At 37.2% G+C, this 143,536-nt stretch overlaps 14 protein-coding genes across 25 annotated transcripts; 6 read left to right on the forward strand and 8 right to left on the reverse strand.

Moving 5' to 3' along the window:
* Positions 1-5,076: 5,076 nt before the first annotated feature.
* LOC126762735 (pupal cuticle protein Edg-78E-like) lies at positions 5,077-5,568 on the forward strand (the record flags this gene model as incomplete). Its single annotated transcript, XM_050479703.1, has 1 exon — positions 5,077-5,568. A coding segment is annotated over one exon (477 nt), but the record flags the coding sequence as incomplete, so codon positions are not given.
* Positions 5,569-8,189: 2,621 nt separating this feature from the next.
* On the reverse strand, positions 8,190-9,997 carry LOC126762734 (uncharacterized). The gene is made up of 2 exons (XM_050479702.1): positions 8,353-9,997; positions 8,190-8,286 (listed from the first exon to the last, which is right to left on the reverse strand). Exon 1 carries the CDS (start codon positions 9,696-9,698, stop codon positions 8,373-8,375), a length of 1,326 nt encoding a protein of 441 aa, XP_050335659.1. The 5' UTR covers positions 9,699-9,997; the 3' UTR covers positions 8,190-8,286; positions 8,353-8,372.
* A 275-nt stretch (positions 9,998-10,272) lies between these two features.
* On the reverse strand, positions 10,273-17,196 carry LOC126762733 (uncharacterized transmembrane protein DDB_G0289901-like). The gene is made up of 3 exons (XM_050479700.1): positions 14,913-17,196; positions 14,742-14,841; positions 10,273-10,649 (listed from the first exon to the last, which is right to left on the reverse strand). The coding sequence occupies exon 1, from the start codon at positions 16,899-16,901 to the stop codon at positions 14,922-14,924; it is 1,980 nt and encodes a 659-aa protein (XP_050335657.1). The 5' UTR covers positions 16,902-17,196; the 3' UTR covers positions 10,273-10,649; positions 14,742-14,841; positions 14,913-14,921.
* A 1,107-nt stretch (positions 17,197-18,303) lies between these two features.
* Positions 18,304-26,405, reverse strand: LOC126762737 (uncharacterized). Of its 7 annotated transcripts, none has more exons than XM_050479711.1 (5): positions 26,387-26,405; positions 21,807-22,519; positions 20,197-21,605; positions 18,799-20,098; positions 18,304-18,560 (listed from the first exon to the last, which is right to left on the reverse strand). In XM_050479711.1, the coding sequence occupies exons 2-4, from the start codon at positions 22,408-22,410 to the stop codon at positions 18,857-18,859; spliced, it is 3,255 nt and encodes a 1,084-aa protein (XP_050335668.1). In that variant the 5' UTR covers positions 22,411-22,519; positions 26,387-26,405; the 3' UTR covers positions 18,304-18,560; positions 18,799-18,856. The 7 variants fall into 7 exon arrangements, with proteins under 7 accessions (XP_050335668.1, XP_050335669.1, XP_050335662.1 ...); XM_050479712.1 differs by lacking the exon at positions 26,387-26,405 and adding an exon at positions 24,139-24,268 and having other exon boundaries at positions 20,206-21,605; XM_050479705.1 differs by lacking the exon at positions 26,387-26,405 and adding an exon at positions 24,139-24,268.
* On the forward strand, positions 25,049-30,271 carry LOC126762736 (intraflagellar transport protein 122 homolog). Its single transcript, XM_050479704.1, has 16 exons — positions 25,049-25,733; positions 25,827-26,054; positions 26,132-26,342; positions 26,425-27,192; positions 27,252-27,308; positions 27,365-27,529; positions 27,587-27,831; positions 27,890-28,372; positions 28,428-28,702; positions 28,771-28,918; positions 28,982-29,182; positions 29,305-29,425; positions 29,495-29,651; positions 29,714-29,826; positions 29,892-30,056; positions 30,119-30,271. The coding sequence occupies exons 1-16, from the start codon at positions 25,669-25,671 to the stop codon at positions 30,215-30,217; spliced, it is 3,501 nt and encodes a 1,166-aa protein (XP_050335661.1). The 5' UTR covers positions 25,049-25,668; the 3' UTR covers positions 30,218-30,271.
* LOC126762738 (NADPH-dependent diflavin oxidoreductase 1) lies at positions 27,086-32,274 on the reverse strand. Of its 3 annotated transcripts, none has more exons than XM_050479715.1 (2): positions 30,403-32,274; positions 27,086-27,147 (listed from the first exon to the last, which is right to left on the reverse strand). In XM_050479715.1, exon 1 carries the CDS (start codon positions 32,165-32,167, stop codon positions 30,422-30,424), a length of 1,746 nt encoding a protein of 581 aa, XP_050335672.1. In that variant the 5' UTR covers positions 32,168-32,274; the 3' UTR covers positions 27,086-27,147; positions 30,403-30,421. The 3 variants fall into 3 exon arrangements, with proteins under 3 accessions (XP_050335672.1, XP_050335671.1, XP_050335670.1); XM_050479714.1 differs by lacking the exon at positions 27,086-27,147 and adding an exon at positions 29,591-29,797; XM_050479713.1 differs by lacking the exon at positions 27,086-27,147 and adding an exon at positions 29,591-29,800.
* Positions 32,275-32,726: 452 nt separating this feature from the next.
* Positions 32,727-34,442, forward strand: LOC126761512 (SURF1-like protein). Its single transcript, XM_050477801.1, has 5 exons — positions 32,727-32,992; positions 33,049-33,170; positions 33,247-33,441; positions 33,501-33,668; positions 33,728-34,442. The coding sequence occupies exons 1-5, from the start codon at positions 32,795-32,797 to the stop codon at positions 33,936-33,938; spliced, it is 894 nt and encodes a 297-aa protein (XP_050333758.1). The 5' UTR covers positions 32,727-32,794; the 3' UTR covers positions 33,939-34,442.
* LOC126761511 (UDP-glucose 6-dehydrogenase) lies at positions 33,954-43,017 on the reverse strand. The gene is made up of 5 exons (XM_050477800.1): positions 42,531-43,017; positions 35,921-36,059; positions 35,172-35,821; positions 34,789-35,103; positions 33,954-34,713 (listed from the first exon to the last, which is right to left on the reverse strand). The coding sequence occupies exons 1-5, from the start codon at positions 42,696-42,698 to the stop codon at positions 34,537-34,539; spliced, it is 1,449 nt and encodes a 482-aa protein (XP_050333757.1). The 5' UTR covers positions 42,699-43,017; the 3' UTR covers positions 33,954-34,536.
* Positions 43,018-44,541: 1,524 nt separating this feature from the next.
* LOC126762627 (cilia- and flagella-associated protein 52) lies at positions 44,542-49,652 on the forward strand. The gene is made up of 10 exons (XM_050479500.1): positions 44,542-45,214; positions 45,290-45,499; positions 46,476-46,579; positions 46,650-47,077; positions 47,137-47,315; positions 47,440-47,669; positions 48,568-48,784; positions 48,839-49,076; positions 49,141-49,284; positions 49,358-49,652. Exons 1-10 carry the CDS (start codon positions 45,000-45,002, stop codon positions 49,586-49,588), a joined length of 2,196 nt encoding a protein of 731 aa, XP_050335457.1. The 5' UTR covers positions 44,542-44,999; the 3' UTR covers positions 49,589-49,652.
* On the reverse strand, positions 49,574-51,092 carry LOC126762628 (uncharacterized). 3 transcript variants are annotated; one of them, XM_050479503.1, is made up of 3 exons: positions 50,737-51,092; positions 50,551-50,679; positions 49,574-49,898 (listed from the first exon to the last, which is right to left on the reverse strand). In XM_050479503.1, exons 1-3 carry the CDS (start codon positions 51,011-51,013, stop codon positions 49,663-49,665), a joined length of 642 nt encoding a protein of 213 aa, XP_050335460.1. In that variant the 5' UTR covers positions 51,014-51,092; the 3' UTR covers positions 49,574-49,662. The 3 variants fall into 3 exon arrangements, with proteins under 3 accessions (XP_050335460.1, XP_050335459.1, XP_050335458.1); XM_050479502.1 differs by having other exon boundaries at positions 50,551-50,682; XM_050479501.1 differs by having other exon boundaries at positions 50,551-51,092.
* Positions 51,093-55,635: 4,543 nt separating this feature from the next.
* Positions 55,636-58,742, forward strand: LOC126761740 (putative serine protease K12H4.7). 2 transcript variants are annotated; one of them, XM_050478115.1, is made up of 9 exons: positions 55,636-55,751; positions 56,100-56,456; positions 56,562-56,749; positions 56,818-57,053; positions 57,464-57,599; positions 57,661-57,799; positions 57,869-58,170; positions 58,235-58,404; positions 58,468-58,742. In XM_050478115.1, the coding sequence occupies exons 2-9, from the start codon at positions 56,196-56,198 to the stop codon at positions 58,587-58,589; spliced, it is 1,554 nt and encodes a 517-aa protein (XP_050334072.1). In that variant the 5' UTR covers positions 55,636-55,751; positions 56,100-56,195; the 3' UTR covers positions 58,590-58,742. The 2 variants fall into 2 exon arrangements, with proteins under 2 accessions (XP_050334072.1, XP_050334073.1); XM_050478116.1 differs by lacking the exon at positions 55,636-55,751 and adding an exon at positions 55,933-56,024.
* Positions 58,743-61,944: 3,202 nt separating this feature from the next.
* Positions 61,945-67,423, forward strand: LOC126762137 (putative serine protease F56F10.1). Its single transcript, XM_050478669.1, has 8 exons — positions 61,945-62,641; positions 65,122-65,309; positions 65,648-65,883; positions 65,942-66,077; positions 66,136-66,274; positions 66,332-66,633; positions 66,708-66,877; positions 66,941-67,423. The coding sequence occupies exons 1-8, from the start codon at positions 62,396-62,398 to the stop codon at positions 67,057-67,059; spliced, it is 1,536 nt and encodes a 511-aa protein (XP_050334626.1). The 5' UTR covers positions 61,945-62,395; the 3' UTR covers positions 67,060-67,423.
* A 3,009-nt stretch (positions 67,424-70,432) lies between these two features.
* Positions 70,433-71,464, reverse strand: LOC126762402 (uncharacterized). The gene is made up of 2 exons (XM_050479116.1): positions 71,110-71,464; positions 70,433-70,995 (listed from the first exon to the last, which is right to left on the reverse strand). Exons 1-2 carry the CDS (start codon positions 71,252-71,254, stop codon positions 70,670-70,672), a joined length of 471 nt encoding a protein of 156 aa, XP_050335073.1. The 5' UTR covers positions 71,255-71,464; the 3' UTR covers positions 70,433-70,669.
* Positions 71,465-75,698: 4,234 nt separating this feature from the next.
* LOC126762080 (G protein alpha i subunit) lies at positions 75,699-109,205 on the reverse strand. The gene is made up of 5 exons (XM_050478574.1): positions 108,502-109,205; positions 78,631-79,102; positions 78,478-78,572; positions 76,982-77,170; positions 75,699-76,912 (listed from the first exon to the last, which is right to left on the reverse strand). Exons 1-5 carry the CDS (start codon positions 108,620-108,622, stop codon positions 76,722-76,724), a joined length of 1,068 nt encoding a protein of 355 aa, XP_050334531.1. The 5' UTR covers positions 108,623-109,205; the 3' UTR covers positions 75,699-76,721.
* Positions 109,206-143,536: the final 34,331 nt, after the last annotated feature.

Raw genomic sequence — 143,536 nt, forward strand, 5'->3', positions numbered from 1 at the left:
CAATAGCACATATCAGTATATTTGAATTTATCAATACCTTTATGCTGGGACTAAGTGAGGCGTTTTGATATAGAACCATAGGTCACGATGCAATCCTCATTTATTTATCGAATCTAACCTAATCTAATGAAAATAAATAAAATAATATGATCAATGAACATGTCTCATAATCTAAACCAAATTATATTTATTGAAACACGTATGGTACCATTAAAGCAATAAATAACTACTCTTTTTCCAAAAGTGGCGGAAATCATATACATACATGTAATACAGTGAAATTTCTCGTAACCGGACACTCACAGTCGCAGGGTTTTTGCCCGACTTAGGGAGCAGTCCACGTATGGTGGCGTGCAAACACGTGTGGTTATTATATGTAGTATATTCTTACAGTCAGATGCTGCAATTCAAAAATATATTCCTACTGAAGAAATATATGGAAGCCAATGTCAGCCAGGAGCGAATGAATGACAATTATCCCATTAGTTTACGTTGAGCCAACGCGAACATTTTCCGTATTGTTCTTTAATATAGAAAAACTTTCTAAAAACAACAGAAATTAATAAGAATTTTAGAAGTCGGGAACTGTAAATTATATAAAATTTCTTTGACACGTGTTTTGAAATCTTGTCGGTTTTTTAGAGATAATTTGAACGAAATATTACCAAAATAGAGTCCGTGTTCGGTCATTGGAACTTACTGGGCTTGAAAGCAAATGTATGAAAATAGTAATGAAAACGTTGTGTTGACTAAATTTGTCCAGTTATGGGAGCTTTCCGGTTATGAAGAGTGTCCGTATTGTACTTATTTCCAAAGCCTCTTATATACCGAAAAAAATCGGTAAAATTTTAATCTAACATACAAGTAGGTATATACTGATAGTGAATATATTAGATGGTAAGAAAGATCACTTAACGAAATCGAGTGTATATGCTTCCCTTTTTATACCCTGAACAGGGTATATTAAGTTTGTCACGATGTTTGTAACACCCAGAAAGAAGCGTCGGAGACCCTATAAAGTATATATATAAATGATCAGTATGTTGAGCTGAGTCGATTTAACCATGTCCGTCTGTCTGTCTGTCTGTCCGTCCGTCCGTCCGTCCGTCTGTATATATACGAACTAGTCCCTCAGTTTTTAAGACGTCATTTTCTCTTCAAGAAGCTGCTCATTTGTCGGAACGGCCGATATCGGACCACTATAACATATAGCTGCCATATAAACTGAACAATCGGAATCAAGTTCTTGTATGGAAAACTTTCACATTTGACAATGTAATCTCCGAAAAATTGTTCAGATCAGATTACTGTAGCATATATGTAGCTTCCATACAAACTGAACACATAGTTACTAAAAGTAATTCACCTGGAAGGGTATATTAGCTTCGGTGCAGCCGAAGTTAACGTTTTTTCTTGCTATAAGATGGACTAGTATAAAATATAGATCCACAATCTCCAACTTGAGAACTTTAAACGTAACACCTAGACTCTGAAAAAGTTGTTGTTATTTGAAAACAAGAAAAAAAAGAAATGTTATCTTCGTTTGCACCGAAGCTATAATACATTTCACAAACAGAAAAGTTTCACACAAGAACGTGAATCTGACCGTTCGATTAGGATGACAGCTATTTGCTACAGTGGTCCGATATCGGCCATTCCGATAAACGGGCAACTTCTTGGGGAGAGAAGGGCGTGTGAAGTTTCAGATCTATATCTCTAAAACTAGAGGATTAGCTCGCCGACGGACTGACAGACGGACGGATGGACGGACATGGCGAAATCTATTCAGCTCCTCAAGCTGATCATATATACGAGGTTTATATAAAAAGTATCGCTACGTGTATTCGATTTTGGATTGTTTTGTTGCATTATCTTGGTATTCATATCCGATATTTATGCTGATAGGGTCGACCATTTTGAGTGTTTAGTAAAATTTTGACATCTGTTTTGCTTGGTCACGCTTTGGTTCGTAATCGAGTTTTGCTTATTTCAAAAAATGGATCAAAGAATCTGTATACATTTTGTGTGAAAAACAAAATTATGTAAGTTGAATGTGGCATATGGTGAAGCTATCTTTGACAAAAGCAACTTTTATCGATAGCACAAAATGTTCTCAAAGAAATGAAGAAGAGCGCCCGAATACAAAAAAACGACAAAATTAATGAAGTGAAGAAAACAGTATTAGCCAATCGTCGTACAATCGTAGCAAATGATCGTACGAATAAAGAATATTACCTGAAAGTTATGCGCAAATTTTCGCGAAGAAACGCCCGGATTTGTTAAAAAGAAACCCCAATTGGCACCATGATAATGCCCCTGTTCACGCTCTCTAGCCCTGGCCCCTGTGATTTTTTTTTTCTCGAAACATAAGAGACACATGAAAGGATGACGCTACGTTACAATTGGATATAAAAACTGCAAGGAAGGAGAAACTAAATAAGAACTATAAAAATTACTTTTTAAGTGCTTTGAGGATTGGAAAAAACGCTGGCAGAAGTGCAATATATCTTGAAAATAAATCTTTGAATGGGACAAAATGGATATACATACATGAATAAATAAGTATTTTCATAAGAAATAAAAAATCATGATATTTTTTGAACAAACCTCGTATATACAGTACACTTATTTATATATTTGTATGTATGTATATACTCAGCTCAAAGTTGGAAATAATTTCTTCAAATGTATCTATGCTTTAGGTAATTTTTTTAATATTAAACTACATACTCACTACAGAGCAAAATGAAGTAAAATGCTGTTTGCTCTTTTCTTTTTATTTTAAAATTAAAAAAAAAAAAACGATTATACTCTGTTGCATTATGTTGCGAGAGTATAATAAATTCCACTTCCAATTAAGTTGATTGTTTTGATATTTGAAGACCGGTTTTCAATATCTATAAAATCTTAGGAAAAAAATTCAATTTCGTCATTTTTTAGTGGCGACTTTTTACTATCTTTGTCAAAAGACAGTAGAACTTAGTTGGTCTCATATTTTAGCCTACAAAAATGGAAACATTAAGTATATTGTGTATGTATGGCTATGTGCGCACTTATTGCATCTTTCACGTATGTATAATTCGGCACAATTTCTTTCTTATAGCTGAGCAGAGCAAATTAGAGTTCAGTGTTAAAACTTAAAGTGAAAGATGTTTAACGAACTTTAAACTAAAGTTCTAATCAAGTAAATAGAGTAAGAACTTCATAATATCATTCCCTAATTCAGTAAATGAGAAATCGGTTAATTTTCACATCTCAGAAACTTGTTGAGTAATTTCGACTAAAAATTATTAAATTGCATTCTCATGCTAACCTCCTCCTAGTAATACTTTAGAAGCAAGACGCATACTAGACATTTGATATATGAATTTGTACCTCCTCCTTCTAGTGGAAATAAATTGATGATTGAATCCCTCTTCCTCGATTCTTTTCTGCAAGGAACCTACCACTCTGCCCCACTAAATCCACACCGACCATATTCACTAACTGGTCGAAGGAATATAGGCATTTTAACATTGCAGTCGATGACGTTAAAATTCCGACTGTTAAAAATCCTAAGATTTTATGTGTAATATTAGATAGCCTGCGTTCCTTCACTCCTCATACGACCGCGATAACTGCCAAAGTACAGGACGGCAACAAATGGGATGCAGAACATGGGTCCGGCCGGTCCTTAACTACGCCCCACCAATATGGTCGCCTGAATGCAGTGAAACGCAGACGAAAAACTTCAGACATGGCAGAACACTGAAATCCGGACTATAACGGACTCCGGACTATGACATCAAGAGATCTTTTTCCTTAACTACGTCGACGACATCGGACAGTACACCAACCAGACTTCAGACGCAGATCATTTTAGTCACGCATTCACGCACTCCTTCAACGACCTCCTTTTCAGTGAATGCCGGAATTGGAGTCAAACCAACACCCATTGCAGATGACGAGCTCGAGTTGCCCTAGAATCTTCATTCTGAATACTGGCGCAGATAAAACTGCTACTTATCCAGAATCTACCCCAACGTCCTGCTTTCCACGAGTCCCCGCATGACTCGAGACACCTATGTGCATGGTCCGACCCAGTCGAAACAGCGCGTATCCGAGGCCCACACCCAAGCGGGAATTAGAAAACCATTACAACTACTACTATAAAACTACCATTTCATCAGTCTACCAGCAAATTACAACACTTAGGACTTTAGTTAGTGGCTACCATATCGGCGCACCAATGAAGATTTTATTTATTTGATACTGATATAAATATTCTCGCTCCATAGGGCTCCTTCTATAGCATCACGTGCTTTCGAATGCACAGTATGTAGAAATTGGTGAATTAAGTATATTTTCTGATGATGTTTATGATTTATACAGCGATCAGTTGACAACTCCGTCGTTCAGTTCAATTAATATGGTTGAAATTAAGCATTACATAATATTTATTTAATTCCGCAAAAGACACACATTCAACAAACGTGCCAAACAAGATTCCTAACGATCAAAGCGCACTCCACATAGCGGTTGTTGCATGCATTACTATTGCTCGGTGCTTGATGTGTGAAATACGCACGCGTCACGTCGCATCAAACACTCGAGTTGACATAAACAACTTGCAGAGGGATGGACATGTCGTTTTTGTGACACTAAACTAATTAACGACGACAATTTTTCTCTTCTTTTAAGAATTGTTTGCCGAATTAATTTGCATATCAGCGACGCATCTATAAAAGCTTCCATCGCACCAGAAACCCGCTTCATTTCGTTACGAATCCGCCAGCGGCAGATTCATTGTGTTGTTCTAAACATTCGGCGTGTACGCATATACACACATATGTGTGTGGAAAAACAAATAAACGTGCTGCTAACTGAACTTCCAGACGGTGCTTCCAGAATTTATTCATTCCCCGTCAGCTGTGTCATTGGACGCTATTACGAATCAAATAATGGGAATGTTGTTTAAAATACGGGTGACACGTAAAATTCGATACAGCATAGTTGGACTACAATTCCAAACAACGGTTTGTTCTTAATGCACCGCTTAATTTAACTGGCTTAAGTATAGTTCTTTATGGATAATAAATAGTTGCTCTTTTCTCTTCTCTCTTTCATCTGCAGTTTAAACGTCTCCTCTTGTGTGTAGTCTTCTGTGATATCTTTGCACAACACTTGCAACCTGTGCATGCGGCCGTAAAACCACTTGATCGTGATGCACACACCATTTACTACAAAAACCAGGCGCCCAATGAAAGCGGTGATTTTCATTACGAATTCCAAACATCCAACGGCATCACAACAAAAGCAGCGGGAAATGAGTTCGGCCATAGTGGTGTGGTGCAGTACATTTCGGCAGAAGGCATACCCATCACGATGACATATGTAGCCGATGCCGATGGTTATCATCCGACAGGCGAACACATACCAAAGTTACCGGAACAAGTTTGGGCGACACAGATGCGCAGTAAACGCCAACAACGAACTGTAGACGAGAAGACATATGCAAAAACTACTGTTAGAAAAATACAAACAACAAGTAAAAAAATAAGTGTGGTTAAATAATGATGTGCAAAATATGGTTTCTCAAAAATTATTTCAAATTTAAATCTTAGAACGGGGACTCAATCTGCAAATTGAAAACAAAAAAAAAGTATTTCAGTTCGCTAAAAATTGTGTTATGTTAGTTATATAACTTGTACCGCCGTAAATGTAATCGTTTACATATAGTGCCCAATCTAACCTAAAAATTTCCAAATGTGGGGAATGACCAAAATATAATAAATTGTGTTCAATACTTGTCAATAAGCTTTAGAAATAACATTTAAATAATTAAAGAAACATAATATATTGAAATTGTTTTCATAAAGTTCAAATCGTTATATAAAAACGCAAAAGACTCGACTTATACTAACAATAGAAGCATACCATACTTAAGATTTAATACTAATTTGTATAAGAGAAACTAAAATGTATTTCATACATAAGCGAAGTATGTATGTATTTGTATAAGTAAATTTTCAGATATTGTGAATAGTCTATGATATTGAGTTTTATTCTCATAATTTTCCTTTTCTTGTAGGTTTCATCATCATTTTCGGTTCAAAAGGGTTCCAATGCACTCCGCAGCCCATATTTTAAATTTCTTCTCATCAAGTTCAAGTTACAAAACCAAGATTATTATTTATGAATTCATTCATTCATGAATGTATATATTAAAAAAACTAAATTTTTTTGACATGTCTTGATTCAAAATTTTACTTTTAAACAAATTTACAGTGGGTGTGCCTATTATTTCCGCCACCTCAAAACACGACAAACAATTACCACCGAAGGCTTCTTCCAACATTCTGAACGTTTCGGCAACAGAAATTTGATTCGGCACAAAAAATTTTAATTAAAAAGTCATACTATTTTTTGCCCACAGTAGTATATAGAATGCACATATAAAGTATTTGAAAATGTTTTCCGAAAATTTGAGGTTGATCCGGCAAATAGTTACAGAGCTAAGAGCGAATTTGTACAAACTTTTTAACTAAGTGGAATCGGCTCGGTGAGAAAAATTTTTCCGATTAGAACTTCGAATTTTAGTCATTTTGAAACGGTTGTTTTGGAAAGCCACCATTTTGTCAAAAAGCAAAACTATGACTGGACCTTAGGTGAATAATTCAGTTTTTTGTTTTTGGATTTGAAATATATTTTTAAGCACAAAAATGCAAAAGGTTTAAAAATGAATCGACGATTTTTGAAGTACATTTAATTCTGGAAATGTACCTTATTTTGATTTATTTATTAAATAAAATACCTTTTCAAAAAAAAACACACTTTTACTAACTTGCAAATGAACAAAATCCCTAATAAAACAGCCGCTCTTGAACTAGCCTCATTATGCCTTTTTTTTCCTTATGGAATGATGAAATTTTTGAAAAGTTATAAAAAGTCTTCCAGATTAAATATTTGAAAGTATTGACACACATATATTTGCATCCATATTTCTTTGATAAATTAGCATAGATGATAAAAGCACGAAAAATTGCAATAAAGCACATATCTACAATCATATACAAACATACCATATTCAGATGTGGATATATAGTATGCGGCAAGTCAAAGTAAGATATATTACCAATTAGCAGTCAAATTAGCATATAAGAACAAATGAAAACTTGTATGTAGCATTTAGATCTGCATTCATACGTACATATGTATGTACATAGGAATACAAATGTACATTTGTACAAATTTTATATGCAAAGGGGACATCCAATTTTATACAGGTCTGTAGTAGTCTAAAGATTTCCTTAAAAAGTATAATTTTGTGGTCAATAGCTGGACCTTATTAATTTATGTAGATATATGTATGTATGTATGTACATATATATGCCAGTTTATAAATTTATGAGCATTCTTACTTAGTGAATATTTAGTGGTTATCTTAAAGTTTATAGCAACAAAATGATTTTTAATTTTTTCTCCGCTTTTAATTGAATCTGTCCAGCTGGAAGTTTAACCAGAATTAAGAGCTGGTAGGGCAAGTTATGTCCGTTAGCGTAATTAAAAGCAAGCCAAAACACATCCGAATGATTTATATTATTTTAACTTATAGGTTATTTGGTACAACCGTGACATAAACAGATATCTAAAAAAAAATTTATACAATATTTTTACAAAAAAAGTGATCACAAAAAAACAATTTTGAACAATATCTTGTTCACGTTACGCTCAAACACCCGATACATAATTTAAAAACTGAAATTATTTGGTAAGCTGTGATAACTCGGGAATTTTGTTTTTGTTGTTGGGTTAATAATCAGTGTATTTTGGGTTTTCCAAAAAGTAATAGGATCAAGGTAAAAACTATATGGTTTGCAAAAAAATGGAACAAAGTTTGACAGAAATCAGAAAAAACGTTAACTGTGGAGAAGTTAAGATTTTGATTAACCAGTTTGTATGATAACTATATGCTATAGTGGTTCGATCTGAATCATTTCTTTGGAGATTATATTGCTGCTTTGGAAAATAATCCAAATAGCTGCCATCCAAACAAAAAATAAAAATAAAAGTAAATTAAAACCAAAAAGAACACTTTTAAAGATCTGGTTAAATTCACTAAAAGCTATTAAGCAGAGAAACTAACAGCTTAGATGTCTATAAAGAGCAGGTCTGCCATTTTTAATGCTCACCTCATTTCTTGGTTATACTTTCACTCCGCTGAAGCTTCTATTCACTTAGGATTTTGGGGTTGTTGCAAGTGGAAAGACAAAGAAATCACTTCATTCAAGGAGGAAGATTTTTGAACTGAAAAGGTACAAGAGATCTTTAGCATCACATTTGTAACAATTTGCAATGGTGTGCTCCACTTACCGTTTTTTTTTTATTTTATTTTATACTGCATTTGATGGACCAGGTGGTTTCACCTGATTTTGTTTGTGGCAACTGGGGTTCGTTATCCATAAAGTAGGTTTTTTGCTATATCTTAAGTAGCGATGGAAATGCACGTTGACTTTTTCAAATCGATAATAAAGTTTCCATTCATGTCGCTTCATTGTATTGAAGGAATCCTTATCTACACGTATCGTCACCACATTCTTTCCATCCTCTGAACGTTCATTCACTAATTTCCACACTTCGGTATTTAAATCTTCATTTTGCGCAGCAATCAAGGCCAATGTGCGTTGGAAATCTTGCTCAATGCTCTTCGATAAAGCCGCTGTCATCACATAAGCGTCTGGAATAACACGTTCTTGGCTTGTCGTCAGCTCGGGACCCTCCCATTCAGATAGCTTGGTGACGATATCTTTTAGCCAATTAACGGTTTCCTCATTTACGCAATCACAGAGTAATGCACCTGGTCGCATATGGGCATTGGAGAATTGCAGTTTTCCATTGGCTCCTTTAGCTATTTCCGCAGCAATGGCCTCTTCCAGTGCTATTACCGAATCCAAGTCCAGCATTTGATCCGGGAAATCTTTGGGATGTACCGCAATACGGTAGTCCTCGTTGATCTCAACACTTTTCGCTACCCTTCTTCGTATACGCTGTCGGTATCTTGGCTCGTCTTCGACTTCTCTCGCTTGGAATTCTTTTCCCCATTGAGGTTCATATTCCACCGGTTCTGTACGGTGTTCCCAAGCTTTTTTGCATGCCACTTTCGGTTCTAATCCTTCCTTTATATATCGCATATACCATCGCACACCCGATTCGCACAACCCCTTCAAAAGAGGATCGTTTGCTTTTGCTTTGCTTTCCTTAGTGTCACCACTTTTTGTTTTGTCATCCGAAGTGGTTTTTTTCTTGTCAGGTTCAGCTTTACTTTCTGTGGCACTTCGCTTTTGTGTTGCACTTGTTGACGAAGGTTTCTTCGTACTCGTACCGCTACTTGATGGTTTAGTAGACAGTGGTCTTCGCGTCGATGCACTGGCATGCGTTCTAATTCCTGGTCGACGCCTTATTCTTGTGGCTGTTCGTCTGACGCTGCCTCTTTGTCTGGACCCACCACCTCCACTTCTTGATCTATAGCCATTTGATGAGTTGCCACCTCTCATCAATTGACCTATTAACTGAGTTAATACTTGTTGATTTGGATTGTAATTTGTATAATTGTTAGTTGACTTCATCTTGTTCGTACGACCACCTGCTCGACGAGGCGAGCTCAGTAGTCTAAGTAATATAGTGGGGAATTCAAACGGTACACCACGACAGCGCCCCATGCCGCGGTAAGGCCACAGTTACTCCCTGAGGCGGCCCGGTGTCAGGAAGGCGCCGTTCAAATACAGCCGGTCTGTTAAACCCCCTGGCTGCAAACCATCCAATGGGCACGGTGTCGCTTTACACCCTGGATTAGGGGGTATTGGCAGAACTTGGTCATCGTTCAAAAAGCAGCCCGAATCAGAGGAATGGAGTGCACACACAGCAAGTACTGGTACTCAAATGTGTACACTGCCATCCGCTAATAAGGTCTGATTTATGATTCGACTAAGCCCCCGCACCACGACAAGGTGCCTGCCATCGCGGGGGAAAACTCCTACGCTACTACATACTAATAACAAATGTTAACGCTCACTTCAATCCTAATGCTGATATGATATTTTAATACACTCTCAAACAATATCAAAATGCTTAAAGTTATAAATAATTATTAATTTTATAACTCAGCTAACAACAACACTATTCTAATCAATGCAAGTTTAGCTTTAGATTTTTTTACTGCTAGCAATGTTTCCCTGATATCTTTTTGATGTACAACAGATTTGTTTAGTTTATATCTGAAAATAACAAAGACTATTTTAAGAGGGGCTTCATTCAAATCGCCATCTAGTAGAATTTTATTGATGCTGACGGTAATACAACTTTTCATAATGTATCAAGGGCTGACCAAGCAGCTTTACATAAATAAATCTTACAATTTTATATGTACTTGAGGATTGAAATAAATTAGAAAATATTTACTTGATATATCATTTCCAAAACAATTGACGTTACACACGGACAACAGGACTCAGTCATCGCCGTATGTTATTCTTTTAATGTACAGCACGATTTTCCTGTATGAGTTCCGTTATGAATTCGATTGATAAAGGAAGTTTCTTACTATTATTTGTTGAAGAAGTTAGCTTATAGTATTCTTTGTATATCGCCAACGGCCACTTTCAGGCATCCAACTGAAAAATGTATAATAAAAAATAAAATAAATCGAGTTAAATTTCGATAATATAAGAATTACGAACTTTATATTGCAATATAATAAGAAATAAAAAAATAATTATTATGTACGAAAGAAAAAGTGCTACAGAAGTTAAGAATAATATTTTTTCAATATGTGATAATCCACGATAATTGTTCTTTCCAAGAATTTATAGATTATGTGCACAAAATGGAAATATTATGAAAATATATTTCGCTAGGAATCGTAGTAATTGATATATTGGAGTTTAGGGATTTGTTTACTGTCAAATGTTGTTGTTGTAGGGACAAAAAATTGTCCACAAATTCAAAAGATTACATTCAACCATTTGATTCTAATCGACCAGTTTGTAAGGCAGCCATATACTATATAATAGTTTGTCAAAAAAGTCTTGCGGTATTTTCGCTAGTTGGCGCTGAAAGCGCGTAGTTCTAGTTTTATTCGACGCATCGGGTCATGCTATACCTTTTTCGAAAGCTCATTTCACGCGCTAACACGTGTTTGATCGTCGTTTCTTTTAAGTCGTTCGTGAGTTATAGCGTCGCAAACATGGAACAAAATAAAGAGAAAATACGGCATATTTTACAGTACTACTACGATAAAGGCAAAAAGGCATCTCAAGCCGCCAATAAAATTTGAGCAGTATATGGACCCGAGAGGATGGGGTCATGTGTAGAAGTTCACGCAAGTGAGGAAAGTTTTCTGATCGCCATTCGCTTGGGAGTGGCCAGAAACGATTCTTTTACATATGGCTCAAGCAGCTCACGACTTCCGGTCTTTGACCAAGTATCCTCTGGGTAGCCTAAGAACATCCGTTTGAAGGCGAGCTAAAGCGAGAAGGCGAAACATTCTCTGCATAGGGTTGTGCGCTGGGTTTGGGACCCGCCACGTAAAAAACACCCCCAGTGAAAAGAAGCAACAAGCCTCGGAGGAGTGACCCCCCTTTTGATGACGACAATGGGAAACCAAATAAGGACTACGAATTGAGGGCATGCACCTGGAATGTCCGGTCTCTTAATTGGGAAGGTGCCGCTGCCCAGCTGGTTGATAACCTCGTTAGAGTGAAGCCTGACATCACCGGCGTCCAAGAAATGCGATGGACGGGACAATGACTGAGACGAGTAGGTCCTTGTGGTGTTTACTACAGTGGCCGTATAAAGGAGCGCAAGTTTGGTGTGGGATTCGTGGTGGGAGAGAGACTCCGTCGCCGAGTATGAACGTCTAGCCACAATCCGCATCAAAGCGAGGTTTTTCAACATATCTCTGATTTGCGCCCACGCCCCGACGGAAGAGAAGGACGATGTGATTAAAGATGCCTCTATGAGCACTTGGAGCACACTTGGAGCACACTTAAGAGCGCTGCCCCCACCACGATGTCAAAATCGTGCTTTTGGCGACTTTGACGCCAGGGTGGGCAAAGAAAGTATCTTTGGCAAGACGGTCGGTAAATTCAGCCTCCACGAGAAAACATCCCCAAATGGGTTGAGGCTGATCGACTTCGCTGAGCCCGAAAAATGGTTACCTGTAAAACTAGCTTCCAGCATAAGAAGATTCATGAAGCCACCTGGCTGTGCCCGGATCGAAAAACCAGATCGATCATGTTGTGATAGACGGAAGACACGTCTCCAGTGTTCGAGGTTCTAACACGTACTCGAACCACTATCTTGTTGCAGCCAAGATTCGCACCCGCCTCTGTGCAGCAAAAAACGCAAGTCAACAAACACAAGAAAGGTTCGACGCCGAGAAGCTGCAATCACAACAGATAACCGAACGATTTTCTAATCGAATTGCACTCCTGCTCTCTGAGAGCACTCGTCAGCAACTCGGTATAAGGGAACTGTGGGACGGCATTTCAAGCTCCTTACGTACAGCTGCAATCGAAACCATTGGTTTTCGGAAAATGCAAAAGAAAGCTGGTACGACGAGGAGTGCTGTGTTGCAGCGGAGAGAAAAATATTGATATCATCGGCCTCAACACCCGCGCCGTTAGTTCTGCTCTCTCCAGACTGGACAAGGAGGCAAAGCAAATGGGTCTGGCAGTGAACGAGGGCAAGACGAAATATCTCCTGCCATCAAACAAACAGTCGTCGCACTCGCGACTTGGCACTCACGTCACTGTTGACAACATCCGGTGTGTTTTACGTGGGTATCTGCTGATGACAGCCTTACTCCACGGCGCTCAAAAGCACAACAGATCAAAACAATGCGTTGATCAGCGCCCTGAGAATGCTAAGCATTTTCAGTACCAATTGGCAGTGTGGCATGTACACACTAACCACCTTGGTAGTGTTCAAGGCCCATCTTTAAACCTCTGCCGTACTTTGGGTCCGGCACCCGGTTGCAATGCAACTCCACATTCAACTGACAAGGTCAGTTCTTCCCGCGATTTGGGTTAAAACCACAACCACCACGAATCTCCACAAAGGGCCAAACCCAATGAGCAGATTGGAGTTACCTGAATGGGCTAGGGAACTGGTAGCCAGGATATTAGTCGCCTCTTACGACAGGCATGCCTTACCACGGGTATAATCTGTTTCCCCCCCGAACCCAATGGGGTCCCCCCTACCCGCAGGGGGAGTCACTGTTGACAGTCATAACTTTGAAGTTTTAGATAATTTCGTATATTTGGGAACCAGTGTAAACACCTCCAACAATGTCAACCTGGAAATCCAACGTAGGATAACTCTTGCCAACAGGTGCTACTTCGGACTGAGTAGACAATTGAGAAGTAAAGTCCCCTCTCGACGAACAAAAACCAAACTCTATAAGTCACTCATAATTCCCGTCCTGCTATATGGTGCAGAGGTTTGGAAGATGACAACAACTGATGAATTGACTTTTCGAGTTTTCGAGAAAAAAGTTCTGCGGAAGATTTACGGTCCTTTGCGCATTGGGCACGGCGAATATCGCATTCGATGGAACGATGAGCTGTATGAGATATATGACGACATTGACATAGCTCAGCGAATCAAAAGACAGCGGCTACGCTGGCTAGGTCATGTCGTCCGAATGGACGAAAACACTCCAGCTCTGAAAGTATTCGACGCTGTACCCGCCGGGGGAAGCAGAGGAAGAGGAAGACCTCCACTCCGTTGGAAGGACCAAGTGGAGAAGGACCTGGCTACGCTTGGAATATCCAAATGGCGCCACGTAGCGAAAAGGAGAAACGACTGGCGCGCTGTTGTTAACTCGGCTATAATCGCGTAAGCGGTGTCTACGCCAATTAAGAAGAAGAAGATATGGACCCGATACAGTTTCCATTTCCACCGCACAACGATGGTTTCAACGTTTTCGTTCTGGTGTAGAGGTGGTCGAAGATGCGCCACGCTCCGGAAGGCCTGTCGTCGAAAATTGCGATAAAATCGCTGAATTGGTCGAAAGAGACCGTCATAGTAGCAGCCGTAGCATTGGTCAAGTGCTGGGCATGAGTCATCAAAAATTCATTTCTATTTCAATACAAAAAAAAATCAAAACAAAATACCGCAAGACTTTTTTGACAACCCATTATAAACAAATGAAAAATTTCTGCAGAGATTATAGAGTTGCCTTGGACAATATGAAATACCTCTTCAAATGAAAAAGTTTTCCATACACAAACTTGGTTCTGGTCGATCGCTTTCGGGAACTGAGTAGCTTTATAAGAAGAAAGAACGTGAGCAAAATCTCAGATCGATATCTCAAAAACTAAGTGCGCGTATATAGAGAGATTGGCATGGCTAAATCTATTCAGCTCGTCATGCTGATAATTTTTGTATGTTTTTTAAATTCTCCGACGTTTCCTTCTGGGATTTATAACCTTCGTGATAAACTTAATATATCCTGTTCATGGTACAACTAACGTAAAGTACGCTGAGGGTTCTAAACATGTTATTCAGTTCGAATAATAATCCTTTGGCTACCTTTTTATTTTATTTTAGTTAACATATAACTGATTCTAAAAATACGCCTAACTCGCCTAAATGATTTGTCAAATTAATCGCCTTTTATAACCTAACACCATTTTTTACTTAAGACGCACATTTTAACTTTCTAAATGGTTATTATTATACTCAAAAAAATTAAAACTTACCCATTAATCAAATCTGTCGAACATGGTCAATTGTTTCGAAAAGATGTTATGTCTTGAACTGAGAAGAGTGTGTTATATATTAGATGCAGATACCGCATACCTAAAAAATTAACAAAATAAATACAGTTTTAGCTAAAATTAGAACAATAATGTAATTTTAAAATTCCTTACATTTTAAATTCATTTGCTGATTATTGGAGCGGGTGGCGGAGAAGGTTGGATTTCGTTAGTCGCTTCCGCTGTTGTTTCTTTATCGCCTCCACCAACTGACTTTTCTTCTTTAACCTTAGCTTTCTCGGCACCCCCTACTTCATTCGAGCGTATACTTATAGCAAAACGTATATAGCGGGCAAAATTTACTTCTACTAAACCGAATTTGTAAAATATTTTCCACTTCTTTTCTTTAATTGCAGCGTGTGATTCCTTATCAACACGGATGGTAAGAATTGATCTATCACCATCTTCACGCTCCTGTACCCATTCCCATGAATCGGTGGTCAAATCGGTATTTTGTGACTGAATTAAAGACAACGTCTGATCATAATCTTGGCCAGCACTTCTTGGCAACGAGAGGGTCATTATGTACGCGTCTGGAATGTCTGCTTCATAACAAATTGCCAATTCAGTACTCTCCCAATTCAATTTGGGAATAGTGTCTATCAGCCAATCTGCGGTTTTCTGATTTGCGCAATCAACAACCATCACGCCCGGTTTCCGAAGTAACCTTTCAAATTGCAATTTTGATTCGGTGCTACTATTGGCAACCTCATCGACGATCCGTTCTTCGAGGGCTGATAGATCATCGGTTTCCAATATAACTTCGGGAAAACCCTTTGCGAAAATCGCAAGTCGTATATACGTATCCAGGGGTGGGGGGAATGGTCTTCTGACCCTTCTTGCCGCTGCCGCCCCTTCAGCTCCTGCCGTAAATGGCTTATTGTTATTTTCAAAAGCCTTCTTTTTGGCATCGTTTGGTTTCATGCCTTTTGATAAGAAATGTTGGTACCAACGACCACCAGTTGATGTCAGCACCCGTCTAGGACTAACAGCGGATGTTTTATTTGCTTCAGCGGATGGTTTTTTTGGTTGAGCGGTTGTTTGATTTGCTTGAGCGGATTTTCGTTTATCATTATTTGCATTGGTACTTATTTTTGCAGGCGGAGCGGAATTTGGTGGCGCTTTACGTTTCAGTGCCTGTACAGGTTTTGAAGCATTACCTGAAGATGAGGCACCTCCGCTGCGACTACCTTTCGATGAAAGTGACGTTTTCGAACCACCTAAGTTTCGTCTGTCGTGCGTTGAACTCGATGAGCGGCTTGAATTGCGCACTGATTGCGACGTCACATTGCGGTTACTACGATTAGTAGCTCCACTAACCCACGTGCCACGTGAGCGACCAGATGGAGGTGGTGGACAATTATCAAACCCATCCCCATCAAAATTATTTTGTGGAAATCGACTACCTCCACCACCGCCGCCGCCAAAACCACCATCGTTCATTCCCCTATTTGATGGCATCCCACCGAAACCACCTTGATTACCTCCTGACATACCCATATAATTGTTGCCCTGTTGCATGCCACCAAAGTTGTTATTCATACCACCGCCTTGTGGCATGCCACCGTAGCCATCGTTCATGCCACCTCCTTGTGGCATACCACCAAAGCCACCACCATCACCACCACCATTACTCATGTTCATACCCCCACCACGTTGCATTAATGACATCATATTGCCACTACCACCACCTCCACTCCCACTATTTCCGTAGCCACCGCCACCACCTCCACGTCCACTATTTCCGTAACTACCACTACTTCCACCTTGATTCCAATCATTCGGTGCATTTACGCCCCAAGAGCCTAAACCCCCACCACCTCCACTTCCACCACCATTCGGTCCTCCATAATTATTTATGGGTCCGCCACCGCCGCTACTACCTCCTAGTCTCCCTCTACTGTAGCCAGGTGGTGAGTTGTTTCTACCCCTCACCAACTGACCCAATAGATCGGCCAAAGCCCTTTCGTTTGATTTATAATTGTTATTTGAGTAAGTATTTGAATTCATCTTGTTCGTACGACCACCTGCTCGACGAGGCGAGCTCAGCAGTCTAAGTAATATAGTGGGGAATTCAAACGGTACACCACGACAGCGCCCCATGCCGCGGTAAGGCCACAGTTACTCCCTGAGGCGGCCCGGTGTCAGGAAGGCGCCGTTCAAATACAGCCGGTCTGTTAAACCCCCTGGCTGCAAACCATCCAATGGGCACGGTGTCGCTTTACACCCTGGATTAGGGGGTATTGGCAGAACTTGGTCATCGTTCAAAAAGCAGCCCGAGTCAGAGGAATGGAGTGCACACACCAAGTACTGGTACTCAAATGTGTACACTGCCATCCGCTAATAAGGGCTGATTAATGATTCGACTAAGCCCCCGCACCACGACAAGGTGCCTGCCTTCGCGGGGGAAAATTTTTTATCTTCAAGGATGCCAACTTACAAGCAAAAATATACATTCCAGCAAAAACAAAAAACAGATATTTGTTTGGATTGTTTGGAACGTCAAAGCTTGTACAAAATATTCCAAACCGGGACCTTATACAAAATTTCCCAAAAACAGATCAAATAAATATGCGTCGGAATACGAAATCTATTACAAATATGTACATATGTATTTGACTTTGAACGAATATAATAAATCCGTACGCAGAGGAACGAAGTGACCCGTTTTATTGTCGAATGCTTACTTAATAAATGCTGTTTTATGAATTATTTAAACTTTATTGATATTTGGTCATTATTATCAGTAGAAGAATTCAAAACTTTTAAATACTTGGTTGCTTGTTTTTTCTAATTCAAAAGTTCTATGTGATGTGTTGGCATCCGCGGTTCAATCTCTTGGGATAGGAAGTAAAAACCAGCAAATCATATTACACTTTTTAACAATTAAGTTTATTTAATTCTCAAGAATTTTATATGCAATTTTAATTAATTTTACTTTTTAATCCTTACATTGTCTTAACTTAATAATTTATAATAATTTTTTTAATTTTCAATTTATTTCTACTATTTATAACGTTTTCATATTAATTATTTTTATGTTTTACGTAAAACCTTATAAACGAATTAAATGTGATTCATATTTATCTCTACTTCGCGGCTGGATTTTTATGCTTTATTTGCCATCAAATAATCGGCGAACTTTTATGAAAAAGTAAAATTTTAACCAGACTCAATTTAGTAAAGTTTAGAACGTGGTAAAATTAAGCGTAAGGGGGGTGCGTGGATATAAACTAAAAAATTACCTAATATGTCTGTCAACAGCAGACTGTGCTACTCGCGATGAGACCCAAAGACAAAATTTTCCTCTATTATTATGAATTATGGTAATACATTATGCGTTCCAGTTAATTCATACTTATTTATATTATTCTGAGTTTAATTGGATGTCATTTTCAAAATGAGTACACATTCCTCCCCAAAATATTTGATTTAATTTTTATATATTTGTCGATACTCATCCCGTAATTACCTTATAAGAATCAAGATTTAAAATTTCTATGTGTCTGTTTTAATATTATTTTATGTTATTTTCACATTATTTTACAACTTAATCATAACTACAGTTAATTAATAGTTATCTATGTGCTAACTTCAAAACTGTTTTCTTTTAAAATATAAAAATCTATTTATTTTCAGTTTTTAACTTGCCATATTCGCCAAATTCCATCTGTTGAGTTATTCACCAGCTCTTGAAATGCGGCACTTTTAGTTCCGACAAACTCACCATAGCATGCAGGTGTGTGTTGTTTGGGTTAAAATCTGCAAATCAATATCGGGCTTTCAACTTGCATTCTTGATATTGCTTATTATATATGCAAATATTTTTTAGTGATTAGGCTAGCGCACTTTTATATGAACACAAGATTACATATAGAAAATATCTACTCATCGTGACAAAAACACAACACTTAAACACAAAAAGTGTAAATTCATTGCACTCATACACACATACACTCCATTAAAAGATTAGATTTTTTTATAGCGAATATTTACTCACCCTAGAAATTCCAATCGTCTGCAATAATTGTACAATTAATGCTTCCCTAAAGCCATTCCTATTCCGCGGGTTTACTCTCCGCCGACTGCTGCATCAGATCCTCTAAGGGGAAAAATTCGCCGCCCCCACTACCACTGGCTCCTGTACCGCTGCCACCGGCTGCCTCTACATTATCCTCACTATCAGCTGTATTGCCACTACCTGACGCATCAACGCCACTTGACGTTGCAGATGTTCCAGATATTGCTGCCGCTGTGTTATCAGCCGCCACCTGTGGCGTTCCCTCCTGTTGAGTTGCGGCCATCGCCGCATCTTTTTCCAGCACAACATGCTGTTGATCCTCCTCACCGCCACCAGTCTCCAACATTTGCTGTTGCACTCTCACAATTGGTTGACCATCGGCAGTGTATGATACTGATACAGGTATGCGGGTGCCATCTTCACCAATTACATGCGCACCTTCACCCAATTCACCGTCATGACCTTGCTGTATTACCAATTGACCATCGGCATTTAATAGTGAGGCATCAATCAATTGTGTTTCATTGTTTTCACCCTGCACCAAAACCATTTGACCATTACCATCGGTCATCATTTGTAATGTTTCACCATCGATACCATCGCCGGATTGCAAGAGGCCGGCACTTTGTAGAAGTTGTTGTATTTGTTCGGGATCCTGTACTAATATTTGATTACCATCAGCATCGGTTATGATGTGATTATCCAATTGCAGCAGCTGTCCATTTTCATTAAGTATGAATTTTATTTGCCCGCCTTCTACTTGTGCTTGCATTGACTCATCTAATTCCATTGCAACTTGTTGCTGATTATGATCTGCTTCTCCATCTCCAGCCGCAGTGCCATGTTCGGAGTGGACCTCTCCGTTAGCATCTGCAGTCCCCACAGCGCTTACGTTTGCCTCCTCAGAGGCAGATGTGCCTGTCTCGCCATCTTTAGCTGTTTGTTCAGTTTCTTTCGGTTTTTCTAGATCAGCTCGAGCACTTTCATCTGCTGTTTCAACACCTTTCTTTGTCACCAATGCGGGCATGTCATCCTGCGTCACTTGGGGTTGTACATGCTCTTGCGTATCATTATCATCATCTAAACTTGGCATACTAACAGGACCAGAAATCTTTCGTTCCACCCCAAGACTACCACCACTCTCCTGTTCTTCTTTGTTTCCACTTCCTTCTGCTTTGTCAGCATTCGTGGAAGTCATACCATCGTCAGGTTGATCTAAAACGGGCATATCTATGCTAACTGAAACTGGCGCACTGCTTGTGGGTATAGATTTAGTACTCTAGAAGACGGAAATTTAGTATTGTATGTGAGTGCGACTTATAGCATAAGATTTCAGTAAATATTTATATATTTTACAAAGTGTTTAAGAATAATTACCTCACTTGCCTCTTGTGCAGCTCCACTATCTGGCTGAGGAATAGTAATATTAAATGTGATACCACCAGAGCCTTGCTGTGATGTAATAACCAAATTGTCATTACTGTTTTGTCCACCCGTAGACGCAGTATTTGTTCCAGCCACAGTATTGCCCGTTGTAACCGATACCGAATCGCCACCGTTATCATTTTTTTCGGAATGCATTTTTTCAAAAATGCTCTCAATGTCAGCTTCTACACCGCTCCCAACACCTTGATGAGACGACATATCACCACCCTCACCATTGTCACCTTTGTTGTCGTCATTTAACAATGCAGCAGCACTCGGGTGGAGCATATTATTACCACTCGAGGTAGCTGATGCAGACGTAGTAATAGTGGTACCACTCGTGCTACCACTACTAATACCTTCCTTGTCTTGACTATGCGCCTCCATGTGTTGATTATAATAGTTTTCTTGTATGAATGTCAGTGAACAGATGTGACAGGAGAAGAAGCGTATGTTGTTGGCTGCTGATACATCGGTATTGCCACTACTTACAACAGTGTTTACTGTATTGTCACTTAATGCCTCGTCGATAGTTTCTTGCAACAATTTTTGTGTTGTTAACAGATTTTGAGTCGTGGGTTGTTGTTGTTTAGTTGTTGTTATCTGTTTCACTACGGGCGCCGACTGTGTAACTATTTGTTGATGTTGCACCACTGCTGTATTAGTAGTCTGCTGTTGCTGGGGCTGCTGATGTACCTCGAAATGTTTAACCAGCAATTCACGTTTGGGGAAGGACATTGCGCAGGTGCCACATTTGAAGTAATTCGGCTGATGTTGTCGAGCATGTTGAGTGGCCGCATCTCGTGTCTCAAAGCGTTGAGCGCATAACCGACATTTGAATGGTTTTGGTTTTGCACCAGACAGATGCTTTCTAAAATGTTCATCAAAGAGCGCCTTATCTGTGGACTTAAATTGACAATGATTACATGTGTATAATGGCGTTGTAGCGCCAGCGTTTTCCCCTGACGCCAGTTGTGTTGCAGGAATTGTCGTAGTACTTGTTACTACTACATTTGTGCTGTGATTTGCTTCCATGTGTTTTCGCAAGGCCGGCTCATTTACAAAGTTTATATGACATACAGCGCACGTATTATCCATAGTGGTATTGTGTTCCCTCACCATGTGCTGTTTCATAGTACCAAAGTTCGGGAAAATTTTCTTACAATTTTTACACTGGAAATTTTGCGATTTGCATGTCTCATAATGGGTATTAAAAAGCCGCATGTCAGATGTCTTATAATCGCATGAAAGACACTTATAAATTCTAGTTGTCTTGCGTTGAAATGTTTGCGTGCCTCCAACTGAAGTGTTTTGAGCTGAACCTTGCGTTGATATTTTCATTTGCTGAACTGCGCTAACCACTATTAATAAATTTCGAAAAATAGAGTAAGAAATAATGGTTTAGTATTATTCGGAATAAACTTATGCTATAACAATGTTTTCGATGAAGTAGATTCTTTCTTAAATTTATATATACAAATATTATATGTGAGAAATTTTATAGTAGATCATACATATGCAATATGGTTTCAACTGAGTATACTAAATAAAAATATGATTACCTGGTGGCGACTGTTTTCCCACATTTGAATCTCCTGTAGCTGTATGCAATACTTTACGTACACGTCCCAAATCATTGCTGGTATCTTCGACTGTACGTGTAACTCCACCACTATTTAATTTTTGCATTTTAATTGGTGGTGATGTTCCACCCCCACCACTGTCATCATTCAACCCATACTTCTTATGAAGTAGATTCATTAAGTTGGTTCGAACACGCTCCACATCATTCTCCAACCTATCCAAATAATTAAGCAGGTTCGTACAACGCGCGCAAACCACATCATCTACGCTTACTATGACCATAAAAGCATCACCCACAAGTTGCCCAATTTTATTTGGAAATTTGGTCGCTGTATGTGATGTCTGCGTTTCAGTGAGCAAATTCTGTTGTTGACTGGCACTAAGTGCATCATCGCAGACGTAGCAACGGTTTGTGCTATTTACATGGCTCTGTTGCAGATTATGTGTATTACTGGACGTCACAATACCAGAACCTACTTTTTGTTTTAATATGCGAGGCTGGTTGAGGCCGGTAACTGTCACCGCACCGCTTGAATGCAAATTATGAATTTTGCGAACCGCGTTATTCATCTGATTATTCATTTTTTGATGAAGGACACAAAAAATAATAGCTACCGCGACGCGTTAAAACGACGCCAAAGCAGGATTTCACAATTTATACAAAATGATGGTTTCACTGTCACCGAATTGCCTAAAAACAAAATTAATATCACCCAAATTGTAATTACATTGTTTATAATATTTCAATAAAAATATAGTGCCATTTCAAGGAAACTATTTCTAGCGAAAAAAAACCAAATATTTTTTCTTAAGCATTACCCATTCACTAGGCGACTTTCGTTGGATTACCCCTAAATTAATTTCAGTGTTTTCTTCGTTAAAATTTAACGAACAAGTGACACATGCTTTGAGATAAAACCCGAATTGTGCTTCAGGCCATCATATAATTTAAAGAGTGAGATAAATATATTGTTAATTGAGAAAGAAATGTATCATGGTTAGGCATCCGGCGGCTATTTTTTTTATCAATTATTTTATCAACTGCATATATGTATACTTTAAAAATCCCTAAATGCGATCTCTTTTCAATAGGAAGTATAATTAAGCCACGATTTTATTGTACCAAACCAAACTTAAAAATTGTTCGTTAATTACAACTTAGAACATACAAAGTCTACAAGTCTACTTTAATTTCAATGTTTCTTTAAATTAATAACCGAAGTCTACATCTAAGATCGCACTGTTATGACATTCTTTGAAAGTGGATTAAAGTCCCGGGCATAGTTGACTTTCTATATATTGAAAATTTTTGGACAAACTTCAAACCGCGCCACACCACAAAACAAATACAATTACTAGACACTAGCGAAGATAATAAAATCATTTTTTAAGATCTGCTCCTACATCCAGACTCCCTTAACTTAATCTGGAGGGAGAGCTTATTTAAAATTTCAATAGTACCCAAATTTGTATGCGTATAAACTCATTTATAACATAAATTCCAAGTTTTACATTTTATTGCTGGTGAAAATTACGTTTCACAACTAGTATCTTACACAAACTATTTCTTGTCACAATGACACTGCCGCAAACGCAATCAATTTCACACTGTCCACTACTGTACGACATTTCAGCAAGCCACAAAATGAAAATCAACTTAACGAACGACAAATCGAAGCACGAGTAGATGTAACTAAATTTGCCGCCTCTGTCTATTCACTTTAAGCCCTCAAAATTTCTTTTCTATTTAAAACCTCCATTCCCAATTAACTTTAAATACAATATAATATCAATTACCTATGAATACAACTTTATGATTTTAATATTTAACTGCTACTGCTTCATGAACACACCACTGGAGCCACAAAAAAGCAACACTGTACAAAAATTGCCGTTGCAAACAGAAAAATATTCCAAACGCCTAGAAGTTCCGTACGACAATGTTCAATTTAACGAATGGTCTTCGCGTTCGTTCGATTTTCTTACACCACTGAATCGAATGTTTCCCCAGTAAATACATGTGCACGAAAGAAACAAATATACAATCCACAAATAACTCAACGAAAATTAAAAATTCGTCAAGCATAAAACTAAAATGGCCGACTTCTGTTTTCGTTAAATTTATTGTAAAATGCCAAGCGTGATTTCAGGCATTATTTATGCCGCCTATTACGTTCCCTATATTCTCCTTAGTATATAAACCCATTAGCTAAATCCGACTTTTTCAACTAAATTTGATTTTATTTTCAAGAAATATTCCATTTTATATGTTAATGTATGCACTCAGTAATTTAAAACTAGGATAGTCACCCTCGAGAACTCAAACGAAGCAACGCGGCGTTGCGCTGCAACAGAATAAAAGCGACGCAAAAATAAACGTATCGTATGCCTTGTCCCACGCACAGAACACGTTCTTCGCTGTACCGCTGCTTTCTCAATACTAAACGGCAGAGCCGCGAAATCGTAGTAGCAGAGTACTGACATTGACGTTGGCAGAACATCGAGGGATGCCAAGAAAACTCAAACTTCTGTTCACGTTTCCAAACATATATGCATGTGTTTACATATGTATGGATGAAAGTACACGCATGCTGTACTTTTTTAGAGGGAAAAAAGGCGGGTAGCAGCGCATTTACTTTTTGAAACGACTGACATACAAAGAGACATAAATTGAGATTTCCATTTAATAATGTGTTAGGCTTATGGAAAAGTGAAAAACTGTTTTATAAACGAAAATATACATATGTATATGTATTATGCAATTAAAATCGCTTAATATACTGGCATTGAAAGCCGTTTTGGTTCAAGCGGCATAGTATATGTAAATACACATACACATGTATATATGTACACGTATAGTTAATAAAATTTGCCGGCTGGGAGCTTCTTTCCGCCAATTTCTTTTTACAACCATACACATCATACATACTACCTACATACATATGGCTATTATTTCCACGTATGTGTAACTCAAATATCCATACATAAGTATATACAAATCTATACCAAGATCTGCGTTTATTATTTAGTGATGTCAATTTTAGTCAACGGGTATTCGGTTCCCTTCAGTTACGTGTGGGTTATGAATACTTCTTCGCAGCTATGTAAAGATTTCCATATAATTACATCTGTATACATTTATCGTATTATACTTTACATAGAATCGAAAGATTTTGTGTTCAGTGCACTAGGAAAAGAAAATCCATGAAAGGTCGGAGAAGCACAGTGGCTGCACCCATTTTTATACCCTGAATAATTTCACGAAATTTGGCATGTAATATTTTCCCGAGCAACAGTGCAATGTCTGAATAAATTGATACATATCAGACTCTTATAGTACATAGCTGGCGTACCAACTGACCGCATCAAAGTCAAGTTATTGTATGGAACCTTTTTTAATTGTGAAAGGTATTAAAGCTTTGGTTGCACCTAACGATTTTTCGTGTTTGGATATTTTGTGTGCATTTTATGCTTATAGGCATTAGAGAAGGAATTGCCGTTATACCTATCGTGTTGTGCCGACGTTATCAACTTGTAGGAATTCCTTTTGAGTTCTTCACAAAATCATTTTCAACAAACTAACGAATAACCATATATGTATCTATGTACGTACAACTCGCAACACTAAGTTAATCATCTGTATATATTTACGAAATGAAATACATATATACTTATGTATATAAACCAGCACCTTGGTTGCTAAGCAACTTTCTTAACTAAATTTTGTAAACAAAAATAAAATTCTCTCCTAACTGGGAAAATCATAAAATCGTTCTTAATACAAAAAGAAACTTGTTTGAAGTCACTCCCCGTGTAAAGAAGTTGGAAAAAGCTAAAATAATGCGTGGTGTGCTGAAATGGGTGCAGAAGATTGAATTTCCACACATAAAAGATGACCAAGTCAGGTTAGTAGAGGACTACTAACATTTAACATAAACAACTGTTAGCAAAATTAACAAATAATTAAATAATTTCTTCGATCGCCACTTTTTAAATAGTGTACACTCTCTCTGTTATCATCCGGAAGGCAAGCAACTAGTGGTTGCAGCCGGTGAACGTGTGCTTATTTATGACCCCGATGGAACCTTATTGAATACGCTTAAAGCACACAAAGACGTGGTTAATTGTGTTGCTTACGCTCGCGATGGTAAAAAGTTTGCTAGTGGTGCTGTAGACAAAACAGTAATTGTGTGGACACCGCAACTGGAGGGCTTGCTAAAATATTCGTAAGCTCTTATACATATGTTCTGGCCAGAGCCACCACTGCATTTAGCTAATGTAAATAATGCTATTTATTTTATAGGCATAATGATTCAGTACAATGCATGGCTTTTAATCCGGTCTCACACCAATTGGCGTCTTGCTCTCACAGTGACTTCGCTTTTTGGTCTGCGGATCAGAAAGCGGTTCAAAAGTATAAGATCTCAACACGAGTCAATTCCTGTTCGTGGACCAATGATGGACAATATTTGATACTTGGATTAGCTAACGGCAGTATTTCCATACGAAGCAAAGTATAGACATAATTTATTAATATCATATAAGTATCTGTACTTACCATTTATGTACATATAAATATTTCTTATTCATGTTCAGCTTGGCGAGGAAAAAGGCCGCTTTGATCGTCCAGGTGGTTCTAGTAGCAATGTCTTCAGTTTACAATGTTGTCCTATGACCAGTACTGATGTCATTGGTGTGGCTGATTGGGGTCAAACACTGTCGTTTCATACACTCAGCGGTCAAATGATTGGAAAGGAACGTGCGCTTGGTTTCGACCCGCTTTGCTTAACATATTTTCCTAATGGAGAATATTGTATAGTGAGTGGCTGTTCGGACTCACTGCATTTATTTACTAAGGAAGGTGTACGGTTGGGCATACTCGGCGAAGGCTTTAAGTCGTGGATTTGGTCTGTTGCTATACACCCGAATGGACAGTCCTACACAATTGGATGTCAAAATGGCACAGTCGCATGCTTCAACATCGTTTCCAGCACAGTACACGCTTTATACCGCGAGCGTTATGCATTTCGTGAAAACATGTGTGATGTTATTATACAGCATCTGATATCAGGACAAAAAGTGCGCATTAAGTGCCGTGATTTAGTGCAAAAAATAGCTATCTACAGGAATCGCTTAGCGGTGCAATTGCCCGAGCGGGTAGTCTTATACGAATTGAGCTCCGGTGAGGAACAACCGATGCATTACAAAGTCAAGGAAAAAATACAGAAGAAATTCGATTGTAGTCTATTAGTGGTGTGTGCACGTCACATAGTCCTATGTCAAGAAAAGCGTCTCCAATGCTTAGACTTCAACGGCATACTGCAACGGGATTGGATAATGGATTCTTTCATTCGCTATATAAAGGTGCTAGATTTTTTAAATTATTTTCTTAAAAATACATATTTATGAATATATTTGTAAAGGTGTCTGGCGGACCAGCAGGTCGAGAAGGACTACTTGTCGGTCTAAAGAGTGGGCAGGTTAGTTTCATTATACGTATTACGAATAAACCAAACACTACACCCAAAATTCGTAGGTATTTCGTATATTCTTGGACAACTCGCTGCCACTTATGATCACAAGCGTTGTGTCAGCCGTGCGTTGTTTAGATATAAATGCGAATCGGACTAAAATTGCTGTTGTGGATGACACTGGACGTTTAGTCGTTCGGGATATCGTGAGCGATACTCTACTCTACCAGGTTTCTACAAGTTTTAATCATAATAATGTACATGGATAATTTGGAATTAATTTTAAGGACACTGGTGTGAACTCAGTAACTTGGAATACACACCTAGATTCAATGCTTTGCTACACGCACACTATTGGTGGCCTGAGCATTCGAGTTGGCAGCCTACCACCACGAGGACCACAGAATATGTTAGGTGTAGTTGTGGGTCTTTGTGGCGCTACAGCTTTCTGTTTACGTGGCAACGTTATGCATAACATACCACTAGCTCTGGGTGCAACAATGTGGCAATTCGTGGAAGCGGGTCTTTTTGAGTAATTTCAATTATTGGCTAACTTAAATGTGTCTTTTTAATTAAAAATGTTTTTTCAGTGAGGCCTATCAGGTTGCCTGTCTAGGTGTGACCACAGCCGATTGGGAGGGTCTTGCGCAATCAGCATTAGAAGCGTTGCATCTGAATATAGCGCGCGACGCATATGTAAAAGTGCGTAATCTTCCTTGGTTACAGTTTATTGATCAGTTATGCGAAAAGCAGAAACGCGGCGAAGTACCAAAAGAGGTGCTGCAGGGTGAAAGCAGTGCATATGCAGGAAAATATAAGGAAGCTGCACGTCTTTTTCAAAAGTGTAATCAGCCTATGCGTGCCCTAGAAATGTATACAGATTTGCGTATGTTCGATTTAGCCCAAGAATTTATTAAGGACGGCTCCGATGAAGCCAAACGTGAGTTGGTGAAAAAACGTGCCGAGTGGGCGTACTCCGTGAAGGAACCACGCGCTGCTGCCGAACTATTATTATCAGCTGGAGAACATCAAAGAGCTATTGATATTGTTGCAGAGCAGGGTTGGGCAGATATGTGGGTAGGCTCATTGAGAACGAATTGACATTGCTGATTTCAATTGTATTTACAGTTTATACGATATCGGTCGCCGTCTAAGTTTGAGCGAGAGAACTCCTTTGGAGTCGGTTGCATTCAATTTAAAGCAGTTAAAAGCATTACCGTTGGCTGCCGAAATTTTTAAGAAGTTGGGCGATGAGGCACAAGTAATACAATTGCATGTTGAAGCACGCGATTGGACTGAGGCTTTCAGGCTGGCTGAAAATATACCTGAAATGTTGCCAACTGTGAACTATCAACATGCTCAATGGCTTGCGGAATCAGATAAATTTATTGAAGCTCATGAAGGTTAACATTATACTTTTTTATTAACTATTTAGTAGTTTTCAAAATAATTTTTGCACAACATCACGTAGCTTACTTGAAGGCGGGTCGTTTGAAGGATGCTAATCGTTTGCTAAAGCAGCTAAGCACATCGGCTATCGAAGAGGAACGTTTTCTAGATGCCAGCTACTTTTATTGGTTGTTATCCAAACAATATCTGGACATCTATTATAAGAAGGAGTAAATATGAGAGCTTTTCGAACAAGATATTTTGTTAATGAAATATTATATTGTTTTTATCAGCGAACAAACGCCTACCGACCACCACTTTAAGGAGTATCAAAGTCATTTGCGCATTGCTAAAGTTTACTATGCATACAGCATAATATTTAATTACATGAAGGAGCCGTTTACAACATATTCGCCAGTTAGTTTATTCAACGTGAGTCGTTTTATATTGAACGAGTTGGAGTACAAAGGCACACCGAAGGGAGTTAGCTTATTGTAAGTCATATTATTTTCTCTCAAAATTATCAGATTTGTTATTTATAATACAATTAGTATATGAACTTACATATAATCTTGGTTATTCATGTTGCTATTCTTCAAACATTATCTTCCACCAGCGCTGTACTATTTACGTTGGCAAAACAGGCCAAATTACTGCAGGCTAACAAATTGTGCTTAGTTGTAAACAAGCGTTTGCAATCGCTTAAACCACCGGCCGGCGTACAAGAGCAAATCGATGTATGTTTTATTTATTTAGCGCAATTTTACCGTAAATAATCAATTTGTCTTCAAATACTTTACTTGCAGATAAACTATCTGAATAGTAAGGCCTGCAAAAGCGGTTTCAATGATCCGGAGGAACTGTTGCCACTCTGTTATAAATGCTCAAATTACAGTCAACACTTAAACGGCAATAACTGTCCGACCTGCAAGCAGGATTACATTTTTTCTTTTATTTCTTTTGGTATTTCCATATTGTATTTAACACAATCCACTACAAATGTCAACGATTCATTTTTGTTTTAGAAATTTTACCATTAGTGCAATTTCATCCAGAGGTTGATATAACTGATGCCGAGGCTGAACGACTGCTACTTGCTCCACCAAAACCTGCTGAGGAAGGTGATCCTTTTAGCGAAGTAAGAACGTGTATATTTATGGTATTTTTAAATGTACTACAACTCATAAAAATTTTATAAAAAAGGATGTTGCTAGCGCTTTACCATTAAGTCTGGATCGCAATGCATTGCGCGGGATCGACCCAAGTCACATTTTAATAGTTAAACGTCGTGAAAAAAATCTGAAAAATATATACTATCGTAATATATTACCAGACCTACAAGTTACATTTTGTCCGGAATGTTTATTGGTTAGTAGCACAAGCTCTATCGAAACTTTACTCTTTGTTTGTAATGTATTATTTCTTTTCAGGTATTTTATTCGGAGGACTTTGAGTTACAAGTATTACAGAAAGGTTATTGTCCTTTCTGTCGTACAACATCAGAAAAATTATTTGATGAATATTTGTAAAGTGCCTTCAGAAACAAATCTTTAATAAATATAAATAATTTCTAAAGATAATAATTATGTGTGATTTTTTTCAGAATTTATTACTAATATAAAATATTATGCTATAAATGCTGGTATAGTATTTACAGATACACACTTGTCCATACTTTATATACTTTTTTTTATGAATATTAAATTTTACTAACCATTTTTTATTGCGTTATTTTACGACCATGTATCCTCTTGATATCTCTGACATTTAATCATCTGATTCAAATATTCCTCATCTCCATTCAACACTTCAATAAACGCCTCGCGAACCGCTTTGGGCATACTATTCGAAGAACCAGCAACTAATATCACAGCCATTCTCTTCAAAATTAATTCACTAATTCGTGCCTTTTCTTTTGTTATCAAATGTTGAACGTACACTTTGTGTTCTTGATCACGTGAAAATGCTACAAACACTTCACAGCATTTCTCTTTTTGCCATTTGGTAAAATCATCAACAAAGTGAAAGTCCTTCGTTTTATTTCGGCAACCGAAGAAAACAATCAAATCGCCGATTTTGGCGCCACTTTTTTGTTGCTCGTTTCTATATTGTATCACACTCCGAAAAGGTGCAATTCCTGTACCTGGGCCTACCATAATGATTGGTGTTGCCAGGTCGGTAGGCAATGTCATTGTACCGTTTTTTACCATACCAAATACACTACATCCAATTGGTAATGATTTTAACCAATTTGAACAAAGTCCAAGTCGTGGAGTTGACATTTTGGTTTTATACTCAACCACTGCTACGAGGAGATCAAGTGAATGTGTGGACGGCATAGAAGCAATTGAAAAACTTCGTGGTTGTATGACAGTGAACATTTCAAACAAAATTGATAGTTTCAATTTTGAAGTACTGTGCCTAAAGTCTTGTAAAACTTCTAGGATTGTACGTTTTGGGCGGTTCACGTAATTTATAAGATCATCCAAACCTTCAATTGTGGCGAATTCTTCTAATTTTTCCTTCTCCAATTCATCCTCACAATTCAAAGACAACAGTTCAAAAGCGCGTTGATTGGGGCGAGCACTCAAATCCCAAATATACTTTGCTAACATACCCACATTCACTGGATTCACGTAAGCCAATGGCACTGGCATATCATCATACACAGTTTCCAGTTTTACTACCGTTTTTTCGTTAAAGTCCAAATTATGTTCTTTGACTAATTCGAAAAACTTTTGAACTTGCTCATCGGAATTAGTAGGTCGTAAGTCTAAAACATCACCGGCATTCCATTTAACATCAGAAGGAAATTCAAAACTAAGAAATCGTACATCTTGAAAATGACTTGCGTCAGTGGTTCGCTGATTATGACTTAATTTTAAACTTATAGCTTCAGTGTTTAGTGGCCATTTCAGCTTATCCTCCGCTATCAATGGCGTTTCTCGGGCAAGGCAAATCAAGTGCCACTTAAAAATGTTTTTTGAATCACCATTTTTCTTCAAAGCATTAAACGGTAGCGTCATTTTCAAGTTTTTCCACAGCTCTGCAATCCATGGTAAAGCTGTCGCACCAAGTCCATGATCATGTTGATCATCACATAGACCTAAAGGTTGGATCATTTTGCCACCTAGCTGCATTAAACGTTTGTTTAATTTTTTAGCTGCAAAATTAAATTTAGCATAACTAGAATCGCCTAGTCCTAAACAAGCGAATTGTAAGTTTTGTAGTGAATCTCCCGGTAAGCTTCGTCGTAATAAAAATTTCCACGTTTTTCGCATATTATCTGGTTCATCGCCATTGCCTGTGGTGGCTACGACAAAAATTGCTAATTTTTCCTCAATCATTTGTTCTACTGGATACTCATCCATTGGTAGTACTGGGCCACTAAATCCCCACGTTTTTGATTCGCGCCAAATTTGCTCTGCCACATTTTGGGCTGTGCCCGTTTGACTACCATAGAGAATAACCAAACGCATTTTCACACTTTAGTATAAATTTTCTGTTGTTTTAATGTATATAAAATTGTTTAGAACGAGCGCATTTACACGCGCTCGATCTTGTAAATTTTTAAGTGAAATTTGGATTATGAATGAAACAGCTGTGCACGAAGTACTACTGGTGGGAACAGAATAAAACTTAACATAGCGCCCATACTTTCCCAACGAAATTATGCGACTATATCTCTTCCCATTTTTATACAAAACTTAGTAGTACTGTAAACATTTTATATTGCATATGTTTGGCATACAATTATCAATAAAAATAACAATATTAATTTTTTTTTTAGGAAAATGCGTATTAATATAAAGATAACCATAACTTCATAAAAAATAGTGCAGGCGATTTTTCTATATGAATCTGTATGATTTAAAGTTTTATAGTATTTTCTAAAAAAGCAAATCTATATTCAAAAATTATTAAATAATACATAACTGTTGTTATTGCAATTTATTGATAGACATTTTATAATTTGTATTTACAATTTGTTTATTTTAAATCAGTTGGTAACTGCAAAATTATAATCAGCTGATTGTGTTACCGGCGAATGCAACTACAATAAAAAAATATTATTTACTGTATGTTGTGCAACGAAAATAATAAAAATGTTAAGAGTAGTTAAAACTACAATTAATTGGGGATCTACTCCAATTAAATTAGTAGCAAAAATTGGAGAGAAACCTCCTACATTAAGATTGTTTTCAACAGGACACCAAAGATGGCAATATTCTCGGGGAAACGGATCCACTACTGTGCGCTATGAGAGTAACAAAAAAATAACGCCTCTTGGCTGGTTTCTGTTAGTAAGTTATTCCTTCTCAAAATTATTTGAAAATCTCTAAATATTTCATATAATCAGCTCGCGCCTGTGTCCACATTTGGTCTAGGTTGTTGGCAGGTGAAACGTAAAGCTTGGAAAGAGCAACTAATAAAAGACTTAGAGCTGCAAACGCAAATGCCGCCAGTACCTCTACCGGATAAGTAATATTTAACTACATCCACATTATAAAAAAAAAAAACAAAGTATTTAGATTTTTAACACATATATGTTTCTCAGCTTTTCTGAATTGTCCGCCATGGAATATCGCTTGGTTTCGGTACGCGGGAAATTTATTCACGACAAGGAAATGCTTATGGGCCCTCGTTCATTTATACGTCCCGATGGCGGAGAAACGGCTGGAGGTTTATTCTCCCAACGTGATACGGGTAATGGCTACCTTGTAATAACACCCTTTAAATTAGCTGACCGAGAGTAAGAAACCTAAAATTTTTATATTATGTGTTATATTTCTTGACCGTTCGTGTTTATAGTGAAATAATTTTGATCAATCGGGGCTGGGTGTCGAGAAAACACGTCAAACCGGAAACGCGTATTTCGGGTCAAATAGACACTGAGGTGGAGTTAACTGGTGTGGTACGCATGGGCGAAAGTCGCCCACAATTCTCTCCAGATCATAAAGGCGGCATTTTTCTCTACAGGTGAGCATTGCATTCCTCAAAAATAGTGAGCATTATATACATATATATTTTTGTTTCAGGGATTTGCCAAAAATGTGCGCATTAACTGGCGCATCTCCGATTATGTTAGATGCCACCTATGAGTCATCTATACCCAACGGTCCCATAGGTGGACAAACACGTGTCACCTTACGTAACGAGCATTTGTCGTACTTACTAACGTGGTTCAGCTTATCAGCAATTACTTCCTATCTGTGGTACCGTCAAATAGTTAAGAGGATACCATTTTAAAAGTCGCTTACAAAATACAGTTTCAAAAGTAATATAATTTATTGTTTATACTTTTATTATATTCGTAAAATGTACTTAGTTACTGCACACATACATAATTGGAATTTCACGCATATTTCAATGTTTTTTTTTATTGCAAAATGAATTAGAACGAGCAAAAATGCAAGCTCAGTGCATGATTTTATGTATTCAGAAATACCTTTATGTAAATTGAACACAATACAAAATTGCATTCACTTATGTAAGTACCGTTGGCAGGAAATGATATAACTAATTTCGCCACGCATGGTGGTATGAATAGAATGGTTGTAGTATGCATGGCGGTTTTTAACGGCGACGCATTTAAACTTTAAATATGCTTAATACAACGTGTTGTTTGTGTTATTATATAAAATACATTTTTAGACGTATACATGTACACACATATTTAGTAAATATTTACAATGATAAATGTTACAGCAAAATAAATACTGTATATAGGCTACACTTTAAAGTGTTCGGAAACATTTTTTCGTTTTGTTTTTCAGCAACTTGGCGTTTCATTATCAACTTATTTGTCACTTCACTTGTGAAGACTTTGCAAACATTTGGCTTAATTCTACAATTGTGGCACAGTGCCCCAGGAGGGCATTAAACCGTTTCGTTGATAGCGTTTGCCAATTGTTTGCACGTGGAAACCGATCTGTTGCAAGTTCTCATGATCTAGAATTTTACGTCCATCAAATATATAAGCTGGCTTCATCATTGACTGGTAAATTCGTTTATAGTCTAATGTCTGTGAGTGGTAGAAAAAAACCGTTAATTCACCACGATATTTCAAATACTCAAATTGTACTGATTAAGAGCTTACCACAAATTCATCCCACTCGGTGCAAAGCACAATCGCATGTGTGCCACGCACCGCGCTATAGGGATCGCTATGTATTTGCACGGCTTTTTTGACATTTTCCGGCGATTCCGTTACACACGGATGTGTTAGATCGTCGATTATTTGCTCGGGTTCCACCTTTGGATCGTAAATGTCCAGCTTGGCGCCCTCCTCCAGCAGTGTTTTGCACACCGTTATGGCTGGCGTTTCACGTGTGTCACCAGTGTTTTTCTTGAAAGCGAAACCGAAGATAGAAATGCGTTTATCAGAGACCGTATTGAAGAGACTCTCAATGATCTGTATGCAAATTAAAAGAATATATGTAAAATGTCATTTGCAAGAACCATCTAGCTATTGAATATTACCTTTTGCGAAAACCGCGACTTCTGATACTCATTCATGTCAATCACTTGTTGCCAATACGCCGCCACTTCCGGCAAATTGAGACCCTCGCATATGTATACCAAATTCAAAATATCCTTCTGGAAGCAACTACCACCAAAACCCACCGACGCTTGCAAGAACTTCGCGCCAATGCGTGAATCCAACCCCACTGCACGCGCCACTTCAGAAACATCCGCGCCCGTAGCCTCGCATACAGCCGACAATGAGTTAATGCTCGATATGCGTTGCGCTAGGAATGCATTTGCCGCTAATTTCGATAATTCTGAGCTCCAAGTGTTCGTTGTGAGTATATTCTTTTTCGGTATCCAGTGTTCATAAATCCAGGATAACTTTTCAACCGCTTTGTGTCCCTCGGGCGTTTCCTCACCGCCAATTAGCACACGATCGGCATGCACCAGATCTTCAATGGCTGTGCCTTCGGCAAGAAATTCAGGATTCGAGAGTATATCATAACGAATGCCAGGCCTTTGATTGGCATGCAGTATATGCATTATACTCTCGGCAGCGCGCACTGGTACCGTACTCTTCTCCACCACTATCTTATTCGATTGTGCGATTTCAGCGATCATGCGCGCCGCACTCTCAACATACTTCAAATCGGCAGCACGACCTTCGAATTTTAATAAGTTTGATTATTGGTAATGTTTTAGAACTATAAACAAACATATATGCTTGTACTTCTTAGTATTAGCCAGACATGTATACATACCCTTGCCGTTGCCGAAGTTTTTTGTTGGCGTATTTACCGATATGAATATCAGATCGGCTTCTTTGATGGCAGTTTCGATATCAGTGGAGAAGAACAGATTGATATTGCGGCATTTTTTGACGACATCATCTAAGCCAGGCTAAAAATTAGAAAAAAATGCAATTTAATAATTAATGATTTTTTTTGCTAAAAAGAAAAGCAAAAAGTTGTTATCAAAAATAGTTTAATTGGCTATTAATATTACATTAAAAGGTAATAAAATTGATATTTATTACATGAAATATAAATTTATTAATATATGTATATACATACATATATATGTACATATGCAAATACAATATATTGTACTATGTATGAAGACAAAACTATTACAAACCGCAATTAAACGCTTTTTGGGACAAATAGTTCAACACGATTTTAGTACTACATATGTACATATATACATATGTATGTATGTATGGACATGAGCACCTTTCTATAAGCACAAAAAATTCAAAAGTCAAGGGTCTACGCGTTTAAATTATTAATAAATGGCCAACAAATCTGAATTGGCGAGCACACAGCCAAACAAACCAATGAGGTTCAATTAACAATAACGGAAACGTGTACGAAATATAAATGAATTGTTGCGTGAAAAAATCAAACAAATTCTTAAGTGGGAATAACGCCACACGTCTCTTCCCATGACTTTGCGCACATACAGGGTGTTAGGCAGCAACGGCGCCGAGTGGCGGTTTTTCGCTGCTCATTTAGAATATTGTCTGTACAAAAATTTGTATTATTGACTTTGCGTAAGAAATTGTATATGGCTATATACAGTTATATAAATATGTATGGTATGTACATATGTATGTATGTATGTATGCATATTCTTTGTGCAAAATAAAATTGCATATTTAGTTGTAGCTGCAATTATGAATGCGAATACCCGCACGAAGTCGTTACTAAATAATATTCTGCATACATCCATATGTCTTTGTAGGCAATATAACTACTTTGTAAGCTTTTACGTCTAACTTTTTCAAGTACATACATATTTACATATAGTACATACATATGTATGTGTTTGCAGTAAACAATTCCAGCTGAAGATAAAATACTTCATGAAAGCTACATTTTCGGTTCGTGCTGACTAAGAACGCTTAAATGTTCACATGCAAGTACCGGAGCGTGTTTGTATGTATGAAAGTGTGTTTCGAGATACGTTTAGGAAGTGACCATGTGAAATTATTTCAAGTGAAACGCTTCGTAAAAGATTTAACTGAGTACTTTTTCCTGCAAAAGCAAAAGCGCTTAAGTAAACAGAGTACTTGTATAGAAATCTATGTATGTATGTATAAAGTCAAAATAATGGCCAGATAAAGCAATGGAACTGGTTGATAATAAAAGTTTGTGTTAGCTAGAATATGCATAGAAAAGCGTGTGTGTTCGTGTGTGTTGGCAAAAGATACAATGCAGACCAAAGCGGAAATGTGTGCGTAATTAGAGAAACTGCTCTGCGATAAGGCATCCATACGCAACACTGCTGGAAATTTAGTTAAATTTGATATGGCACTCATTTTGAAGCTATTCTAATAATTCCATGAAATTTATTTATACTTATGTATATAGGTATATGTATGCGGGATAACAGTTTAGCGAGATTATATAAAACGTAAAAATAGCAAATTCGTTTCTTGAATATTTTAAAATCATAATCGATTTTGAATGGAGTGATAGGAAATGAATCATGATTGTTTTGGTTACATATGTACATTTGACCCGAACTGGTCCATTTAAACTGCGAAACCGCAAATCCAATCGATAAAAAATGCAGATGTAAAATTATTTTGGTAAACCCTTTTCTTGTTAGTGTGAAGTTTGGTCTCTATATGTCAATTAGCGTTTGTTTAAAAGCTATTTGTTTACGACTCAAAAGTTTGTGTTTGCGAGTTTCCGAGAAATTTTGTGTGTTCCAATAGAATGACGGGTACGGAATCGTTGAAAATGTTGCAGACGTACCAAACGACATGAATCTTTTGCAAAAACGGCGTCGAGTAGAGGTTGTGATCTGATGCTTGACAACGTAACTGAGGACAGTAAGGTCAAACTGTTGAAAAATCTAGCGAATGGAGCTCCAAAAATGAGCCGGAACCGAAAAAACTCAAAATTCGCTGAATGCATTGAAGGTCATCCCAGCCGGGGATCATAAGAAGTGGAAGGAAACTTGGATTAAGCGTGGGCACGATTACCTGGGTTTTACGGCTTCAAAGCTGTTTTAAGTGTTTTAAAATAAAAATATAGAAAGAGAATTTTAAAGATCTTAATATTTGTATGTTCTTATGGAAGTATCTAATTCTTTAACATTCTCGTATATATGTAGTTGTTTAAATATATATGTATATGTACTTATATTGAACGGGCTATTCATGACATACGACTTGATTTAGTGCAAAAAGTACTCGAAAATGGGGTTCATCGAATTCGTTCATGCAAAAGAAGTCGTGGAGGCCACTTGAATAATGTTATATTCAGAACTCAATTGTACTTCAGTTTAAACAAAAAACTTCGGAATTTCCTTAACAACTACTACTACTATACGTACATTGGATAATTATGTTGGTATACTTTATCAACCATATAATTTTCTTGGGTAAATTAAATTCTACCTAAAAATAATTTACTACAGTCTAATAGATTATACGGCGGTATCAATTATATAAGCCGTGTATGTGTGCACGTATATATTTTATTATCAACATTTCTAGTATATAAGAGCCAAATTATTAACAATGATAGATAACAACAAAACATTTATACATTAATACTATAATATTTATACTATAATACCGTGAACTATAAGCGATTGCATTAAATTTATGTCGAATTAGGCTAAGCGGAATAGAAATTTCGGTTATTGAACTTGTAGAAAGATCGCTAAAATGTATACGCCATAAAAATAATTCATTAACGATTGACAATAAACAATTGATAGATAATAATAAAAGTGGCAACGCTCTAAAGCTAACCATGACCTACGTAAATACAAGTCTCGACTAAATACCAGTGTAAAAGTAACCTCCAAACTCTTAATGGCCTGGATTTATACACGGCGAAGGACTGTAACCTTAAAGCATTTTCAAGAACTAATTATTAAAAGAATTACTGTTACTCTTATTCTTCTTGTGATTAATTTCAGTATGTTTTATTTATTTATTTAGACTTGGTGCTTCCGATGCATCCGCTGCTCGATTGCAGCACATACATACATGTGTATGTGCATTTATGTAGTTTTTAATTGCTGTTATGTTGGTCATTATCAATTGCCGTAAAGCAAAAAATAAACCAATTAATAAAGAGTTAAGTTGTAAACGGAACCAAACTTTATATAAAAATATGTAGCGCATCGCAGTTTCATCGTTAGACCAGATTGTGATTGAATTATAATAATAATTAGTGATTTATGTTATTAGTCATAGACTTAATTAGTTTTATAAGTATAGTTTGATTTGTGTCCGTGATATTTACTATATGTCAACCCGCTGAACTCAAATGAGCTCACAAGAAAGTTATAATAAATAAAAAAAAACTGCAGAATTGGGGACTTAACAAAACTGCTGTGTCAATAAAAATGAAATTTAGCAATAAAAGTACACGCAAGAATTTATAAAAAAATATGTTCTAGCCATATACGTCAGTACTAATATAATATTATTGTCTTTACATATTATTATTTTATTGTTTATCTTTATCAAGCTAATATAAACTAATATTTGTTATGTGGGGAAACACAGTTCTGTATTACGTACTTACATACATATATGTATTTTATTATAAAATATTAAAAATATTTGAATAAGCAAAATACACTAATGAAATACATACGTATGCAAATATTTTTATAATGAAAACAAAAAATATACAACTTTTATAGTTGATTTTTGACGTATTAAAAACGTCATTCTATAAATAGTTTTTTTTTTTTTTAATTTGAAATAACATTATATTTTGTCTGTGTTGCATAAGCAGCTTTATCTTAAAAAAAATATTTATGCTGTGAAGGCATTGCAGCTCTCGAGTCAATTAAAGTAACGTGGAAAACGTTTGGCACACAATTACACTCTTCAATACATATACACTTCTTTGTTTAAAAAAATTTATAAACAAGAAGTTTAAAAATTAATATACGTATGTATGTATGTATGTACGAGTATACCTGACATTGATGACTTCAATGAAATATTGATGATCAACTATTAAGTATGACGTGTATCAAGGCCGTACTTGGTTATGCTTGGGTTTTAATTATAAATATAAATTTGTATTTTACGGCACTTAACTTTATTTGATTTATAGTATATGTATGAAAAATTACATAATCAATTTTTTTTGCCATTTCTTATTAGCCTTAGAACTTTTTTTTGCTGACTCTATTGGGATAATAAGAGTAAATATATGTATGTATGTACTACTATGCGTATGTATTTTTTACAAACTACTACTAACTATAAAATGTTAAAATTTGTACTTAAAATTATTATATAAATAAATGACAGTGAGAGTTGCGCATATATTTTATAATACTATTATAAATGTGTACTCTTAAATAAAATTATTCGTGTTCTGTTATCTTCTAATGTGTTAATCACTAGACATCTCACAATTACTTACATATGTAGATATATCTTTATAATTTTTTGTATTGTACAGAGGAGGAGAATGAACATTAAAGTATACATCATACTTCAAAGGCCCTGACCTGTAATGCTTTTAGCTATGCATACATATGTATGAATGTATAAATTTGTTGTAAATTAAATATTGGAAAAAACTTTAATTCCGGCTAGGTGATTTCTAGTTATTAAAAGACGACACATTCTCATAGTACCCAAAACCTTACATTTTTGTTGAAATTACATGTGTATGTATATTTGAAAGTGTGTACAATGTACAAAACAATGCACTTTTTTTAGTTCATTGACTCAGTGCTCACATGTGCTTGAAGAACTTGAATTGTTTATACATTTGTATATATACTTACATACATGCCTCCATAATAACATATTTTGTTTGCTTTCTGTACCTCATTCTCGCATAACTCTCTATTGATCACAATAAATTTCACAGATTTATCCAATTTTTGCAAACTTATTTATTTCATTTCGCTTCCTCTTTCTGTAAAATTTTTTGCCGGTGCTCTACTATGTGTACAGGTTTTAGTACCCCCATGTTTTATATTTTTTATACTCTTGCAACATGTTGCTACAAGGTATAATAGTTTTGTTTACTTAACGGTTGTTTGCATTACTTAAATACAATATGTATGTATAAATGATGAGGATGACGCGACGAGTTGTACTCATTAGACATTAGTGAAAATTAATATATTTCAATGAAGCTTGTTGAACATGTTCCTTGGCAAAAAAGTAAGGACAAGATCGTAGATGGGTGTAAACGGACCACTCCCACGTCCACAAAACGTCATTAATCGAAATAGATACAAATCGATTGAGAATGATTTAGTATAATTATCGCTTTGATAGCAATCTATTCAGGATTTCGTCAAACAATGAAGTGGAACCTTTTCGCTACATTTTCCAATATTGCCAACACCTGAAGATATACATATAGCCGGCAGGTATCCTTGAAAGATGCAAAAGTATAAAATGTTCGGTTACATCCGAACTTAGCCCTTCCATACTTGTTTTCTTTGTTATGAAATCAAAGCACGTTTTATACAGTTAACATGCAAATTACAAGAAAAAAGAATTTGAAGACTTAAAAGTTAACTAGGTGAGAGCATTAGAAGTGGATGGACAAAAGAAAAACCTATTAAATACTTGGGAACAAAAACACCTGAACGTGAAATATCTGTTAATATTTTAGTTACCTGCATACATATTAAAAAAATAAAATACATATATGTATATGTATATATGTACCTTTACGTGTATCCTTATCAGAACAGAAAACTCAATTTACTAATATTTATTATTAGTTTAAGACTAATTACATATTTTACTGTAATTATACTACACGCGTTAAGAACACATTTGTAATACGCTGAATTGAAAAAAGATAACAGCTAAGTGCTGTAAATAAACAATTTTATTTTAACAAAAAACATTAAAAAAAATATATGTATCTTAATAGTTAATTTTACACAAACGCAATTTTGTTGTTAAGAAAGCAGAAAAGCAAAGATTGCATTGAGATTATTATGTGTCATTATTATTATATAAGCAGGATAGTTAAATTAAATCAGTTTAAATTTTGGAGTAAATGAATTTCTCGTTAATCAATTTTACATAGTTCATAGCATATACATATGTATGTACGTATATACATATGTATATGTAAGTATCTTAATTAAAAGAAGCAAAACACATGTTCCCGTGACATTGACCTTACTGTAAATAAGCGCTAACCACGTCAAACAGCCAGAAATCAAAGAAATGCTGACTGTGGTACTTAGTCAGCTTTGAATCACGCACAACAGGTTTTTAATCTTTTTAAACATATTTACAAAATTATGTTCTCTTTTTGAATACAGTATAGTTGGCAAATCAATTCAGTGTTTGTTTACTAAACTGTTAAAAGGTGTTTTGTGATTTGATATAAAAAGACTTACCTCATAAATAGGCAATTTTTCAGAATTCCATTGCGCTATTCTTTCGGAACTTCTATCCACTACCGTGACCTGTATATCGGGACACTTAAGCGCCATAACCGCACAAGTCGGGCCACCAACGTATCCAGCACCGATACAACACACTTTCATCACGGTTAATGTATCCATTTTAGTTGTATATTAAGTTAATTATGCACTTTATTTTATACACTTTAAATTTGCAAAAATTGCACGTTTTTTAATTGATAAATGCAAACGAAGTTTTCTTATATGCAACTGTGGAACTTTTTTGGCTTTAGTTTTTTTTCAGGAACGCTCAATTCATTTGTGCACAATTATTACGCGCTCTGGCGGTTAAACAAATGTTCACACCTTGTTGCTCGTCACAGAATAAAAGAATTAAGCACGAGCATTTTTATTTATTAATTTTTCCAAATGCTTTTGTGCAGGCGTTTCGTAGTTCTTATCTTAATTTTTTTCTTGTTGAAAATGACAGCTGCCGGGTCTCTCCAGAGAACGTATAATATTATACGTTGTAAAGAAATGTAGTGATTTTTCTCTCATCAACTAAACAGGGTTGCTAATGCAGTTCTTTAAAATGTAATAGATTGGTTATACACCGAAAGAATGAACTAAAAATTTATAAATGCTTTAATTGACTTAACATATTAAAGTTTTCTGTATGCTAACTCTTTACTGCCGTCCCTATATTAACGCGGCATCGGCAAATTGCTGTCAAAAACTCATCATACCCATAGATTTTGTATGACGCAAACCTAAATAAATGCAGCAACAAAGCTGAGGTTTGAAAAATTCGATTTGGACAGCAAGTTAAGAAGTTATTATTGCATTTTTTTTTGTAATTGAATTCGATGTTTAATGCTTGCACAAATGTATGAAAGTATTATTAATAAATTTATTCGTTTTGCATTGTATTTCTTTTGTACTAATTGTATAATTTAAGTCAGAATTTCAAGAAAAGTTTCCGCTTTATTTACGGAAACCGCTTTGGCGTCAATTCGCCGCTCAACGCTTCTATTTAGGGATGCCAGTTATATGTTTAGGTTGTTGTTGTCATCTAACGGAAGGCCAAAAAAAAACTTGCTCTTTCGACGGAGTCGGACCATAGGGAGAGGGTTGTCAGATGTGTAAGGTTAGTTCGGCATGCAAAGAGGTGGTTAGAGTCATGCGGGGACTTTTTGCATGCTGGACATATGTTTGGTATGTCGCGGTCGATTCTGGAAAAGAAGGAGTTTAACCTGCTACAGTATAAAGAATGAAGCTGGGCAAGGGTCACTCTCGATTTTCGCCGCAACTCGAGCTCATCGTCTGCAATGCTGGTGGTTTGACTCCAAGTACGCTATTCTTTGAAAGGGAGTTGGTGAAGGTGTTTATGGCGATCAGCGGATGTCTTAATTTTGTTGCGTCCGAAGTCTGTTCGACGTCGGGTACTTAAGGAAAGACCTCTTGATGTTCCTAGGATCCAGTTCCGCTTCAAGCAGGCGACTGCAGGAATGGTTTGTATGGTTCCTACGAAAAAACCCCAGCAGAAACTGCTTCGAGTGGAGTTCATTTTGCTCCTTTACTGGAAGCATACGAGTCTCACTGTGTAAGTGTTCGATATATGTACATATATTGTTGGAGGTCGTCAAAGTATTGTAGGAATGTTCTCTTGGTGTTCCTAGGAGGAGGTTCCACTTCACCCTCCAGATGACTGCAGTTATGATTTCTAAGCAAACTTCTGCTCTTTACAAGAGATTGTACTCTCAATTACAATTGTATACAAAACAAAGGTTAGTTCCGAGCGGCATTGATACCTCTTGACCAAGAAATAGGACACCGATGTTGACGGTCATATTATTTATGTATATTCACACTTAAGAACTGCCCTCTGGAAGAACTGAGCTGCAGCCACACTCTCAACTGAATCATTCAAGCAAGCAGTGCACCCTTAGGCTGTTTACAATTGCTTTTCGTTGTACATAATGGTTAAAGGGGTGCGAGTATTCAATGGTCTTACATTTCCGTTATTCATAACGGCTACTGCAATTACAATTCGGTGGGATTTCAGTATTTGTGTATTGTTTAGACAACCAAACAACTTCACGAGGTAACCATGTCAGACCTTCTATTCCGGCTATACCAGGTCATGTTTCAATATCAATTTGAACTTTTATTGCACAGTAATTATACACCTTGGACAGTAAAAAAAAAAAACAAAATAAAGACAATTTCAAAACATTATGTTGAATTTAAATTGAAAAGCATTCTGACAACTTGGAAAACTTTTCACATTTATACAATTTTCTAACATATCCTACAATTGTAGAAAATATATACATATTTCTGTGTAAATACATTTATTTTGCTAAAATACATATATCTTTCCGCTCACTGATTTGGACGGTGTTCAATATTTTAAAAATTAATATAAAACACTAAAGAAAACATTTAAATAAAACACACGAAATGTCTGATCTGTTGGTTGAAGTGAAAAAATTGGAGCCGCGCGCTATTTTCGGTGCTAACGGTAAGGTCGAAAATGGAGTCCAGTTGCATCCCGACAAGGTGAGCATGATATACTCGCTTGGCAACAAAATCGGTATCGCGAATACGCTGAATAATAAGCAAGAGTTCTTAAGTGGACACACACACGCCGTCTCCTGCCTGACCATCAGTAAAAGGTATGGAAGAATAAGAGAAACCTTTATATTTAAATAATATTGTGATTTGCAATATTTCATAATTGTGCGCGGCAGTGGACAATATTTAGCTTCTGGACAGCGGAATCACATGGGCTTTCCGGCTTACGTGATTATGTGGGATTTCGCCACACGCAAGCAATTGGCTCGTCATGATCTCCACAAGGTTTTGGTACAATCAATATCCTTTACGGCAGATGAAAAGTGTCTGGTGTCTGTTGGTGGAAAAGATGATGGCACCGTAATTGTGTTGGACACTGAAGCGCGGTGAGTTGTTCGATTAAAGTCATGCTTAATTAGAAGAAAATGTTTGCAAACATATGACAAAAAAAGAAACTATTTAAGCAACAATTTAGTCGAAAGAAATTCGTAGTACTCTTCTTGGAGTCCAGAATTAAACACGTTAGAGGTTTACAGGAAGAGGTTGGCTTTGACTACATGATACGAGATGTATTCAATGAGTACTTATGTATAAGTCTACAAAAGTAAGAGGCAAATTTTAGAAAAATGGAAGTTGGGATTTATTATTAAATTTTAAAAGTATTGAAAACTCCGCTTTCTGCGGGTCTGTAGGTGTCCGTGGTCATAACTTGCTCTTTCGATTAAAATTTCTGCCTGATTTTTCAAAAAATAAGTCGCAGCGAACACAGTAGATGGAGTATACTCAGCAGTTTGTAGCATAATTCGACCAAAAGGGTTGAGGGACAGCGGAAGTGTGAATCAGTGCATTGTCAAGGTGAAATACCACATTTCTCTTCTTCAGTAATTTAGTATAGTGGAGCTTTCTAACCTCGCACTTATGAATCGCAAAAATAGATGGTCATCATGTTTATTGGATGTAGTATTTCAAACAGGATATGACCCTGGTGATCTTTTGAGATGTATACAGCCTCAGCTAGTTTACGAACCTTCAATATAAAAAATAATGGCGGACCCTAACCAATATATGTATTTTTGTCATGTTTTTCCGTGGTACGACTTTCGGGACCGTAGCTCAAAATGCACCGACCTGCGAGGAGAAAAGTCAGCGTATACTCTCTTTAATTTCCCTCTGCGACCTTTCAGCAAGAATTGAACCCTCTACGCGCGATAATGGCGCTATCCCGTGGTGAGCCTAAGTGCTTCCTGGATACATACATATACACATACTCCCGACCCTCTTTTCGAGAACTCACACTGATTTTCAAACTATTTCATAAATTTATTTTTTATATAATTATTTTATAATTTTGTTCCGCCTTAGTACACCAATATGTCAGACACCGGCCGCTCGTTCAATATCCGGTAACGCACTCACCGTTTGCTCTCTACATAACAGTCCGTCTCATTTTATTGTCGCTGGTGATCGTAAGTGTCCATAGCTCGATGAATTTACTTTTAAGAATTATGTATATGATTGATGGTACCCTCTATGTAGGACATCTGCGCATGTGGAGCATTCAGCGCGAACAGAAGAAACTTCATGTTCATGATATGCATGTGGGCAAGCTTCAACGCATCTATACAGGCATGCAAGTGGATGAGAAGGATGAATACCTTTACTTGGGCACAATGACGGGTGATATCGTCAAGGTCGCACTCAAGTGCTGCGATCCGGTAAATGTTACGCAGATCGGTATGACCGCGTCGATGTTGGGCGCTTTTGGAAAGCATAATCCGCGTAAGCCGTACGGCAAGGATTGTGAACGTTATGTCAATGGCGTGCGTCACTTGTGCATTGTGAAGAAGGGACTGATATTGGTTGGCGCCGGAGATGGCACCTTGGAGTTGGTGGAAGAACGGAAGGATGTTACGCTGGAAATGATGAAGAATTATCCTTCTCCAACTTGGCCAATATTTCGAACGGTATAACATAAAATACTTGTCATTACATTGCATGTAAGACTTCCTTATTTCATCTCCAGCTCAAGCGCGCCAATGTATATGCTGCGGTGACATCTTTGGTCAGAACCAAAACAACAACCGATGAGTTCATAGTGTCTACCGATCAAAATGAAATATGGTTTCTGAATATTGTCAAATTCTCGTGTAAATTGTTGCGAACATGCCATCGTAAACCAGTTAATCAAATTGTGTTTCCCAAGTAAGATATCTGTACACCTTAATCAATATTGTTAATTACGTCACAGTTGGTTTGACAGATGTCACACTAACGAATACCATTTGACAGTTATACGTTGCTTTTAAACTACATTTTTTCTTCATAGAAATTTATCGACAGTTTTTGCCTCTGCTGGCTATCAGAGCATAAGAATTTGGTCGATCGGACGTTTACAGGAGATATTACGTATTATGGTCTATAACTTCAAGTGTGTTTCCTTGCAATTCGCCAACGATGGCAGCAGCATTGTATCGGCTTGGAATGATGGTGTTATTCGTGCATTTACGCCCATAACGGGACGCTTGATATATGCCATACCGAATGCGCATAATAAAGGTGAGCCTTATGCCGTAGTTTTAAGTAGAGACACTGAAATGTGTTATCAGAACCCAGTCGAAGGGTGGTCTTTCATCGCGTATCACTCAATTGCTCCATTGCTATTTTCCAAAATTGTATAATGAATTATCTTATCTACTCCTTAAATCCCTATTTTAATGTTTTTCGTACCGCTTTATTTGGGAGACCCTATTATCAGATTCCCAACCAAACTAGACATGATATATATGTAGTAGATATTTTGTTATGCAAATAAGACAGAAAGACACTGTTCGGACATATCGGTTCGAAACGAAGTATTGGTTCGAGAGTATTTCTTTTGTCGAAGCTATATTAACCGCGGGGCACATACATATGGTATCAAGAATGATAAATATCATACTATATTATATATGCGATCGGTCAAGTTTATTTTGAAGTAAAGTTTTCTCAACTCATTTCTTGAATGACGTCACTAACTAATGTAGTTTTAGGGCAAAAGGTCTCTACAATAAGTAACAGATCCAAAATGTCATGCTCACTTTATGTAACATTCTTGTATTTGGCGTCATTAAAGAAATGGAAAGAGAAGTCTTTTAAATCGTAAAGGGAATGATTTTAAACTTCCTTCATACCCCGATTAGAAAGTCCCCAAAATTGGTTCGGAAACTGAGCTTATTTAAGGATCAAATTTGAAGATTAACATCACTGAGCTAAGTAGTGACATAATTAGGGTATGCATAGCTCCCTCATCTGACATATTCAGAAGATTTAAAAAGTAATATAAGGAAAATGTCTCAAAGCTCCTACAAAGTTTAGCGTTTAGAGCTTTTAAAGTCAGGAAAGTATTTTCCTGTATGTAGATAGATCGTATGAATACAGTAAAGGTATCCCTTAACACAGAATATACAATTTATAGGGTGCAGCGCTTTGCGGGTCTCATCGACTGGCCGCTTACTTGTCACCGGTGGTGTTGAGGGGCAAGTGCGTGTATGGAAAATTGAACCATACAGACAGAGCTTAATTGGCGTTTTAAAGGATCATTCTGGACCGATATCGTCACTAGACTTCAATCATTTGGATACTGAAATTATATCCGCTTGTGTGGATGGCTCTTGCGTTATTTGGGATGTAAAGTATGTGAAGTGCCTTAACAACCAACAACAACTAATTATGTTTATTTTCTCCAGTCGCATGACCCGTAAATTCGTCGTCACCTCTAATACACAGTTTATGTGTGCTCGCTACTTTCCGACCGGTGTTCAATTGCTCGCCTGTGGTTCCGATGGACGCATTAGCTATTGGATGGTTTACAATGGCAGTCTTATACGTGAACTTCACGGCACGAAGAAGAACTCGATCAACTTTTTGGACATCAATGCGACAGGTGATTACTTTCTAACGGTATCAAGTGATCAAACTGTTAAGGTTGGTGGTGTTTTGAAGATTGCCTTTAATTTTATGTGGGAATGTGTGTGTAATGTTTTCGCAGATGTGGGACTATAATCGTGGCATAACGGTTTGTGCCGGCTACGAACACTCATCGCCCGTACTCAGCTGTGCTTTTAGTCCGAACGGTCGATTATTTGTTACCGGCAGTGTGGATGGTGCTATTATCATATGGGATGTGCCGCAGGTGAGTTCAAAAAATATATTTTGGAAAATTAAGTTTCAGATTACTATTGAAAACTAAACCTTCTTCCTCATAGGAGTTCTGGGGTAAGCCCAATCCTCCCCCACAAACAACGGTGCCGGAAACTGTAAGCAAAGCCGAAGCAACCGCTCAAACTGCTCCGAGAACCTCAAAGGCTGAAAATATCGACAATCTCTTGAAAAGCTCGGCCAAGGACAATGTTTGTTGCATTGAATGCCCACCTATTAATATGAAACAACAACCGGATATCAATTGCGATTATATACCGGATATAAAAAAATGTTAATTTATTTTGTACATTTACTTGACATTTTGATGAAATATATTGTACATATTCGAAAAATAAAGACACACTCGCTCTTACTCGTCTTCATAGCCGCTATCAGGCAACGCATTGGTATGTGGATTGTGAAAGAACGATTTGATTCCATCACCCCAGGGGAAGGGTTTGTCACGCTTATATAGATGTGGCCACTTTTTGAATTCTGGACGTTCCGGATGGGTTCTCGTTGTGAGTATCAACATATTCAGCAATACGACAGCCGGTAAAACGGCGAATAAACAAATTTTTCGGAATGTTCCCGCCGTGCTGGTGCCTTGAATGATAAGTAATGGGTATATGTACATACCATATATAATATATAATTGTCAGAATTTTGGTTACTAAGTTGCGTTAAGGTGAAATACTTATTATTAAAGTATAGAAACAAGTTTTTACTATAAGAAAAAACAGTCGGTGAGGCAAATATCAGAGTACATTTCTAACCTCAAAAATCCTTTCATAGAACCATTCAGATGCACGGTAGTCAACAAAAGTTATAGAAACCCTCATTTTACACACCTCAAATAAGAGAAAAACAGACGTATAGTGCTATATATCGGGGATCCATTTGATCAATGCTTTACTTCGTTATTGACCACGTAACTATAAAGAACTTGGTACTCTTCACCTCGATAAAATCTTGCTCTTTCGAGCTGTCAAACTTGTATAGTATTTGTAAACAAAACTTTTTCCTCTTTTGATCTTGAATGCACGAAGCAATATATTCATCGGTCAAAATATTTAGAGGGATGAAAACTCTATTCCTACCATTCTTTATAACAGCGATCCCTGCTTTATAATAAGAGAAGAAGTTTCGGATTCCTCCTCTGACGCATTTGATAATTTAATATATTTAGTTTTTACCACCACTGACCGCAACCTACACAATTACAAATATGAACATAAGTAGAGAGCTTTGAACATACCTTTTGTTGGCGGCTTTTTCTTTGGCTTGCAACTGGATTCTCTTACAGCGCCACCCAAAATTTCGGGTTTCTTGTCAGTTGTTGGTACACCGCCACATCGACTTGCTTTTGCATCTTTTCCTCCTTTTTCTCCTTTTTTAGATTCACATAGATCTAATTTTTCTATAGGTGCACATTTTGACTCACCTTTTCCATCTTTAGCGGAAGCGGAGGCTGAGGCCGCAACTTTGCTAGGCGGCGCACACTTTGACCCACTCTTCCCAGCGGGGGATCCGCCTTTGATAACGGGCGAACTCTTTGAATCACCTTTTCCATCTTTGGAGGGGCCGGAAGATTCACCTTTACTAGACGGCGCACACTTTGAATCACCTTTTCCATCTTTAGAGGATCCACCTTTGCTGGCAGAATGACGTATTGTTTGAGTAAAAGCACGTAAAACGGATAATTTTGATATTTGATACATTTTGTTCAAATTGATATTATTGCTCCGAAAGTTATTTATACACAAGATGTATTGAGTAAAGAAAAAAATTGAATAAAGAAAAAATTGAAGTAAAGCTCCATGTCCACCAAAATGTTCGGTAATAATCATTAACCGCTTGAGAGCCACACTACTGTGTTATGATTGAATGGAGACTGAACTATTGGTAGCGCTTTCGTTCCATCGGTAATTGGAGTAGAGGTTTTACTATAAATTTATATATGTATTTAATGGAACTTAGAAGGATACAGATGCAATTTTTTTATTCTAACCATTCTTTAACTAAATTTGAAGGAAAAGTTGGTAATTCCCTCGACAGCGGGTTCTGTCCGAAATGGAGAAAAAAAAATATTAAAGATTGTTGTTTTTGCGATCTAATGTTGTTTGGTAAGTTGTAACATTTTTGACACAAACAATTTTTGGAGCCGGTTCTTATCCATAACGTGTGTCGTATGAGTACTTAAATTTCTGAGAAATTTAGTGATTTTATTCTACTAACTGAGGACTTATGTTTTCGAATGGATATTGGATTTCTATGGGGAGTTTTTAGGAGAATTCAAATTTTTATATAAAACAGGTGATCCAAGTAGAGGTACTTTTTTCAATAGTCTTATTTTGACAGATCACGTGTGAGTCGTGTTCAGCTGTCATGTCATTTTTGTTCAGTACTGCTTGGTATTTCATCATGGAAAAACTTACGCCTAAAGAACGTTACAAATTGTTCAACTTTAATACGAAAATTCAAGTTCTGTAAAAAATGTGGTTCGCGCCTTTCGCTCAACTTATGGTCGGCATAATCGGCCTACTGAGCGTACTATTCTCAACACCAATCAACCATCTTGAGACCTAGCATTCATTATTGGATAATAATCGACCGAATAAACCAGGTCTAGCACGCAGTAAAGAAAATATAGCAGCCGTAGCTGAGAGTGTACACGGACTGACGTATGGAACGACTTGGCGCATTTTATGTCAAGATCTTAAATTGAAAGCGTACAAAATACAGCTTGTGCAAGAACTGAAGCCTCTGGGCTCTTAAAAAGTTCCAAGAAGATCCGACATTTTCGAGCCAATTCTTCAACACATCTTATTAATCAATGGATTTATTGAGAGAACACTTCGGTGAGCAGATTGACCACCAAGATCAGGTGCTATTACACCGTTTGACTTTTTCCTGTAGGGATTTGTAAAGTCTAAAGTAAATGCGAACAATCACGCTTCGATTCATTAAAACATCACGCGTAAAGTTACCAATCGAAATGCTCGAACGGGTCATAAAAAATTGGACTGAACGGGTGGACCTTCTGAGACGTAGCCGCGGTCAACATTTGAAAGAGATAATCTGCAAATAATAAATGCCACATAAAGTTTTTAGAAGGGGGACCAGATCGACTTTCAAAGATGAAATTGAACTTGAAGAAATTTCGTTTTCATATCTGGAAAAGCTGAAGTCAAAAAGAGGATCGTTTGTTCTTATGTATGCTAATTTTCCCTGAATAATAAGCTTATAGACCATAGAGATCTGCTTTGACCATAGGCCCAAAAGCTTTATTTAAGTAAGATTCCATATAATAACACTTTGGGATGATTTTTGCTTATGTAGGTGTACCCTCATTAACAATATTTAAAAATTTTGTTTCAATCACGTCTAGTTTTTTTTCTGACAGCTCCATACTACCAGTATAGAAAAAAATACTTCGACGAATAGGTTTTCATGCTAATAAAGTCTTACTCTTTTTGACCACAGTAGTATTAATTTCTGACCTCATATACGTGCCTTTTTTTAAATAATTTTTTATACAAATGTATTACTATTGCATTCGACTAACTTATATCATATAGTACATGCGTTTGTCACAACGTAAACATGCCACGAAAGTGTTCTTACCACTCCGACAGTTTCTGTTATGTGCGTGGAGAATTATAGTAAGTTTTGAACATCAGCGTCGTAATTTCCCGTCATTAATTGAACAGTGCTATTTATGGTATACTATTTCGGATTTCCTGTTAGGAATCACGTTGTGTAACGTGTCTGAGACTGCTAGTAGGTTGGGCCTAAACAAAATCCCGGACATAAGTCATTTGCTAAACCAATGGTTTGGACCGAATTAAAGGTTTATGTAATTGATTGCTATTTTATTTTGACTCAAACAAAAGATCCAATCCCAAACACACTACCCACTGGCCAAACTTGTCTTCGGCTAACAGACCCTACATAGTGCCGAGCTGCTAGTGCCAAAGCCTACAAATCGAATTGTAACTGGTGATCCAAGTGGAGGAACTCTTTTCAATACATTTTTTTGACAGATCACGCGCGAGTCAGGTTATAGCAACGTTTACAAATCGTTCAATTTTCGTAATAAAATTCACGTTCTGTAAAGAATGTGCTTCGCGCCCTTCGCTTCGGCCTACTGAACGTACTATTCACACTCATCTTGAGACCCAACATTCATTATTGGATGATATTCGACAGAATGGATCATGTCCAGCACGCAAGAACTCAAGCTGCTTGATCTTCCCAAGCGACATCGCAAGTTCCAAGAAGATCGTTTTTGAGCCAAATTTTGTTCACCGATGAGGCCCATTTTTGGCTCAATGGGTACATAAACAAGCGAAGTTGCCGTATTTGGGGAAAAAGAGAAACCTGAAGAGATTCAAGGGCTGCTATTTCATCCAGAAACAACGGTTTGGTGTGGTTTGTAGGCCGGTGGAATCGTCGGTCCATATTTCTTCAAAAATGATGTCGGTGAGAACGTAACCGTCAATGGCGACCGTTACCATGATAACCGACTATTTTATGCCTAAATAGCCTATAAGCTCGCGATCCCGGTGACATTTGGTTATAACAATACACACATCGCATAAATCAATGGATTTATTAAGAGAACCCTTAGGTGAGTAGATAATTTGACGTTTTTAGCCGGTTGATTGGCCACCCAGATCGTGTGATATCACGCCGCTAGAATTTTTTTTATGGGGATATGTAAAGTCTAAAGTCTATGCGGAAAATACCGCCTCAGGTCTTGGAGCAAAACACCACGCGTGCTCGCACAGTCATAAAAAATTGGACTCAACGGGTAGACCTTCTGAGACGTAGCCGCGGCCAACATTTGAAAGAGATAATCTTCAAAAAATAATTGCCAAAGAATGTTCTTTCGTAAGTAGGAAACCTCAAAATGGATCACATCTGAAACATAAGCTACCCAAACTCAGCGATGCAAAAATTAAAGAGGGAATATTTGTAGGTCCAGAAATACGGCAACAGATAAAGAACAAGAGCTTTGAAGAAAAACTGAATGATCAGGAAACACTCACGTGGAAATGTTTTGTGAACGTGGAAAATTTTTCAGAAAATCATAAATATTTGATTCCAATTCGAGATACCAAGTGCAACCTGATCCTTCTCCACCTAAACTCTCCAACGGAGTGCTTCCATCGGCAGCTACTGAGCCGAAAACCTTCAAAGCTGGAGTGTTCTCTTCCATCCGGATAATAGGACCGAACCAGAGCAGCCGCTGTCTCTTGATTCGCTGAACTATATCAATGTCGCCGTATATCTTGTGCAGCTCTTCGTTCCATTGACTGCGGAAAGGACCATACACCTTCCGCAGAACCTTTCTCTCGAACATTCCTAAGGCCGACTCAGATGATGTCATTGTCCCTGCCTCTGCACCAAATAGCAGGACGGCAATGATGATGGACTTGTAGAGTTTGGTCTTTGTTCGTCAAGTGAGGACTATACTTTTCAATTGTCTACTCAGTTCGAAGTTGGCCCTGTCGGCAAGAGTTATTCTGCATTGGATTTCGAGGCTGACGTTGTTGTTGGTGTTAATGCTGGTTCCAAGATAGACGAAATTATCTACGACTTCAATTCGAATCGACTATTTGTTTGATGACGGGAGATATTTCGTCATGCACTTTAGTGACTAGTACTCATACATACAAAAAAAGTTAAAAATTTGGTGAGTAGTATTATTAAACCTTTGCCGGCCACCCCTAGACAACTTTATTTATCGATAAAGATTGGAGGCAACAAAAATATAAAGACAGACTTTTTAGACAAACTCGAGATGGGAGTACTCGATCAGTCAATGTATTCGTCTGAATTGAAACTGAAAAATCCGACCCATGAGTTCATTGAACCCATTAAAAGCCTTTTGCTAAAAACACCAAGCGTCAGACATCCATGTTTTGACTCAAAAGGAGAATATTTTGAAGCCGATCATTAAGATTTGTATTCAAGTACGTGAAAATGTGGTTTTGGTCAAGGTTACGCATATTTCCTTTTAAAATAAATTAGCTGATCGGGGGCGATGTAGAATTCGTGGAATAGAAGAAGAAAGCTCTCTCAAGCTTCTAGCAGAGATCCAAGAGATATTGTATTTAATGTAAATATTGGATTTTTTTAAATTTTAAATACATTATACAATATATGTAATAGTATATCACTTCAAACATTTTAAGAGCGTCAAACAGAGAACACCGTACGATTTAATGGATTTGTCTCTGTGCACTAGAATGTCGTGGAACCACCTCTCCGTCATCATAACGACACATGTGCGCATATATAGTTACTTTGATACATACTTTTATATTCAAGAGCAACTGTTTCACGGAGAATAGCTGGAAGTGCCAAGAAAACCGCTCAGCTCATCATTCGTTTCGTAGACATCGCGTTAAGCGGACGTGCTTATTCGTAATTTCTATCGGATTTTGACAGGTAATAAGTAGTTCAACACAATTTTCTTTTTCCTTAGCAAATTATATTATCAAATAAAATCTGCGCATTTAAAATGAAAAGGAAAATCAATATTGCCTTGTAAGAGGACAAATTGTTGGTGCAAGCTTTGTGTTATTAGCGGTGTTTTGCTTTTAGCTGTGCGACTGCCATTTGTGCATAGTAATCACTATGTAGCGATAACCTCACTTAGTTCGTTACAAACAAGTGTATATAAATTTACTTTCTATAAACAACGCCACTGTGTGCTTGCGAGTAATTTGAACACTTTAGTTTATTGACACTAAAAATTTTAAAAAACTTTGATTTACCTTTTTTGCTCTTTTACAGCATAAATTTACAACAAACAACTTCAATAAAATATATAACAACAACAACGATTGTCATATTTACAAAGACATTATTGTAGAACGAGTCAGAGGCAAGATGGGCACCGCAAATGGAGCCATTCCTAGGCACACGGCTTATCTATTGCGTTTGAGTTTGGTTTTGTTGTTGTTTATTTTCGCAAGTATTGATAAGACCAGTGCATTGGGTCGATTTCGTAATGGGCGTTACGATGATGGCTTTCTAGGCGAGCCAAGCAAATTCGAGTCACTGCGACGCAAGCCAGAACCGGAAGACAAATGGTTTGAGCAGAAGCTGGATCATTTTGGTCAAAAGAACAAGGAACTCACTTGGAAACAGGTATGTATGATTGCGAATATGCTTATATACATGATTATCAGATATGAGGTACATAAATATATAGTACTACATACTACACATAACTTTTTTATATTGTTTCCTCAGCGTTATTTTGTGAATGATGAGTTCTATCGCAATGACAGCACAGCACCAGTTTTTCTGATGATCGGCGGCGAGGGAGAGGCATCGAAACGTTGGATGTCTGAAGGCGCTTGGATTAAATATGCGGAACATTTCGGTGCGCTTTGTTTCCAATTGGAGCATCGCTTTTATGGTAAAAGTCATCCCACAAGGTGAGAGTGCTTAGTAAAAAGCTTTCCGGCAATGAAGTTTATATAATTTTGTTTATGCTCTTTTGTAGTGATCTCTCCACAAAGAATCTGGTATATCTGACTTCAGAACAAGCGCTTTCGGATTTGGCTAACTTTATACGCAGCATGAAGAAACAATACAACATGAATGATAATCAAAAATGGATAGTTTTCGGTGGTTCTTACCCGGGTTCACTGGCAGCTTGGGCACGTGAAAAGTTCCCTGATCTAATACACGGTGCTATAAGTTCAAGTGGGCCGTTACTGGCTAAAGTCGATTTTAAAGGTAAGATTAATATTTTTTAAAAGAGTATTGTAGAGCTTACAAGAGTTTAAACTGTTGATGGATTTCGAAGTGTCGATTTCATATTAGAAATATCTATGGATTGAAAGTTCGACTAATTTCAATGATGCTTTTCTTTTATCGCTCAGGTTTTCATTTATGATTGCAATACAAGATTTTATAATATTTTAAAATCAAAGTACTCACTTCGATACATAAAAGATCTATAAATAAACTTTTAAAAATTGGAAGACCGCATACTTCCTTGAAAATTAACCAAAAATCTAAGAGAGTATTAGAATAATAACATTTACAATTCGTATAAAAATATATTTTTTTTTTGTTTTTGTGTTGGACTTTAGTATTTTATTTACATATGTACACCACTAAACCCCCTCTAAATGTCTTTACAGAGTACTTTGAGGTGGTGAAAGCTTCCTTGGCCACATACTCTACTGATTGTTTGGAAGCTGTGGGTCGTGCTTTTGCACAAGTCGAAATTTTAACACGTCACATGATCGGACAACGTAATTTGGATGAAAAATTCAAGTATTTAGCATGCCAAAGGCTCAAACTTTCACATTTTCTACACTCATTTATTTTCTTTCAGAACCTGCACACCTATCAAAGACTCCATAAATAATCCATTGGACATGTCCAACTTCTTCGAATCTTTGGCTGGCAACTTTGCTGGTGTTGTACAATATAACAAGGACAACAGACCTAGCGCCAAATATACAATCGATGATGTAGGTTTTTGAAATTGAAAATGATATATTTTTGCAATTACAACATAACTGTTTAATAATCTTCAACAGCTGTGCAACGTTATGGTCAATACTACCATTGGTCCACCGGTTGCACGTCTCGGTGTGGTTAATGATATGCTTTTGACGGAGTCAAAGGAGAAATGTTTGGACTATAAGTATGATACAATGATTGCTGAGCTAAAAGAAACTTCTTGGGACGCTAAAGCCTGTAATGGCAGTCGGCAGTGGACCTATCAGACTTGCAATGAATTTGGTTTCTATCAAACTTCGAATAATAAGACTGACACGTTCGGTGATCGCTTTGCAGTTGACTTTTTCATTAAGCAGTGCATGGATGTTTACTCAGAGAGGTACCAACCCCGTTAACTACACACTATTTTCAAATTAAGTCTTTCCTTTAACTATCTCATATAGTATGGACTCGAAATACTTGGAACAAGTTGTCTCCCAGACAAATAAAAATTATGGCGCACTGAAACCCAACACTACAAATGTGCTCTACGTACACGGCTCCATTGATCCATGGCATGCACTCGGCTTGACTAAATCGAAGAATCCAAAATTGCCCACAATTTATATCGAAGGTGTGTTAGCACCTATTACAGATGTATAACAATATCTTTTAATGCTTTCTTATTCGATTTTAGGTACTGCTCACTGCGCCAATATGTACGAACCTGCTAAATCCGATCCACCACAACTTGTAGAGGCACGTAATAAAATTATAAAATATCTTGCCCAGTTGCTGGAGAACTTCAAGTTGGAGTGAGCCTAAATACACAGTAGAAAATAAGGTTTATTGCGAAGAATTATACGTTTTTATTTTACGCTGATACCAAATGAAATTCGAATGTAATTGAACAAACTCTATCGAATATATACCTTACTTGTAAATACATATATTTTTATATAAATATAAAAAGTTATTTTTTTGAGTTAACTAAAATATTACCTTAAGTAATGGAAGTGGTAATTTCTCAGCACAGTAACAGTTTTTCGAAGGATCGCTACGAATATGGAATCAATAGAGAGTCGAAAAAAAAACATAAAGGCTTTCGTTGAATGGCGTTTTGTAGGCGTGGCAATAGTCCGACTCTGCCCAATTGCAATCCGTAGCCCTCGTGGATGCCAAGAAACACAAAGTTTAAAATATCTCAATTATTACTCAAGTTTTTAGAGACATACGGACGGGGAGACAGTCACTCGTATTTCAACTCGTCTTATTATCCTGATAATTTATATACTTAAAAAAAAGATAAGTGTAGATCTTGATTTTAGGTGAACAAAACTATTATACTTTGGAGCAACATGTTGCGAGGGTATAAAAATTATCTTTAGGATTTATTGATAAAACTTGGTAAAAATATACCCTGACACTCTGATGAGGTATAACACCCATTTCCAATGTTCTCTTCTTCTTCTTTACTAGCGTAGAAACTGCTTACGCGGTTATAACCGAGTTAACAACAGCGCGACAGTCGTTTCTTCTTTTCGCAATGTGGCGCCAATTGGAAATTCCCAGCGAAGCCATGTCTTCCTCTATCTGGTCTTTCCAACGGAATGGAGATCTTGCTCTTCCTCTGCTTACCCCAGTAGGCATTGCGTCGAATACTTTCAGAGAGGGAGTGTTTTCGTCCAAACGTACGACATGACCTAGCCAGCGCAGCCATTGTATCTTAATTCGCTGAACTATGTCACGAATTATTCTGCGTTGGATTTCGAGGCTGACATTGTTGCTGTTGTTAATGCTGGTTCCAAGATAGACGAAATTATCTACAACTTCGAAGTTATGACTTTCAACAGTAATGTGGGAGCTTAGTCGCGAATGCGACGACTGTTTGTTTGATGACAGGAGATAATTCGTCTTGCCCGTGTACCCAGCCAGACCCATTTGTTTTACTTCCTTATCCAGTCTGGAGAAAGCAGAACTAACAACGCGTGTGTTGAGGCCGATGATATCAATATCATCGGCGTACTCCAACTGTACGCTCTTATAAAAGATTGTGCTTTCTCGATTCAGAGCTGCAGTTCGAATTATTTTCTCTAGCAGCAGATTGATGAAGTCGCACGATAAGGAGTCGTCTTGTCTGAATACTCGTTTGGTATCGAACGGCTCGGAGAGGTCCTTTTCGATCCTGACGGAGCTTTTGGTATTGCTCAACGTCAATTTACAGAGTCGTATTAGTTTTGCGGGGATACCAAATTTAGACATCGCGGCATAAAGGCAGCTTCTTTTCGTGCTGTGAAAAGCAGCTTTGAAATCGACGAAGAGATGGTGTGTGTCGAATCTATTTTTACGGGTCCTTTCCAAGATTTGGCATATGGTGAATGTCTGGTCGGTTGTTGATTTTCCAGGTCTAAAGCCACACTGGGCTTTAATCTTTCACACAATACGCTCGATAGAACCTTATATGCGATATTGAGGAGACTTATCCCACGATAGTTGGCGCATATTTTGGGGTCTCCCTTTTTGGGCAGGGGACAATTAAATTCCAATCGTTTGGCATGCTACCGTCAGACCATATTTTACAAAGAAGCTGATGCATGCTCCTTGTCAGTTCTTCGCCGCCGTATTTGAATGGCTCGGCCGCCACCCCAACGGCACACGCCGTTTTGTCTGGATGAACCTCTGCTCCATCGTCATCGATTGGGGAATCGGGTTCGCCTTCTCCTGGTGTTATATTCTCACAGCCATGCAGCAGGTTGGAGAAGTGTTCCCTCCATAATTTTAGTATGGTCTGGGCATCAGTCACTAGATCACCTTTGGAGGTTCTACAAGAGTATGCTCCGGTAGAAATCTACTGTTAGTCGCGCATGTTTGCGTAGAATTTTCGAGCATTACTCCTGTCGGCCTCTCTTTTTTTCTGTCTGCAAATGCGTTTCGCTTCCCTCTTCACTCTCGGTATCTATCCCATCCCGCACGTGTACTATAGATTACCCGACGAAGTCAATATGCCTCAACCCATTTAAGGATGTTTCCTTGTGGATGCTGAATTTACCGACTGTTGTGCCAAAGATACCTTCCTTGCCCACCCAAGCACGATTTTGACATCGTTGGGGGAGCAGCACTCCAAGCGCTCATAGAAGGTATCTTTGGTTACATCGTCCTTCTCTTCCGTAGGGGCGTGGGCACAAATCAGCGATATGTTGAAGAACTTCGCTTTGATGCGGATTGTGGCAAGACGTTCATTCACCCGGCTGAATGACAGTACTCGGCGACGGATTCTCTTTCCCACCACGATTCCCACACCGAATTTGCGCTCCTTTATATGGTCACAGTAGAAAATTATCCTTGTAATATTTCGCTTTAGTCCTGGTCCTGTCCAGCTATATGTTACCAAAAATGAAAAGTAAACAAACAATGAGCTGAGATGCAACACCACTGATGCCAAAGCTTCTTCCAATCGTCGAAAGAGTTCTCAAACTCGATTTTTATTATAGCCTTGAACTATTTCAGCGATGCGCTTCTAATACCGGCTATGCTTGTAAAACGACAGTCATTTAAGGTTATTTTTATGTTTGAAAATAGGAAAGAGTCATAGGGGGTCATGTTTGGCGAATATGAAGGCTGCGGTATCGTTACAGTATTGCTTTGGCCAAGAATTCACGAACAAATTCTTGGATCCATTTCTTTCAACAAACAAAAATCGTCAAGCTTATAAAGACACGTCTAACCATAGCGGCTGATACAGACAAACTAAGCAATGGATACAGCTGATAATTCTATCGTACTTCAATGTCAATTGTACTCTTCAAACCCGCGAAATTTAATTTTTTGAACCCACCTCCATAATAGAAATTCAATATTTTAAAAAATTTTAAGTTTTCAGCGAAAAAATGTTAAAATAATTATTATTGTAAATATTATTTAAATCTAAGATACTGATTACAATTGTTTAGAATTTCATGTAGATCAAAATATATATGTACATATACAGTAAGTATTTATTTTCAAGGGTGATGGGGACAAGTATGCGACGGGCAAAGTTATAAATGAAACGCGACCTGTAAAGCTTCCTTAGCAATTGTAAACAAAGCCAGTGTCTCTTTCGCTTTTGTATTTTTCTGTGGACGAAATGGTCCTTATCTTTATTTTTTGCTTATTTGATTTCTACAACTTAAGTACAGGTCCAGTCTAAGAGAAAACTCTTAACATAAGAGAGCATGCTTTGAAAGTCTAATTATAGTACTAATAGCGGCATACGAAGAACTGTTTTGTTCTGGTTTTTGTATTGAACCAAATAAACCTTATAAAACCAGTGTCATATCTCTAAAGAATCAATTACAAGTTTGACACCGCGCAAGCCACATACACTTATGTATTTACAGTTTTGATCGGAGTATATTGTCCGGCTTATGAAACACAAAATTGATTAAAGTGGGCTACAAATAAAATACAAAAAAAAAATATGTGTGTGTGATTACATTGATTTTAATTAAAGAGGAAAACAAATATATTCAAACTAATTAAAAACAAACATAATCAAAGAAATATTTAACAAAGTCAATAAACAGTTGTAAACAGTAAACAATCTTCATTTATCTAGAATAGCGTAATCGACGTTTGGACTAAGAATGTCCGAGAGTTTATCGATCCTTATCATTGGTCACCTGCAATTGACGACAATTTGCTTGTTGATATTTACTTTTAATAATATTGATAGTGCAAATGCATTCGGACCACGTCGCAGTGCTTTTTACACTATTGATGAACCGAGCAAGCAGCTAACACCTGACGACACACCAGAGCCGCCTGAGAACTGGTTCGAACAAAAACTCGATCACTTCGATGACATACAGCAGAATACGACATGGAAGCAAGTAAGAAAGAAAGTGACAATGTCTTTGAACTATTATGTAAATATATAACCTAAGTATGTACATCTTAAAATATGCGATGACCAGAGTTTCTAGTAGTCCATTTGGATGTTGTACTGCAATTGCTACATTAAACAACAAAATATGTTATAATAATTGCATAAACAAAGTAAAAAGTTAAATGATACGCAATTCAAAATTGTTCTATGGTTTCGTCAACTCCAAACGCAAGATTTCTAATTTTTCGTCCGCGATGAAATACATATACAGGGTTTGTCCGGAAAGTAATAGGACTGATTTTCTTTCGCCGTGATTGTACTTCAGAGCCTGGCATTTTCAGGGCGCTGATCAACGCTTTGATTTGATTCGTTGTACTTTTGAGTATCGTGGAGTAAGGCTCTCGTCAGCAGGTGCCCACGTTAAACATTCCGGTTGGTTATACTTCAGAGCGTGCGCCCACCGACTGGATTTGGTCGAGGGCGTTCCTAGCAAACGAACGAGCGGCTGGTCAGTTAGTACAAACATTTTCGCGCCGGGAAGAGGTCCAAAATGAAAACGATGCTCATTGTCTTTTTTTACATCAAAGGCATCGTACACCATGAATTTGTTCCTCTTGGACAAACTGTCCAAGTTTTACGTGAAAGTCCTCAAGAGACTCAAACGAGGGATCAATCGGGATCGACTAGACATCGCAGCCGATTGGAAGTTCACACCGCCACTCTTGTGAATAGCTACCTAACCAAGGCCGGCATCACAACGCTTCCGCAGCCGCCCTACAGCCCAGTTGTGGCCCTCGGACTTTTTTGTTTCCTTGCCTAAAAAGGCCGACGAAAGGCAAGCATTTTGAAACCACAGAGGGGATCCAAGCAGCATGCACCTCGGCTCTCAAGGCTATTCCGGAGAATGCCTTCCGTGACGCCTTCAATGCTTAAAATCGCTCTAGCAGCGCTGCACCGACGCAGAAGGAGCCAATTTTGAAGATTTAAATCGACACAGTCCTATTACTTTCCGGACAAACCCTGTAAGACTACAATATCCAGTGACATTCAATTAGTCTTCAAATTCTCCTAAAAATGTTCTGTATCAGCATAAGCTACGTCCGATTTCTCGAATTGATGCGCCTACCATTTCCCAAATAGACATCTTATATCAGTTAAATATTTTAAAATAATCATTTAATTATGGCCCAAATATGATTTCCTCATGTTTTCTAAAAAAATGTGTAAAATATATGTATTGGGTTGTCGAAAAAGTCTTTTCGTATTTCTAATCAAACTTCAACTTATTTGTTTTTATATTTATAATAAGAAATAAATAAACAAATATGTACCATTTTGGTCGAAAGTTTTATTATATGCTGACGATGTAAAACTTTTTAAATCATATACATTAAATAGTGAAAGATTTCAGTTGCAAACAGACTTAAATAATTTAATTTTTGGTGTGTTAGAAAAGATATGCCATTGAACCTTAAAACGATACGTAATACTTACTTAGTACTTTAGTTTGGAGCAAGTATGCAGTTTTGTTGATCTGGGAGTAATTATAGACCTCAATTCATGCATCTCTCATGGTTTTTAAAGCAAAAGGCGCTCTTAGTTTCGTTAAACGTTGGTCTAAAGAATTTACAGATCCGCTTATTTCGAAAATTCTTTTTACATCTTTGGTATGGCTTATATTGTAGTATGCTTCTGAGATATGAAGCCCTAGTTATCAAGTTCAACCGGAGAAGTTGGAGTCCGTTCAAAACCTGGTTTTACTTTTTGTCTTAAAGCACTTACTTTGGGATTTCAGGTTAAATCTTCCCCCATATACCAATCGTTTAAAACGTACAAATCTACCTACGCTCGCTAGTCGTAGGGAAATGATTGGTATAATATTTCTTGTAAAACTTAAGAATCGGTCAGTCTGTAGTCCATCTCTGTTTTCGGATATTAATTTTCGTTCGCTCAACCAGGCAGTTTAGACCTTTACTTTTAAAATTTTCTAGAACAAATTTTAAGTTAAACAAACCATTCCGCCGTATATGTCACGATCTAAATTTCTTCTTAAAAATAATTAACTTACTTTAACATAATTATGAATTTATTTAACTTTATGTTTCCATAGCTAAAACTCTCTTACCTTTTAGGAGCTTCGCTCGTTTGCGGATTTCGCCTATCGCGTGGATTGGGCGGGAGTGGGTTAATCGTTGGGTATTATTATTATTATAAGGGAATATCGATAAATATGTTCCGAGCAAGTTAGAATTCGATTAAGGTTTTCGAGGTTGTCTCATTATTCTCTGGTCGATAATTAATATCACTTACCTAAATGGCTTTTTAATTGAACATTTTCCCTCAAGGTTTTAGAACTACTCTTACTTCTGTGACCAACAAATATTTACTTTATTGCTTAATTTTTATTTCTAAAAATATAAAATGCATTATAAATTAACATTAATAACTTCTTACCAAATTTCCCTACACACTCACTTTCTTTAGCGATACTTCATGAACGAAACATTCTACCGCAATGACAGTAATGCACCTATTTTTCTCACAATTGGTGGAGAACTTGCGATATCACCGCGTGGGGTGACCAAGGGGTCTTGGATTAAATTCGCCGAACACTTTGGAGCCATGTGTTTTCATTTGGAGCATCGTTTCTACGGTAAAAGTCAACCAAAAAGGTGAGATAATATGTCACTTATGGTAGGGGTTTGTTAGGAACGGATGGAGTTGGCAGAGCGATTGTCATAATACGGTTAAATCGAACCGAAGCCCTGAAATAAGTATAGAAAATTGATGTTTAAAGTGATAAAAAAATAAATATCTGGATGTTAGTAATAGTATAATAGTAATAAATGAGCTTAAAATAGTAAAAACATAACTATTTTTTTTGATGGCAGAATAAACTTTAAACTAAGTTTAAGTTTACTAACTAAGGCCTACTTAGGCTGTGATTTTCTTCCGCTACTATTTTCTGATGATCTGATATTAATTTTAGTCCATTTTCTCTCTGTTGCAGCGATCTCTCATACGAGAATTTAAAATTTCTTACCTCGCAGCAAGCTCTAGCCGATGTGGCTCATTTCATACGAAGTATGAATCTAAAATACAATTTCAATAGTAAGCAAAAATGGATTGTGTTTGGTGGATCGTATCCCGGTGCTTTGGCGGCTTGGGCTCGTCAAAAATATCCACATTTAATATATGGCGCCATCAGTTCGAGTGCACCGCTTGTGGCGAAGGTGGATTTCTTTGGTACAAAGAGAAAAATATATAATTTTGAAACTTTTGTAAAACTAAATTTTTGTCTTAGAGTACCTTCAGGTCGTCAAAGCCTCACTGGCAACTCATTCCGACAACTGCTTGCAGGCTTTCGGAAGTGCCTTTGCTGAGTTAGAAACACTCATACGCCAACCCATTGGCCAACGAAATGTGAATGAGAAATTTAAGTAATTTTTATATTTTGAATTCCACCTTATGCACATTATAAAAATTGAATGTTCTTAGTATCTGCACACCAATTGAAGAATCGGTTACGAAGCCATTGGATATGTCGAACTTCTTTCAAAAATTAGCCGATAATATTGCATTTGTGGTGCAATTCAATAAAGTCAATCGACCCGAGGCTTATTATACCATCGATGAAGTGAGTAATAAAATGTTAAGTATACATACTTTTTAATGATTTTTTTTTTGGTAAAAGGCTTGCAATGTTATGGTCAATGAAACCATTGGACCTCCTTTTGAACGCTTGGGTATTGTAAACGGCATGGTTTTGGAGAATTTGAAGGAAAAATGCTTAGATTACAAATACGACAATATGTTGACTGAAATGAGGAATATTTCTTTGTTCGCCAAAGTAGCTAACGGTACACGACAATGGACCTATCAGACCTGCAATGAGTTCGGTTTCTATCAAACGTCGAACGATAAGCATGACACATTCGGTGACAGATTCAAGGTGGACTTTTTTATTAAACAGTGTATGGATATTTTTGCAGAAAGGTGCGAGGCTAACAGAAATCAATTGTTCATTCCCGTTACCTCTCAATTAAACTATTTTTTAATATTTGTTGTAGCATGGATGCAAAGTACCTGGAGAAAGTTGTTTCGCAGACAAATGAATTATATGGTGGACTTAATCCCAAGTCCACGAATGTCCTTTACGTACACGGCTCAATAGATCCATGGCATGCGCTTGGTTTGACCGCATCGAATAACCCAAATATACCTACAGTTTTTATTAAAGGTATGCCCTTGTTTTATCCGTGGAGATAATATAGTGTTTCCTATATATTTTTTATCAAAATAGGTACTGCACATTGCGCCGAAATGTATGATGCTGCAGAAACTGATCCACCTCAACTTATCGAGGCACGTAATAAAATATTCGATTATCTTGCACAATTATTGACGAACGCCGAGATATGAAGTGTCTAAAAAGGCCGCATACTTGCTTTCTTTAATAAAGTACACAAAATGTATTGTTTATACATTTCACACATACATAAACAAAACAAAAAAAAAATGAACGCTTTTTCAATCTTCAACCTTTTGATTACTGGTACGGATCTGATGAGTTTTGATGCTTGTTCAGCACACAAATCTGAAGAAATTGCTGGTATTTTTTGCGCTTTCCCCATTGATGCAGAGGACGTCTATTTGTTGCAAAATACGCCTGTTTCTTTATTATAATTTCGTTCAGGATCGATTCGAACCTACAAAGTGTATCAAAATTCAGTAAGCGTTATCTCGTCGAACTATATGCAGGTCACTTGATGTAGCATATTTTTCGAGTTTTACTCAAAGATTGTTTTGTTTCCAAAAACTCAGACATTTTATTTGATCTCTGTATGCAAATTGTAAAAACAATCATATTCAGTTCGACAGGAATTATAATCTAATCTCAAATAATGACAGGTCTCAAAGTCTTCCATGAGAGATTAACTCAAATATTGTTTTTGTTATATTAGGCAAAATAATACTCACACTTTGATAATCGATCCGATTATTCTCAGCAATTTTTTAAAGATTATTTCTTTCAAATGTTGACCGAGGCTACGTCTCAGATGGTCCATCCGTTGAGTGCAATTTTCGATGATTCGTTCGAGCATTTCCAGTGGTAACTGACGAATGACAACCGTGATGTTTTGCTCTAAGGCCTGAATCGAAACGGGATTGTCCGCATAGACTTAAGACTATACATATCCCCACAGGAAAATGTATAACAATGTGACATCACACGATCTTTGTGGCCAATCGCCCGACGTGAAAACGTGAAATTATCTGCTCACCGATTCTCTTTATAAATCCATTGATTGATGTGGGAGAAGAGCGCCGTCTTCTTGAAACCAAATGCCGCCAAGATCACGAGTTCAGACATCAAATAAACGGTTATTATAGCGCGATAACGGTCGCTATTGACGGTTACGTTCTCACTGGCATCATTTTTGAAGAAATATGGACCGATGAGTCCACCGGTCCGCGCACCACACCAAACCATTGTTTTTTCTCGATGAAATTGCTGCTCTTGAATCTCGAAAGGTTGTTCTTTGTCTCAAATGCCACAATTTTGCTTGTTTACATACCCATTGAACCAGAAATGGGCCTTGTCGCTGAACAAAATTTGGCTCGAAAACCATGGATTTTCTTGGAACTTTTCAAAAGTCCATAGAGCGTAGCGATAAAGCTTGGGTAGATCGGCTGGCTTCTGTTCTTGCACAAGCTGTATTTTGTAAGCTTTTAATTTAAGATATCTACGTAAAATGCGCCAAGTCGTTCCATACCTCAGTCCGAGTTGCTGCGAACGCCGCCAAATCGACTCTGCACGGTCTTCGTGTGCACTTCAGCTACGGCTGCTATATTTTCTTCACTGTGGCGTGGTCTATTCGTTCGAATGTTATGCAACAATGATTGCTGGGTCTCAAGATGGGATGTTCCGAATAGTACACTCAGTAGGCCAATTATGTTGACCATAAGTTGAGCAAAGCTCGCGTAACACATTCTTTACAGAACTTGAATTTTCGTAATAAAGTTGAACAATTTGTATACGTTCAGGGATAAGTTTTTCCAAGATGAAATGCCAAGCAATACTGAGCAAAAATAGCATGACAGTTTGACGCGACGTGATCAGTCAAAAAAAGGCTATTGAAAAAAGTGTCTCTACTTGGATCACCCGTTACAATATATCACTTGTTGATCTCCTGATGCATAAAACTTCACGGTTTAACTTTGCGAAAGCTAACGTAGAGAAGATGACTGAAAAATTTCTACTTGGACTGATTATAATGGAATATTAAATTAGGGTCTCGCATTTCAAAAAAACCTATTATACATATGTAAGTATATTTGAAAAATATGTTTAAAAATAATTGTTTATCAGAAATCAGTACAAATCCGGGGTGGAAGAGTTACATATACAAATTTAAAAGCAGAAAACTCGAGCTTTTAAAATTAAAAAAAAAGGAAACTGGTTTACTAGTCGACTATTCTAAATATTTTGCATTGTGTCGACAGTATTCGGAGCTACTGTTATAATATTTACCATGCAAAAAAAGGTAAAAAGTAATATTGTACGTAAACCAACATTTTTATTGTTTCGTTAACTCCAAACACAGTATTTAAAATTGACGTCCATATTGAAATATAAATTACCATGTCATGTGACTATTATTTTAACATGTTTGCATAATGCTTCAAACTAAGTTACTGTACTAATTCTCCTCAAAACTTTTCCTATCAGCACTTGCACTCTCCGAAATCTTCAATTAACGCTTCAACTACTTTTGGAGAAGAAACTGTCTTTAATTACGGACCGGATATGATTAGATTAGATTAGATTTATTGATAAGGAATGCACCGCGACCTTAGGTCTATTGTGCCCTCTCCTAAATCACAAGGACTCACTTAGCCCCAGCACATTGATGAAGTCCTACCGGGTGCCAGTGAGTCGATGCAATCCCTGTCCGGAAACATGGATTCGAGGGCTTTAATCCTGCGTCTAAAGACTGCTGTGCAGTCGATCAGCAGGTGTTCCGGTGTTTCAGGCTCCATGTCGCAGAACCGGCAGTTTGTGAAAGAAGATAGGCACATGTTATACAATACCGGATATGATACTCTCATTCTTCCTGAAAAATAGTGCCACATATTGTATATTTGGCTTTGGCAAGAATATTTACATATATTCCTATCTTAAACAAGTTATATTTCCTTTAATTTGAAATCAGTCATTAACCAGTATAACCCCTTTGCATAAAAGTGGTTTTAGGTAAACCATTGAAAACTAAAGGGGAAACAAAGTAATACCTACATTTTTTGCAGATAGTATCTCTATTATTAATTTCTTGTTCTCACCATGGATTTTGTCTAACTCTAACAAATTTGCTTGAATTTGTGAACCATGTATCAGTGGGTTCCATGGAACATAAGCGTATGGATGTTATGTACATTATTTGACTCTAGCAAAACTTCCTATAAAGCAAAACCGAAGACTGTCGTATACAAACTTGATCACCATGGTTTTGAAAACAAAAGGTGTTCTTAGTTTTGGTAGTTTAAACCCTTACTGCTAAAATCTTGCAGAAAAAATCTTTTTATAACGTGATTTTAAATCTTGGCTTCGTTGTTGTAACAGTAACTTTGGCTTTTTTTGTCTCCGTCTTGTAGAAATGATATGTACTTCTTAGTGGTGTTCGTACTTCTAGTTTGACAGCTATTGCAATCTGATGATCATATAATAGTTTTACGCTGAGCAACCATTAGCAGAACATAGATGTTGTTGAGTTGTATCAGTGTAAAATATTCCTTTAATAGTTGGAAATGTTTTAATTTTTATTTTATTGGGAAAAATAATTAATAAATATGTTAACATGGGGGCTAAATATGAAATTTATCTAATGAAATACAAACATACTAGCTAATTTAATTTCAAAAACAAAATCGTTGAACATCAGATGGAAATGAACCGTATAGTCAACGTTCTTCGAGCGAAAAATTGAAAATGCATTTTGTTTTGCGTAATCAACAAACACACGCACACATTTTACCATTCCTTCTTGGCTTTAGCCATCCGTTCATGCATTCGCTTCCAATACCATTGCACGGAATCGTTAGCGATTATATGTGTGTCGATTAGTTTCTTCGTGTTAATATACACCCACACGCTTACATCCCAAAGCAGAGCAAGCACACGGAAGAGGAATCTTTCCACTTGTTCGCGATCCGGTAAACTGGGTGCAGGCACATTCTGCGTCGAGCTGGTGGTTTGATGCTCTCGCTTGGCATTATCGGCGTAAAAGCGAACGGCTGTGAATGTGAAGGGAGCAATTGCGTTGAAACTGATGAAATCGCTTTGCGCGCGTACATTCTCTACAAAAAAGGAAATCGAAAGTAAAAATTGTGAAATACACACACAAACAAACATACGAATTAAATTGTCTATAATTACGGTGAACTAGTTGCATTCGGGAACGAACGACTTACCGGTCAAACCATTTTGTATGACTGCGTTTGTAAGAACCAAATTTCTATGCTGATCCAGACTCGCCACCACACTTGGGCCACTAATTCTTGCTGCAGTTGCACTCACAAGTGTTGGTGTTATTCGCATCGATTTGGAAAGTAACATTTCGCTTTTTGATTTTGTTATTTTTTTGTAGCGAAGAAAATGGCAAATTGTCACTATTTTGTGTTGGAAAACTGCGAAATCAATGGAAGAATATTTTATATTTACAAATGTCGCAGCCGGTTGGAATTGCGTTTGTTTGGCGTTGATGAGATCACTAGCAGACTGACTCAATTCGCACTTGTATACGCTTCGCGTGTGCAGCTTTTTGCCTTTGCCTACTCGCTGAGTTGTTTGGTTGGAACTTTTGTGCGTTTGTGTGTTGTTTTTGCCTTTTTTTGTGAAAACAAGCTTTTGACAATTTCGCAATTTGTTTGCTTTCTGTCGTAAACTTTTCTTCCAGCTTTTGACAGTTATGTTTTCATTTATTTAATTCAAAATTCAAAGGTTTCTTGATTCAATTATTATGTTTTTGGAGACAATTCTATAATATGTGTTTACAGTTACTAAAATAAACGTTCGTATTTTGGAAGGGAACCGCTTTCGTCAGGCAGAATTGTGTTTTTGGCGTTTACAGTAAACGCTTATATGATATTTGAGTTAACGGGACCGAATTTTATGCCGACAAAATTAACTTGACACCCGAAACTTTTTGATGATTTATTAAAGAGTTATATCAACTTTTGAATTTCAAAAAATCAATTTATTGTTTTATACATACACTTGTGCTCATATAATTAAGTCACGCCAGTAACAGAACGAAAGTTTATTCAAAGCAACTTCTATGGTACAGGAATGAAACTTAATTTTACAAAAAATGCAAGAAATTTTAATTCAGTTCAAAACAGAATACTTATTTTTTATTTAACTTCTAAAATAATAAAAATTTTGCGTTCAATCGCTTAGCACATCCAAGTTGTTGTGCTCATATAATTAAGTCACCTAAAGAAAAATGTAGTTATTCGAAGTATACGGCATTTTTTTGCAGTTTTACCTTACCTAAGACTAATACTTAGTTGGATATCCTTTATTACGTAGCACTTCAGTACATCGCTTAGGCATTGTTTGGACTAAAGTAGCACATTGAGCGGGACTTATTTGGTACCAAATTATTTCCCATAAAGAATCTTTGTTGCGAGGTTTTCGTGCAGCTACGGCTCTTTTTATAATCCCCCATAGGTTTTCTATGGGGTTTAGGTCCGGACTTTGAGCTGGCCAATCCAGAATTTTAATATTTCGACTACGTATCCAAGTTTTAACGACCCGCGAGCAGTGTTTGAGGTCGTTATCGTGCTGGAAAATCCAAGCTAACGGTAAATTGTCCACATAGTCACCGTCTAAATTGTTCTCCAGTATTCCTTTGTACATTTCACCTGTCATTTTCCCGTCTATTTTAACAATCGGGCCAACGCCTGATAACGTAAAGCAACCCCACACCATCACTGATGAACCACCATGTTTCACGGTGTTTTTAGTGTACTTGAGATTGAGTTCTTGCAAAGGGGGTCGTCTTACATATGGTTTCCCATCATTACCAAATACGTTAAATTTGGATTCGTCACTCCAAACCACCAAATTCTAAAATTTAGAGTCCTCCCAGAGATGGTCTTTAGCAAACGCTTTTCGCTTTTCAATATTTTTTTTCGAAACGTTAGGTTTTCGTCTTGATAAACGGCCATTCAATGAATTTTCTTGTAGTCGTCTTCGTACAGTTTGCGCAGATATTTTTACGCCGTGGTATTCCTCTAATTGAGCCCTACTTTCTGTGGAGGTTAAAAATGGATCAGACTTACTTAGCCTTACTAAGACCCTATCCTCAGGGCGGGTGGTCTTTCTTGGCTTTTCACGCGGTAAATTTCCAAAAGTCTTATTTTTTTTATAAAATTGAACAGCGTTATTAATTTTGCCTCGAGAAAATCCTAAAACATCTACAACTTTGGCAATATTTTGATATTTTTGAAAACATTCCCATATGACCTTTCTTTCGCTTCTGACGACGATGACTACAAATTTTGTTAAAAATAACCTAATTTAGTAAAAAAGAACAATATTGCTGTAAATTGTGGCGAAAAAATTTAAATTTACCCGTTTCAAACAGAATGACTTAATTATGTGAGCACACTTTTATTGACAACAAATGGAAAATTGACTAAAACTCTCCCAAACGAAAATACTTGAATGCGATGTAAAGCGGTGGCGTTCTTAGAATAACGGAACTTTTTGCTCGCGCAATATTAGGAATGTTGCATAAAGTAGTATACCTTGTTTTTTTACATGTTGTAAAAAAGTACTGAATGACTTAATTACATATATGAGCACAAGTGTACATATTTATACCGAATGTAAATAAATCTATATCAGATATTTTGTGAAAATTTGAAGTTGATCTAGAAAATAGTTTCAGAGATAAGAGCGATGTTTTCAGAGTTGGTGAACAAAATTTCACCGAAATGGCTAAACCGATCGACTTAATTTTTATACGTGAACTGCTTAGTTATATTGCCAGAAAATAAGTAAGTAATAAGATTTTCGATTTATTAGCAACTTTGAGTGTAAATTTATAAAAAATTCATTAATATCATCATTTTATTTGACTAATCCTTCGATCAGTAGCTGTATTAATATCAATAATATTGTATTTTGGGTTTTGGATTTAAGGTAATTTTAATTTATTTAAAATTTTCCACACCTGTTTTCTGAGATCTTTTCGGAGATCTGGGAGGGGTTCAAGAGAATCCATAATGATTCCAAGAGAATCGCCGATTATTACATTATTTATCAATTATAAAATAAAATGCTTCTACAAAATAAATTCACAAAACCGCGTTTGCTTGGACTTTTAAATGACTATAACCCCTTAATGGTTTTACAAAATTTAAAATTTAATTTTTCTTTAACATATAACAAGTCGAAGATTTTTACATATTTATACGAGGGCTGGTATATATATTCTGGCCTAGGGCAACACTAAGTGTTGCCAGGTGCAATCTGACATTTCCATTGGAAAGTTTTACATTTTTTAGCATAACATCACTCAGAACGTTTTGTCATTTAATCGTGAATTGTTTTATTTACAGGGAATTAAAAAATTCATCTCGGCCAAAAAATGGAATTAACTCGTGAACATTTTCGTGCGATCATTTTTCACAACTTTCGACGTGGATTATCACGACAAGAGTGCATCGATGAGCTAAAATCTTTGTATGGCTATGAAGCACCATCCTATAGCAGTGTGAATAACTGGTACGAGTTCAATCGTGGCCGACGCTCGCTCAAAGACGAATTCCGTGAAGATCGTCCAAAAACAGCCGTTGTGCCAGAAAACATCGATGCCGTACGTGAACTGATAATGCAAGACCGTCATATAACATACCTTCAGATAGAGGCATGCCTATGCATTTCTCCCACCAGCATACATTCGATATTGCATGAACACCTGGCCGTAAAAAAGGTTTGTTCTCGTTGGATCCCGCACAATTTGACAATCGCTCAAAAAAAGGTTCCTGTGAATTGGTGTAAAGAAATGCTGAAAAATACGATCGCGGTGCTTCAAAAGACGTTTATAAGATCGTCACAGGTGACGAATCATGGATCTATGCGTATGAGCCGGAAACAAAACAGCAATCGACAAAAAAAAAATAAAAAAAAAAAAAAACATTTTCATTGATAAATATGCCTATTTACATTATTAGGCCAGAAATATATATAGCAACCTACGTAGTATGCACCTTTCAATAACTAAAAAATGGATGGTTCATAAAGTTTCTATGTTTTATCTTGTTGTTGCTTTGGTAGCGGCAGAAAACCTTCTTGAAATAAATTTGAAGTTGCTGCCGAGTTTACAGTTCTTGGCCGTATACAATTCTGGGCCAGTTCTGATTACGTAGACCCGACAGTCATGACAACGGATGTTGTTGTTTTGTAACGGTCGATTAAGTCTGGATAAGTAGTGAGATTTCCTGTGGCAACTCAAATGTCTACTCTGCATAGGCTGATGTATTTTATCTTATGTTACAGGCGATCCAAGTAAATTCCTTTTTTCATGTCATGTTATTTTTGTTCAGTATTATTTGGCATTTGTTCAAAGAAAAACTTAGCCCTGAACTACGTTTACAAATTGTTCAACTTTATTACGAAAATACACGTTCTGTAAAGAATGTGTTTCGCGTACTATGCGCAACACCATCACCCATCTTGTTTTCTGTTTTTTTTTTAAGTAGGGAATCTCGAAATCGATAACACGTTATACCTGGTTGAAATCTATGTATAAATGAATTCTAGGAGGCCATTCTTAAGTAAATCGCTTGGCTTCTTCATATGGCGCATGCAGGCGTCCTTGCATGAATCATCCTGTCACTTCAAGTAATAATTTGATGTTCGAAGTTTTTGAAAGAATGTGCAGTTACGCACCTTTCACTGTTTTGGCCATGAATTTGTTAGCATTGCTCAGATTTAAACAAAAAGTGCCTAAATTCCACTTCCCTTGGAGGAAATTAAAAAATTCTAATTAGTTTTTTATCGCATAATTTATTTTTTAGTTTAATATATTATATAATATTTTGTACATTAAAACTAAAGTTACAAAATAAAAATAGTTTTTTCACTAACGTAAAAAAATATGTACTAATTAAATATGATTACTATTAGTAGCAGTAGCAAGAAGACATATACATCACTGAAAAATGTCATGTCAAAATTATTGCTTTTCGACAGCATTACTGCGCTTAAAAATTGCAAATTACAAACAAAAGCTTTCGTTCGGAAAATATTATTATTCGACACATTTCACACGTTGATGGAATATAAGATAAATGTAATAGAATGCATAAAGTTTTTTATTTCAGACACACTACCTAATAATTGTTCATGTAAATTTGTTTTTGTCTTATTTTCTTTTATAAAAATCGTGCTGTTATACATTATTAATTAGTTGTGGATGTAAAAAAAATATTCTTAGTATTATTTATATATGATTGTAACTAAATATTTTGTGTTTCAGCAGTATGCTTATTTTTTGCTGCTTTTAGTCAATAAATATTATAATTTTCGCGCGTTACACTCTTTAATTTGACCAGAGTAGCTTATTGTCAACTCCAGAGGAGTAATAATTAGATTTTGCAAACATTTTTTCCTACTTACATAACTATACACAAGCTACAAATTTCCAATTGCATTCTCAAGTAGCTTTATACATAATAATACTAACATAAACGGTATATATTTTTAAATTTGTGCATTTGCGCAAGCTTCAGTGATCTTGAAATTTTACAAAAGCAAAACTACTAGCTGCAAAATTAACGCTCTGACGCATATATATACACAAATGCATGTGTGTAGTACCTACATCTTAGGTATGCGTGGTGGCATGGGAATGTTTGGATCAATGATCTATAATGAATACCAACAATACACCAGTGAATTGCACTGCTCAAAAACATGCGTGCTTACATATTTATATTGTAGGGATATGCAAATGTAGTGTGGAAAAGATTAACTTAAATGCAACGTATCAACTAGTTTTAATGTAATTTTAGAAAAGCCCACAATCTCTGAGATTGTTCTTAATGATAACATCGGTGACGGCATCGAAAACAAAGCGCACATTGTTTGTGTCCGTTGCACATGTGAGATGCGTGTAAATCTCTTTCTGGTCTTTTCGTTTGTTGAGACTCTCGAATTTTATGCGTATATAGTTGGTAGCGTCCTCATAAGTGTTGGGACCTGAAATTAACATTATTATCATTTATAAATATGTTTTATTATGTTGACTTAATTATTAACTAAACTCACCTGTATATTCCGGAAAGCAGATTGTGAGTGGAGATCTTTTGATTTTTTCTTCGAATAAATCCTTCTTATTCAAGAACAATATTATTGATGTTTCCACAAACCATTTGGAATTGCATATCGAATCGAATAATTTGAGCGATTCAATCATACGATTCATTTCTTCGTCTTCGGCAAGTACCAGATCGTATCCTGTTTGGAAAAATTCGAGATTAAAGTCAAAACTAGTCAATATAGCGTAAGGTATTGTAAAAAAATATCAAGAAAAAATACCCTTCACAGCTGCGTTTTTTTTAGCAACTGTATCCATAAATTGCTCTAAAAACGTAACTAACTAACGGTTTGTATCCAACGGAAAACGTTTTGCAAGTTATTTCTAGCCAATTTGTTTGATTTACATGATAAGACGAATTAAGGTCACTTAATAATCTCGATTTTGATCGGACTGCTTGAATAGCAGATATTGTTTATTCGGAAATTGTTGGTGGAAATTGAAAATGTTTTAGACCAAGTTTTCCCTGGTTAGCCAAAAAATATCCGTTAGAAGGCTACCTAAAGTGAGAAGGCGAAACATCTCTCCACAGCCTTTGGGACCCGCCACGTAAAAACACACCCCCAATGAAAAGAACAAAACAGCGTCGGACGAGAGACCCCCACGACAGCTCTTGCCAACAGGTGCTACTTCGGGCTGAGTAGACAATTGAGAAGTAAAGTCCTCTCTCGACGAGCAAAGATCAAATTGTACTGCTATATGGCGCAGAGGCCTGGACGATCACAACATCTGATGAGTCGGCGTTAAGAGTTTTCAAGAGATAGGTTCTGCGGAAGATTTATGGTCCTTTGCGCATTGGCAACGGTTAATACCGCAGCCGATGGAACGATGAGCTGTACAAGGTATACGACGACATTGACATAATTCAGCGAAATAAGAGACAGCGGCTACCATGGGTAGGTCATAGATGAGAACACTCCAGCTTTGAGAGTATTCAACGCAGTACCCACCAGAGGAAGCAGAGGAAGAAGAAGACCTCCACTCCATTAGAAAGACCAGGTGGAGAAGGACCTGGCTACACTTGGAATCTTCAATTGGCGCCAAAAAACAAAAAGAAAGAGCGGCTGGCGCGCTGTTGTAAACTTGGCTATAACCGCGTAAGCGGTGTCTACGTCAATAAAGAAGAAGAATAATTTATGCTATATTCATAATGATTTTTGAAATAAAAAAAATTCCCATACAATCTTGATTTTGATAGGTCAGTTCGTAAGGTAGCTACATACATATATGCCATAGTAGTCCGATATAGGGGGTTCGGACAAGTCAAGCTCCTTGCGGAGGCAGTCTCAACAGTGTTGGCTTAGTCTAAGACAAGCCTGAAGCACTGTTTAAATGTTATTTCTGCAGAACTTTAAAGGGTATTTGTATAGGATAAGTGGATAACTAACTCCCGGAAAGGACCTTCTGTTCATATTTATATAAATATATACAGTTCTTTTCAACTTACCCGACAATGCGACACAAAATATGATTGCCGTTACTCCTTCGAAGCAATGAATCCATTTCTTGCGCTCCGAACGCTGACCGCCAACATCAAACATTCTGTAAAACAAATCAAATATAGAACATAACATATCAAAAAAAGGAGAAATTGACTCACTTGAAATGCATTCCTTTACATGAGAATTGTGTCTCCACAATGCCTGTGGTCTTGACACGTGTGCGCAATACATCCTCCAGTGTTGGTATGTAATTTGGCTTTGATATTTCATCCAACAGGTTCAGATAGTATGCAGCCGAATCGTTCAGTTGGTATTCACGTGAACGTGAAAACGACTGTTGCACACCCGCATCGGCCCAGAGTTTCTTCATGAGTAGCACGATTTCTGGCAGCAGTATACCCTCTTCCGCTGTTGAGGCATATGTAAAGAATTGACGTGCGATTTCCGTTTTCGAGGGATCCGCAAAATCGATCTTCAAGTGACCCATAGCACGTATGATGGCCATCATACTCTGTATGGTGTTGCTGTAGACAACGCGACGATATTGTTCGCATTCTTCTTGTGAGTAGCCCTTGTCGTGGATAATCTTCATCTGTTTAACAATGGTGGATTTGCCAGATTCGCCGGCGCCTAGAATGAAGGAAATTGCCAAATTTAATATATAGTTTGGGTGAAAAAATTTGCGGAAAAAATTAATTTAGAATATACTTATTTTTTTAATAGAATGAATTTTTACTGCGTACTTTTATACAATATAGCTCACCATACATCTATTAGTTTTTTGATCTGATTAAAAACAGAATTTTAGCCGGCTAAATACGAACAAAATTTTGAGGAAAATTGAATTTTCTTAAAACGCCGCCATTTTGCCAAAACTTTCGGTTTTAACCGTAGGCCATTGTACGAACAATATCTTGATCGTTCCCACCACAGTCGGGTCTACGTAATCGGAACGACCTTTTCTCCCAGTCAAGGGTTGTCAACTCGACAGAATTCTGCCGCTACTACAACAAAAAAATGTCTTGATGTGAGATTTTGTTTAAGTTTCATCCACGGAGAAGTGCAGAATCACTTCGGCAGTTCAGGACCTTAACTTCAGTTGCACCGAGGCTATAACAGGTGGATTTTTATAGAAATAAAAGCGTATAAAAAGATCTGTAACTTGAGTTTGATCGCTCATTTTTATTACATTTACATATATGCTATATGTTCGATCTGAACAATTCTTTCGTAGATTCTAGCATTGTTTTAGACAATAATCCGTGCCAAATCGTCGTGCAGTTATTTTGTGAAATAAACATGTTTTTCATACAAGAACTTCAGGTTGATCGTTAGTTAGGATGGTAAGGATTAGATGAGATATCATCGAGGTGATCCAACGGCAGGCCCAAGAAACGCGCTATTTCGACGTGGACGGATCATAGCGATAGTGGTGCCAGATGTGTAAGGTTTTGCAGGGCATGCAAAGAGGTTCTTAGTGTCATGCGGAGACTCATTGCATGCAGGACATACATATGTATGTACGTTTGATATGCCAGGGTCGATTCTGGATAACTACGAGTTTAACCTGCTACAGTATCCAGAACGAAGCTGCACAAGGGTCACTCTCGATTCTCGCGACATCTCGTCTGCAATGGATGATGGTTTGGCTCCAAGTACGCAGGTTTTACTGTGCAGGTGTTCGATGGAAGACATCAAGAGGCAGTTGTCTGTAGCCTCCTCGTCTGCGTTTCTCTGCACACACAACAGCCAGTTCTACTTCACCGGAATCGATCCAGATTTTATCCGGCCAAGAGCTGTACTTTCTGAGATCTAACCCCGTTTAAATCGACAAGTTTTTTTTGATCGTTCATCTTGTATATCAGCTATTTATATGTTATAGTGGTCCGACAAGTGAGCAGTTTATTTGACAGAAAAGAATATGTGCGAAATTTCAGATCGATATTTTAAAAACTGAGGGACTAGTTCGCTTATACATATACATAGACAGACATGGCTAAATCGACTCAGCTCATCCTCCTAATCATTTATACGAATGTAAATTGTAGCACTCCTCATCCTCGTTAATTGAGGTTTGCCAAATTATTTCAATATGACACAATAATACAAAGATCATCAACAAAAGGAAGTAATAATTTCAAAACAACACAATTCAAACTAATGAAATCTATCTATTCTATGGCAAATAATATTTAAAAAAGGATGAAAAGCGATGTGCAAACTCATAAACAAAAGCTGCGGCAATTTAGCTATCGATTTCAAAGCTGACAATTTCACAACATCTGCCACACCCTCGTGAACGAGTAAAAATGGCAAACAGACATACGAACATTTGGAAAGAACAAAAAAAGAAGAAAAAAGTGAGGCTGCTACATATTTATGAATGGAAAAAATTCTGTCTGCTTTTATGAATGAACGCAACAAATTGTCCAATTGAGAAGTTCAAAGTGTCAAAGCACAAATTTACGCTCACCCGAAGCGTAGTAAACGACAAAAGCAGATGACACTGCGCCAAAGTGTGCAAAGCGAGAAAAGCACAATCAAACAATAAATAAATAATGTCCATATACCAAATAGAGGAAGACTGATGTGTTCACCCTGATCATGAGACGCTGCAGAGACAGATGTGTGGGCGAACTTGTTGGAGAAGTGGACACAAACAAAGGCGGCTTGCCAATATACCAGAGTAATAGACACCCAAATATGAAATGTGTGTTAGTCAGCAGCTCGAAAAAACCAACTGTTTGATCGGCTAATTGGATGCGCACACCCAACAATCGTCTGCTGTGCGCCCCGCAAATGACAATGACTAAGCGCAGCGCTAACCGCAAATGTCAAGAATTCAACAGATACACTCATGCATATGTATGTAAATGGGTATGTTTATAGTATATAAGTTGAGAGACTGTATCGTATACCGTAATATCAACTGCATTGATCTGCAGTGGCGGAGGAATGCGTCTGTATTTATTGTCAATTGAAATGACTTAATTAATTTAGTAAATTGTAAATATGAGTTATGGAGGAAGTTGCTTAGACATTACGAAGCAACACGAGCGACGAGCTATCTTGAAAGTTTACTATTTTTAGGCAGATCACCTATGTCAATGGCATCGTATATCTCATACAGCTCATTGTTCCATCGAATGCGGTGGTATTCGCTGTGGTCAATGCGCAAAGGACCATAAATCTTTCGCAGAACCTTCTTCTCGAAATCTCGTAACGTCGACTCATCACATGTTGTCATCGTCCATGCCTCTACACCATATAGCACGACGGGAATAGTGAGTGACTCAGAGTTTGATTTTTGTTCGTCAAGAGATGACTTTATTGCCTACTCAGTCCGAAATAGCGCCTGTTGGTAAGAGTTATTCTAAGCTGGATTTCGAGGGTGATATTGTTATTGCTGTCAATACTGGTTCCAAGTTTGACGAAATTATCTACGACTTCGAAGTTAAGACATTCAACAAAGACTTGGGAGCCTAGTCGCGAGTGCGACGACTGTTTGTTTGATGACAGAAGATATTTCGTCTGGCCCTCGTTCACTACCAGACCCATTTGTTTCGCTTCCTTATTCAGTCTGGAGAAAGCAGAACTAACGGCGCGGATGTTGAGGCCAATGATATCAATATCATCGGCGTACTCCAACTGTACACTCTTATAAAAGATTGTGCCTTCTCGATTCAGCTTGAATTATTTTCTCCAGCAGTAGATTGAAGAAGTTGCACGATAGGGAGTCGCCTTGTCTGAAACCTCGTTTAGTGTCGAACGGCTCGAAGAGGTCCTTCCTGATCCTGGCGGAGCTTTTGGTGTTGCTCAACGTCAGTTTACACAGCCGTATTGGTTTTGCAGGGATACCAAATTCCAAGAGGTGGTGTGTCAATCCTCTTTTCTAGGGTCTTTTCCACGATTTGGTGCATGGTGAAAATCTGGTCAGTTGTTGATTTTCCAGGTCTAAAGCCACACAGATAAGGTCTAATCAGTTTGTTGACGGTGTGCTATAATCTTTCAGACAATACGCTCGATAGAACCTTATATGCGATGTTGAGAAGGCTTATATCACGGTAGTTGGCCAGGTTGTGGGTCTACTTTTTTGTATATTGGGCCGAGCACACTTAAATTCCAATCCTCGGGCATGTTTTCGTCGCGCCATATTATAAAAAAAGCTGATTCATGCTCCTTATCAGTTCTTCGCCGCCGTGTTTGAATGGCTCGGACGGCAATCCATCGGCCACCGCGGCTTTGTTTTTCTTCATGAAGATATCTTATTTTTTACTCAAGTTACAACTTGCATGGACGGACAGACAGATCGTCAGCCTGATATCAATTCGTCTCGTCATCCTTATCTTTTATAAATACATAATCTTATATATATCATACAAGGTGAGCAAAGCTATTGTACTCTGTAGCAACAGGTTGCCAGAGTATAAAAAGTCATTGTATACAGCACCCAAGCGATCTTTGATTTCACAACGCGATTTCACTTTCAAAAACAGTTATAGAAGCGATCAATATTGGCTCGTTTATTTTTCTAAAATCAAAATCGCTGACATTTATGTGAGAATATAGTATTTGGTGATAATGGCGCCACGGACGGTGAGACGTGACTATGTCACCAATAAAGTTGAAAATTTTAACAAACAGTGTTAGTAAAGAATACTATTGCAGATATATTTATACTGTTTTATCCGTAATGCGGTGTGGAGGCCGCAGGAGTTCATTGCATGTCATTGTAACTGTGGATGAGATAAACTTCATTGTGGCCCTTATATGACTATGAGACTTGAGTTACGTTTTAGATGCAATGTTGCTATATTACTTTCTGAACAAGACACAGTGATAACGGAATATATGACCTAAGGAGATTTCTCAGATGCCTTAAATGCAAATTTTAAGGTCATCAGGTCTTAACCGAGCAATTATTTCATATGATTGGTTACTATGAAGTAATTGCTTATAAATGCAGATTAAAAATTACCAAAAAAAAAATAAAGAAATATATGTATGTTAGCAAATTGACATTAAAAGTGCAGTTTCAGCATGAGCAAAATGCATTTTGATTATGCACACTTTATAAAAAAAAATATATACATATATTTACATATGTATGTATGTGTTTATTTATATTTACAGCCCAGACATTTTTCACTTGTCGGCGAAAAATTCTACGCAAAACAAGATCACATTTAAGCAGCTTCTTCACCAAGAAAATATTATAAAGTAACCGTGCGCGGTTTGGGTCTCGCTTACCACAAAATGAACTACTGGTATTGCTTGGCCTACTGTGCGGCACAGCAAATACGATTATGTGGTAATATAGACACTAATAACAATAACAATGACAGCGACACACGCGAAGGGCTTATTAAATGTCAGCATTATTATTATTTAATTACATGTCACGTATTAAATTGCCATACTTAACGCAATTAGCCGATGTCAAAACCGATGCTGATGCCGGTGCCGACCAGCCAACGATGTACACGGTGGAGTATGAGTTCATTATGTTATGTTTAGTAATCGTATAGTTCAGCGCCCAACCGACAAACGAATCGACCGCAACATAAATAACTTCTATATAAAGGGTGCTCCGCTAAGGATCGGTAGATGTTGTAGTGGTATATCATAATGGCCGCTAAGAATGATATTTCCGAAAAATGGTCAAACACCAGAACCATAGTGTTAAGCTATAGGCAGATCTCTGTTGCCTGAAGGGGCTATATCCGCATTTAAAAAAGTTCAGAGCCTAGCTAACGAACGAGCGGCTGGTCAGTTGTCTCTGAGCACCTGGAGAGTCAGGACAAAAATTTTCGCGCGACGTGTTTCTGTGAGTTGTGCAAGCCGAAAATGCAGCGTTCGTTAGAACAGAGTTACGCGATTAAATTCTGTGTAAAACTCGATAAATCTGCCGCAGAGGCGTTTGATATGATCAAGCAGGTTTACCCGGATGTTGCTTTAGCAAGCAGAGGTGTGTTTCGGTGGCACCAGGGCTTTTTGGAGGGCCGGGAAGAGGTCGCTGATGAAGACCGTGCTGGGATACCTGCGACTTCGACATTGAACGCAGACCGTCGAGTAAGTATTCGTTCAATTGCCCAGATGTTAAATTTATCAAAATCTGTGGTTCATGACATTGTGACGGAGCACTTGAACATGCGCAAGGTGTGCGCGAAGATGGTCCCAAAAGTACTTATTAACGATCAGAAATTGCGGCCAGTGGAAGTGTGCCAAGAAAATTTGAACATGTGTGAAAGGAACTCCCAAATTTTTGTTTCCTTGCCTGAAAAGGCCGATGAAAGGCAAGCATTTTGAGACGACCGAGGGGATTCAAGCAACATGCACCTTAGCTCTGACAGCGCTGCATCGACGCAATTATACCGAATTATAACGATTGGTTCAATACATTTTTTTAATCGTCTCAGACCTATTACTTCCGGACAAACCCTGTATAGGCCCATTTGTAATAATTATTTTAGTTTGTGTAATTTGGCTCCGAATTTTAAACGCATTTTTCAACGAAACACTTTTTTCGGAGTCGTTAAGAGAACTTACTCCGAAACGGCTCGATCGACCGACTTCTACTTTTCACACGACCTTCTTAGATATATTTATCAGGTAATGATGGAAGTAGTAAGGTTTTTGATAAAATTTCGATTTTTTAAGCCACACTGAACTGCAACACTACAGTGGCCATATAAGGAGGGCAATTTCGATGTGTGATTCGTGGTGGGAGAGAGACACCGTCACCAAGTTCTGGCATTCACCCCGGCGGATGAACGACTAGCCATAATTCGCATCCAAGAGAAGTTCTTCAACAAATCGCTGCCCACCACGATGCCAAAATCGTGTTTGGCAACTTAAACGCCAGGGTGGGCAAAAAAGGTGTCTTTGGCCGCCGGGGCCCGAGATATGGTTATCTGTAGTACTAAATTCCAGCATAGAAAAATTCACCAAGCTACCTGGCTGAGAGAAAGCTACCTCGCAACGTTCCAATCGACCACACCACTTGCGGGATGAGATAGATACCGATAGTTGAAGAGGAAAGCGGGACACATTCTAAATTTTTCTGTCTTGAGTGAGCCTGAGTTGAGTTTTGATCCTAAATGACAAATATTTCCAGGATTTTTTTTTAGTATATTGATGTTTGACAGAACGCATGTAAATTCTGGTCAATCCCAAAGACCTATCTAATTTAATATTCTGTTCTTGAAACAGGTCAGAATTATCTGGGATCATTCTATAAAAAATTGATTAAACGAATTTGTTGCGAGGCTCGGACTGATTTTAAACGAATGCGATGAATAAATTTAAGCTTTTTGTTTTAGATAAAGAAACCTTACAGGGAAAGTAATTGTGTTTAAATCAAAATAAAGCAGATTCATAAATCAAAGAGACACTGCCGGTGACTACTACAGCTACATGTCTTAAATCCTACTGGCCCAAATTGCAGCACCCCTTACTTACATTGTATGCATGTGCGTGCAAGTGTCATTAGAGTGGGCTTGCGGTGGCCAATATTGCCTTCACATGGGCGATTGCCTCAGCACAATCAAAGGCAACAACCTATTTATACTCGTACATATATATGTATATATATGGAGGTACATATACTTTCACTTTTGTTGTGATGGCCTGACACACGGACTCACGTACCACATCACCACAAACGCCAACCGACACTTGTAATATTTATTGTGTGCTTTCTGTGAATTTTCTTTAACTATCCCTAAGCTCCTCCATTACTTTACTGCTTTTTCAGTGCGTGTTGTTGTAACACTTGTTGCTGTGTTTACAAGTAATAATCGAGCAATTTATAGGGGCGTTCGAAGAGCGGAGAACTGTTTGCAATTGCGTGCAAAGTATTTTAAATAAAAAATTCAAATTAAAGGCGAATGGCAAGAAGAAGCATAAGCTGCGCTTATTGCTGTGGCGTGCACTTGATTGAGGTTGGGTCAGCTTGGTTGAGCAGCAACAGAATAGCACAGCTATTCAAGGGTGCAAATGGACTTGGATAATTAGAATCTTCACAAGAGATTGAGGTTATATTGCCATCCGCCGCACTTGACCAGTTGACCAGCGTAAAGGCTATCTAGTAGCTCTAACATCTGCTTGCGCTGATTAAACATGAATGGGAGTTCTTTCATCGACTAGTAAATATGGAAATGGGAGTAGGGCGTACTTTGCGAAATGTGTGATTTTTTATTTTATTTTTTTGCGATATTAAGTTTGTTGAAATTTATTTACTTGATCTTTTTGCATTTTAATTTTTTTATTAACAAATACAAATGTTGAAAGTAAAGCGTTTTGTTTTTGCTAGAAAGTTTTAACATTTACACATGGCTATAATTATGTTCATATAACGATTGGTTATGAAGTAATTGAGATAACACCAAAATAAATTGTAAACTAATATGGATTTGTTTTTGATAAATGGTGGTCCATTTCCAGGTTTCCTACTTTTTTTAAGAAAATAAACAGAAGCTTCAAATTTAATGGGGAATGTTTATTATCATTCGAAGGAACATTCTTTGGCATTTATGTTTTGAAGATTATCTCTTTCAAATGTTGGCCGCGGCTAAGTCTCAGATGGTCCATCCGTTGAGTGCAATTTACCATGACTCGTTCGAGCAATTCTACTGATAACTGGCGGGCGACACGGGTAATGTTGATGACTGTCTGCATAAGCTTTAGACTTTACATATCTCCACAAGAAAAAGTATTAGCGTGTGATATCACACGACCTTGATGTCCAATTGATCGACCCAAAATGTGAAATTATCTGCTCACCGAAGTGTTTTCTCAATAAATCCATTAATTGATGCGATGTGTGGGAAGTAGCGCCGACATGTTGAAACCAAATGCCGCCGAGATCACGAGTTTCAAGTTCAGGCATCAAATAGTCGGTTATCAAGGCGCGACAATGATCGCCATTGACGGTAACGTTCTCACCGGCATCATTTTGGAAGAAAAGAAGAAACAACAGGTGATGCCACCGGCCGAATCAACTCTCCACCGCTATGAAAAAAGTACAAACCATAACTTGAGTATAAATTGAGATATATTGATGAAACGTGATACATATGTTATTTGGCATCCAAGGGTAAGTGATATACGTATTGCTTATGGGCGGTAACGGAATATTAGGTTAAGTAAATAGACTGATTTTTCGTCAAGCCACATATAATCTCACATGGACAGCTAGAGATGCCTCCCCGTTATGATTCTTAGGCAGGCATCAAAACACCGTCTCATTTTGACGTAGCGCCTTGAAACTACCACAAATTTATTGAAGCGGCGAACATCAATTTAAGGTAGTAGTCTGGTAACTTATGCCTATTTTCATGACTTCTTTGGTGGTTTTTTATAGGAAAATTATCTTGAATATTTATAGTGTTTTTATTTAAATATTGACAATATAAAAAGATTTATTTGAAAAAATTTAATACTTTATTACTGTTATTATTGTCACTCGAAGTTGGAACCTCAAAAAAAATGCAAGCGGGTGGTCCGGGTGATTTTGGCTCTTGATTATTAATCTATAGATAGTATGTCATTCTGGTCGGAACTACTTAAGATAAATTTCAAGGGTAAATAACAAAATGGCGGACTTTGAAAAAAAGTCCTTTTATTTTAGCAAAGAAAGGGTTGTAAAATAAAAAGTTAGGGGTGAAAAAAATTCTCGTTAGTACCGACGAGAACTATAAGTGTGTAGAACAGCCTGTTAAAATTTGAAAGCAATCGGTTCAGTAGAAAAAAAGTTAGGACCTGAGCCGATCAGAAAAACAATGTTTTGAGAAAAACGCGTTCAACAACTCCGAGGCGCTCTAGAAAACTCGTTATAACTCAAGAAATATTTCGAATTTCTGTCTGAAATTTTCACAGTATTTTCTCAAGACATTGTACTTTCAAATTAAGCAAAAAAAATTTTTAATTTTTTGAATCCAAGTTACCAGACTACTACATTAAGCCAATTCACCGGGCTCTGAGATGCTTCAACGTTAGTGCTTTGACTGACTTGAAGTGGTGTCCTCCAAAATCCTTAGCCACATGGCGTGAGTGCCAATGGGACAGTGTCCAGTAGGACGCCTATCATTGAGACTATGTGGACCTTGGTAAAAATTGTTAGTACAGGTAACTTAATGAATCTTTTGCGTTCCACTCTAGGTAAGAAGACTTATTAGACTATTACCACGCCCGCAATATAAATGTAACGGTTCTGTTAAAAACTAAATGTGCGATTAATCTATAATAATATATGTTACGTTGTGAAAATGACCAACCATTTTTCTTTTATCCTCATATATGTACCTGCCCTATATTACATATTCGATTTGTGGAACTTCACTCAAGGTTCTACAAATATTCAGTTCATTAAGTTTGTGTCTCTGAATTCATCATGTTGTCAACCGTAAGCAAGCCCTCGCACATACACACATACAAATACACAGTATGATTAAAGTAGTTCGAGCAAAAGTTGCGTAAAATTCCAAAGTGTTTCGAGCAATTCGTGTTATTATGCAATTTGGTGAAAGAAAATATATTAAACCTTATCTCATTATGTATTGCTTATGGCGTTCGCACAATGTACAAATTTAGTTAAGTTGTTTGAATATGGCAAGGCAAAAAAATACACTAAAAACAAAAACAAAACCACTAAAAACAATAGCGAAGTAAAAGCAAACAAAAGCTCATTGAAAGTACTGATAATGTTGGCATCAAATGTCGATAAAAGAAATTGCAACATAAACAAATGTATATAAACAACAAAAACAAAAAACGACACAATTTTTTAGCGCCAATAAAAGATGGACTGATTGCTTAAGTGTGTGCATTCATTGGGCGCAGAGCGAACAAATTGTGCATTCGTTATGCGTTTGTAGATACCAATTTATATATGTGTATGTGTGTATGTTTGTTCGTATGTATATACATAATATACATATATTTGGGAATATAAATTGGGAGACATTTAAGTTTTGTTGATAGCGTGTTGGAGTGTTGCTATTGGCACTTTGCTTTTGGTTGCCACTTACAGTTCTATTTTACTCGTCAAGATATGTGTCAATAAATTCCACTTCACTTAAAATTACAATATTTTCGAAGTCAAAGTTCGACAAAAAAACAAGAAAAATTTTAACTTCGGCTCTACGAGGCTATAATACCCTTTACAGGTTCAAGCTTTCATACAAGAACTTGATTTTGATGGTTGAGGTTATATGGCACTTATACCAACGATTTTTCCAGTCCTCGAAACACTTTTCACCTTCAGCTCCTTCAGCGAATTTTGTTTTATCTCTTCGATCGACTGAAAACGGGTTCCACAGAGCGGCAATTTCTGTTTGGGGAACAAGAAAAAATCACACGCAGCCAAATCTGGTGAATACGGTGGTTGATAGATGGTATTCATTGCGTTTTTGTCTTTAAATTCGGCCACAATAGTGGCTCAATGGTGCATTATCATTGTGTAAGATCCATGAATGTTTTTCCACAATTCCGGCCGTTTTCGACGGATGTTCTCACTCAAATATACAGCCCGATAGGACTCCTTATTGACCGTCTGCCTCTCCAGAACAAATTCATGATGCACCAAACCACGAAAATCGAAAAAAACAATGTGCATCACATTGATTTTTGAGTGGCTTTAGTTAACTTGAGGTCAAACGCATAAACCCATGACTCATCGACAGCTATAATACTCTCCATGAATGTGGGATCGGAATTCGCACGATCAAGCCTGAAAAAAATTCAGCTTTATCGGAACGAGTCGAGCAAGAACGCGTTTCATACCCAAAATATCCACCAAAATCATTCGATCGGACTAGTGAGAGATGTCGAACTCTCTTGTCATCTCTCTAACAGTTGCCTGATGATTTTCAAGCACCATATCCTTCACTTTTTTAATACTTTCATTAGTTGAAGAGGTCGAAGTTCGCGCTCATATTTGGCATAGTAATTAAGAACAGCCCTACCAACTTAGAGGAATACATTTTTCTGAAATTTCATTTACCCGGGAAATTTAACTTACAATTTCCATGTATTTTTTTGTCGCAATGTATGCTATAGTGGTCCGATCAGAACAATTTCTTTAGAGATTACACTGTTAACTGTGTTAATTATCCATGCCAAATTTCGTCAAAATATCTCGTCACATAAAAAAAGTTTCCGACAAAAGGACTTCATTCCGAAAGAAGAGCAGATTCTTCGACTCAACTCGTGATCCATATCATTTATATTTATTTATAAACCTTATAAAATCTCCGACGTCTCTTTCTAGGTGTTATAAACTTTACGATATACTTAACATACCCTGTTCAGGGTATAAAAAATCAAAAGTAGCTCATTGAATGAATGACCACCACAAAACTCAGCTCCAAAATGCCAAATTCGTACAAGTGGATCATCAGCCGCTTTCAGCCAGAAGACGAAAGAAAAAAAAAATAATTGTGTCAAAGCTTTGCTGGACCATTATTCTCTGTTTGCAGCTAACGCAAAGCAGCCAGAAATATTAACAAATAAAATTAAAACAAAATCGTTGCATAATTTATTGCCATAGTCATAACAATACTTCGATGAAGCACCGTTAACTGTGTTAACAATAGGCGCACGAGTCGCAAACAATAAACAAGCGAGTGGCTTCAGCGCTACCGGCTTCAAGTTTGAGAGCAAATAATAAATAAATGTGGAATATATCGGGTGATTTTATTTGAGGTTAGGATTTTCATGCATTAGTATTTGACAGATCACGTGGGATTTCAGACATGGTGTCAAAGAGAAAGATGCTCAGTATGCTTTGACATTTCATCATGAATAGACTTACTAACGAGCAACGCTTGCAAATCATTGAATTTTATTACCAAAATCAGTGTTCGGTTCGAAATGTGTTTCGCGCTTTACGTCCGATTTATGGTCTACATAATCGACCAAGTGAGCAAACAATTAATGCGATTGTGACCAAGTTTCGCACTCAGTTTACTTTATTGAAGTGCATTGGAAAATAAACCAACCACACGAATGCGTACAGTGCGTACAGAAGAGAATATTGCGTCTGTTTCTGAGAGTGTGGCTGAAGACCGTGAAATGTCGATTCGTCGCCGTTCGCAGCAATTGGGTTTGTGTTATTCGACCACATGGAAGATTTTACGCAAAGATCTTGGTGTAAAACCGTATAAAATACAGCTCGTGCAAGAACTGAAGCCGAACGATCTGCCACAACGTCGAATTTTCAGTGAATGGGCCCTAGAAAAGTTGGCAGAAAATCCGCTTTTTTATCGACAAATTTTGTTCAGCGATGAGGCTCATTTCTGGTTGAATGGCTACGTAAATAAGCAAAATTGCCGCATTTGGGGTGAAGAGCAACCAGAAGCCGTTCAAGAACTGCCCATGCATCCCGAAAAATGCACTGTTTGGTGTGGTTTGTACGCTGGTGGAATCATTGGACCGTATTTTTTCAAAGATGCTGTTGGACGCAACGTTACGGTGAATGGCGATCGCTATCGTTCGATGCTAACAAACTTTTTGTTGCCAAAAATGGAAGAACTGAACTTGGTTGACATGTGGTTTCAACAAGATGGCGCTACATGCCACACAGCTCGCGATTCTATGGCCATTTTGAGGGAAAACTTCGGAGAACAATTCATCTCAAGAAATGGACCCGTAAGTTGGCCACCAAGATCATGCGATTTAACGCCTTTAGACTATTTTTTGTGGGGCTACGTCAAGTCTAAAGTCTACAGAAATAAGCCAGCAACTATTCCAGCTTTGGAAGACAACATTTCCGAAGAAATTCGGGCTATCCCGGCCGAAATGCTCGAAAAAGTTGCCCAAAATTGGACTTTCCGAATGGACCACCTAAGACGCAGCCGCGGTCAACATTTAAATGAAATTATCTTCAAAAAGTAAATGTCATGAACCAATCTAACGTTTCAAATAAAGAACCGATGAGATTTTGCAAATTTTATGCGTTTTTTTTTTTTAAAAAAGTTATCAAGCTCTTAAAAAATCACCCGATATTATGCATAAATAATTCTCTCGATACAATATAAGAGCGCATATTTGCATACATATGGACCTATAGTATATATTAATATGCAATTATCGCTGATAGGTCAGCTGACGACATGTATTATGTACATATGTATGTATGGTGTCATTTACCCCAGTCACTGCTGTCGGCTTTTTGTTACACGCCTACTTTTGAACATATAATGACTTGATTGTAATCGGGAGTCAGTATAAGCCAATATAAAGAGAGAGAAAGAGAGCTCACAAAAAATAACTTCGCAGCTTTACAACTCTGGTTCAAAGACTACGCACCGTTTGCTTTCTCTGCTGGGTATTTGCGATTTACTCTTATCTCACCTCTCTACCGGAAATGTACATACATATTAGTTGTTGTCTGTCGTACACGTACAGACACATACATATGTACACACACATGCCCGGGCCATATCTTGCTTCAATATTTATGCAACATTACAAAGTTATTAAAAAGCCTTCGCATATTACTTGCCATGAAATTGGCCTATAAAATAATACAGATAATAATTATCACATTGGAAGAAATATTTTAATAATATTTTCAGTTGACGCTAAAAAATTACTCACAGCTAAAGTAGTCATTATCATTTTTCGAGTTTCTGTGTCATCTGATTATTGTTGATGATTGAAAAATGTTGAAAATTATCTATAAAATACAGTTTTACTTTACTCTCTCTCTGTCTCTCTTTCCCTCTGGTAGAGCAAGAATAGTATAAATCAAGATAAACTTTACCTTCACATACCGGCAGAAAATCAGCTGACGCACATTTATTTAGTAGATAACTTTTACTAACGCATAATTGTACTAAACTATATAAAGACATGTTAAAAATACCAATAAACAAGATTTTTAACTTAACTTAAAGGGGTACTCTGGTTTAGAAGCCCGAATTTTAGTTATTTTTTTGGCGCGATAAAAAAAAAATCAAAAATTATTTTGACTAAATTTAAAAAAATTGCAGGTCGGCGAAGTAGAGACTGGTGAAACAATGGCTCGCCCTGGTGTGCAGGATATAAATCCTTTCAGTGACCTAAAAAAAAATTTATGCGAAATGCTTGAAGAGCAAAAGGGTAGTTATCGCAATACGAAACGTTTTTGAAAAAAAAAAAAAAAAATTACAAAATGGTGGAGGTTTGAAAAAAAAGTTTCGTATTTTCCGTTTTTTTGTGGTTCGGAATTAAAAAAAAAAAAAAAAAAATCTTTCGAAAGCTCTTCGTAGTGCGATACTATAATATACATATAAGAAAGCTCTGTGTAAAATTTCATGTGAATCGGTGGAGTAGAACTTGAGATATCATGCACACCGTTTCTAGAAAAGTAGTTATGAGAAAAACGAGTTTAAAGTTTGAGAACTAGTCGCGCGCAGTCGGAGTCGGAATCACAAAATGAGCTGTAACTCGGAAAATAATTTGAATTTCGAAAAATCCTCTTAGGGACATTTTCTTGAAGGGTTATACTATAAAAATATGCAAAAAAAAATCGATTTTTTCGAATTTCTAAACCAGAATACCCCCTTAATTTAGTGTTTTTCCATATATAAATATATACACATACATACTATACATATGAAGACTCATTTGTATGCATTTCGATAACAATTTCAGGCGATAAAAAATTATTTATCAAATCAGCATTGGTAATTGTTTGATTTTATATAACTTAAGTGTTGTAATTATTGTGCAATTTTTTGCGAGTACTAACGTCGTATAAGTAAATAAAACAAAATACGGTTTAAAAAAAAATAAATTTAAAAAAATAGTTGATAAGTTAAAATTAAACAAGAAAAAATCTTAACTTCGGTACAACTGAAGAAATAATATCCAGAACTTGATTTTGATCGAAAATTTTGTTTTTAAGAGCGATGATTTCTTTTCAAATAAGATGCAATAATTGTTATGGAAATTTAAATGTTTTTTGTTTAGTGTGCAGCATATTCGTTACAATTAAATTCTGAATATAAAATCATTAAAATGGTCATCACGACTTCTTTTGCAGGAACGAATTCGATGAATCCAATTTTGGAGTACTTTTTGCACAATATCAAGTCGTATGCCATGAATAGCACGATCAATACTGACGCCTAAAGCTTGAAGAGAGTCTGGTTTATTGTTGAAGACCAATGACTTCAAATAACTCCACAAAAAGTTCTAATTTTGTTAAATCACAACTTCTATGAGGCAATTCAATGTCACAATTTGTTGAAATAATCGAATCTCCAAACTCAAAATTCGGTTGTTGCACGTGCTGTGTGACATGTAAGTAGTCCCGTCTTGTTGGAACCATATTTTGTCAAAATCAATTTTCTCCCATTGTGGCCATAAAAAGTTTGATATCAACGATCTATACCGCTCTCCATTGACCAAAAACCGCACCAAACTATTAATTTAGGTGAATGTAATGGTTGTTCATGAATAGCTTTTGGACTTTCTAAGTATGTATGTATAATATATGCTATAGTGGACTCTGCTATCGAACGATTATTTTGATAATAAAATTGAGCACCTTCTTTGGGGGAAAAAAGGACGGGTGAAAGATCGATATTTTGACTCCGCTAATTTTCAATCAGTCTAAAACTGGGGTTAAACCATTATTAAATGAGCACCTTCTTTGGGGAAAAAAGGACGGGTGAAAGATCGATATTTTGACCCAATATCGAAAAAACCGCTAATTTTCAATCAAAAAATCTCAAACTAAAATTTCAGATCAACAGCAAAGCTGAATATCCAAGACGCCAAGGTAATGCTCTGGCAGTCTAAAACAAGGTGAAACCATTATTAGGGCCTATCGACAAAATCTCGTCAAAATCAAGCGAGTGATTGTCGAAATGATAACGATCGGCCTCATAGATCGGTTAAAAACTATTTGGAAAACAGCAGCTGTCAAAGCTCCAGTGAGAATTTCATGACATTTCATTGATTGAAAGTGAAGTTATTGCGTTTTAAGTGTCAGTATGTTTGTGTTATCTGTGCGAAAATGAGCTTCGAATAAAGAGCCAACATTAAATTTTGTTTTAAAATTGGTAAAACCTTTACCGAAACGTTTCAATTGATGAAACAAGTTTATGGCGATGATTGCCTATCCCGTAGCAGAGTGCACGAGTGGTTTCAACGTTTTCAAATTGGTCGTGAGGACATAAATGACGATCAACATGTGGGCCAATCAAAATCCGTGATCACCGGAAATTTCATCGAAACTGTGCGTGAATTCATCAAAAATCAGCCGAAATCATCATTGAAATTCATGGAAATGGATTGAACATCTCCAAAACATCGACTTATCGCATTTTGACCGAACATTTGGGCTTACGAAAGGTATGTGCACCGTTTGTTCTGCACAAATTGACTGACGACCGAAAATTTCTCAGAATCCACCATTAAAGAGGTCAAAAAGGACAAAAACTTCCTTTACAATATTGTGACTGGTGACGAAACGTGGTGTTTCCAATATGATCCCGAAACGAAACGCCAGAGTGCTGAATAGAAGGCATCGGACGAGCCGAAACCCAAAAAATCGCGCATGGAGAAGTCAAAAGTGAAGACAATGCTGATTTGTTGTTATAATTTCAGGGTATTGTCCACAAACGTTTTGAAGCGTTTGGTGCGCCGTATTTGACTTGTTCGGTCCGAATATCGCGAAGATGAAAGTTGACGTTTGTTGCACGATAATGCGCCGTCTCAATGATCGACGCTTGTGACCGATTATTTGACCAAAAATCACATTTTAACCATTAACCACTCCCCGTATTCACCTGATATGGCACCGTGCGACTTCTTCCTATTCGAAAAAAATGCAAAGGCTTGCACAAAATAAATTGATTTTGCCGAAAAAACCATTTGTTCTGTTTTTTTAAGTCCTGCATGCCTTGTATTATATATGTACATATATCTACCTATGTATGTATCTCGATTAGTTTAAGGTAGCACAAATAATCGTTAGGAGAATTTGAGAATTATACTCTGCGCATGTTATATTGATGATGTACCATATAGTAAGTACAAACATACATGTATAGACTCCAATTATAAATTGTTATATATTAATTAAGTAAAAGCAATAGCTAACCTAACCTCAGTGAATTAAAAATGAGTGAGTAATTTCACTTTCCAGCGAAGGCGACTATTTGTGCGGTGACAATGTTGACTGGGCTGATTGTAAATAGCAGCGGCGGCACGTCGCCGGCACATAAACTAATTTCTTTTGTACTTACAGAACTGAATATAAATAAACGTGAATATAAGAAAGTCAACTTTAGAAAAGTCTAAAAGCACACGCCTCAACAAAATTAATATTATACACTACGCACATATGTACATACATACATACATATGTACCTTGCAGTACATAACATTTTCATAAAAATTCTAGATCCATAAATTTTGTTCGTTTCAAAAGCTTGTGGCACCAGCTGTTACCGACTTACTCATTTATGTCAAAGTGGTGATTTCCATTTAATTCGCGCTTTTATTTGTTATTACAACAAAAAATTTAAACAATGCCAAACTCTTATCAATACTCAAGTATATTCCCTGAGCGTCATTCATTTATGTACACATCCATTTGCATGTATGTGTGTATGTGTGTGCATATATCCGTGTATTTCTTATCTATATTGACATTGCTCTCTCCTCTGCCTTCGACTTGCTGGCTTGTTTTGCCAAGACAACTGAGCAAATAAGCACATTGAATTGCTCTATAGATACCCATACATATTATAAGGGGCATAAAAATATACAAATGTACATATATACTACATACGTATGTATATAGTACATATACATACTTACATGCACTGTTGATTAAATCGCTTAGTTCGAAATGCATTAAATCAAAGCACGCAATCAGACTTCAATTTTCTGCTGATTACTCAACAATGCTTAGATTATATACATAAGTATGTACATAAGTATAAATAAAATATAGATGTATTTAAATAAGATATATAATCATATATGCATATCCCCTTATGTATATAGCTGTGTGTTGGCTAAACTTCTTCATTTTAATGTGACCCGACAAATTGAGTTTTGAGCGGCTCTTTTGATCTCAAAAAAATTCTTGCCATCAAAAGAACTAGTCTCGTTTTCAAGGGATCCGCAGCAAAAAAGAAAACACTGTTTGCTATTAATAGATGAAAAGTTTCAACTGTCCGACTAAAAAGATCTGTCGATTTTGTAAACCAAATCTTAAAAATGATCGGTTGATGGGCAAAATGCTAGAAAAACCCAATCGTGGTACATCAAAAGCTGTTTATGACGTACATATAAACACGAACAACCTCTTTATACGAACCCGATATTAAACAGATGTTTTGGGGTTCCAAGATAAGACCATAAAACTTATTCACTTGTCAACCACGATAAAGCAATGAATGACTGTTTAAGTATAAAAGGTCATATAGCAAAATGATTCTTTTTCGGTCAAAAGACCTGACATAAAATATAGATTTGGCGCTAAACGATTTTTTAGTCAATCCCCCCAGAAATAGTTCTCAACTCCAGGGAAAATATTTTCAATACTTTTATTGTTGTTGAAGCAGCAGAAAATATCCCTGAAGGAACTTAGTGGAAAGTTGCCAAGTTCGCAGTACTTGGCTGGCTAAAAATCCGGGTTCGTTCCGGTTAGTTAGATCCGACTGTGATGGGAACAGATGGGAACGACTAAGCAAAGTTTTCTGATAACGGCGATGACGACAAAAAAGTGGCTTCTTGAGGAGAAACGGATGTGTGCAATATTTCAGTTCAATATCTCAAAAACTGAGGGACTAACTGAAGCATACATACTTAAGTATATACACATATGGTCAGACGAACATTGCTAAACCGACTCAGCTCAGCTCGTCAAGCTGATCATTTATGCATGTTCGTTTTTAGGGTATCCGACATTTTTTCTGGGTGTTACAAACTTCGAGGCAAACTCGGTTTAGGGTTTAATAAAATAATTGTCTAGGCGAATATAATGGCTGGAATTTAAATAAAAATTAATGGCCAAAAATCTAAAAGGTTATGTATACATACATATATAAATGATCAGGATGACGAGACGAGTTGAAATCCGGGTGACTGTCTGTCTGCCCGTCCGTCCGCCCGTGCAAGTTGTAACTTGAGTAAAAATTGAGATATCTTGATGAAACTTGGTATGCGCGTCCCTTAGTAAACAAAAGTACGAGTTCGTGGATAGGCGTTATCGGATCACTGCCACTATAAAGTGTCATAAATAAGGACTAAATAAAGATATAACTCTCTAAATTGGCACAAGGGGGCAAACAATTTTTAAAAAGTGGTTCCGCCCTCCAATAAGCTTAATGTAAATATATGTAAATAACGGGATAAAATTTTGTAAAAAAGTGTGACCGAAAATTGCCCAAATCCAATCAAAACTGTTCAAGTCTCTGGGTACTGAATATCTGGACCCCAGTAATTATAGTTGACTTTTGACCGAAAATATCGGTCAATGTGTGAAATATATAGATAATAGAAATTCTGTGTATAATGGGTTGAATGGCAATACTTCCCTGAACCCTCATATACCTAATACATATAAAGATTTTCAAATTTACAGGTGGCTTTATGTTGCATACATACATATATCGGCTAACATTCGAGTTACATACATACTTATGTACTTACATATATCAATGAAAATGAGAGAACGTGTTTTACACATAGCAGTGTGTCATTGTGCCTAAAATAGATAAAATTGGGCGAAAACTTGATCTAGCCCTCATATAACTAATAGCAGGATTTACGAACTGACTTTACTCCATATGATTGGTGAAATTAATCCTGGGAACATTTTTTTTATTATGTGGCATGATAATAGTTAATAGATAAAATCGATTCGATACTACTTCAACTCCCATATACATACATACATACATACTAAATTTCGGTAGTGAAAAAGCCTTTTCGCATTTCTAATCAAAGTTAAACTTATTTTTTTTTATATATTTATACTAGGAAATAAATAAAACAATTATGTACCATTTTGGTCGACCACTTTTTGCCATTTTTCCGCTAAAGACATTATTCCATCAGTGTAAAACTTTCATCATTTCCAGAACGGAAGCGAGCGAACCATTGTTGTGCAAAACGAGCTGATACAGCATCGTCTCCGTAAACTTCACAAATTTCATTGGTGGCTTGCGTGGCATTATTCACTTTTTTATCCAAAAATTTCAAAATATAGCAAATTTTTTCATTATTTTCACTCTTTTTTGAACAGCTGTAACTTTCTTTCAACTTCCCCGAATTTAATTTTTGGTTAAATGAAGCTTAAAAACTCACCTTTCCAACACTATATGGTATGACACAATGTGATTGGTAGCAATGGAAATATACGACTGCAACGACACTATTGACAAAATACGAAAGACTTTTTCGACTTTTTTGATTTTCGTTTTTCTAGCAAACCTTATCTCGAATATGTCGGTCAGTGTATCAGTTATACTATATGGTATACTATGTGTACATAAGTATGTAAGTATATGAAATTGCTTGAATTTCGATCCTCTGGTTGACTTTTCAGGTCTTAAAATATTTGGCTTTGATTCCTGCAAGTTGCAAGAAATGTTCGGTTTCACCCGAACTTAGCCCTTCTTTACTTGTTTGTTTCGACTCTGTGCAGCTCTAAACTAACCTATATAATTTTTCATATGTAATTATGTATTTATAAACATTTATATTTGTAAACTATGTATATACTATATATTCTTTATTTGAATATTAAATTGGCACTCAACCGACTTATTTTATGTAAGACTTATACACACAAAACACACACATGCATAATTTTCATATTAACTCAACAAGTGGCCACCCTAAATAAATAATGCTCACTTAATACTTGCGGAGTGAGGGTGTTTTTGAGGCAGCACGTAGCGCATGAATAACGGAATTTATGTTTGCTGCACATAAACAAAAACAAACCAGAAACAAAATAGCAAAAAACGACGACTTCCTCGTGCAACAATTGCGAAAATTCAAATAAATTGAGGCTAAATTATATGAGTTTGTATGCAGAGAATGAAGAAGTGAACATTGTGGACCACAATACGAAAATTTAATTCAATAGAGGAAAATAAAACTCAACAGTGCAACAACACGGCGGTGCGGTTATGAAAGTGGACAACCTTTTAGCAAAAACAAAAAAAAAAACACGAGAAAAAATGTTAACTTCGGCTGCACCGAAGCTATAATACCCTTCACAGGTTCATTTTGATAGCATAATAGGTTATAAAAAGATCTTTTTCTTAATTAAGATCGGTCAGTTATATGACAGCTACATATTACTATATGCTGTGGTCAGATCTAAGCAATATGTACGGATTGTGGCAATGCCTTTGATAATAATCTTTGTCAAATAAAACAAATAAAAGAAGTTTCCATATAAGGACTTGAGTTTCATCGGTCAATTGCGTGGCGGGACTAATTCGCATTATACAGACGGACCGACAGACATGACTAAATCGGCTCAGCTGGTTACGCTGGCCTGAAAAGGGTTCAGGTTGTAATAACTGCAATGAAATTGAATTCATTAAAACTGCAAGTTAAAAATAATTATTCGTTCGGCAATTCAGAGATATTTTAGACATTTTATAAATGAATCGTATTTAAAAACTTTTTTGTTGTATGCCATGAAGTAAGGTTAAATGGTATCCCAAAGGCGCCGGTCGGCGAGAATGTGCTGTGAGTGAGTATGTGGAATTTTAGAAGCATGAAGTCATCCACAAAGTACCACTGTAACTGTAATGCACTTATATATATACTTGTACATACACTTACTGACATACATACATATAAACATACTCACTTATGTGCAACATCCGAGTGGAGATCAGTAATTTCATTTACAAACACCCGACACAATGCAAAAATTATGTTTGTGTGGGAGACATCTATATACATACATATGTACATAGTTTATATTTATGTATGTGGGTAAAAACAGCGAATTAAAATGGCAATTCATTCCAAAACAAAGGGAAATACATCACCGATATGTATGTATGTCTATGTGTTAGTTTATTCCAAAGCAGGCCTGACATTCAACGCTGTCAAGCAAAAGCTTTGCGGCATTTACGCTTTGAGGTCGACATCTACAACAACAATAACAACAAGCAAAATTGTGATGCATACATGTATGTACATATGTATGTATTTGTAGGTAAATTGGTTGATCTGCTGGTGTGGCGCATTTTCATTTAATGTCAATTTATGTGTTGTGACGATTGTGTCAGCGACAATGAAGCTGCTTAAAAAACAATAATAATAAAAACAATAGCACTTCAAATAGACAAATTAAATTCGTTTATTTGTGCTCGCCCTTAAATATGTACAACATAAGAATACGCGAAGACACGTAATATTCCAGAAGACTGACCAATGTTTTCGGTCGACTTAATACTTAATTTAATGACGCGCCAAATCTGCAATAAACTTCATACGATGGGACATCTCGATTGTAGATGGATTAAAGCAAGCTTGCTCTGCAGATAAAATTTGGACTCCGTAGACGAATCAGAATGATTTCGAGAAATTATAAGTTCTTAGGTTTATTCCTTAACACAAAATTTTGCAAAATCTTAAATCCGATCTAAAGAAAAAGGATATATAAACAAAGAAAATTTTTAAAAAGCACCCAAATAGATTCTGTAACGCATTCTTTCTCGCCCCATATAAAAAAAGAAAAAAAGTCCTATAAGTTCCTAGACTCAAGGCGCAAGAGAAAGCATACTTTTGCAGATGACTACTATGTAAGTGACAAAAGACTGGTTATTAAAAGTGTACGAGAAAGATTAGGCAGTTGGCATCTAAGAAGACTGCATGAGTCATATTCTGCGTGATAAAGTTGTCAGAAAAAGCAAAGACTTTCCTATCAGTAAGCGAGGAGAGTGTTCTTGTTCTCTTTCTATCACATTTGAAAAAGTTACTATCTGGGGCGAATTTTCGAGTCGAGTTACGGGTTATCGCAGCCATGAAGGCCTACTTTACCAGAAGACATATTTTTCAGATGACTTAGTAAATCAAGTCTTTAGCTCGTTAGAAACCTACGATGAGAAATAAGTTGGTATTTTTCAAAATTTTTCTTTTTTCTTTTGGAAGTTAAGTACTTATCACCCCTTCCTTATATAATCAGACAAGAAGATTGTGAGAACTGCATCGTTATAGCCAAGCTGCGCTTCAATATGCCCAACCGGCGAAGCTTCATATTTAGATAAGGGTCAAGAATATTCAAGAAACTTTGCAAAAAACTAAAATACCAATTAGAAAAAAAATTAACCTAAAAGTGTTTATAAGCCCAAACCTATCCGTAATCTTCAAACTTATAATTGTTGTCTAAGTAATTTAATGTAAGCTCTAACTTTATAGAGAAAAACTAGATGACAGAGAATAGATAGATCGGACTGTTTTACTATGAATATATGAACTTAACTCAAGGCTCTTTCCCATTTCTAAGCTCGGTCAAAATTTGTTTCATAAATTTTAATTCACTTATGGTAATTGGTTATGTTAAAACACATTTTTTAGAAATATACTTACATATGTTATTATTGAAAAAATATATATTTTTGGATATTTCGATCAAATTTGACTTGGACCTGGGCTGGTCCATTTAAACTGCGCGCGCATCCGATACATTTTATTCATTGATCGTGAAGTAATCGAAGACTTGTCATCCACCACCTCTGTTACTGATGACAATATCGAAAAAGTTAAAGAAACTGTGTGTGTTTGGTAAATATTTGGGGTATGATGCGTGTCAGTGCTAGACTCGTACCTAAATATCTCGTATCTTTTGCAAAAACAATGTCGTGTAGAGGAACTAAAGACCCTACATCTAGCAAACTTATCATTACTGTTGTCGAAACGTGGGTTCATGAATATGACATCGAAACTGTCCAGCCGAGGCTTATAACAAGTCTATGGCAAATTTGATTAATTATTGTAATGCTGTTTTGGTCTATTTTGAATGCGATAAGAAAGTTTTTAACGTGAATATGTTTATTTTTTTGTCAGTTCAGATCAAATTTGATCAGCTGGTATTATAAATATTTTCCCTAAACAAACATGTGCAATAGAAAAACAAATTGTTTAAAAAGTGGCCCACAAAGTCAAATTGTATAATATAGTAAGCAATATAATTCGATTTCACAATAAATGAAATACTATACATATAATACAAAGTACGTACATACATACAGACAACAACTGAACTTACTTATAAGGTTCATATTTCCTTGCGCGTTACTTATGCTGTTGCTTATATTGCATTTTTACCGTACTAAATACAAGCCAAGTATGTATATACATACATACACACTTATATACTTACATACATATGTAGCTGCATAAGATATTTACATAAAAAGTCGTTTACCTAGTCGTTGGTACGGTGTAATTTGTGTTCGTAATTAGCCACATACACGGCAAGCCAAATCTCAGCTGTATTTATTTCAAAGTAATCCATTGTTGGGCTGGTACCTCAAAGCAAAAAAAGCAACAAAACAACAGAAGAAAAACTGTAATAATTAAATAGTCAACCAAACTTCTACGCTTTACTATCTAATCTCCCCTTGAACCATTTTGAGGTCAATGAAATTAAAGCGGAGTTGGTAAACTCCTGACAAGATCAAAAGTTTGTCACGCTGACACCTTCTGCACTGAAAATTTCATAATTCATTTTCGCCTATAAAAAGTACCCGAAGGCGTCACAATAAAAAACAGCCGCCGAATCAGCATTTACTTAAGATTTATCTTGGCAACAATAAAACAACAATGGTGAGAGATGAAAGCGACGGCGGCCGCGTTTTTCGCTAGTAAATGTATGAGCTTGCATTTGAGTCATACTAATGACGTTCTCGAGGGGATATTTCGGCGGCTGTAGGGAATGCAAAACAAAACAGAATACAGCTTATGATGTGCGTGGCGTGTGTGTGGGTGTGTGCTTGTACTTTACGGCTAAAGGTATTCTTCTGCTTATGACCAGTTAGTGACGCATTCCAAGATTAAAAGCTATTTCATTTGCGCCAACAATTTACCTGGCCTCCTCGAGTACTCTTAAAGCTGAGAAATTGGAACCTGCATATACATGTATACATACATATGTATATGCATGTGTGTTGGTAAATATGCAATAAATCTTGTAGAAATATTAAATTTGTTTTGTTTTCTATTGTTTTTGCTGGTTGGCAATGAAACATTTAATTGTCGTTGTTTATCTTATAGATTTAACTCAACTGAGCAACAGTTTTTCTCTAGAGAAGGCATAAAAAACAAGTGAAGTATATTTGTACGTTTCTACAGTGTTGTAAAAAATAATAGAGATACTTTGCTAGACAGTTTGCACGCGGTATCTTTAAAATTTTTTAACATTTTATTGTTCAGTTTGTATGGTAGCCATCAAAGCATTATTAATCTTAAGGTATGACGGGACTTAAAATATCAGCACTGAAGAAAGAGCTACGGCACTTTTGCGGGCGCATTTCACGGTAACAATTTGGAAAGACCAGTGTCTATTCGTACTCGAACATAAGCCATCCCGTGCTTAGATTGGTTAATCGCAAGACAACTGTTTACTGCGGACTCTATCAGGTGGGTTAGGGCTTCGTTCGCGAATTAAAGTTTTCGGGGGCGGACGGTATCTTTCCAGCACTTTTACAACATGGAGAGCAGGTTCTACTGCCACACATATCCCTGAACCATGGAGGGACGAAAGTGATCTTTATACCCAAGGTAGGAAGGAAGGACTATTCTCAGGCGAAATTCTTCAGGCCAATTAGTCTGATCTTCTTCTTACTAAAATGTAAGGATCGTGGATTATGAAATAAGGTCGAAGACGCTGAAAACTTCACCGCTGCATGCCAACCAGCATGCTTACAGAACTGACAGATCAACTAATACTGCTCTGTACCAGCTAACCTCGAAGATACTGGAAGGAGGGGAAGTAATGGTGTGCGCCTTCCTAGAAATCGAAGTGCCAGAGCACTGAAGAAAAGGAATGAAGCAGCACCGATGCGTAGATGGATAGAGGCCGTACTGCACACCAGAATAGCTGAAACCACGGTATGGCATATTAGGATTTGTCTCGGCACTGAAAGAGGCTGCCAACAGGGTGTAATGCTATCCCCCCTGTTATGAATCCTTGTCGAGGACGAGCTACTTGTTCAGTTAATCAAACTCTCCATACATATGAGAAGTTTTCCGAGCATATAGTATTTCAAGCAGAGGTCTTTGCGATAAGTCGGAGCGTAGAAATAAACCTCGAACGTAACGAACATATAGCCATACTTAACGATAGTCAAACGGCACTTATCTGTGTCCACAAGATCACATCGGCACTGGTGCAAGAGTGTAGAGAACGTCTGAACCCTTGTATGAGATCGCCGTATTGACTTGTGCTATAATTATAAATTTTGACTTGATCGACCTATTGTTAACAGAAGAATAAGTAGGTCGAAAGCAGAAAACATGACAGAATCGAAAAATCTATACAAGTTTAAACATTGTTTTATAAATGAATTTTTTTTCTTCCTATATATGTAGGTATGTACATGTATGTATATATCGTCTATTTAAGTATGAAACAAGTGCCGTTCGTTCTCCTCGAATGGAATTTACATGTATGTATATCATAATAAAATGTATATATTTTGCTCGTTTCTCCACTTTTCACAACAGTGTAGCTCCCCTAATAATAAAGTAGACACTTGAGTTTGTACTGGTGTAGTTATGTATTTCTATTTGAAGCGTGTGAACAGCTTTTTATAGTGCATTGTGTTTTGAGAAATAACCAGCTGTTGCTTTTTTATGTGATCATCATTCACAAAACACAGCTGAGGTCAAAGTTGACGGTTGTATATATTTAATTACTGTTACAAATGTATATAAAGCATGGAAGAGAAAAACAGGTGAATTGTTAAACGATGTGAAATTTAATTGCAGAAGAAGGTACAGGTGGACAAAACTACGTTTGGAAAGAAATTAAAAGTGTATTTGTTGGAGTGCTTTCCTTGAGTTGTCTTACTCATAGATATAGTATATTTATGTATCAATATTATATTGTAATTATGCAATTAAGGACAGTCCTTCCATTTCAATTCCGAATTATGTTAGAATGTACAATAATTGTGTGGGTAAATAGGAGCAGAAAAAATAGTAGAATTTAAGGCGCACACCTGGAGGAAAAGTTATTTGTTACCGATGTCATCTTACCCTAAGAGGCCAAGCTCAAAGCTATTGAGAAGGAGGTTTTAGATGAATACACGCACAAACAAGTGGGTCGGGTTATTCGAGATTTCTTTGCTTATATCGCGGCCATCCAAGAATGAATTAGCTTGCTACAGTATCCAGAACGAAGCTGCGCAAAGGTCACTCTGGATAGTCGTGGCAACTCGAGCTCTTCGTCTGCCATCTTAAGTTATTTTTTAGTTTTTCGTATTCCACGGTCCAATTTGAAGGTGCGAGGAGTTTAATCCAATGTGTAATACATAACGTTATTGCGCATAGGTGACGACCGTCCACGATTACCGGATTTTTTTTCTTCGATGTAACCATGTTTGGCTCTTTTTTTTATTTATACAGATTCCATTTAATAACCTAATGAGAAGTAGGCTGCGATTTAGCATCCCCCGATTTCGGGGTTAAAATGGGTATGTGCGGATATAGGAGGCAATAAGCAAATATCTTAAGAACCATAAGTCGGCGGCAACTATATATGTATGTACATATGTACCTATGTATATATTTTCTTGATCTGAAGGACCTCCTCCTGCTATTCTAAAATTTACCCAAGAAATATTTAGCAACGAGTTTCCCCCCGCCTGCATAAAATTCCATTTTATCTCTAACATAAGTATGTACATACATACATATGTATGTACATATTTTCTAAAAATTTCCTATTCATCATCTCAACATCTGGCTAATTATGTGCTTACTAATCTTATCCGGAAACAGTTTGATATAATTGTTTACTATTCAACAGTTATTTATAGTAAATTCAAGCCTTTTAATTTAGCAAAGCAAATGTCATGAATGTGTACATGTTTATGACGGTTTTAGTAGGCTTGAGAGGTTTATTGTTTATAAATATGCGAGATTTACGTGACATTTTAATTGTTTAATTCTTTTGAAGTTATATTCTTTAACACAGATAAGAAATACTGATACAGAGAAGTGTGAGTATTATTAAATCTGGCTTTCAATTTTATATGTAAATAATTATGAGATCTTGATAAATAAAAATAATAATGATTTCAAAAAGTCATCAAGCAAATAAAAGCGACCAAAGCGCTTCTTGACGTTTTTTTAGGGTCAAGGACCCACTCTTGTCGCCGGGTATGCACTAAATTTCAAACTACATTGTATCGAATTACAGCGGTACATTTACGTACCTACACATGTACATATGTATGGATGTAGGTACATATGTCGGTAGCTACGTGCTAACAACACTGGCAATGCATAATTTTATGATGTCTGCTGTACTATGCATACGCAAGCGCAACGCTGCAAAATAAACGAAAAACAATTAAAACGGCTATGAGGCCGAGACACAATATTTTCACCACACACACCTTTTTCACACAGGTAGAAAATGTGTGAATCTCCCCACACACACTGCACAGCAAAAATAACAACAACAAAAATACGTATATATGTAAAACTCTCCCCTCGCTTTCAACGACTCGACAATAGAGCAACAACAAATTATTGCAACAAAAACGTTCCCCTGCCGCCGGCGCGTCAATGTTAATTCTTTTGGACGTTTTACAATGTTTCGAAAATCCAAATAAGTACACACACTGTCAATAATTACTAAACATATTTCTTGGAATTGCGCAAGCACGGGCTTTTCAGGCATTTTATAATCAGCAGAGAGATAACGACCAAATTTAAGCAGAAACACTATGGGAATATGCCAGCAGTAGCAATTATTCCAATAATTAATTAAAAGTAATCTTTGATATTGGAAATTAATATAAAAAAAAACATACCCAAAAGCAGCAATTTCACCTCTGCAGCCGCACGCTCTGCATCTCTTTGCAGCACCCGATCGATGTTTTTCGAATGTTCCACCGCCTCCTTATCGCGCGATGTACTCACAGCACAACCCATTTTTTATTGCAATTAATTTTTATTTTTAATAACTTTTTTTTGCTAGTTTAGTAGCGACACTTCACACTACACCAAGAGATACGAAATTTGCACCGAAATCCAAACCACTGAGACCGCCGATAAATAGTTTATGGTTGAGCTACTCCAGTCGCTGAGTATTCACAAAGCACAGTTACGGTTGCAATTTGCAATTAGGCCTTCGCGTGTAAATTTGTCGATTTTTGGTTGTTTTTTTTCACCAACTGCTCTTTCACGGACGCACGCGTTGATTCTTTTCCTTTCTTTTTCACTGTCGCGTCTGCGCGAATCCACTTTCCTTGGTGCTTCTACCAACCAAATAACTTCGATTTACTATATTTCACTATCAAAAACTTGCGATTTTCACTTTCGTACTCAATTTTGTTGTAATTATTTATTTCTAATCGCAAATGCACATAATTATTTTATTTGCCAATGCAGATTGTAATTTATGATTCACCACTTGAATATTCCTTTTGCTTCTTCACGCACAAATACAATTTACAATTCGTCCGCTAGTTTCACACCACACTACTATTTGGTCAAATGTTTGCGTTGAACTGGCGATCGGCAACAGTGTTTGCAACACGATAGGGTAAAAAATGTGCCGCATGGTGAGTATAATGATGTAGGGAAATGTGTTTTCTTTTCGTAAATTTATTTGAATATAATTTCAATAAATGCTTGAAATTTATGTATATTATTTTACAGCTAGTATTTTTTAACTTGCACTTTCAAGAAATCGTAGAATTTTTATTTTATTTTAATAAACTTTTAGGCATTTTTGATCGTTGTAAACTGTTGGTGTTGGCATTACTGTTTCTTAATTTTGACAGTATTGTTCACCACTAATTCACTGGTGTAATATCTTCGAATATTGTAATTTGTGTATTTAATATTATTTAGTACATCGCTCTACAATATTCAACTATAAAACTGCTACAAATATTATTTAAAAATGTGTGCAATCAAGTGGTGTCAGAGAATGTAGATTATAAGTGTAATTATAAATATGCATTCTCTGTTGCTGTACTTATTAAAGGTTGTGTTCCTTGCTAGACAGCGTTTACAGTTACAAATGGTGATGGTATTAGCTGATATAACAAAGTTAGCTGCAATTCGGCGCTCTGATCGTGTTCATTAAATTAGTATGAATTTGAAATTGTTTTCAATTTGTATTATAAAGCAAAATTTGCAACAAATGTTAATGAAAAACATTTTTAACACTTGAGAACGAAGCTATGCCATTGGATCAAGCAAGTATCTTAAACAATTTGAAGATTTTCACTATTTACTCTTGCAGCTATTTAGACAGGCTATAAAAAATTATTCGAGACGGTTGCCATATTAGACTAGGGCAGATAACTTCAAAGTAAAAAAAAAATTGGCCGGCTTTAGATAAAATGGATATGGTCAGACAGATAAGGCTCTCCAGATCAAGAATATACATACATATATACATTAGGGTGTTTTGTTTTTTTATTCAACTATTACTTTTTTTCAACCCCGTCACGAAATTTCCTTGGAAATACCCTAAAAAAATTCCCTGAAAATTTTAGCCCTTAATATTAACATTAAGAACTGGACCAAGCCACGTAAAAATTTTCCATTGAAAATACACTACAATTTAATCTTTAAATTCCTACAGATCAGAGGCATTTTATGGCATCGCTTTGACTTTAGACACATATGTATTTCTCAGAATTGTTCACTCTACAAAAGTGCTCAGTGCAACAAAGTCGTAACTCACACCGGCGAGGTAGTACGGGGCTCTAAACCTGATTTTTCCATGAAATTCGCATTTTTTGTACTTATCTCGTAAATGCCAAGAGCTACAGAAAAAATGTTCATGACAAACTTGTAGGAAATTTGATTTGCTACAAAAAAGGTCCGAGGTCAAAATCGCTATCATTAATACTTTTCGAGATATTCAGCTTTTTAAGTAAGGCTGTATGGAATTTTCATAGATTTTTTATTACATACCATCTATGAAGATTCTACAAAGCTTTACTTAAAAAGCCGAATATCTCGAGAAGTATTAATGATAGCGGTTTTGACCACGGAACTTTTTTGTAGCAAATAAAATTTCCGTCGCGGGAAACTTATAGTTTTCAAGATATTTGCGTTTAAAGTTCAAAACTGCTTGAGGTACGTATTTTTTCGAGTTAAAAGTAATTAGTAAGAAGAATAATTACGCAAAAAAATGTATACACCCCAGTATTGAACCGACCAGGGTTATATTATATTAAATTTTAAATTTCCAACATAGTATTTTGCAAAAAAAAATAAGTGCTAGTAATTAAATTTAAATATGATAATTAAATTAATTTTTTTATACTTCTTAAAAATTATATATAGTAAATCTGAAATAACAGTCGACAAGTCGCGGCGTTGTTCGTAGAACACATACATTAAAAGTATCGAAAATAAAGGGCATGTGGAACATCGCCAAAGAATTCCAATCGTTACAGTCGCGGGAAAGCTGCATTCCCTTCAGAAAAAGGGCTTATTTTGACGGAGAAGATTTGCAGAATGCACAAACAGCCGATGGTGCTCTCTGGGGTCGGAAATAGCACCGTCGGTACGTTTAAACGCACCAAATTTTTATTTTATTTGATTTTATTTGATGTTGTGCTACGCATCGTACTGGTCACAGGAGGAAGTCCGTCCGAAAAATAACATAGTCAGCAAAGCGGTAGTATTGTACCAAGTGGAACATTAGGAGGCATCAGTTAAAGTTGGTGGCCCTGACAAAAAGGTTCAAATCGACGAAAGCAAATTTGGGAAAAGAAAATTTAATAAAGGGAAGTTTAACAAGAAAAAACGTTAACTTCGGTTGCACCGAAGCTAAATACCCTTCACAGGTGTATTTCTGTTAGTAACTATGTGTTCAGTTTGTATGGAAGCCAAATTTCGTGAATATATCTTGTCAAATGTGAAAGTTGTCCATACAAGAACTTGATTCCGATCGTTCAGTTTGTATGGCAACTATATGCTATAGTCAACCGATCTGAACATTTTCTTCGGAGATTACATAGTTGCTTTAGAAAATAATATATACCAAATTTCGTGAATATATCTTGTCAAATGTGAAAGTTTTCCTACAAGCATTTGATTCCGATCGTTCAGTTTGTATGACAGCTATATGTTATAGTGCTCCGATATCGGCCGTTCCGACAAATGAGCAGCTTCTTGAAGAGAAAATGACGTTTGCAAAATTTCAAAACAATATCTTAAAAACTGAGGTACTAGTCCGTATATATACAGAATCAAGAAAACTTCGCGGATTTGATCCTTGAGTACGTTTGGCAAAAAAATGTGGCCAACAGACATGAGGATCTATTTATTAAATTATTCGAGGAAACAAAATTTACCTACAAGACATAAAGCACTTTTGTTTCATTAAAATGGAATAATTTTTTTATTTATTATTCTACGTTTTTGATTGCCGTATTTGGGGTATAATCTGTTTACTTTATTTCTCTCAGTTCATTTACAAAAGATGTCGATAAGGTAACAGTGATTATTTGACAGTTTGCAACCCTTTTGTTAATATTGAATTAAAATCATTTTTGCTCTATATAACGAAAAATAAATGTGCGCAAGCGAATTACGTACTTCAAATAGCGGTTATTTTCAACTTTAAACGCAAATGTCTCGAAAACTATAAGATTCCCGGGGCTATAACTATACATAAGTATATATTCTTGATTTAGAGAACCTCCTCCATCCGACCATATCTATTTTATTCCCGGAATCCTGGGACGGGAAAATAAAGTTTTCCCAAAAAAATAATAGGATGTTGAAAAGTGAAAGAAAAAATAATTTACGGCAACCTGAAGTGAGGAAGAGGAAGGTGAGTCGCGTGGTTGAATTATTAAGAGGTCAGTAGGGTAATCTTTTTTCAAAATTATTAATTTTTTTTTGCATTTTCTGTTCCCTTATATCCTTAGAATTAATGTAGAAGCCCACTTTACCATTGGAAGGTTTCGAAAAAGGCCCAAAAATAATAATTAGGGGTATGTCAACTTTTCAACGTTTATGTCCATCTTTGTATGGTTTTTCAGTACCTCAAACTTTAAACACGTTTTTTTCAAACACACACTTTTTTAAACTGGGGGATATTATTCTGGTCGAACTACCAAACCGATTTGCTTAATTTTTTTTTTAATGTTCACAAAACGCCTAGCTATCGTCTCTACTAGGTTCATAGTTTTTTATAATTTATTGACCATGTTATGACAAAATTTATGTAAAAAAACTTGGGGAAAAATTAAAAAAAAAAGTTTTTATTTATCAACATTTTTTTGTGATTCTAGTAGAGACGATAACCATTCACGTACTTTTTATGAATACAAGTATATTAGGTTTTTGTGCTTCAGATGATCCAAACATGAGAAATCGTGTCCACCAGTGAAAACACGCATCTCATTCACCCAACCATTTCTTCGACAGATGTCATCAAAAAATTCCGAAAAAATTCCCACGATATACCTTATGTTATGTGAAAAAAGTTCTATTGTAGAATAAAAATTTCTATGAAAAAAAGTTTCAAAAAAACTGGCCAGATTATCCTTCTGACCCCTTAGAGGTTAAAATTTATTTATCTCGAAAGGAAAAAAAAAATATTTCGGCTTAAAAACAATTAATCCCTAATTTCCATCAAACGTTCGCACTTCAAAATATAAAACATTTCTAAACAGTAAGTTGGCTTTATATTTCCCGAAATTTTTTTCTTGAATTCTTATATGAATTCATCAAAAGTATCAAAGGATTGTCATCAATAGATCAATCAACAATAATGTATTACTACTCTTGTTTCATTCCTTTATCAATTAGCAGTGAAAAATTTGAAGTGGTTTTCGAATATTTTAATACAATGTGGGTACACTTATAGAACCTATTGGTGCACACTTATATGCCCAGTAGGAAATACATTTGGTTGTGCAAAAGGATTTTAATGAAGTTGAGAAGTAGATGACAGCGATAATAAAGAGGAGAATGACGTTTAATGAAGAGAAAAAGTGATGCACTGATATTTACCAGGTACGGCAGATAGTGCTATTCGAAAGTGCTATTTCTGGAAATGGTAATTATATAAGTAGGTATAAACATGTTGTGTTCAACAGTAAAGATCGCTAGAGAAAGGGGTTTTAAATTTTTATATATTGTTGTTAGTCTTACCTTCATTCGGTTTGGTTTTGCACGAAATGATTCTTGAAGTCCTGCACAAATTTACACATATTACAACTGTCACTGATAATTTGTTTCCATTCATCCAAAGAAGTTCACTTTCTTCCACTATTATTTATAAACTCGTATTTGGAATATCTTTCTAATGACCTTTTCAGTATATAAATAGCTTCTTCGATGTTTTGTATTTTTCAAAATATTGACAGTTTTTATCAACACGTGATAAATATAAACGCTCCTAAGTAATACACTAAGAAGTTCAGAGAAAAATTATAGAATTGCAGGTTTCCCTTAACGTTACTGGACCAAGACTTCCCTTTACCATGTAATAACATTACATATGTTAATATCTTACCCAACGAGTTTTCTTTACAATTCCTATCAAAGTATGACAGTTTTGCCTCTTGACCTTCTTTATTTACAGAAGATGAGTGAAAGCATGAAGCCTTGAAGTAACTCCTTTAAACGACGCCTAGCGACAATGGGATTTCCTGTTGGGTAAGTGATTAAAGTGCTCAATTTTCATCATCAATTAGTCGTACTAATTTGTTGAAGCAAAATAACAAAGGCCTATTTTTGTAGCGAATTTCAGTAAGAGAGAGTGATCTTAGGAAATCTTTTTCCTTAGGTTTAGTGATAAACATCCGCTGACGACCCGACGACTATGTACAAATTAAGAATAGATACAATTTTGTATACACTTGCTATTTTTAAAACTATTGATCTTTTAAGGCCACACTTTCTCCTGCTAACGAATCGACACGACAAATATCGAAGTGTCGGCTAAGAAAGTTGAGCTTGCTTGTTGCTTACGAAACTAATTTTTTCGATGCTTTGGCACCTCATTACTGGTTCGAATGCATAAAGTTCAAATTATCTGTTTATTATTTTACGATTTTTTAATCAAAAGAAAATCCCCGATATTCCGCTCCACCAAGTGATCGTGTGATCGTGAATTGTTGTTCGATATGTCTCGAGTGTAAATAAACAATAAAGTCAGGCGAGCAGGCATTCTAACACAACATACATACATATGTAGATATGTATTTATATGCATGTGTAGGAAGGTATTTGTAAGTGTTGTTGTAAAAGTTTCGGTGCGGTGATCGACATTATTGATCGACGCTGTTCCGGATGGTTGGCAGGCCGGCCGGCAGCGCAATGTTTACGGTGGCCAACACTCGTGTCTCTCGCTTGTCGGACCGTCGAGGGGTTGCGGTGCAGGTGTTGCACATGCGGCAGGAAACAAATTCCCAGGCCTGTTGCGCGTTGCATTCCATTGCACCAGCAGTTCATGGCGCTCGTCGTCCAACCGAACTCACACTTGATGATCGCTGGCAATTATGTAAAATGGTGCAAGTGTGTGCGTTGCCAAAGATAATTTTAAGTATTATAATTTATGCATGAACTATCATTTATGTATATCCATATATGTATGCGTGTGTGTGTTTGTGCGGTTATAAATTTGACATGTTTGCTTTTGAAAAGAAACATTTTGTTAAGCCTCTGTGTTGCACATTCTTACAATCTGGCAGGGGTCGCCGTTATCTCTGTGGCCACCAAATGGTCGCAGCGGTTAAAAATCCATAGTATTTTCATTGGCGTTTTTATTTATTATTTTTGCTAGCATTTGTGATATTAATGTTTCCTTGCAGTTGGGAGACTGAAGTCTTCCTTCATTATTAGTTATTCTTATTCTTATTCTTATTTTTTTTTTTTTTATGCAAGAGACTCTATATATGGATGTACAAAATCCTCGGACCCTTTTGCTTTATACTGGGTCTTTTAGCTCATGGAAGCGCAAAAATCAAATTCTGGCGGCTTTTTCTTTGACCACATATCTGCGAGGTTGTTGTAATTGGGTAGAAGCCATTGGAGGAGAAGTTGGTAGAAGGTTTCATTGTCAGGAACTCTTTATCAGCTGCAGTTTCAAACTTCCTGACAATTGCAGTGTTTTGGAAACCGCGGTTGCTGCTATTAAGCTAACGGCAGATTTACTGTAGACGATACTGACCTTGAACTCACTAACTGTGTTCAGTGTTAGCTAAAGAAGGTCTAACCTAGGTAACAAAGGCATCAAGCCCTTTTCTGATGGGACTAGTTAGGGTGCCAGGCTACAGAGAAATCACAGGTAACTGTAAAGCTGACGAGCTGGCAAGGGGTGGTACCCTAGTCCCGGCGCTATCCGTAGAATGGAAACGGGTTGGTGCTCCTCTCTTATCGTGTGTCATGAGTATATTATAGATGCTGATTTCGAGCGGATAGCGATGACAATTCTTTTATTGACATAAACCAGCAAGTTGCGTTTAATTTAGGGTATGAGAGGTATGAACCATCACATACATATAGTATATACAGAAGTTTGGGGATGTTGAAACTGAAATAGTTTAGATCGCATTCTGATACGGACTCTAACTAATACATTATGTCACACAAAGTTTCTTGATTTTCGATTGTTGAAATTATTGGAATGAAGCCTCTAATTAACATGGAAATCGTGTCGGATATAGGCCGTAGAGTTTATCCGCGAAGTAATACAAGTAGGACTGAGTCTATTTAAAAAACTTTATTGAACCAATCGTTACAATTCTTTAAAAACTTTTCAAATAAGCCCCTTTTGCATCGTTGCAGCGCTGCCGGCGCAATTTTCAAGCATTAAAGGCGTCATGGAAGGCATTCTCCAGACTAGTCGTGAGATCCGATATGCATGCTGCTTGGATCCCTTCTGTTGTCTAAAAATGCTTGCCTTTCATCGGTATTTTCAGGCAAGGAAACAAAAAAAGTTCGGGGGGCCACATCTAGGCTGTAGGGCAGTTGCAGAAGCGTTGGGATGCCGGCCTTTGCTAGGTACATAGCCCTTCAAGAGAAAGACGGTGTAAGCCGGGGCGTTGGCTTGCAACTTACAATCGGTTGCGATGTCTTGTCCCTTCGTTTGAGTCTCTTGAGAACTTCCACGTAAAACTTGGCGTTGATGGTTTGTCCAGGAGGAACAAATTCATGGTGGACGATGCCTTTGATGTCAAAAAAGACAATTAGCATCGTTTTCACTTTGGATTTGCGCATTCTTCCCTTTCATGGGCGAGGAAACGCCGGCCTGTGCCACTTGAAAGATTGCCTCTTTGTCTCGGGGTCATTCTCAAAGATCCACGACCCGTCACCTGTGATTACGTTATTCAAAAATTGGGAGTTTCTTTCACACATGTTCAAATTTTCTTGGCACACTTCCACTCGCTGCAATTTCTGGTCGTACCTCTGATTTAACGAACGCTGCATTTTCGGATTGCACCACTCACAGAAGGACGTTGCGACCGCGAAAATGTTTGTCCTGACTCTCCAGGTGCTCGAAGATAACTGACGCTCGTTCGTTAGCTAGGGACGCCCTCTACCGAATCCAGTCGGTGCGCGCACGCTCCGAAGTACAATCGCGGAGGAAGGAAATCGGTCCTATTACTTGCCGGACAAACCCTGTATAGAAAGCTTTGTATCTAACTTGCAAAACTTCTTTTCTAACTTCATAATATATGAACATAAGATAAATAGATGAGAATTGCACCGCTACCTTAGGTATATTTTGCCTATATGTGAACTAACATACTTGTACATCTGATCAAATTTAATACAGACTGTCAAAAAAACTACATTTTCTAGTAAAAATCTGTTTTATTGCCTTCAGAGTAGACTCCCAATCTAATAAAAAGGCGTCAACGCTAATCCAAATTTTCATACGCTTGTTAGAAGCCTCGACTGGGATAAACTTCAGTTTAAAGGACGATTTTCAAAACCTATTTCTTTAGCTTGTTCGATGTGATAGTGAGAGGTGGATGGACGGCTGGCATGAAGCAAGTTTTCCATTGCTTCACAACCTTCGCTGAATGCGTTGTGCCACTAAAATACGTGTATGCGTGATGAAAAAGACTCCTAGAAACACTTCTACAAAAGTCATAGAATTATATTCTGTCGAGCAAAGGATAAATCGTGTATCGTAATTATATTCGTTGTGCCAGGCTTTATTTCCATTACATATTTTGTAATATTTCACAGAAGTCCATTAGAGCGGGTCGATTTTTATACTCTCGCAACAATGTTGCTAAGGAGAGTATTATAGTTTTGTTCACATAACGGTTGTTTGTAAGTCCTAAAACTAAAAGAGTCAGATATAGGGTTATGTATACCAAAGTGATCAGGGCGACGAGTAGAGTCGAAATCCGGATGTCTGTCTGTCCGTCCTTGCAAGCTGTAACTTGAGTAAAATATGAGATATCATGATGAAACTTGGTACACGTATTTCTTTTCTCCATAAGAAGGTTATGTTCGAAGATGGGCAAAATCGGCCCACTGCCACGCCCACAAAATGGCGGAAACCGAAAACCTATAAAGTGTCATAAATAAGCCATAAATAAAGATATTAAAGTGAAATTTGGCACAAAGGATCGCACTAGAGAGGGGCATATTTGGACGTAATTTTTTTTTGGAAAAGTGGGCGTGGCCCCGGCCCATACTAAGTTTTTTGTGCATATCTCGGAAACTACTATAGCTATATCAACCAAACTCTACAGAGTCGTTTTCTTCAGGGATTTCCATATTCAGTTCAAAAATGGAAGACATCGGATAATAACCACGCCCACCTCCCATACAAAGGTTGCGTTGAAAATCACTAAAAGTGCGTTAACCGACTAACAAAAAACGTCAGAAACACTAAATTTTACGGAAGAAATTGCAGAAGGAAGCTGCACCTAGGCTTTTTTTAAAAACTGAAAATGGGCTTGGCGTCGCCCACTTATGGACCAAAAACCATATCTCAGGAACTACTAAACCGATTTCAATGAAATTCGGTATGTAACATTTTCTTAACACCCTGATGATATGTACAAAATATGGGTGAAATCGGTTGACAACCACGCCTTCTTTCAATATAACGCTATTTTGAATTCCAACTGATGCCTACTCTGTATAATATATACATACATTAAGAACCAATGATGATAGCGGAATAAAAATTTTCACAGATACGGTATTTGAAAAATATGTAAATGACGGATAATGAAATCTCGATTATCACTTTATCATGCGAGAGTATAAAATGTTCGTTGACACCCGAACTTAGCCCTTCCTTACTTGTTCTTACTATAATATCGCGTTTGCGAGAAATGTTCTATAGATCATTCTGCACTACTTTGTCTAAGAGACTAGGGTCTAAAACCGGTTTCGAGCCAGCGATTCTGAATAATCGGTTGTGTGGGAGATTCAAACAAATCATAAATATAATATCAAAATTCACCTACGTAGTAAATTTCACTGGGATATCTCAAAAACTGACGAACAAGTCCCTTAAAATCTTCGGCTTAAAATTCGCTGGCTCGAATTTAGACCCATATTCTTACAATGAGAAACTGTTAGGAGGATCCTTTCATCTTTATCTCATCTATTTCTATAACTTGCATCTGGTAAGATTTTTAATCTGTTGTAATACAGCCTGCCAACTTTTACTGTACAATCCTTTCAGAAAAAGGTCCTGCCTTAGCGTAAATTATCAGCCCTCTCTATTGCAAGTTAGCCGACGTTTAGGTTATGGTGAATGTATTTAGCACTGAAAATTTCGTTTTAAATTCTTCATCAAAGCGCTAAGAAAACGTTTTTTATTTCTTTTAAAAATCATTTTCAATTTCAGCGCCCCTTTCCACACCGCTATGTTTAGATACGTTTGTATGTTGTGTGCTCAGCTCATTCAAGGCTGCTAATGCCAATATTTCTTTTTTACCAAAAATTTTCCAGCCACATCAAGTAAACAATGAAAGATCACCCCAATTTTCGAGCCATCATCGACATCGTACGTCACACGTTGATATCGTCGACGGCGGCTGGTGATGGCAGCGCCTCTAACATTGATAGTAGCGTTGAGCAAACAACAGGACGGACGGACGGACGGACGGACAGACATGATTTACACATGTTTACAGCACAATCACAAACGGCGGCAACTACAGCAACAACACGCCGAAGCAGCAATTGACGTGGCAATAACAACAATAGCAGCAACAACTCCATGCAACAATTCATCAAATGGCGAGCAGCAGACGCCGAATGAGAATTGCTCGCAATGAATTTTATAGTCGCACATACACTGTACAAACAACAAAATACGCCTAGTATGTCTGTCTGTCTCTGAACAATATTTATATGCATTTCTTATTGTGAATTTATCGCTGTTGTTGTTGTTGTTGTTGTTGCAGCGTACTCATACTCACTCCATTCAATTGTTGGTTGCTGCTGAGTAAAATACGGTTGATGCGGTTTTGCGGGAGCGTCATTTTAAGCGCTGAGCAACAGCAACTCTGCTGTGGGGCAGCCGCGTCGACGGTGGCCGCCGCAGCCTTGCATAAGCTGCCACGCATTGGAGACTTGAAAGCTGCAGCAGCGCATTGGGTGGTCCCTGCGCGATGCCTCAGCATGCTAACGAGTACCAACGTCTGCTTATGGAACTATCCACACATACACACACATAGCTACAATTGCTGGCGGCAAGCAGCCGGTTGACGCGCGGTAGCATAAGACATTAAAATTTAATATCATCTTCCAATTGCGGTCACAGCGTTTTGTTTTTCCTTCAGTCAGTAGTTTCTTATTATCATCGATATTGTTGTTGTATGGATTACCAGTGCCGATCTTTAGCTGACAACAGCATAAAAATTGCAGCAACACTACTCACTTAAACACCTCCACACAAAGCCGCTGGCCGCTTGCCGCTTGCCGCCGCTGCTGTGGCTGCCGTGGCTGATGCCAACGAAGTTGACTGACAGCGACGGCGAACTTCAATTGAGCCACTCAGCTGCACCATGGGCAAACCAGAAACCAATATGGGCATAAAAGAGCCAACAAAAAACATAAGAGCAACAAAAACAACAAAACAGCAGCCAACAGCTAAGGAAAACAGCTCAAGATTAACACAATTGCAGCGCTAGTGACTTATCGAAATCTATTTGCTTCACCGAAAACGTTGTGCGATGGATGGCCTGATGGATGGATGGATGGACGGCGAATGGATGCATGGGCGAATGGATTTACTTTGAACGACGCGTGATTTTCGTCACTTCTAAAATACATACTTACATACATATGCGCCTTCATTTACATGTGTTTGTTCGTATGTTTGTGTATACAAGTATTAGTTTAAGTGTATCTCTCCATTAAGGTAGTCCTTTATGCAACGGTGCTTTAACTATAATCACATTAAATTTATAGACGTTTATACCCTGACCGGTAAATAATATTGTACAATATTTGTAACAACCTGCACGATTGGTTGGAGACCTAATAAAGTACAGGGTGTTTGTTTAGACGTGTGGTTTTAAATGAGGCAATACTTTTTTCGGTAAGTCTTTTTGATAGCTGTTGCTTGACTTAATATGATTGCCATTTTGTAATGAATGCCGTTACATCCTTTTTGAGGTGTGCTCCTTAAGCAGAGGCAATCATTGGTTCATAGATCCAAGAAACCAAGTTAAGGGGGTATTCTGGTCTTTTTAGGCATTTTTTAAACTAAGATAAAAAAAAAATGAAAAACATTTTTACTATCCTTTTTTTATGTTTTTTATTGACATTTTAATAATATAAAAAAAAAAATTTGAAGAAAAAAAAAAACCAAAATTCGTCGAGAGAACCACCTGGTGTAGTGGGTGGGGTTCAAAAAAAAAAACTGTCCTGGTTGACGTGATTTCAACCCCTTGTTGAGATCTAAAACACAAAAAACAAGAAGATTCTTCATTAGTAAGGATGTCGTTATCGGGTTGACCATTTTCAAAAAAAAAAAAAATAATAACAAAATGGCGTCGACTTGAAAAAAAAAATTTTTTTTGACCCGATTTTTTCGACCTTTTCGAATTTTTTAAAAATACTTCAAATCAAAATTTTTGGAAATCCAAGGCAGACACGATAGAGCATTGTATACAGAAGATATATACCAAATTTCAAAGGAATCGGTTCAGTAGAACTTGAGATATCATGTCAACCACCTCAAAAAAAGTAGTTTAAAGTTTAGGAGATGAGATAATTCTAGTGAACACGGACGCCACGACAAAATCGGCTGTATCTCCGAAAATAAGTCGAATTTTGAAAAATCCTTCCAAGGTCATATTTTTGAAAGTCTAAACAAAAAAAAATCGATTTTTTTCAAAATCCTAGACCAGAATACCCCTTTAAACAGCCGCGTTTTACGTAAGAATCGCGAGCGAGATAATGGTGGTGGCCTAGCCTTCATATTGCACAACACCGTGCCGTATCGTCTAATCGACCCGCAGGGATACTATCCTAGAATGTTAGGATATATCTATCCGGTCAGGCGATGTCGAGCTCGAAATATTTAATATATACATCCCCCCAATTACATGTTGCCCCACAGGATATCACCCGAAGGTGCGCTACTTCGCGGTGAAAACCGTTTGGTACTAGGCGACTTTAACGCGCACCCTGATCTTTGGCATTCCTGCCTGTCAAACGATCGTAGGGAGTTGGAGCTGGCTGAACAGATTGACGATTCGACATTCTACTTAATTAATGACGAAGCCCCCACCAGAGTTATGGGCACCTGATAAATAGAGTATAAATAGAGTAACCTGGCGACCATCTGCCCATAATTATCTCGATCGAGGAACCTCCTGTTTTAGCTAATGAGCGCGACACCTTACGCCATGCCGATCCTGGGGATCCCCGAATAAGGGATCTCAATTTGGAGATTCGGCAATTGGTAAACCATCATAAGCGGACGAAATGGATAGAGCACCTGAAGTCCTGCAACTTCTCCGCCGGTGTGAGTAAGCTTTGGGCTACTGTCAAGACTATGTCTAACTCGAGGAGACATGACGACCGAGATGAAGTTCAATTCAATGGTCATGCCTCTTCGGATCCTAAGAAGACACTTGAGGCCTTGCTACTCCCGACCTTCACTCACCATCTGAGCCTAGCCAACCACCAGCATGGATTCCGAAAAGTGCACAGCACCACCACAGTAATTAGCATCATAAACGCCCAGATAGTTCGTGGCCTTAACCAGAAACCACCCTGTGAGAGAACAATCCTCGTAGCCAAAATCTTTTGACAATCCACACAACGCCTGCGGGAATCAACATGATCATCCAGGACTAAGTTGGACTTGTCGGCAATCTCCGTACTATTTCGAGGTGACCATCTTCAAATGAGAAGAATTAAACACGCAAGAGTGGTCCCTCTCCCCGCTACTGCAGGATATCCGAAAAAGACTACGCTTAGACTGCACGGATCTTTCACACCCCACTAAATCCACAGCGACTATTTTTACGAACCGGACGAAGGAGTATAGACTTGAGCTTAATATTGCAGTCGGTGGCGTCAAAATTCCGACTGTCAATAATCCTAAGATTTTAGGTGTAACTTTTGATAGCCTATGTTCCTTCACTCCCCATATGACCGCGATTATCGCTAAGGTACAGAGCTGCAACAAAATCCTCATATCGCTAGCCCGCAGCACATGGGGAAAAGACAAAGAAACCTTGTTGGCAACATACAAGGCAATCGGCCGGTCGGTCCTCAATTACACCGCACCAATATGGTCGCCTGGATGCAGTGGTATGCAGATGAGGAAACTTCAGACCTGTCAGAACACTGCACTCCGGATCACGACAGGATGCCTCTTGATGTCTCCCATCGAACACCTACTTATGTAGTACATAGTGAGACGCTTATGCTTCCAGTTAAGAAGCATAATGAACTCCTCTCCAAGCAGTTCCTTCTAGGATATTTTTGTAGAAATCACCCTTGTAGCCACCTGCTTGGAGCGGAACCGCCTCCTAGAAACATCAAGAGGTCCTTCCTTAACTACGTCGACGACATCAAACAGTACGCCGGCCGGACTTCGGACGCAACTAACTTCCGACAGGCACTGACCGCCATTCACAGTATAGCTATCAACACCTTCACCAACTTTCTTCCAGTGAACGGCGTTCTTGGAGTCAAATCACCACCCATCGCAGACGAAGAGCTCGAATCGACGCAAGAAACGCGAGCGACCCCAGCGCAGCTTCGTTCTGGACACTGTAGCAGGTTAAACTCCTACTTATCCAGAATAGACCCAGACATATTCAATATATGTATGTCCTGCATGCAATGAGTCTCCGCATGACACTGGCCACCTCTTTATGGTAAAGTTAGACAATTTTGATGGTATGCAGTAACTTTAAATATTAATTTTTACCTGTATGAGTCCGAAAGTAAACAGCAGTCGACTCTATGATTGTCTCTAGATGAGCCGAACCCAACAAAATTTGTCGTGCACGAAGCATTTCCAAATGATTGCCTGCTTTTTTGAAAAAAAAAAATTGTAAACTATGTACGCTACCCTTTCCTTGCCAGTTGTATTTCAGGAAAAGCAATCGCGCGAGACGGATCACTTTTCACCAGGACAATGCAAGCTCTAACACATGTACTGAAAGAACAGCATTTTTGAGCACTTAAAACATGGATTAGATGAATCATCCTCCATATGGTTCTGACTTGGCTCCGAATGACTTCTTTTTATTCCCATTCGTAAAAATAAACTAAGGCGTCAAGGCTTTTCGAGACTTGAAGAGGCGGTTGATGCGTTCAGAACTCATATTTTGGAGATACCTCAATCAGAGCGGCAAAATTGCTTAGACAATTGGTACATAACTGATAATCAACATCGACTCGACGATTAACAGTCAGAGATCTTACTGGCATCGTTTAAAAATTTGGAAGGATCAGTGAAAACCATTTTAAATGATCATTTGGCCCTACTAAAGGTGAAAGCACGATTGGTTCCAAAATCACTAAATTTTTTCACAAACATCGTTGCATTAAAGTGTGTGAAATAATTCATGAAATCATGAAACGTATTATTACTGGCGGTGACTCTTGAACTTATGCTTACGATCCGGAAACAGACGATCAATCGGCCGAATATCGTGGCAAAGGTGAGCCAAAACCGAAAAAGCCACGTCAAAGCAGGTCAGAAATTAAGGTTATATTGACAGTTTTCTTCGATTATCGAGGTGTGGTGCACTCCGAATTCATTCTGACCGGGAAGAAAAAATACTATTTTAGTGTTATGAGTCTTGGTTTTTGCACCGTCGCTAATGCATTGATTTTTCGTGAGTTTTTCGCCAAATTTTCGATCAATATCGTGCCGCGACCACCGTATTCGTCCGATTTAGCTCAGCAAACTCAAACGATCACTCCGGGGAAAATTTTTTGAGTCAATTGAAGACATTAAACGTGAATCGCATTGAAGGCTATTCGCGAAATTGAGTTTAACAACTGTTTCGAGGATTGGAAAAACTTTGGAACTATTGTATTGGGGTCAAGGGCGATTAGTTTGAGGGAATCGACATAGATTTTTAAGAATTAGTTAAGAATTTTAAAATTATGAACAAAGTCTTACTATTCTTTGCCTGTAGCAGTAGTTAATTGAGAACATTTTGAAAAAAAATAAAGTGATTATCGAATATTAATATTTCCTTTCCCAATATTTCCGGTCCCAATATATCTTCAAAAATGATGATAACTGACTAATTTTTCGTTCTGAGCCAGTCGATTGGCCACCAACATAGTGTAATATCACACAGTTGGACTTTTTTCTGTGGGGATATGTAAGTTTTAAATCTATGCGGACAATCCCGCTTCCATTCAGGCCTTGGAGGACAACATCATTCGCCAGTTACCAATCGAAATGCTCGAACGAGTCATCGAAAATTGGACTCAACGGATGGACCATCTGAGATGTAGCCACGGCCAACATTTGAAATAGATAATCTTCGACAAATAAATGCCAAAGAATGTTCCGTCATTTGATAATAATCATTCCTCATTAAACTTGAAGTTTCTGTCTTTATTTTTTTTAAGTTAGGAACCTGAATGAATGATATGTGAAACATTTTAATGACCACACAAAAGAATCATTTGAAGAAGCATGATTTCCTGACATGTTTGACAACACCGTAATAATAATTACTTGCTGAAAGTACAAGTACACAAAAGAGTTTTTGACCTTTGTTACTGCGAAAACTCCCGTTCGATGTTATTGCAGCGCGTGAATTATATATGACCTTTTGGAAGGTCAAGCATATGCTTCCGAACTTTTCAGCCGGTGCAGATCAGTAAATATACACATATGTATGTATGATGATCGAGCTTCCAGTATGTATATTTGTATAAGAATCGCCGCTGGAAGATGCTCAGTTCAGCTGTTGTCTACATTGTTTGCTAATCTGTGGCATCTCATTCGCAGATACTTAAAATGCTCAACGCAACGCAACCTGATTATTGCTGAAAATTTCGGCTAAATAAAGTTTCGTCATTGTTGTTTCACCTGAAATAGTCGACAAGTGAATGGAGGCGGTCTTAATGATTGCAAAAAACGTTAGAAGTGGCAAACAAAGTCTTTTAGTCAGCGATTTTTGTATTTACGGTATAAAGCCGGAAGGTTTACCATTACTTTTATGATTTGCCTTACACAATGCCACCAATTAGTACCCCTTTGATAAATTCCAATGAAATGAAAGTGCGTGTGATTTTTAGAGGAGTGTGTTCAGTCTCTGTGTGATTTTCCATAATTCAAATTTTTTGGTTTGAAATTTACTTAAGGTTTTTAAAAAAATATTCAAGTGTGAATATTGTAAAACAATTCCTGTCCAATACATAGTGTCGAAGCACCAGCGTTTTAGCATGTAAAACTTTAAATGCGTTTTTTATTGAAACAGCAGCTTTCAAATCGGGCGGCGATGGTACTCGGATACGATCGTATGTATTCACTTCAAATTTCCGCACAGTGTAGTTAGACTGTGTTAGATTAGATTGTTTATAACTCACAGTGGTCGAAATGACAAATTTGGCACGGATTGTTTTTTCCTTTAAATACTTAAAAAAATATACAAATATAAAACCTCGAAAATAAATTTTTTGAAAAAAAAAAATTAAAAAATGTTAATTTTATAGAAATTTTCATTTTCAGCTGATAGTAAAAGTTTCACCTCTTCGTCCACATTGCCTGATACTTCTCTTTGCAAATTTTGATGAAAATCTTTTGTGCGCGCCTCTAACGCCACACCTGAGCTCATCCCAATTGGAAGTAATGGATTTAATTAATTAATATTTTGTGGACAAATTTTTATGCCGGACGCCATCAGCAGAAGCTGTATGGAAGAAGCTGAGGAAGAAACAACTCATCACTTCCTTCTTACTGCTAATATTCCATGGTAGTTCTGCATTTTTCTACCAGTTTGCACTTAAAATTTCACAATTGCTTTTTATACTCTCGCAACAAAGTTGCTAAGGACAGTATTATAGTTTTGTTCACATAACGGTTGTTTGTAAGTCCTAAAACTAAAAGAGTCTGATATAGGGTTATATATGTATACCAAAGTGATCAGGGTGACGAGTAGAGTTGAAATCTGGATGCCTGGCTGTCCGTCCGTGCAAGCTGTAACTTGAGTAAAAATTGAGATATCATGATGAAACTTGGTACACGTATTTCTTGGCTCCATAAGAAGGTTAAGTTCGAAGATGGGCAAAATCGGCCCACCGCCACGCCCACAAAATGGCGAAAACCGAAAACCTATAAAGTGTCATAACTAAGCCATAATTAAGATATTAAAGTGAAATTTGACACAAAGGATCGCATTAGGGAGGGGCATATTTGAACGTAATTTTTTTTGAAAAGTGGGCGTGGCCCAGGCCCCTACTAAGTTTTTTGTACATATCTCGGAAACTATTATAGCTATGTCAACCAAACTCTATATAGTCGTTTCCTTCAGGCATTTCCATATACAGTTCGAAAATGGAAGAAATCGGATACTAACCACGCCCACCTCCCATACAAAGGTTATGTTGAAAATCACTAAAAGTGCGTTGACCGACTAACAAAAAACGTCAGATTTTACGGAAGAAATGGCAGAAAGAAGCTGCACCCAGGCTTTTTTTAAAATTGAAAATGGGCGTGGCGTCGCCCACTTATGGACCAAAAACCATATCTCAGGAACCACTCGTCGGATTTTAACTAATTCGGTATATAATATTTTCTTAACACCCTGATGACATGTACGAAATATGGGCGAAATCGGTTTACAACCACGCCTTCTTCCAATATAACGCTATTTTGAATTCCATCTGATGCCTTCTCTGTATACATTATATACTATTAGAACCAATGATGATAGCGGAATAAAAATTTACACAAATAAGGTATTTGAAAAATATGTAAATGACGGATAATGAAATCTCGATTATCACTTTATCATGCGAGAGTATAAAATGTTCGGTGACACCCGAACTTAGCCCTTCCTTACTTGTTTTATAAATACTTTACTGTTAAATTTTTCGATAAAAATAACCTTTTTTCAAGTCCGACCTTCTGCCAAAAATGTATGTGCAGTTACTTTACTGATATGTTTTATGTCAAGACCCTACAAAAGTATATATGTACACATATAAAAGATTTCCGTCTGTTTTGTCTGTTCATAGGTGAACTACTCTCTCAGTTTTTGAGATGTCGGTCTGCACACGTCCTTGCTCATAAAAAAAACAGAACCTCCGATACCGGACAACGTAGCATATCATAAAGCAGCCATACAGCTAACCGATCGAGCTCAAAACCTTGTATGGAAACCTTTTTTTTTGTCAAGGTATCTTCGTGAAATTTGAAATTTGGCTTAGTTTATTATCAAAGAAGTAGCTACGATCTCCGAAGTTTCTCCGAAGTCCTCCTTAAAAAGGTGATTCGCTAATTTTAGCATGAAAGACAAACTTGGGTCTTTTTTGAAGGTTCTGGACTGGCTTAAGCCCTTAAATTTTAATTAATGTCTCAATTTTAAGATCTAACATTGTCGCGGATTGTGGTTAACGATGTCTGTTGTTGCTCTTTTCAAGTGCTCAATAGCGTAGACTACGTCCATAAAGCCGCACATACAGTAGCCTCCAATTTTATGATTACATCCCAGCTTCTTTACATTTTTTCGTGTTAAAAAACGCGCAACGTAAACAAAATTCGGAAAAGTCGTCGTTTTTTGTACATCTGTGTGACGCGTGTCGGCCGAGCAAGTGCGGCGGCAGGATATAAGTAGGCACATGTGTGCGAGTGTGAGCTGCCGCACGATTTCCAGCAGCCTTAATCGATTGCAGGGGCATTTCGGGTGTGTAGATTTGAGCGTAATTAATTTTCATAGTCAAAATTAGTTGGTATGGCCCAACAGATTCCGTAAACAAACACACATATTACATATCGCTCTGACTATGCTCACTCGCCGGGGGTGCCACCGCTGCACTTGCTCTTCTACATGTGCACATTATCCCTGGTACTATGTTTGAAGCGGGTGCCAAGCGTGTGTCGCTACCGTTGCCTTTCCCGCCAAGTCTTCTGCCGCTCGTTCTTGGTGCTGGTGATCTGCTCAATTTATACGCCTGTACGAATTGCTTTAATTATTACTTTGCTGTTAATATAAACATTTCTAAATTTAGCACAAATCATTTTATTCTTTTTTCAGCATTTTTTATTTTTTCTTTTCATTTGTAGTTTCGGCTTTTTTGTTTGGCGCTCGTTTAGTGTTGCGCGTAAAGGAAATTTTATGTGTCGATTCTAGTAGTTTATGGCTTTGAAATGGTGATAGTAATGCAAATAGCACTCGTTCCTTGTACATTTTGTCCGTTTAGTGATTTTGTTCTGCAGAGTTTTCGAAAATGAGGTGTTTATGAAATGCCGTAAATTTTAAAATAAGTCTGGAGTAATGCCTTTGTTTCGTCAGCTAAATTTCAATTCATGGAAATTTTTGAAAGTGAGTAAAGGCACACCATTCATTTTAGCAACTATAAAAATGATATGACCTCGATAGAGATTGCGTGGGAGTGTAATTACCTTAATATGAATAAATACCTTGAAAGCTAACATAAAATTGTATCTTCCATATGTAAATAATACTATGTGATTACTACTTTGTATATCATAAACCCAAAAATTGTCCAAGCTACCTGACTGAGCCTGAGGTACCTGGCAGTATTTATGAAACGTTAATGGTAGAGACACAACAATTCTCAGTATGTAAACCAAAGAAGAGATGATGCAGGGTGGGATATCAACGCAAATGTCGGTGGGCGATGAGACTTCTATCAGCGGGGAGAAGAGTGATATTTGAAGCTGTGTCGCCAGCGGCCATACCTCTATTGTAACGGGAGCAGGTTGCAGTGGTTGCAGTACTACTACCAAGCCATCTTTAGAGTGCATGGGTGCCAAATTTCAGGAAAATTCGGAGAAAGAAAATGCTTTGATCTTACACGAGGAAAAGAAGAAGCACTTTTGCGATCTCCAGAACAGGACCTGATCGAGGGTTCCAACTCTGATCCCCGGAAGAAAACAACCTGGTGGAACTGAAGGTAAAGGTGCGATGCAAATGATCCCCGGAAGAAAACATGGTGGAACTGAAGGTAAAGGTGCGATACAAGGCGGCGATCGGGATGTAGCCGACTCGAGGGCAAGCCTAACTTAAAGGAAAAAGAAGGGAATGGTTGGCTTGAGCCAGAGGGGAGGTAAAAAATGGCCGGACACATTTCGCCACACGGCCGACAAGCCGAAATCAGCGGCGTTCATCGACGTTGGGGCATATGTCACAGAAGCGGTGGAAAATAGTGGAGATTATGATATTGTAAGCCCTCTTCTCAAGGATGGATTCAGAGCCAAACCCATGCCATCATTTGATAGAGCAGAATGATTTAGCGCAGCCAAACTTTAAAATCCAAGGAAGTCCCGTCGCTGACATGGGTGAGGGAAACTGTCAGAATACTTCCTTATCTTCGGCAAAACGCGAAACTGGAGGTAGTGGACCGATTTAATATTCCATCGGAACCTAAGGCGAGGGTCATCATACCTCGCGTGGTATACTTGGAACATATTTTGCGGCTACTTAAATGTCAGAAGACGGACGCTTTATCTTCTTATCACCATAACACGGCTGCAGTCAATTACTACCCAAAAAATAAAGTGACATTTGAATTTAAACTGCGCGCGTCGAAGGATTTGGATAATTATTTTTTTTAGGTTGGTAGTCACATTTATGTCTAATTTCATGTCAAAATATTCATTAGTGTTTGAGATACATTCGTCGTTTTGTGAGCTGCTAAAAGTGAGTTTTTCGTTTTTTGCGATGTCGAAATTTGTTGAGCAAAAAATTTGCATTAAATTTTGTTTACGGAATCAATTTTCTGCTGCGGATACGTTGAGGATGGTGCAGAAAGCCTTTGGTGATGAGGCTATGTCTAAAAAAAATGTTTACAAGTGGCATAGTGAGTTCCAAGCCGGCCGTGAACGTGTCGAAGACGAAGAGCGTCCAGGGCGACCATCAACCTCAACCGACGAAGCTCACGTTCAACAAATCAAAGATTTGGTGTTGAAAAACCGTCGATTAACAGTTAGAGACCTTGCTGATGAAGTTGGCATATCGAAAGGCTCAGCCAATACCATTTTGAAGGATGTTTTGGGCCTCAAGCGCGTTAAATCTCGACTGGTACCGAAAACATTGAATTTTTTGGAAAAAAGGCGTCGCGTTGAAGTGTGTGAAACGATGCTTTCCGACTACCAGGGGTTACTTTGTTTTCTCTGGAATCAAATTCTCAGGCTACGCTGCATGAGAGTATCCGTATCACATTTACGATCCCAGATATTTAAGGGGTTCCTATGTACGCTTTCAGTAATTGAACGGTTAAGTAGAAAAAGCCGGGATAAATACATTTTCGAAAAAGATCTCGCTGCCAACAAGGTTACAAATGTTGAGCCAAGGTTCATGAACCCAACTATTGCTAACGTCCTATGGCTAAAGTGATCCAAAAAAACTTGTAATAATATACTAATAAGATACAAAAATTGTTACTCGTCCGAAGCTGCGACTAAAATGATAAATTGAGAAACAAACTTTGCCAAGCTGATTCTTGTGAGCCTTGTCTTCAGCTGCTTAGGTCTATCATCTTAATTCAGTTCCCTTTTCCATGCACAATCATTATTTTATATTGAGACTCCTTAGTTTGTTGATACCTGTACCATCTGCGGGCAGTATAATCCATGCTATCCAGGATTGTTCACGGTTGTCAAAGTACTGTCTCAACAGTTCCTGATATACATATGTAAGTGTGACACATTTTGAGAATAAGATAGTAAAAGTCTCGAAGATTCATTCTATGGGTTTATTTTCCTTTACTTCTTTCACACTCTGAAAACTTTTAAAATTCTCTCCAAGTGTTCTCCGGGCATGGTGACATGGCGACAGGAAAAAAATATATAAAACTGACCGAAGGTTATTGAAGAATTCTTCACTATGCTGTTATCAACGAAATAAAATTAAGATATGCAATTAATACTCCAGTTGAGCTTATCAGAACATCTTGCAAAAATCTGAGAACCCACTTAAAATACTTAAATACGAGTAAGTGCGCGTCTGAGCTACTGGTAATACTTAAGCGAGACCACACACCACAATTTCAGCCAAATGTTGGAATCTCTGTAAGCTAATAAATTAGTACCAATACAATTGTCAAAAGCTATAATTAGTCTGGCGCCAGACATCTTAAAGTGTGGCCACAGGACTGTCATACGATTTGTTATCCTTCTAATACGACTTCAGATATGAACTACTAGATTCTAAGATACTGTGCAACAATGTTACTAATAGGAAGTCAAAATATTGTCACTTCTTTGTAAAACAAAAACAAAATTGAAGTACCAGAGATCATTAGCTAGATCTACCATTTCAGGCATCGATAGTGTTACTGTTTGGGGTCCTGTAACACATTATACCATAATTATGCCCAAATTTGAATGAACAAGTGTTTTTATGTATGAATTTTAAAAATTTTCTGAAAATGACATAACTAAATTCTTCACATTTTGAAAATAAAGTATTAAATTATTTGTTAACGAAGAATAACTAGAATAAGATAAACATGAAACATTAGGGTGTACATTCCTTTGATAACAAAGATTCCGCTAGTATTATAAAGACACTTCCGTACTTTATAAAAAGACCAGAACTTTAGAAACAGTTAAATTTAGTTTTGCTGTTTTGACATAAAATTGCTCTGCTGCTTTTGTGCTTGTGTGCGATATGGAATGACTTTTTTGTTTCCTTTGTGCTGTTCAAGTGCTGCCACTTGAGTCGATTGTAAATGAAACCGGAGAAATTGTGGTGACACCAATTGTAATTTGAAGCCTGATGTAGGTATATTTGGGTATATATTTTCAAGTGTCGGGCTACATAGAATACGCTGATTAGTACGGAAAAGTGGAATTTTTAAATCAAATTCGTCAGTATGAATGAGTAAAGTTCACAATATTTTTCAAGTGAGCAAATTTGTTAAATTTCGAGTGCCTTGCGGGTTCCTTTCTATGTTTATATATGAAGGTAACTATTAAATTTTTCTTCTTAATTGGCGTAGACACCACTTACGCGGTTATAGCCGAGTTTACAACAGCGCGCCAGTCTTTCTTTGTTTCGCTGTTTGGCGCCAATTGAAGATTCTAAGTGTTGCCAGGTCCTTCTTCACCTGGTCTTTCCAACGCTGCCTCTGCGTCGAATACTCTCAGAACTGGAGAGTTTTTATCCATTCGGACGACATAACCTACCCAGTGTAGCCGTTGTCTCCAACGCCGACTCGCGAGTGCGACGACTGTTTGTTTGATGGCAGGAGATATTTCGTCTGGCCCTCGTTCACTAACAGACCCATTTGCTTCGCTTCCTTATCCAGTCTAGAGAAAGCAGAACTAACGGCGCGGATGTTGAGACCAAAGATATCAATAACATCGGCGAACGCCAGCACCTGTATTAACTATATAGAAGTAACCAAAAAATAACCTGTTCGTTTTGAAAATGTGGGTAGTTTGAGCTGATCAATATGGCGTAGCAGAAATTTCAAGTTCCTTGTAGTTAAATTAGGTGTTTCTGGTTTTAAAAAGTTTCATCTGATAGAGTTTTTGAGTTTTGGCAGCTATTATAACGCTCAACGGTAGTTTTGATTTGGCAGCTATCAAGCTTGAATACCAGCCATTTAGAAGAAGAAGCGCTCAACCGTAGATGCACAATAAAAGCTTGTCGAATGCCACGTAACTGGTGGTGTTAGAGGAGTGATTGCTGGTGTCAAAGAAAGTCTCCTAATAAACACACCTCGTTAGCTGGGCAACGAAAATTCATGTTGTCAGCCATATTGCCATCTCAATAATGAATAAGAAAACGCATTCAATTTTGGTGGTAATGATCCACTCCAACCATGGCACTTAACGGCATCTTGCACATAGTGCCCATAGACATCGTCGGAAGGTGTATGGCTGCGAAAGTTTCTAAAAGACCACGTGTCTGAATACTCAGAAATCCTCACACACTATAACTTCATTCCGGATCACTTGATGAAGCATGGGATCGCCAAACAGAACTTTGGCGGCTGATGATTTGTAGATGGGAAGAAGCCGTTGGTCGAGAAGGAGGACAAAGCTTAGGAGAACTTTGATGGAAGGGTTTACTGTCAGAAGCTCTTTATCAACTCCAGCTTCCAACTTCCTGACTATTGCAGTATTTTCTAAGACCAGGTTGCTGTCATTAAGAAAGCAGTAGAATTACTGCTCCGGAGCAGCCACCTTCAGAGAAGTGATCTTCCACTAATATAGCAGGACGACGATACTAGCCCTGAACTCATTAACAGTGCATACATGGTTGGTCAAGGAGTGCCTAACCTCGCTATCCATAGCATCGAGTCTTCTTGTGATAAGACTGGTACGGCTGCCAGACCACAGCAGAATCACAGGAATTGTAAAGCTAATGAGCTAGCAAGGAAAGGCACTCTTGAACCGCTATCAGTAGAATGGGAACGGGTCAGTGCTCCCGTTTCCTCCTGTGTTCTACTACTAGATAGTTTGGCTTAGCGGAAGCTTGGTCAGTCGCAAAATCCTTTTTTCCCACGATCGATCGCAAGAGATCTAGTGATCTCTTTGCCCTCAGTAAGGCTAGTCGCTCCCTAGTTGTGGGGATTTAACAGGCCATTGCCTTATTGCTATCCATGCTCTAAGCCATCTGCAGAAACTATATGGAAGAAGACGGGGTGGAAACAACTCAATACTTCTTTCTTCACTGCCCCGCAGGTCAAACTTGGCGGCGCATACTTTCAGACATTTAACCGAACTGTCGGGAATGGAAATTAAACGCCTGTGCAAATTTGTATTGTCTGCTAAGTGTTTTGCTAAGGAGTTCATCTTTTATGTGGCTTCACAAATAACTACATATAGCAGTCCACGTACGAGCCTTGTAGATCAGCCATCTAGCCTAACCCTAGCTGGTAATGGTAATGGTTGGTAAGGAGCTTCCGAATTGAAAATATTATGTATATAACAATGTGTATATGTATAATTCAATCAGTATATTCAGTTTATGATATTTTGTATATGATAATACACAAATAAATACTATAATATATATTCGTGATTTAATTTTACTTAGCCATATCATAAGGAAGTCGGAACCACACCTCTTGCATTTAATTCGCTGCCTATTCAAACTAATGACTTTGCCGACGCCTTAGCTTATGCATAGGTGGGAATGCATGTACAATATAATATGGTATATGCATATATGTAAGTATGTACATGTGTAGTATAGTATACCCAACAGTTTTGTCCCCCATTTTGACAAAGGCCACAAAGATTTGCTTAGCGCCATAACGAGTTCCGCTTGAAATGCAGCCAATGGGCGACAGGAAAATGTGACAGTAGGAATGCTGAAATACATACGAACATACTTACATATGTATGTGTGTGCCTATGTGTGAGCGAACGTTATAATTGGAATCGACTGCCAACTCTAATGGCAGGGTTGCAGCAGCCAACTGTTGGGGCGATGCTTTGGAGCACATAATATATTATTACATACATACATATGTACATATACTGGAGGTGCTATTTTAAGGCATATAAAATCGATAAAAACAATAAAAAGAAACCAAAAACTTGGCATGCTATGCGGCATTTTCCACTAAATGCTGTCGCCTTAGCGCAAAGCAACAACAAAAATCAAAAGAAGAAGTACCAGCCACTATTGCCTTGGTGACTTGTGCGGCGTTGTGGCTATGTATAGCAACGGATGACGACGACAACGTTCGCCGATTGAAATGAAACAGACGCGCCATGGCCTGCCGTGGCCCCAATCGTATCAATGCACATACATACATACATACATATGTACACATACGGAGAGCATACGCCACCGGCATTCACTTTAAAAATTGAGCGGCTTTCATCACGTGTACTAGATGGAAATATAAGAGCACATACTACTATATATAGTACATATGTATATATATGTATAGTATATGTAAATTTATATAAATATATATGAATAGGTGTATGTACATATGTACACATGACTCATTGCCGCTGCATTTGAAATTTGGTTGTTATTTTCAAAATGATTTTGTGCCAATGGCCTCCATCGCAAGGAAATGTCGGCGTGGAAAACTCTATGAATGACTGCAGGAAATTCCGTTTCCTCTACTTGTTTCCATTGGCTGAAATAAATCAATGACTTGCCATTGCCAATATTTTTGGAAAAACAACAAAGCATGCCAGTGATTTGTGTGGTTTGCGAATGTATGGCAAAAAGTGCAAAATGTGTTAAAATATAATTTATGAAACTAAATGTTTAGTCATTTTTAGTGTTTTATACATACATATACAGAAGGAGGCCAATAGTGTGCGGTATGTGAAAGAGTTTTATTTTTTTAATTTTAAATATTTATCCTGTTCAATGATCCGATTATTTTATTAGCTTTTCAGTCAATCAAAATTAGAACCTTAAGTTAAGTTTTGAAAAGAAGATTTTCTTTCTTTATTTCTTCATTTTCTGTGATTAATGCTTTAGATAGGGCATTTAATGGCTGATGAAGTCGTCGCCGGGATCTATTGCGCGAAGCTAGATCTCAGGCGATCCATCAAGTTGCCTGAATACTGCATTATCTTCCTGGAAGAAAGCTTTGTGGTCGGGAAAGCTTCTGAGATAGTTAATAACGCAGAAAACGATATAAAGCAAGTAAGGAAGGGAATTTAAAAAAAAAAACCTGCGTGCAGCTTCCTTCTGCCATTTCTTCCGTAAAGTTTAGTGTTTCTTGTTAGTCGGTTAACGCACTTTTAGTGATTTTCAACATAACCTTTGTATGGGAGGTGGGCGTGGTTATTATCCGATTTCTTCCATTTTTGAACTGTATATGGAAATGCCTGAAGGAAACGACTCTATAGATTTTGGTTGACATAGCTATAGCAGCTTCCGAGATATGTACAAAAAACTTAGTAGGGGGCGGGGCCACGCCCATTTTTCCAAAAAAATTACGATTAAATATGCCCCTCTCTAATGCGATCCTTTCAGCCAAATTTCACCTTAATATCGTTATTTATGGCTTAGTTATGACACTTAATAGGTTTTCGGTTTTCGCCATTTTGTGGGCGTGGCAGTTGGCCGAATTTGCCCATCTTCGAACTTAACCTTCTTATGGAGCTAAGAAATACGTGGACTAAGTTTCATGATGATATCTCAATTTTTACTCAAGTTACAGCTTGCACGGACGGACGGACAGACGGATTTCAACTCTACTCGTCACCCTGATAACTGCATCCACCTGTATTTGAATATTCAATCTTGGTATATATAACCCTATATCTGACTCTTTTAGTTTTACGACTTACAAACAACCGTTATGTGAACAAAACTATAATACTCTCCTTAGCAACTTTGGAGATAAGTATATAGGTCGATACCCAATCGGCAATTAAAGAATAATCTCACATCAGATTGCGCCAGATAATGTCCTTAGAAGCAGGAAGGCAGCAGAGTAGGTACATACATACATATATGTATACTGTGTTATAGGCCACAAAGAAATTGCGGGAAACGAAATAGTTGATGATATTGCCAAAAGTGCCACCCACTTGGCTTCCGAAACGTTGAAAATATACGCAAGCCGCTAAAAACAATGCACAATCAAATTTCCCAAAGGGCTAAAAAACGTATCAGAGTGAGATGGAATTCCTTAGGGTCATGCAGGATCGCTAAAATCATGAGCAAGGGAGAGGAGGGAAAACATACAAGCCACTCACAAGAAATACTGCAGGACAGCTGTCGGCTTAATCACAGGTCACAACTTATTGGCATTACATACGAGCCGGGTGGGTATTAATAAGGATAACATATGTATGTATGCAGACAGTACAGGGAAGTAGGAATGAGAGAGACGCTGGAACATCTCGTATATTTCCTTTCAGCCTTATCTAAAACTCGGCTAAGGTATCTAGGAATTTCGCTATTCAAGATATTGCATGGTATAAGGATTAGTTATCTCAATTAAACTTCGCAAAAGTACGTCCTGTAAACTTCAGCTCGTTTAAAACTAAACCACCATATGACATTACAAAGGAACTGTAAGTCTATTCTATCTATGTAACCTATGTTTGAGGTTTATCTCTGTTTACAAACTGTCAAAAAGCCTTAATAAAATGCTTAGCGAAGTCTTTTCTCTTATCTTCTTCTTAGTCTCTAGCCAACTGATATTTCTTGGGACTAACCATCTCACAAATTTTTGTTTTCCCTTATTTTAAAACTTTTTAGGGATATTATAGACGATTTGTGGCCCCCAAAAGGATTCCTTTTGTGACAGCTCGTTGGTTGGTATTTTAGTTGGTTTTTCTAGTCTTTAATTAGTTGATTCACCTTCAGTTTAAGCCGTTTTGAATATTCAATCTTTCAAATCTGTGTGTTAAAAATTGTTTTCAAATATTATTTCACTACATTACCGTGACAAAATTTTACTTCTTCTTGGCTGAAGCTGTAAACTCCTAATATTTACGGATGTGCCCGCTCTATCAAAAATGGGTTTTCAAAAATTAAATATTTCTCTTATCTTAAAGAATAATATCTTGGAAATATTATCTGAAAATTTGTAGCAAACCCTATAAAGACTTTTCGGTTTATCGCTCTGGAACTGTCATAATTCATATTATCTACGCCATCCTTCCTTCCTCTAGAATTCCTCTAAAATTTCGATCCCCAGTGTATTGTATGAAACTTCGAGACCCTGAAAATAGGCGTTCGTTTCCATCTTGATTTTCTAATTCGATTGATATCTTTTTCCAGTGAGCGAAGAAAAGTAGAGATGCCTTTTAAAATAGCTTTTTTTGACAGATCACGTGTGAGTCGTGTCAAGCTGTCATGTTATTTTTGTCCAGCATTGTTTGGCATTTCATCATGGAAAACTTACGCCCGAACAACGTTTACAAGTCGTTCAACTTTATTACGAAAATTCACGTTCTGTAAAGAATATGTTTTGCGCACTTCGCTAAGCTTATGGTCAATATAATCGGCCTATTAAGCGTACATAGCGCATCAATCAATGGATTTATTGAAAGAACAATTCGGTGAGCAGATAACTGTACATTTTGGGCCACCAAGATCGTGTGATATCACATCGTTAGACTTTTTCCTGTGGAGAAATGTAAAGTCTAAAGTCTAAGCGAATAGTCCCGCTTCGATTCAGGCCTTGGAGCAAAACATAATACGTGTCATTCGTCAGTTACTAGTCAAAATGCTCGAACGAGACATCGGAAATTAGACTGAATGGCTGGATCATCTGAGACGTAGCCAAGGCCAACAGTTGAGAGAGAGATGAATGAATGAATGAGAAAGAATGTTCTTTCGAATCTTATTAAGCATTCCCCATAAAATTTGAAGTTTCTGTGGTTTTTTCTTTAAAAAAGTAGGGAGCCTCAAAATGACTCACCCTTTAAATTTGAAAAAAGCCTCTTAGCGTATATTCCAAGACGGATCATAGGCTTTACTTTGTTGAACCAATTTGGAGGTAATTAGAGGCATTATTTTGTAGGCTCGCTGTCACTAACAACAAGAGAGCTCATGTTCCTTCTTAGCGATAAGCCACAAGGTAGTTAATGGTACTCTTTATGAGACGGAAGTCACTTTTTTGGATTAAATTTTTTCGGGTCTAAGATCGAAAACTCGGTAAGAGTAAATCCACCTGTATTTTCCTCATTCTTCTTCAATCTACTGTATACTGCGTTCGAACATTTAAACCCACAGCAACGCGTTCGCTGACAACAAAAAAATTTATCTTATCGTATATCTTATTGACCTTCCCGATTTGTTGAGCGTTGAATGGACGACTGTTCGAAAATCCATAAAATTTGTTGTTATTATTTCGCAATGATGCTCATTTCTCACGTTCAATGCTCGATTCATTTGTTTTTTCAGCTTAAATGCCGTTTTGCCTTGCGAGTTGCACAAAGCGCACAGCCCACCAGCAATCGCCAACAAATAAACGCCAACCGCCAGTAGTCGACGATAAATCTTTGAATTTTATTGCCGTGAAATTGGAAATTCGTAGAAATAACGACATTTAAATTGCGCACCCCAAGAGCAACAAATAAAGCAAGTAAATACCAAAGCCAGAGCAACAGCAGCAGCGCCAAATAAACATGGAGGAATTTATACACATACACACACATACATATGTACATGCATATGTACAGGGTAGCTTTGACTTTTATTTCTATATGGCCAGCGATCGCTGTTCGATCGATTTGCCTTCAAGTGGATTTTGCAATTCATATTATATTCATGTAGTATGTGTGTGTGTAGGTATGTAGGTGAGTTGTTGTGTAAAACGATAAAACTGACTCGCCGCGAGAGTCGGCTGCTATTGGCTCGGCCATCTTTAAAGTTTCACATTTTTATTGCTTTTTCGGCCGCATTTGTTGTTGCAAGCTAACGGTGCGCAATACCATTTGCAATTCACTATTTAATTGCTTTGCTTTACTTTCCACGCACAATGGGCAATAACTGCTTTCCGGTCATTTCGGCACGAAAACATACAAAAACACAACAATACAAATACATACATACATATAATACATATGTATATACATATGCAAGTGCATATACCATATACAGCGTTCTCCATGCCACCTATTGAAATAGTCGCTTTTGATGTTACTGTTAGTGGGAGCGCATTCAAAAATCAAAAACAATAAAAAACGTTAACTTCGGCTGCACCGCAGCTCTAATATCCTTGACATGTGCATTTCTTATAGCAGAAAAGGGTATGAAAAGAGTTTAATCTTGATTTTGTGCGGTCAATTTGTATGGCAGCTATATGCTATAGTTGTTCGATCTGAACAATTTCTTCGCAGATTATACGTTTTCTTTAGATAATAATCCGTGCCGAAATTCGTGAAGACATCTCATCAAATAAAAAAGTTTTGCATACAAGGATATGTATTTGATCGTTCAGTATGTATGTATGTATGTATATGCTATAGTGGTCCGATATCGACGCTTCCGGCAAATGAGTAGCTTCTTGGGAAGGACATGACATGATGATGGAATCTTAGAGCGATATCTCAAAAACTTAGGGACTAATTCGCATGTATGTGTGTATAAGTAGAGACAGACGTTAAAAGCCAAAAAGTCTCAACTTGTCACGACTATCATTAATATACATATGTACATATAATTTAAAGGGTCTCCGAAGTTTCCTTCAGGGTATTACAAACATCGTAATAAACTTTATATACTCTGTGCAGGGTATAAAAAAGAATTAAAAACAAAAATTGCAATAAAATTACTTGAAATTGTAAATTTACGCAATAAATGCAAACAACTGTCGTAAACGTATTCCAAGGCGCTTCGTGTTTCCTGTGTTCTATGATCTTAAAGTGTCAAAAAATTCTCATAACCTTCAAAATATTTTCTATAAAGGATGTGTGTAATCTAAGATTTCATAATAGTTTCTTAATGTTATTTGTGGCAGAAGCTATTTGTATTTGGTCAACATCAAATGAGTCAAAACTTACTTTCAACGGTCAGCTTTGATCATTTTAACGCCACTATGCTCATGCTTCCTTCTATGCTTTAACTCCGATTTTACTAGGTTATTGAAAAATGCTACAGATGTTTCACGCATATTTGTACAACTCCACTCAAATTCGCTTAAACTAAGTAAAACAAATGAAAATGTATAAAATGAAATGAAGTATAAGAAGGTTAGGTTATAAAGTCGATCGTAACAGGGTTCTCGCTGGAACAACTAAGAACGCTTGCTCGCGCTGGTACATAAAAAATCACCGACAAAGCGCTTTGAGCCTATTTATTGAGACGGCTACTGTCAGTTTCTGCTACATCTCCTTCAACGTCAGACTTGCATAGGGTAAACAATGGAGAAGAAAGTGCTTGGATGTTTCTAACTCAACCTCCTCCATACAATTTTGACAACTTACGTCCGTCAAGTGTACCTCATGAATGCCTAGTGCACAATGACTGTAAGAACTCCTATGGTTCGCTAAAGGGAAGTAGTGCAGAAGATTTCCTACGTTCTACTAGGTCAAAAGGATCCTGCGGTCGCACAGGGGCGAGTCGTCCAAATTCGAAAAATTGTTCATAATATATATATATAGATATACTTATTTTGTAAATTATATACGAAATTAGTGCTAACTAAGGTTTATACTGGATGAAAAATGTACAAAACTATCGAGATAACACTATGAGCAACAAGTAAGGAAGGGCTAAGTTCGGGTGTCACCGAACATTTTATACTCTCGCATGATAAAGTGATAAATGAGATTTCATTATCCGTCATTTACATATTTTCAAATACCGTATTTGTTAAAGTTTTATTCCGCTATCATCATTGGTTCCTAATGTATATATTATACAGAGAAGGCATCAGATGGAATTCAAAATAGCGTTATATTGGAAGAAGGCGTGGTTGTGAACCGATTTCAACCCATATTTCGTACATGTCATCAAAGTGTTAAGAAAATATTATGTGCCGAATTTCATTGAAATCGGTAGAGTAGTTCCTGAGATATGGTTTTTGGTCCATAAGTGGGCGACGCCACGCCCATTTTCAATTAAAAAAAAAAGCCTGGGTGCAGCTTCTTTCTGCCATTTCTTTCGTAAAATTTAGTGTTTCTGACGTTTTTTGTTAGTCGGTTAACGCACTTTTAGTGATTTTCAAAATAACCTTGTTATGGGAGGTGGGCGTGGTTATTATCCGATTTTTTCCATTTTTGAACTATATATGGAAATGCCTGAAGGAAACGACTCTATACAGTTTGGTTGACATAGCTATAGTAGTTTCAGAGATATGTACAAAAAACTTAGTAGGGGGCGGGGCCACACCCACTTTTCCAAAAAAATTATGTCCAAATATGCCCCTCCCTAATGCGATCATTTGTGCCAAATTTCACTTTAATATCTTTATTTATGGCTTAATTATGACACTTTATAGGTTTTCGGTTTCCGCCATTTTGTTGGCGTGGCAGTGGGCCGATTTTGCCCATTTTCGAACTTAACCTTCTTATGGAGCCAAGGAATACGTGTACCAAGTTTCATCATGATATCTCAAGACTCAATTACAGCTTGTATGACATCCGGATTTCAACTTACTCCCTTTGGTAATATAACCCTATATCAACTCTTTTAGTTTTAGGACTTACAAACAACCGTTATGTGAACAAAACTATAATACTCTTAGCAACTTTGTTGCGAGAGTATAAAAAATAGTAAGCCTTGTTCATACATTTGTTCAAAGTAATTCCCCTTTGCCTCAATACACTTGTGCCAACGTTTTTTCCAATTCTCG

Source organism: Bactrocera neohumeralis, chromosome 6, assembly GCF_024586455.1.
Source record: "Bactrocera neohumeralis isolate Rockhampton chromosome 6, APGP_CSIRO_Bneo_wtdbg2-racon-allhic-juicebox.fasta_v2, whole genome shotgun sequence".
Classification (NCBI taxonomy): domain Eukaryota; kingdom Metazoa; phylum Arthropoda; class Insecta; order Diptera; family Tephritidae; genus Bactrocera; species Bactrocera neohumeralis.

Bases quoted from the DNA above. Each gene is read 5' to 3' on its own strand.
- LOC126762734 (XM_050479702.1), bottom strand. From the start codon at position 9,698: ATGGGGCGCTGTCGTGGTGTACCGTTTGAATTCCCCACTATATTACTT.
- LOC126762733 (XM_050479700.1), bottom strand. From the start codon at position 16,901: ATGGGGCGCTGTCGTGGTGTACCGTTTGAATTCCCCACTATATTACTT.
- LOC126762737 (XM_050479711.1), bottom strand. From the start codon at position 22,410: ATGAATAATCAGATGAATAACGCGGTTCGCAAAATTCATAATTTGCAT. The intron at 21,606-21,806 runs GTAATCATATTT...ATTTATTAATAG, and splicing joins GGGAAAACAGTCGCCACCAG to TGGTTAGCGCAGTTCAGCAA. The intron at 20,099-20,196 runs GTAATTATTCTT...TCCGTCTTCTAG, and splicing joins CTGCACAAGAGGCAAGTGAG to AGTACTAAATCTATACCCAC.
- LOC126762736 (XM_050479704.1), top strand. From the start codon at position 25,669: ATGCGTGGTGTGCTGAAATGGGTGCAGAAGATTGAATTTCCACACATA. The intron at 25,734-25,826 runs GTTAGTAGAGGA...CTTTTTAAATAG, and splicing joins ATAAAAGATGACCAAGTCAG to TGTACACTCTCTCTGTTATC. The intron at 27,530-27,586 runs GTTTCTACAAGT...ATTAATTTTAAG, and splicing joins GCGATACTCTACTCTACCAG to GACACTGGTGTGAACTCAGT.
- LOC126762738 (XM_050479715.1), bottom strand. From the start codon at position 32,167: ATGCGTTTGGTTATTCTCTATGGTAGTCAAACGGGCACAGCCCAAAAT.
- LOC126761512 (XM_050477801.1), top strand. From the start codon at position 32,795: ATGTTAAGAGTAGTTAAAACTACAATTAATTGGGGATCTACTCCAATT. The intron at 32,993-33,048 runs GTAAGTTATTCC...TCATATAATCAG, and splicing joins CTCTTGGCTGGTTTCTGTTA to CTCGCGCCTGTGTCCACATT. The intron at 33,171-33,246 runs GTAATATTTAAC...TATGTTTCTCAG, and splicing joins CCAGTACCTCTACCGGATAA to CTTTTCTGAATTGTCCGCCA.
- LOC126761511 (XM_050477800.1), bottom strand. From the start codon at position 42,698: ATGGATACATTAACCGTGATGAAAGTGTGTTGTATCGGTGCTGGATAC. The intron at 36,060-42,530 runs GTAAGTCTTTTT...TCTAATTTTTAG, and splicing joins AAAAATTGCCTATTTATGAG to CCTGGCTTAGATGATGTCGT. The intron at 35,104-35,171 runs GTAATATTCAAT...ATTTGCATACAG, and splicing joins AGTCGCGGTTTTCGCAAAAG to ATCATTGAGAGTCTCTTCAA.
- LOC126762627 (XM_050479500.1), top strand. From the start codon at position 45,000: ATGTCTGATCTGTTGGTTGAAGTGAAAAAATTGGAGCCGCGCGCTATT. The intron at 47,078-47,136 runs GTATAACATAAA...TTTCATCTCCAG, and splicing joins CTTGGCCAATATTTCGAACG to CTCAAGCGCGCCAATGTATA. The intron at 47,670-48,567 runs GTGAGCCTTATG...TACAATTTATAG, and splicing joins ACCGAATGCGCATAATAAAG to GGTGCAGCGCTTTGCGGGTC.
- LOC126762628 (XM_050479501.1), bottom strand. From the start codon at position 51,013: ATGTATCAAATATCAAAATTATCCGTTTTACGTGCTTTTACTCAAACA. The intron at 49,899-50,550 runs GTATGTTCAAAG...TTATCATTCAAG, and splicing joins GAAAAAGCCGCCAACAAAAG to GCACCAGCACGGCGGGAACA.
- LOC126761740 (XM_050478115.1), top strand. From the start codon at position 56,196: ATGGGCACCGCAAATGGAGCCATTCCTAGGCACACGGCTTATCTATTG. The intron at 56,750-56,817 runs GTGAGAGTGCTT...GCTCTTTTGTAG, and splicing joins GGTAAAAGTCATCCCACAAG to TGATCTCTCCACAAAGAATC. The intron at 58,405-58,467 runs GTGTGTTAGCAC...ATTCGATTTTAG, and splicing joins GCCCACAATTTATATCGAAG to GTACTGCTCACTGCGCCAAT.
- LOC126762137 (XM_050478669.1), top strand. From the start codon at position 62,396: ATGTCCGAGAGTTTATCGATCCTTATCATTGGTCACCTGCAATTGACG. The intron at 62,642-65,121 runs GTAAGAAAGAAA...CACTTTCTTTAG, and splicing joins AGAATACGACATGGAAGCAA to CGATACTTCATGAACGAAAC. The intron at 66,078-66,135 runs GTAATTTTTATA...GAATGTTCTTAG, and splicing joins AATGTGAATGAGAAATTTAA to TATCTGCACACCAATTGAAG.
- LOC126762402 (XM_050479116.1), bottom strand. From the start codon at position 71,254: ATGTTACTTTCCAAATCGATGCGAATAACACCAACACTTGTGAGTGCA. The intron at 70,996-71,109 runs GTAAGTCGTTCG...CCTTTTTTGTAG, and splicing joins CATACAAAATGGTTTGACCG to AGAATGTACGCGCGCAAAGC.
- LOC126762080 (XM_050478574.1), bottom strand. From the start codon at position 108,622: ATGGGTTGTGCTGTGAGTACATCGCGCGATAAGGAGGCGGTGGAACAT. The intron at 78,573-78,630 runs GTGAGTCAATTT...TTTGTTTTACAG, and splicing joins TGTAAAGGAATGCATTTCAA to AATGTTTGATGTTGGCGGTC. The intron at 77,171-78,477 runs GTAAGTTGAAAA...TTTTCCAAACAG, and splicing joins ATTTTGTGTCGCATTGTCGG to GATACGATCTGGTACTTGCC.